Raw genomic sequence first — 144,179 nt, 5'->3', positions numbered from 1 at the left:
AACGTCTAAGGCAGCTTCTGTGCTTAGTACATTTCTCAGGAACTATGGTGTTTCAGACACGCTGCGGGTTGTCGAGCCTTCAGCAAAATATCATTCTTTCTTTTCTCCTGTACATCACTCTTATTCGAGGATTGACTATTTTTGGGGGGACAATGCCCTCATTTCAAAGGTCACCATGTGTAAATACCATGCAATTGTAATATCTGACCATGCCCCAGTTCAGATTGGAATTACATTTCCGAATGTGTCAACACCGCAACGGACATGGAGATTTGATTCTTTGCTACTAGCAGATGAAGACTTTGGTGAATTTATTAACTATCACATAGATTTTTTTCTAGAAACACCCCAGATATTTCTAAATCAACATTATATCCTTCTCAAAAAAAACAAAAAAACGCAGTGCAAGACTCAGAGAATTAACCGAGCTCATATCAAACATTGATTCACAATTTGCAAACGGACCTTCTGCTGGCTTGCATAAGCAGAGGCTTCTCCTCCAAACCGAATTTGAAATTATTTCTATTAAAGAAACTGACAGGCTCCTGCTTTGGACAAGACACCATTTCTATGAACATGGGGAAAGGGCAGGGAGACTTCTTTCCCATCAACTTCGTCAATCTGCCCCAAATCAGTTAATTTCAGAGATAAGATTAGATCCAGACCGGGTAGTGACAGATTCCAAAAAGATAAATGCTACTTTTAAGCAGTTTCATAAGGACCTTTATACCTCCCGAATTAATCATTCACATGCTGAAATAGATTTTTTTCTGGATAAGATTCATATCCCTACTATTGTGCAAGACCAATTGGAACAGCTTGAGGGCAAACTTGTCCCGTTACTAAATGATGTTTTCCTCGAAACTCATAAAACCCTAAAATTGCCACAGACCTTGTCTCAAGCCACAATCGCTATAGTATTAAAGAAATGTAAGGACTTCAGATCCATAGGCTTGTGTCCGCACTAACAACAAAACCTCAGAGTATATTCCATTACATAGAGATACTCGACAGGGGTGCCCCCTTAGCCCCCTTTTGTTCAATCTTGCAATGGAGCCCTTAGCTCTGTCGCTTAGGGCAGATTCAAAGGTCAGGGGGATCATTCGTAGCGGTACTACTCACAAAGTGTCCTTGTATGCGGATGATCTCCTTTTGTATCATACAGATCCTGAGACATCTATTCCAGCAATTTTAGAGATCTTCAGGTCATTTTGACAATACTCAGGATGCAAACTCAATCTTGGCAAGAGTATTTTGCTCCCCCTAAATCAATTAGCTAAGAAAGTAGATTATTCAATATTTCCATTCACAGTTGAGCACTCGTCATTCTCCTATCTGGGCATTCAAGTTTCAGCTGCTTTCAAGGATCTTTCTAGATAAAACCTTGCTCCCCTTCTAGAGAAAACGAAGTCAGACTTTACGCGTTGGTCAATATTGCCTATTTCTCTAGCAGGGCGGTCAACACGGTTAGAATGTTGGTTCTATCAAGATTTATGTACCTTTTTCAAATGGTCTCACTTTTCTTACCAAAAATTTTTTTCAATAAAGTAGACAAGGCAGTGTTTTCCTTCATCTGGAACAAAAAAACACCCAGGATCCGTAAATCTCTATTGCAATGTTCTAAATCTAAAGGAAGGTTAGCCCTGCCGAATTTTATGTATGGTCTGCTAATGTCGTGAAACTAGCCACCTGGATTCGGGTGTTCAAGGAAGGTCAGGGCCCACTTTGGTCCTCTTTAGAACTAAAGTCGGGCCTTCCTGCTTCACCTATCGCGGTCATGTGTTCTGCCTTACCAATTGGCCGTAGTGTCAAATTTAATTACCCTGTTGTCCAAAACACTTTGAATATTTGGTTTCAATGTTGTCGACATTTTGATTTTAAGCAGGTATTCACTTGCTCTCCAATCATATCGATCCCCTTTTTTCTGCCAGCTTTGAATGATTCAGGTTTTAGAATGTGGTTTAATAAGGGTATTGTGCAGATTTCTGACTTGTTTGCTGATGGTGCATTTCTCTCATTTGATAGGTTGACTAAAGATGTTGGCATTCCCAAGACATACTTCTTTAAGTACTTACGGATCCGTAGTTTTGTAGTTAAACATTTTGTTTCTTATCCTGGTTTACCACCTGCTTGTCCTCTTGAGGACTGTTAGCATTTTCATCCCACCGCCAGAGGTCATATTTCTCGAATATATAACTTTTAGCATAAACTGAAACCTGAAAGCCTATCTGTTCTCAAAAAAGCATGGGAATCTGATTTGAACTTGCAGCTATCGGCTGATGTGTGGGGCATTAGTATCAATCGAATTCATTCAACATCTATTTGTATTCGCCACTGTCTAATTCAGTTCAGAATTTTCATCGATCTTACTTGACCAAAGCCAAACTCGCTAAGATCTACAACACCTCTGATGATGGATGCCCGAGATGCAAACAGTCACCTGCTACTATGGGTCATATGTTTTGGTCTTGTGGTGACCTGAGTGGGTTTTGGGATGCAGTCTTTAGAGGGTTTTTTTCCATATCTGTGACAGGGCCATTGACCCTAACCCCATAACAGCAATATTTGGTGTCATCCAAAATCAAAATGGCCTCAGCTCTTATAAAAGAAAAATGCTGTTGCTTTTTCATCCCTTCTGGCCCGGAGGTTGGTCCTCCTTAAATGGAAAGATGTTCAACCACCTTCCTTTATTCACTGGATGCGAGAAGTCATGGGGTGCTTACAAATAGAGAATTTAAGGTACTGTCTATGTGGTTTCCAAAACAAATATTATAAAACATGGACATCATTTATTAAATACGTGGAGAGGTTTTCATTTGTTGACGTGTAACTTTTTGTAATTAGTCAACCATTTTGTATTGTTCTGCAGCCTTTTTTTTGGGGGGGGGGGGGTTCGTTTGTTTCCGTTTTTGTTTTTTGTGGGGGAGGTATGCTTCTTTTTTAAATTGTAAAGAAATATTGTAACCAATCTTTGTGCCACTGCTTGGCATAACTTATCTTTGACACTTGCCGATTTTAGGCATTTTTTTTCTTCCTCTGTGTTTGTGTGTATTTAAATTGGAAAATATAAATAAAGCTCTCTAAAAAAAAACCTGTTTGTTTTATGTATCAATTATGTTTATAAGGTATCAGATGTACTGAAAGTGGCGTTGTTTATTGATGATACAAACATTTTCTGTTCTGGGTATAATTTAATTGTCCTATTGTGTACGCATGCGCAACAAATCACTGATGCGTACCGTCATTTGCGTCACGACGAACATTTGCGGATCTGTACACACTAGAGGTAAAAAAACAAAAAAAACACTAGTGGTGCAGTGCAACGAATCATCTTCGATTGGTAAGGATCAAGCATCGGTTCAGGATGGGCACGATCAGCAGGATGGTTGGTGAAAAAAACTGCGTTCACAATGAGTCAATGTGACTAGTCCGCATTCAGGAGAGGGAGTTGAATACCCAAGATCACTAACTTCAAAATAGAGCTTTACCGAATAATACATTGTCATTAATGCCAATGCAATAGCCTTTTACTTTGAAGTTGGCCCGCGTGGTGGCGTAACAGCTAACTTGACTTCCGATTTCGCCATTTCGGCAGTTTTAACACTTGATACTAATACTAACACAATGCTGTCTCGAAATCATTTTCAATCGCTAAATTAGGACACGAACAAACCGCTGGTTGATTACGCAGTCATTGTATGATACGGCACAAGTCTCCGGCGTTAGTGGCTAGCAGCTGTTATCATTCGTTGTTAGAACTGCTGCTTCTTGGCTTACTTTTTTTTTTAAACTTCGTTTTCTATATTGTGGACCTAGATTACTTTGTAATATGCTGTCCATGTTTTAAGAAAGGTGCCTTAAATTGCACTTCAAGTCTATTTCATTATGAAAAAAAATATATAAAAATAAAACGTCTTAATTTGATTTGTAACAACACGTTTGCCTAATAATTGTAAAAAAAAATTCAGCTTAAAATGTCTGGCAGGAAACCTGTTTTTTTTATGGGCAAAAACGTTTTATAAAATAAATGAAGGAAGGTCCTTTTTAGCTTTTTTTTTTTCTCAAAAAAACGATCTGTGACTCAAATTCCATGATCGATCCAAACCGTGACTTTTGTGATCCGTTGGACCACTAGTGAGTACCAAAGACAATCACCTGGTACTCATGCGAGTACCGCATGAAAAAAAAATATGTGCACCCCTGTGTGTGTGTGTGAGGGGGGGGGGGGGTGTATATATATATATATATATATATATATATATATATATATATATATAAAATGACAGATCAAATGTACAAATACAAATAAAAATAGATGGGGTGCAAATTGGCAGGGTTCCAGAACATACATTTCTAGGAAATGAAAAATTGAGCTGGAAGCCGCATATCAAATAAAACATACTAAACTATCGAGAATCATATTATTAAGTATTAAATAAAGTTGAATGGACACTTGATTACCAGAGCTGGGCATCGGCTGTCCGTCCCCGAGTTTCTGTCCTGCATATTCAATCGACCCATGTGATCCCGGACCGTCCCTCGCCGGCGACAGCCAATCGGCGTCGAGAACGTAATCTTCATATCACACGCAGGCGTCGCACGAGCAGACACCGCCAAACAAAGAAAAAGTATCATACAAAAACAACGACACACATACACGCACAGCATTGTCATCGGTGAAATAAAAAGAATGTCCACCCCTACCGCTGGCGTATGGGGTTACACATTTGACTATGAAACAGCTGAACCACACCTGTACACCATTTTGCATGCTTGGTTATGTTTTTTTTTTTTTTTTCAGCTTGTTAGGGTGTTTCCGTACAATTGTAAAGTGCCCACTTGATTTAATTAATCTTGGCGCAATACCACGTCATCTACAAATGTACCTATGAAACACCTGAACTACACCTGTGCATTCATGTGCATGCTTGGTTATGTTTTTTTTCAATTGTTTGTTTTTAATTGACTGAGAATAGCGATTGAAATCAAACACCACATCTACTTCCATTTTTTTCCCAAGCTTTAAACTTCCCCACCATTCAGCCCCTTCCATTCCACTATGCACCAAACAGCCGTCGAACCAAAGGCCGCCAAGCCCCCTCTCCACCCCTGCTTTAGATAGTACTGGATTGATTTTACATGTGTGAGAGTGAGTGCTTCTGTTTTTAATAAGATCTTTGTGGGTACCGTGATGGCTGGCTGTGATTGGCTAAGGAGGCAGAACCAGAAGATGTCACTTCACTTTGCTATGACAACACAGATATTTTAGGTATTTATATTTATTTGGATACAGAGCTTTATGGTTGTGGTTTTCTGTTAAATCTTGGTGAAATTATCTTATTCGAGACTGTCTCGTGTTTGATTACGGGGCATTGGTGATTAGTCGACAAGCAAAATAATAGTTTATGGCAGGCAGCACTAATACATACATACGGTACATGCATACATACACACATACATACGTAAACACATGCAGACACACGCACACACACCCCCACACAGGCGCACACACACATACACACACACACACACACCACTCTGGTACTTGTTTAGATTCATCCATTAACATTTACGACTGTTATAAAAACATGAAATCTACTTCAATGTGTGTGTTTTAAAACACATGAATACTTACAATCTACACAAGTCAAGCAATAAATGGCATGTTTTCACAAAGCCAGCACATCACACATACAGTGGTTCCTTGTTTATCACGGGGGATACGTTCCAAAAATAACTAAGGTGAATTGGCGAAAAATCTAACATTTTTTTTACTATTATACTGTATGTTTTAATATAATGTATGAATACTCGATGAGGGCCGTGCTCGGCCTCCCCCTGGTAAACATAAACGGTTTAGCATATGGCACCAAGAGGCTTTTTTGTAGTTCTCTTTCTGTTATATATACTATCAAATTTTCGTAGATGTAGGTGAAGCGTGCAACCGGGGCCACTATTTATACATTTTCTAGTGGGCGGTAGGGAGCCATCTTTTAAGATTGCATACTTGAATAATTATTTATTGATTAATTTACCAAGCCTTCTATGTGTGCAAAATTTCATGAGTTTTCGTGCATGTTTACATTCTCAAAATCAGCATTGTTTTATTGGCAAACTGGGCGTTACCATGGCAACAGCTTTTTGCGAAAAAATGGTAAATTTCATGTTTTAACATCATGAAGGCCTAAAACACTCTTCCAACCAAATATAAGGGCGATCTGGCTAACCTGCCAGGAGAAAAACATGAAGTAATAAAACATGTACTTTATTTAGCCAGTAGGTGGCGCTCCCACTTTGATGAAAAAATGTTCGCAATGTGTGAAATTTTGACAAGATATTATCATGTGAATCAGATTAGAGCTTCTTTTAAAGTCAATGTGATGCCGAATTGTAAATTCAAAATGGTGGACTTCCTGTTAGGTTTAGCACATTGCTCTAAGAGACCTTTTTCTAGGTCTTGACCTGTTAGATATACCACCAAATTTTCGTAGATACAGGTGAAACGTACAACCAGGGCTGAAATTTTTTTTTTTAAATGTAGGGGGCGATAGCAAGCCATTTTTTAAACAATTGCAACGTAAAACAAACAAAAAAAGATTTCACCAGGCCTGATGTGTGTGCAAAGTTTCGTGAGATTTCATGCATGTCCAGACCCTCAAAATCAGCCTTGTTTTTTTGGCGAACTGGGTGTTGCCATGTCAAAACAGCTTTTCACGAAAAATCACCAATATCGTAGTTTAACATCAAGAAAGTCTACAGAGTCTTCCAAGCAATTCTGAGGTCGACCTGGTTAACCTGCGAGGACAAAAAGAGCAAAGAATAAAACATGTACTTCCTTTAGCCAGTAGGTGGTGCTACCACTATAATGAAAAATAGGTTCGGGGATGTCTTCAGGCTTCGACTTTTATCAAATGTCAGTCATTTTTTAGAAGAAATTATCATGTGGGTCAAGTTCCAGAAGCTATTGTAATCAGAGCAAATTCATACTACAAATTTACTTAAAAATGGGCGACTTCCTGTTTGGTTTACCATATGGCTCTAAGAGACTTTTTTGTAGGCCTTGAACTGTTACATATACCACCAAATTTTCGTCAATCTAGGTAAAAAGTACAACCGGGGCTGAATTTTTAAAAACTTCTAGGGGGCGCTAGCAAGCCATTTTTACAAATTGCACAAAAAAAATAAACTCATTGAAGCGGGGGGCTAAGAATATATCACCTGCGAAAAGTTAGGAAACACTGTACTCAAATGGAATGTTCCCTTCCCTATACACCCCGTTGCTAATCTCCCTATGACATCGTCAACTATTAAAGGTGCCGATCTATTGGTAATCTATTGGAATCAGTGTCACTCCTACCCAAAATCTGAGTCCGTTACTTCTAATCTCACCATTGGCTAATTCCATCATGCTCCAACCAACCCCCCCCAAAAAAGATATTTCTTTCGTTTCTATACACAGGGTATGCCTTCAACATTCCCTCGTGATTGGTTGTAATACTGTGTTTCATTGCTCCTAAACAAAGTCATTGGAGATAGCCACAACATCAAATTTTAACATTATCTGTTAAAGGTCATGTCCAGTACGTCCTGCTATTAAAACTAAAAAGTGAAAGTCTCCTGTCTATTCAACTCTCGTTTTTCCTTAGAGTAGCCCTCTGTGAAAAATGTAGACGTAGATATATATTTTAACCAATCAATTAAAACACCATTAAATGACACTCAGAAGGCATGCGCAATCCGAATGTAAAAAGCAACTCAAAATAGACAATTTAATATGCAAGATCTCAATTATTGACAAAGGCAGATAATCTTCCACCACTTGATTAAGTATTGATTATAACTGGCGACCCGGACGATCCTCGATCGCCCTATCTTGTGAACTCTGTATATACGTCACAAGCCTTGGCTATGGGGGTCTCCCGCACACGCTGCTAATCAGCTGTGCATCCCTCTGAGGCCCACGGCACTGGGCTCCCAGGCCCACATGGTGGCTACTGCTGGCCAAGCTGTCACACCTTCACTTTCACTAAACTACGTTAAACAAACTGTACAGCAATCACACCAAGCGCAAGCGCAAACAGGACAACTGCACGATTAAAGAATTTTATACAACACTGACCCTTTGCAAGTCCGTCAGCCCACGGGTAGATCGGCCTTCTTTTATGTATTCAAACTTCCGTAAATCAATACCAGTAGTACTTAAAACAATTTTGACTGTTGAGGAGAAAAAAACAAAGTGTTATCTTCAAAAGGAGACCAAAACTATGCCGATACTCCAAATGGTTCAAGTACAGCATCAAATTTACTTTGGTGCACCTTTCGTTCAGGTAAAACTGCCAGGTGGAATTGCAACGGGCTACTAAATGACGTCAATAACAACAAGCAAGCAACAAAAATATCAACCAATATACAGCAATAAATTCCAGAATTTCAGAGCATTTATCTAACATTATTTTAGACCACGCTCCACAACTCCACAATATCACAAAAGCAGAATTAGGAGATTTTGTATAAACAGGCTCTCCCTTAACTTATTTATTTTTAATTTGCCGGCTGGCTGTAATATTGTAGGAGCTCAAAGCAGCCAATGGACCCACCTTGAGAGACCACGTCAGAAGGTCACCATTTGTTGGAATGTTTTGTAGGTCTGGAGTTCATCAATCAATCAATCAATCACATTTTATTTATATAGCACTTTTCATACATAAAAATGCAACTCAAAGTGCTTTAAAACATTCAAAGCAAAACATAGAATTATCTTCAATCAAAAGAAAAGATAAATTATTTAAAAGTTGTTGAAAGCCAAACTAAAAAGGTGTGTCTTGAGCTTCCTCTTAAAAATATCAACAGTCTCTGCAGACCTGACATCCTCTGGCAGGCTATTCCAGAGCACAATTAGCAATTTACAAAACAACTACTTACTCAATGCGTGTTTGTTTTATCTTTCAAGAAGGTATCCAATGTAAATAAAGACTCACCGAAGTCGATTGAATTTTCTCGTCAGATTTCTTTTCCATCTCTGAAGTCCAGGAATCATACAATAATCAAATCTGGGCAGCTTGTCCATCCTCGCGAATTCTCTCACCCGAGACGGGCGAGGGCAGAAAAGGGGCGTGCCCCTAACATGCAGCCCTCACATTTATACTGTCTTCAAAATCCAAACATAATGTGGGCTGGTCTCCTCCCTGGCCCTGCCTATGGGGCTGATCTTCTCCAGCTGGTCCCGTGCTCAGATCAGGGCGCGCTTACTCTGAGACTTTTAACTGAAAATTAGACGATGTGTAATTCCCATTTTGGTTTTTGGTTAATCTGTTGGCTATATGTGTTTCCTATGTGTGTATTAGAGGTGGTTTAGTATTCAGTATTCACTGAAAATTTGAATCAAATATTCGGGTATTCAGATAAATTTGTTTAGCTTGGTTAAAGAAATAGAAAAAAAACACATTTCCACTTAATAATAAACGGTTTTAATTTTTGGATAAACAACATTTCATACTTAAATTTGAACTGTGCATTGCAGTACACTATTTTACTCTCTTGAAACATTTGTGAGAATTTAGATAAATCTCTCCCCTTAGATATTGGTCTGGAAGACGAAGTGACGTCAGAATCACAGTGCCAATTTTGCGGGCGAAAACAACACATTTTAGTAAGCCTGGTTTATTGAAAAGTGATGAGTAGGAATGGCAACTCTAATTTCTGGTTTGGCTATGAAAGGGTGAAGATACAACTTGTAGAGCTCCCCAGTCGAAACTCCCAAAAGTACTTTTAACAAGACATCTGAGAAGACATCTGTCACACGGACTTTTATTACAAATATTTTCACCTCTGGTGGAGTATAAACATGCCAAACCGACCCCGTTAAACATGTCGAGGCAGGCTCCGCAGCCTCCTCGGCCAATCCTGAGGGAGGAAGCCCCAGTCAAGACGTCGCCGACCCTGGCGAAGCTATGGTTTTGGGGGCCATTCCCTCCCTCCATGCTGAAATACGTTCGCTTGAAGATGAATTCGCCGGGATAATCGACAAGAGGATCGCCCAACTCTCGGTCACTATCAAGGGTGAACTGGCGACCTGTAAACACGAGACCAATGACGCCATTTCTGCCGTCAAAGCCACTGCCACTACCCATGCCAACAAGCTAACTGACTTGGAACGCTACGCCTCGGACTCAGCCGACACCATCACAAAATTGGAGCAAGAAGTCGGGCGCTTCACTAAAGTGGTGACCTGATCTGATAAGTGCACAGATCTCGAAGGGTGCCGTAGAAGACAAAATCTGCGGATTCTCCACGTAAAAGAGGGCACAGAGAGGGGGAGGAATACGGTGGACTTTGTGGCACAACTTTCTCTTTAGTGGCGTCTACTTATTGACAGATGCCACAGGGCGCTCTGGCCTCATCCAAGTGACGACGAATCCCCTCGTCCTCTTATTCTTAAGATGCATTACATTCACAAGCTAGAAGAAGTGCGACAGAAACCAGCCGAAGCAAAGCAGATAACTTTTGATGGGCGGAGGATCCTGATATTCCCAGATTATCCCCCGGCAGTTGTGAAGCGGGGTTCCATGTTCAAGAGAGCGAGAGAGCTGCTGAAGGATAAATCAGATGTGAGGTTTGGTCTGCAATATCCTGCGAAGCTGCACATCACCGTTAACGGCAAGGAACACTTCTTTACGGACCCTGACAGAGCAACGGAGTTTGTCGAGCAGCACTTCGGGGCTGCCTCCACTGATTGTTGTATATGTGTGATTGTTGGTGTGTGAAATGTTTGGATGGCACGAACTACCGGTACGACACTCCTTTGTTTTTTCTGGATGTTGACTCATTCATGCCCTTTTGTTTGGATGCATGTTGACTGGATTTTGACATTTTAATTACTCTACTTGCTCTTTGATGCGGCAGTGGCAGGCTGTGCGGCTCGTTGTCTATCGACAGACTATTCTCAACCAGTGTTACAGCACACTACTGCACAATGTTAAGGTCGTTACGTGTCCATTTTTTGGTGATTTACTTCAATAGAGAAAATGTTATTTACTTTTTGAGACATGGACCTTAATAATAGGCTCTGGTGCACGGGTGTATCATTTTTGGGATCCGGCTCACCAGTCTTGTTTTTGTATGTCCACATTGATTGCGGAGTTACCTTTGCTACGTACTGACTTTGTTGTTGCTATTAGATTGTAGTTTTAGCTACCAGAAGTTGTTCTACACTTACATTTTTTACATTGCCTTTATTTTTTGTCAGATGGTTTTTTTTTTGTTCTTTTCTTTTATTTCATTTTTATTAGGGCCCGAGCAGTGACTGCTGCGAGATCCCTATTGTTATTGTAGAAATTATTATTAGGGCCCGAGTAGCGACCGCTGCGAGGTCCCTATTGTTTTTGTAGAAATTCTTATTATTATTAGGGCACGAGAAGTGACCGCTGCGAGGTCACTATTGTTTTTGTAGAGATGATAATAATAATAATTATTATTATTATTATTATTATTATTAGGGCCCGAGCAGTGACCGCTGCGAGGTCCCTATTGTTTTTGTAGAAATCATAATAATAATAATTATTATTATTATTATTAGGGCCCGAGCAGCGACCGCTGCAAGGTCCCTATTGTTTTTGTAGAAATTATTATTATAGGGCCCGAGCAGCGACCATTGCGAGTTCCCTATTGTTTTTGTAGAAATAATAATTATTATTAGGGCACGAGAAGTGATTATTAGGGCCGGAGCAGCGACCGCTGCGAGGTCCCTACATATTTTATTCTTTCATCTTTTTCTCCCCGCAGGTTAACCAGGTCGACCTCAACTTCCTGACATTAAAATACGATATTTGTGATTTTTCGTAAAAAGCTGACGCCATGGCAACGGGCTGTTTGCAAATAAAACTACGCTGATTTTGCCGGTCTAAACATGCATGAAATCTCACGAAACTTTGCACACATCAGTTCTGGTGAAATCATCTTTTTTTGTTGTTTTAAGTCGCAATTGTTTAAAAAATGGCTCACTAGCGCCCCCTATAATATTTTTATAATCAGCCCCGGTTGTACGTTTCACCTATATCTCCGAAAATTTCCTGGTATATCTAAAAGGTCAACACCAACAAAAAAGTCTCTTGGATCTATGTGCTAAACTAACAGGAAGTTAGCCACTTCCTTACTTTACAATTCGGCATCACATTGACTTTTGACTTTAAAAGCAGCTGTAATGTGATCCACATGATAATATCGTGTCCAAATATCACAAATTTGATGAGAGTCTACACTTGCAAACATCCCCCCCCCCCCCCCGGTTCTGGCGCCGCGCGAGTGGCAGCACGCTACAGCAGCTCCGGCTCATCAGTGAGCCTTTTCGTGAGTTTTTGTTCCTTAATATTACTCTACCTCATACCTTTTTCATATAGTTGATAGTCGTAACTTGCGTAGCAATGGACACCCAAACTGTGGTATTCTTACTGCTGCTGATGGCTATTTTTTGCGCGATTGTGTCCGGCGACTTGGCTCGGAGCCGCGCCCCCATTGTTTACAGCCGGAATCAGCTTTTAGCACTCCGTGCTAACCCTGCGCCGGCTCCCGGGGCGAGACCCGATATCCCCCGTGAGCTGAGGAGGAAGAGACGGGGATCTCGTGCGGGGGTTAAACGCTGGGAAAGGAGGAGACGATACCATCCCGTCCTCCCGTCTGTTATCATGGGGAATGTTAGATCGCTCCCCAACAAGATGGACGAGCTAGCGGAGCTTACCCGGCACGAGAGGGACTTCCGGGAGGCTAGCCTGATGCTATTCACGGAGTCGTGGCTAACAACGCTAACGCCGAACGCGGTCGTAGAATTGGACGGCTTCCAAATCATACGCGCGGACAGGACGCTGGAGAGTGGAAAGAGGAAAGGAGGAGGGCTGGCTGTGTTTGTGAACGATAGATGGTGTAATCCTGGGCACATCACGATTAAGGAGCAGCTTTGCAGCAGGGATATTGAGCTGTTAGCTGTTGGCATGAGGCCATTCTACATCCCGCGAGAGTTTAGTCATGTGATCGCAGTGACCGTCCACGTCCCACCAGCTGCCAGCGGCGACACAGCCTGTGATGTCTTGACTGCAGCAGTGAGCAGGCTACAAACACAGCACCCAAATGCCCTGATACTCATCTCTGGTGACTTCAATCATGCCTTCCCTTCCTCCTCTCTGCCTTCATTCACACAGTATGTCACCTGCCCCACCAGAGACAATAAAACACTGGACCTTTTCTATGCCAACACCAAGGAGGCATACACATCACTGCCCCTCCCCCCGCTGGGCAAAGCTGATCACAACCTGGTGGCTCTCCAGTCTGTGTACAAACTTCTGGTCCGCAGGCAGCCAGCTGTGACCCGCACGGTTCAGAGCCATCTCTGGAGAGGCCGAGGAGGCCTTAAAGGACTGCTTCAGCACAACTCTGTGGGAAGTATTCAGCGATGCTCACGGGGAAGACATTAGTAGTCTAACGGACACTGTTACAGACTATATAAATTTCTGCATGGAGAACACCATACCCACCAGGACAGTAAGGTGGTTCTCCAACAACAAACCCTGGATCACACCAGACATAAAAGCTCTCCTGAAGGAGAAGAGGAAGGCTTTTGCGTCAGGCAACATAGAGGAGAGGAAGACTGTGCAGCGCCAGCTGAGGAGGAGGATCAGAGAGGGGAAAAGGTCCTACAGGAAGAGGATGGAGGAGCAGCTGCTGCAGAATAACGCCAGGGGAGTCTGGAGGGGCCTGAAGACCATCTCAGGCCACGGACAACCCAAGACCCGGACTGGGGGGGACCTGCAGTGGGCAAATGAGCTGAACCTCTTTTTCAATAGGTTCGATCAGATGCCTGCCCCCACTCAGTCTCTCCTGCTGCAGCCTCCACCTATTCCTCCTGCTGGGCCTGTCACCCCCTTCCCCCTTTTCTCCACAGTCTCCAGCTCCCAGCTACACCAGATAGCCACCACTCCCTCCTGCCCAGCCTTGGCCTTCACAACATCTCAGGTGAGGAACCAGCTGAAGAAGATGAAGGCGAGGAAGGCAGCGGGTCCAGATGGCATCAGCCCCAACTCCTCAAATCCTGCGCAGACCAGCTGTGTGGAATTGTCCAGCACATGTTCAACCTGAGCCTGAAGCTGGGCAGGGTCCCCCAGCTATGGAAAACATCCTGGCTGGTCCCGGTGCCAAAGACCCCCCACCCGAAGGAGCTCAACAGCTTCAGACCAGTGGCGCTGACGTCTCACCTGATTAAGACCCTGGAGAGACTGGTCCTTGTCCACCTGCGCCCCCTGGTGAGCTCCTCAATGGACCCACTCCAGTTCGCATATCAGCCTGGCATCAGTGTGGATGATGCCATCATCTACCTCCTCCACACTTCACTCTCCCACCTGGAGAAGGCGGGGAGCACTGTGAGGATCATGTTCTTTGATTTCTCCAGTGCTTTCAACACCATCCAGCCCACCCTACTGGGAGACAAGCTGGAGCGGGCGGGGGTGGCCCACCACCTCACCACATGGATCCAGGACTACCTCACAAACCGGCCACAGTATGTGTGTGTCTGACGTGCTCCTCTGTAGCACAGGGGCCCCACAGGGAACTGTCTTGGCTCCCTTCCTGTTCACCCTCAATACCTCGGACTTCAACTACAACACCCCTACCTGTCACCTGCAGAAGTTCTCTGAAGACTCTGCGATTGTCGGCCTCATCACAGGTGGAGATGATCGGGAGTACAGAGAACTTACTCAGGGTTTTGTGGACTGGTGCCAGCAGAACCGCCTCCTGATCAATGCAGGGAAATCCAAAGAAATGGTGGTGGATTTCGGTAGGCGCCAGCACTCTTCACCTGCACCAGTGAATATCCGGGGAACAGATGTTGAGAGAGTCTCAACTTACAAGTACCTGGGTGTTCATCTGAACAATAAACTGGACTGGTGCGACAACACAGACGCCCTCTATAGGAAGAGTCAGAGCAGACTCTTCCTACTCAGGAGACTGAGGTCTTTTGGAGGACAGGGGACACTCCTCAGGAACCTTTATGACTCGGTGGTTGCATCGGTCATCTTTCAGGGAGTGGTCACCTGGGCAGGCGGCGTCTTGGCCCGGGACAAGAAGCGGCTGGACAAACTGGTCAGGAGGGCCGGCTCTGTCCTGGGCTGCTCCCTGGACTCTGTGGACTCGGTGGGGGACAGGAGGATGTTGGCCAAGCTGTCATCAATGCTGGACAACCCGGACCACCCCCTCCAGGGCACCCTAACAGCACTCCACAGCTCCTTCAGTGACAGACTGTTACACCCTCGCTGTGCAAAGGAGAGATTCCGCCGCTCCTTCTTGCCTGCTGCTGTCAGACTCTTTAACAAGAACATTGTGTAGTCTCTACAAACTGGCGGACATTAGTGCAATCGTGCAGTCCTGCAGCTGAGCTCATATCATGCAATACCCAATATTCCCCGCTACTGTAATACCGTGCAATACTCAACATTCCCCACTACTGTTAATCTGGTTTTATTTTTATTCAATGCTGTCCCTTCCATTTCACTACAGCACTGCAGCACTGTCACTTACTTAGAGTCTCAATTTACAAGTACCTGGGTGTTCATCTGAACAATAAACTGGACTGGTGCGACAACACAGACGCCCTCTATAGGAAGAGTCAGAGCAGACTCTTCCTACTCAGGAGACTGAGGTCGTTTGGGGTTCAGGGGACACTCTTCAGGAACTTTTATGACTCGGTGGTTGCATCGGTCATCTTCCAGGGAGTGGTCACCTGGGCAGGCGGCCTGTCGGCCCCGGACAAGGAGCAGCTGGACAAACCGGTCAGCCCCGGTTGTACTTTTTTCATATATTGACGAAAATTTGGTGGTATATGTAACAGTTCAAGTTCTACAAAAAAGTTTCTTGGAGCCATATGCTAAATTAAACAGGAAGTCGGCAATTTTGAATTACGTTTAAGGTATGAATTTGCTCTGATTACAATAGCTGCTGGAACTTGACCCACATGATAATTTCTTCTAAAAGACTACTGACAATTGATAAAAATGGAATCCTGAAGACATCTCAGAACTTATTTTTAGTTGTGGTGGTAGCGCCACCTACTGGCTAAATGTCCCTATAATTTTTGTAGAAATTATTATTATTAGGGCCCGAGCAGCGACCGCTGCGAGGTCCCTACATGTCCGAACGTTTTTTTCATTGTAGTAGTAGCACCACCTATTGGCCAAAGGAAGTACATGTTTTATTCTTTGATCTTTTTCTCCTCGCCAGTTCACCAGGTCGTCCTCAGAATTGCTGACAAGACTGTGTGTTTGACGGTCTAAACATGCAAGAAATCTCACGAAACTTTGCACACACATCAAGCCTGGTGAAATCATCTTTGTTTTTTTGTTTTACTTTGCAAATGTTTAAAAAAATGGCTCGCTGGCTCCCCCTAGAATGTTTTAAAAAATCAGCCCCGGTTGTACGTTTCACCTATATCTACGAAGATTTGGTTGTATATGTAACAGGTCAAGACCTACAAAAAAGTCTCTTGGAGCCATCTGCTAAACCTAACAGGAAGTCCGCCATTTTGAATTAACTTTACAATTTGACATAACATTGACTTTAAAAGCAGCTGTAATGTGATCTTATCTTATATAAAATTTCACATTTTTGATCAGAGTCTACACCTGCAGACATCTACGAACTAAATTTTCATCGTAGTGGGAGCGCCACCTACTGGCTAAATGAAGTACATGTTTTATTCTTTCATGTTTTTCTCCTGGCAGGTTAGCCAGATCTCCCTCATATTTGCTCGGAAGAGTGTTTACACCTTCATGATATTAAAACACAAAGTTTGAGATTTATCGCAAAAAGCTTTTGCCATAGTAACGGCCATTTTGCCAATAAAACAATGCTGATCTTGAGAATGTAAACATGCACGAAAACTCATGAAACTTTGCACACATAGAAGGCCTGGTAAATTATCCATCCATCCATCCATTATCTGTACCGCTTCTCCTCACAAGGGTCGCGGGGCGTGCTGGAGCCTATCCCAGCTGTCTTTGGGCAGTAGGCGGGGGACACCCTGAACTGGTTGCCAGCCAATCGCAGGGCACACAGAGACAAACATCCGCACTCACAATCACACCTAGGGGCAATTTAGAGTATCCAATCAACTTACCATGCATGTTTTTGGAATGTGGGAGGAAACCGGAGTGCCCGGAGAAAACCCACGTAGGCACGGGGAGAACATGCAAACTCCACACAGGGAGGCCGGAGCCGGGATCGAACCCACGACCTCTGAACTGTGAGGCGGACGTGCTAACCAGTCGACCACCGTGCCGCCCCTGGTAAATTAATCAATGATTAATTATTCAACCGTGCGATCTTTAAAAGATGGCTCACTAGCACCCCCTAGAATATTTTTTAAAAGTTCGTATGCTTCACTTACATCTATGAAAATTTGGTAGTATATGAAACAGGAAAATACCTACAAAAAAGCCTCTTGGAGTCATATGCTAAACCTAAAAGGTAGTCCGCTATTTTGAATTTAGTTTAAAGTATAGACTCACCTTGACTACAAAAGCTGCTGTAACTTGATTCAAATTATAATTTCGATTATTCAGTTATGATATGCGAGCATCCCGACGTGCTAATACCCCAACGTTGCCAGGGCTGCGAGGGCCCTTTATAGCTGCTTGCAGCTCTAGTTAGGGCCCGAGCAGCGAAAGCTGCAAGGACCCTATTATTTTTGTAGAAATTATTATTATTATTATTATTATTATTATTTTCTCTGACCAAATTATTGCATTTTTGAACCCCTAAACATGCAGGAAACTCACCAAACTTTGCAGTCTCATCAGGCCTGGCAAAAAATTAGATATTTTAAAGTCGCCGTAAACGACGCAAAAGAAATGGCTCTGTTGCACCACCTAGAGTAGGAAAACAAAATAGAATTCCAGCCAGTTTGACCTAGGCCTATGAAAATTGGCAGGCATGTGTAGCACCCCAAGACGTACAAAAAAGTCAACTACAGCCATAGTCTAAAGTGAACAGGAAATGAGCTATGAATTTTTGAATGTCCAATTTTGGACCATTTTTGCACGTTTACAGGGTGCATACTTTTGCACCCATGTCCCGGAGGATTATTCCAATTGACTTCAAACTTCAGATATATCATCTTAAGACCTGGGGCAAACTCTGGGAAAACTGAGTTTGAGAATTTTATTTTGAGTTTTTGATAAACTATATGACGGAGGAAGGGCATCAAATTTTCCCTTTGCTATACAGGAGAAAAACCTTAATAACTCCCCTGCACATGCGCAAAAAAATCCCAAACTTGACCCGTACGTAAAGTCGTGATCTGAAGACATCTATATAATGATATTCCATTATACATATAGCGCCACCTAGTGGCAACAAATTTTTTTTTTTTTTTTTTACATTTCACTTTACTGCATGGTACGAACGAATCCGACTGAAAATTTGTCAGAAAGGCTTCAAGACATTGATCTTGCTCTACTTTGAATATTGTGACCTTTCGGTGAAGGGCGTGGGCTTGACGGTGCCGCAAAATCTGATTATTCAACGTGACAATAAATACAGTTTTAACTTAACTCAGATCATCCAAACTTTTCGAAGTTTTTCATATTTGATGATAGCCAAAGGCTGAAGACATCTACGAACTTATTTTTCATTGTAGTGGTAGCGCCACCTAGTGGCTGAAGGAAAAACATGTTTTTTTCTTTGATGTTTTGTTCCTAGCAGGTTAACCGGGTCCACCTGATCTTTAGTTGGAAGAGTGTTTCGGACTTCCTAATAATAAAATACAAAATTTATGATTTTTCGTGAAAAGCTGTTGCCATGGAGACACCCAGTTCACCAAAAAAACAACGCTCATTTTGAGGGCCTGAATATGCTCAAAATCTCACGAAACTTTGCACATACGTCAAGCCTGGCGAAATCATCAATATTGTTTTATTTTTTTGAGCAATTTGTTAAAAAAAAAGGCTCACTTGCGCCCCCTAGTGAAATTTCATCCAAATTTCTTGAAGTTTTTCATATTTGATGATAGTCAAGAGCTGAAGACATCTAAACTTATTTTTCAACGTAGTGGTAGTGCCAACTACTGGCTGAAGGAAATACATGTTTTTTTCTTTGATCTTTTTCTCCTCGCAGCTTAACCAGGTCGACCTCAGAATTGCTCTGTAGACCTTCCTGATGTTAAAATATGAAATTTGTGATTTTACGTGAAAAGCTGTTGCCTTGGCAACACGCTGTTCGCCCAAAAAAACAACGCTCATTTTGAGGGTCTGAACATGCATGAAATCTCACGAAACTTTGCACACACATCAGGCCTGGCGAAATCATCAATATTTTTTTATTTTTTTGTGCGATTTGTAAGGAATGGCTCGCTAGCGCCCCCTAGAAATTTTTAACAATTCAGCCCTGGTTGTACTTTTCATCTAGGTCAACGAAAATTTGGTGTTATATGTAACAGTTCAAGGCCTACAAAAAAGTCTCTTGGAGCCATATGCTAAACCAAACAGGAAGTCGGCCATTTTGAATTAAGTTTAAAGTATGAATTTGCTGTGATTAAAATAGCTGCTGGAACTTGACCCACATGATAATTTATTCTAAAGATCTACTGACATTTGATTAAAGTCCAATCCTGAAGACATCTCCGAACTTATTTTTCATCGTATTGGTAGCGCCACCTATTGGCTGAAGGAAGTACATGTTTAATTCATTGATCCTTTTCTCCTCGCAGGTTAACCAAGTTGACCTCAGAATTGCTCGGAAGACTGTAGACCTTCCTGATATTAAAATACAATATTTGTGATTTTTCGTAAAAAGCTGTTGCCATGGCAAATTGCAGTTCGCAAATAAAACTAAGCTGATTTTGACGGTCTAAACATGCATGAAATCTCACGAAACTTTGCACACACATCAGGCCTGGTGAAATAATCTTTTTTTGTTGCTTTACGTCGCAATTGTTTAAAAAATGGCTCGCCAGCGCCCCCTATAATTGTTTTAAAAATCAGCCCTGGTTATACTGTCACTTATATCTATGAAAATCTGGTGGTATATCTAACAGGTAAACACCCACAAAAAAGTCTCTTGAAGCTATGTGCTAAACCTAACAGGAAGTCCGCCATTTTGAATTTAGTTTACAATTCGGAATAGAAGGCCTGGTCAATGAATCAATAATTAATTATTCAATTGTGCAATCTTTCAAAGGATGGCTCGCTACCGCCCCCTATAAAATGTTTAAAAAGTGGCCCCGGTTGCACGCTTCACCAACATGGACGAAAATTTGCGATTATAAAAAACAGAAAGAGACCTACAAAAAAGCCTCTTCGTGTCATATAATAAACCTAAGAGGAAGTCCGCCATTTTGAATTTACTTTAAAGTTTGGACTCACCTTGACGACAAAAGCTGCTGTAACTTTATCCATATGATCATTTAAATAATTCAATTCCGATGTGCGAGCATCCCAACGTGCCAGTACCCCAACGTTGCCACGGCTGCGAGGGCCCTTTATAGCTGACTGCAGCTCTAGTTATTATTCTTTTTTCATCTGACATCTGTCAAAGCTGAAAATGAAAATGTGCCAAAACAGCGAGGCAAGACTGCAATACATGAAGTTATGGTCACAAATGATAATCCACGATACAGTGAATTGACAATAACTTAACCACAAAGTAGCGAAGGAACGCTGTATTATTATTATTACTGACAAGAAGCATTTGATATGGTTAAACACGTAATTACAAATGTGCAGGAAATGTGGTATGAGGGGTCTCTCACAAGGTTGGTTACCCAGACATTTGAACATTAGATTACTATACTTGCAATTGATGAATTTATCACAGTGAATGATCTTGGTTAGTGGACTTCCCCTTAAGGCTCAGGTTTTCGGGCCCAAGTTATTTGTCTTTTTTTATATATGATGTCTGCAATGTATCATGGATTCTGAAGCTAATGATCTTTGCTGATGGTATAAATATTTTTGTTGCCCTGGACCTTATATTATGAAATATTATAATTGTAACAACAACAACAAATGAACAAATGATTTTAAGAAATCAATTTTAATGTCACGGCGGTCGACTGGTTAGCACGTCCGCCTCACAGTTCAGAGGTCGTGGGTTCGATCCCGGCTCCGGCCTCCCTGTGTGAAGTTTGCATGTTCTCCCCGTGCCTGCGTGGGTTTCTTCCGGGTACTACGGTTTCCTCCCACATTCCAAAAACATGCATGGTAAGTTGATTGGACTCTCTAAATTGCCCCTAGGTGTGATTGTGAATGCGGATGTTTGTCTCTGTGTGCCCTGCGATTGGCTGGCAACCAATTCAGGGTGTCCCCCGCCTACTGCCCAAAGACAGCTGGGATAGGCTCCAGCACGCCCGCGACCCTTGTGAGGATAAGCGGTATGGATAATGAATGAATGAATTTTAATGTATTTTTGCTTCGTGAGGAAGCAGAAAGGTTTTGTTTTGGAATTGACAAATGGATTAATTTTGTATATTTGTGTTTTTATGGAGTTGGAACTGCATGGAGTCTGTGGAACTGTGTTCTTTGGCTTGAACATATGTCATGAGCTTTGCTGAATGACACATATTGGAAACAAGTAAAATATAGAAAGTGTTATAAGAAGTGCTGTCAAATGATAATTTTTTTCTTAAAACAAAGTCATTGCAAACTTTCTAATTAATCGTGATTAGTCATATTTTTCAACTACCTTTTTTTAGAAGGCAGGGAACTGATATTTACTTGAGTAAAATGTTGGTATTAATATGAAAGAATTAAAAGTAGAGTTTTATTCAAAGGCTTTTCTAATAGCTTTCTTTGAGCCCCGAATATGATTCTTTTCCTGTAAAATACAACTGTTGAACAACGCACCAAAGGCGTACAAGTAATATGGTATTTGAATTTGGCTTTGTAAAGTGCTCAAATTATTTTGGATTTCTATAATGAGCCATCGAGTAACTGTTTAAAGTAAAACCACGTAAAGGCCCGTCTTTGTGACAAGGGACTCTGCTCTAAGTTTGGCTGCAAAGTGAGCAAAGGGAATCTGCCACAGGAAGTAAATAAAACTGAATTAACTGAGTTAATTTTTAATGCGTTATAAAATGTATATTAATCTCTGTAGTTAATGCTTTAATTTTGACAGCCCTAATTAGAAGCTATTGTAGACCTATTCATTACGGTTGAGTTGAGTTGAGACACTGGAGGGTGGGAATAAGAAAGCTGACAAACACATTTTTGGAGGTCAATTATTATTTTATTTGTGTTTTTATTTTTTCTCTGGATTCAACATTAATATTACTCATGGATATTTGGAAATTACAGACTTGTTGTTGTTATTGGACGCTCGCGATTAAATTAACCACATTGGAAATACAATTTTGTCTGGTAGAACGGGAACCTTCCTTTGAGTATCCAGTCCTTTTTTCTTTTTATTTGACTATGGGTGGGGAAAACAGGGGAGTAACTAGAAATTTTTCACTGGGGTGGCCAGAGTTGAACAACACATCATTGAGGAGTGGCCGTATGTGCGTCCTTATATGTGGGCATTTTATTTTGCGAAACCATGGCTCTGCATGGTATGATGAACAATGACTGATCTGTCATTTTCTACAGTTTCTACAGTGTGAAATGATTATTCTATTGACACTGACTGTGAGAATTGAATGTTCTTGACTTAGATTATTTTAGTGTTTGCATTCTGACCAATTGTAAATTATTGAAATATGCAGTCAATATTAAAAATGTGGCAGAGTATCCCTTATGAAAAAGCCTACAGTATGTGGGTTATACTTGGCAGGGATCATATCTTCCTTACGTAAAATGAGTAGAATTATCCTTAAGATGTATGACTTTTGGTGTCCATGATTTTAAAACCACATACATTTTATGTGTTTGTATATGGGTTTTGCAGCACAGTTGATCCACATATAATTCAGTTAAAACATAATTTCCAGGTGAATCTTTTAAAAACATTTTTTATACGGGATCAAGAGGTCAAAGAATAGACTACTGAATCCATGTAACAATGGCAGGAAAATCACAGGTATCAAATTTTCCACTAGGTGGTTAAGGGGGTTGGCCACCCCTTGGTCCCTCTGTGGCTACGAACCTGGGAAAAGTGTAAATTTTTGGCAGTATTTAGAGCTGCGTTTCCGTTTTTCGCTGTTAAAATGTTGAATGTTTTGGTATGATGAGTATAAAACTGGGAGATAAAACTGTTTTGGGATAGGTTTTAATCGATACATTCTTTCTCCAAGTTAATTATATATCCTTAAAGTGACACTTGGATGAGCTTAACTTTGGCACTTATATAAAAGGTTTGCATATAAAAATGACAACAGTACTAAAATGCTCCCCCCACAAGACTCTGTAGTGATTTAAGGGCTTTTTTTGTGATTAGAGTTACGACAAATTGCCCCGCCCCTTTTCGGGGCTGGACTTATTTTTTCGGTCTCAGCGGTCTACGTCACGGGAGGGAGGCAAACGTGGTAATATTGCTCGCTTTGTCCGTTGCGTTGTCTAAAACAGCGACCGATCGCAACCAAAATGCAAATTCACATTACTACTATTGTCCACTTCAACCTGTGAAAGTATAAAAGTGTTCTGCACAATAGTTTGGATTTGTTGACATAAAACGAGATGTCTTCATGATCACCTCCACAAAATCAAAAATACTGTGGCGATCGCTTCTCCACTTACACAGGCTGAAGCTTATGAGAGCATGAATGTGCACACAAACCCCGACTGGGGCATTGTCTGGGACATTGTCTTTTAACTCAAAATGCCAGTCAATTTAATTTAATACACAGAACAATCCATTGGGATTAACAGCATTTTACTCACACAATAGATTTCAGATCTGTTCTTAATTAAACCAATAATGAAAGAAGAAAGTGCATATACAATCTGAAACGAAATCATCAACATGAGAGAAGGTAGACAGTCAAGTCTGTAAACCAAACAGTCTGTCAGCAAGTCATTTTGCCAACCAGCTAGTGACTAGCCTTTCACCTTTCTCCCTGGTCTTACTTAAACATAAATCAATGATTAGTGCAAAATTGTCACTCAATAATATAATGTACTGTCATACGGATCGGTCCGTTGTAGAGGAGAAAAAAAAGGCACGCCTGACGTTGAGTAACTTGCTCACGGGTTGTATTGTAAATACGGGGCACACACTACACTACAGATCTATATTTGCCCAATTTATTAACTAAACACTCACTTGCCTGAGCAAATAGCAGAATCGCCGGTAGCCATGGATATTGTTGTTGTGATCGGACTGCACGCTCGTGGGAGGAAATGGAAATACAGAGGAAACTACGGTGGCTTAGATATACCCAAAATGTTTTTAACATCGTTTTATCCAGAAAATTCGGTTTCGCTTCAAAATTGCTTAATCGAGCAGCCCTACGTTGGATGGCGTGTTGTCAGTCGAAAAACTGGGGCCATTCCTCATCCAAAACTGTGCACGTCTCCTCATTCCCACTTCAGTCCCTGTAAATATCCCGACTGGTGTTAAATGCCTCACCCGTCCTAACTGTGATCAGCAAAGAAGCAGTGTGCATCCCAGCATAAATCTATGTAGCTCTGCTCACTTCCAAATTTCCTCATTCTCATATAAATCAGCCACACAGAGGTTAATTATTTTGATGAAAAGAACTTCTTATGTTGAAGTGGGCATTAGTAGATGTCCACATAAATTTTGGTGCCAATTGATGACCGTTTTTGGACATTCTAATCAATGAAAGTACAATGATTTCCAATGGAGAGTTTATAATCGGTTCCTCCAGTGACTCCGACCGAACAAGGATAGAACGGTAGGGGGCGCGGCCATTCTCCTCATTAACAAAGGGTGTTATTCATGGAGCCACTTATTTCCGAATTTCTCCAAAATGAATGGATAAAATAGAAAATGACAACTATTTTCATTTTCCTGATCAAAAAATATATAAAATGAACTTGTCAGTGAAAACATGGCCATCCCAGCCCCACCATCCCTTTAAGACAGGGAATACTTAGCAATTGGTTAAGAAATTTTGATTAAATAGTTCTTTATCTATTTACCAAGTGATATGTATTAAATATAACCAGGCTGGACGATAGATGTTCTGTGAAGTAAAGACTACCCCCACCTTTGATGTGACAATTCTGAAGGGACAATACATTATTTCATAAAATACCAGACTGCAAACATTTTCATTTACAAGCTGTTTGACATCACAGGTCCAGGATTCTCAACCACGACCAGGAGGAACAAGAAGAGCAACATCACAGAGATTGGATGGGCAAAATCCACCAATGACAGTGATAAAATTTGGCACACACTGGCTGAATTGAGTAACTGCTAGCACAAATGTTAATGTACAAATGGCGGACGCACCAGGGGGAATGTCTCTGTGTGGAATTGGAAAGCACCTTTTTGGGGAGTGAATGAGATACTAACCAATGAATAAAGGTGTGAACGAAAGGTGGAAGTTTGAATGTGTATGAGATTTTAGAGAACGTTTAAGGGACTAGCCCCCAGGATAGAAAACCTGATTTGGGAACCGACAAGCCCCCTTCAGCCTGATCAACCTAGGATCCCATTGCATTTCCAGGTACTGATTTGCAATATTGCTATTGAAAAAATAAATAAATCAATCAACATTTTTTCACTAACCAAATTCATCCGTCAAGTAAATGAATAATTGGACTGCAAATGGACAAACCACAAGACAGGTGTTGATAAACCTGAAATTTGACTATGAATTATTGTCTTCCAATTGGAGTGGAATCTGTGTGTGAGAGTCATTATTATTATCACCATTTAAAATTTGATTGAAGTATCAAATTAATAGGATTAGCTGGAGGATGTATTATGTCCTCATTAAGATTTAGACAACTTTAAGACATTGTCCACTCATTAAGATTTAGACAACTTTAAGACATTGTCCAAAACAAACTGAAGAAGAGCAGAGAAAGTGTTTTATTTTGAATGAATCTTTTTTTTTTTTTAATATTGAAGCATTATTGAGGAAACGGTGTTGACATAGTTGCAAAGATAATTTTATCCATAAAAGAAGTGCTGGAGTTTCAAGTATAATACAAATATGTTGACAAATTGACTTTCATTCATTCATTCATTATCCATACCGCTTATCCTCACAAGGGTCGCGGGCCTTGCTGGAGCCTATCCCAGCTGTCTTTGGGCAGTAGGCGGGGGACACCCTGAATTGGTTGCCAGCCAATCACAGGGCACACAGAGACAAACATCCGCACTCACAATCACACCTAGGGGCAATTCAGAGAGTCCAATCAATTTACCATTCATGTTTTTGGAATGTGGGAGGAAACCAGAGTACCCGGAGGAAACCCACGCAGGCACGGGGAGAACATGCAAACTCCACACAGGGAGGCCGGAGCCGGGATCGAACTCACAACCTCTGAACTGTGAGGCGGACGTGCTAACCAGTCGACCACCGCGCCGCCAGAAATTGACTTTTTGTTGTGAGAATATTTTTTGGGGGAAAGGTGGACTGTTTGATATGACACTGGCAAAGATAGATGCGCAAAATACACTTTTAGTAATTAAATATTTTTCAGACCAGTTGAATATTACGAACAATTATACCAATAATTCTAAACAGCTGTTGGACATGTAAGATTTGAATATACAAAATATTATAGGACATTGTATATAAATATTATTACAAATGTCTTGCTATAATGCAACAATAGGACATGTCCACACAATCACGACATTCATACTTTTTAAACAATATTGTATAAATAGAAATGTACAGTACAATGTACACTTGTCCACGTTACGTAGGTTTTCCTAAATGTCTATACTCTGTGAAGATGATGTCTTTATATTTGTTTTAAACTGTCTTATGTTTAGGCTTTTCGGTACATCTGTTCTTAACTTATTCCAGTTCAAAACAGGGATGAACATTTTTCAGAAAAGCTCAAGTTTTAGCTAGGTGATCCATAAGGTCACTCAGATGGGGTTGTTAGACTGGGCCCCTTTGGCGTATATGTTTAGATAGGTGACTTGAGCCGGGCCGTTATCTTGCTATGACCTTTCTCTTGCTTGGCCTTCCTTTTCTATGACACTCTGGGCACACTTATTAGTTGATTTCATTATGGGTCACACATAGTCACATGGGCTATCTTCACAGCTGCGTCTCGATTTTTCTGGCACACTACATGGGTCTAAATTTATGGCGACCTCACTGTTGTGTGATCGAAAGAGGAAGCTGCTCTTTTTCACAAATTCTTAAATTCCATATTATGCAAATACTGTGGCCGAAAGAAGGATGTGCACTTTTTACATTACATTTTTTTTTTTAATTATTCAATTCCAAATTATATCGGCCTCAGTATATGAGTCCGAAAGAGGGTGTGAAGGATCTAAATCTATATGAATGGCTTTATATTAGCCAACAGGTTAACCAAAAACCAAAATGGGGATTACACATTGCATAATCCGTAAAAAATCTGAGTCAGCGTGCCCTGATCTGAGCACGGGACCAGCTTGAGAAGATCAGCCCCATAGGCAGGGCCAGCCAGGGAGGAGACCAGCCAACATTATGTTTAGATTTTGAAGACAGTATAAATGTGAGGTCTGATGTTAGACCGTGCCCCTTTTCTGCCCTCGCCCATCTCAGCTGAGAGCATTCGCAAGGATGGAAAAGCTGCCCAGAGCTGATTATTGTCTGAACTTCAGAGATGGTAAAGAAAACTGACGAGAAAAGTCATCGACCTGTGTGAGTCTTTATTTACATTGGAAACCTTCTTGAAAGATGAACATGCATTGAGTAAGTAGTTGTTTTGTAAATTGCTAATTTGGTTTATGGACTTGAGACCTACTTAACATTTAAAAAAAAAAAAAGATTATATATATATTTATATATATATGATTTTTATTTCAAATTATTCATATTTATATATATATATATATATATATATATATATATATATATATATATATATATATATATATATATATATGAGAGATTAATTAATTGATCTAATTACTCTATTTTTAATCTCAGCCCCCCATTGTCGATATGTATGTATCTGTATTTATGGTGGATATCTTTTTTCAATTACCCAGTCATTTGCCACCTTGAGGAATTGTTTAGCGCATTTATCAGCCAAGTTGCTGGTTCCTGTTTTCACGAGGAGCAGTGCAAAATGTGTTGAAGTTCCACTCACCATCAATAAAGTGTCCAGTCACTCCCAGATAACCGTAGTTGCGAGTTGAGGTCCAGCGATCTGCGGTTCTAACAATACAATTCTCCGAATCCCCCATTTTAAACATCTACTTTGCTTTTCTTTTCACCGTCATACATCTTGCTGATTTTAGTCGTCACTGCCGTCCTGCACAGTGGTTTGTGTGATATGTTGCAACTAGGACTTTCAAACAATTAAAAATTTTACTAGATTTAAAAGCTCAAAAAATAATTTATCGTAATTAATTGCAATTCGATATCTCCAAAATCTGCCATATGTTTCTGTAAATTGTAGTTGGAATGGAAAGGATAAGAGAGACAAGACGGATATATACTTTCAACATACTGTTCATATGTAATGTAATTTTTTATTGCAACAACAAATCCTCATGAGATGAAAATTTTTTTTTTTAATTAAAATTATTTACATTCTTTCTGTAGTCGTATTTGTATTCCCTACAAAAACGCAAAAGGAGCTCAGAACAGTGACAGAAATATTTCAAACGTGTACAAACAAAGTGTGTGCGTGTTTGTGGGTGTGTGTGTGAGTGGGCGCGTGGGTGTGTGGGTGTGTGTGTGTGTGTAATGTACACATTTATATATGGCCCTTGTAATATTATTAGAGTTTATGTTTTCCGAGTGGTCCCTGAAGTGCACACGAATGTGATTGGCTCATAGGTTATACTGTGCTATGTAGGTGGTATGTAGGTATCAGCACGTCATGTGTTCTTCCTTTAAACTGACTTTATGAACACAAAACAAGACAGCCCTCTTCTCTACTCATCCTCAGTCGCTGAGGCGAACCAATTTATTCACATTTCTGAGATTAAATCGGCCCTCTTTTTTCGAAATGCTTCATTTTATTCTTTGAGTTTGTTTTCCGAGTGGTCCCTGAAGCACACACAAATTTGATTGGCTCATTTGACGTTATGCTGTGCTATGCTGTCGTTGGTATCAGCAGTCATGTGTTCTTCCTTTAAACTGACTTTATGAACACAAAACAAGATAGCCCTCTTCTCTACTCATCCTCAGTCGCTGAGGCAAACCGATTTATTCGAGATTTAAAGTGGCCCTCTTTTTTCAAAATGCTTCTTTATATTCTTAGAGTTTAGTTTTCTCAGTGGTCCCTGAAGCGCACACAAATTTGATTGGCTCATTTGACATTATGCTGTGCTATGCTGTCGTTGGTATCAGCACGTCGTGTGTTCTTCCTTTAAACTGATTTTATGAACACAAAACAAGACAGCCCTCTTCTCTACTCATCGTCAGTTGCTGAGGCAAACCAATTTATTCGCATTTCTGAGATTTAAAGCGGCCCTCTTTTTTTGAAATGCTTCTTTATACTCCCGCAGGCGACACACGTCCGCTCTACTGCTCACTGTGGACTTCTGAGTGGGATTATGCATCGGCGGTCATTCTGCGCATGCGTGCATCAAATATTTTGATGCGATCAATTACAAAATTTAATTACCGCCCGTTAACGCAGTGAATTTGACAGCACTAGTTGCAGCATCTCTATTAATCCTTTGTGTAACAAATGTGCCTGCATGTGGACCACGTGTCCAGGGCTGGACACAAGATTCAGCTAAGACTGCCATCAAGTCTGCTCCAGCCTCACTTCAAAACAATTGAATCCCCAAGGAATCCCTGCCATTTGATTTGACAAGGACATGCATGGACGCAGAAATAAACAAACCCCCCGATAAGGAGGGACGTTTCATCACCTGGACCACTTCTACAAACAATAGGTTGTGGATTCAAACTTGTCGACATGGGAACTGCGGCTGTAAAAGATCTTTAAATGAAACGTATTCGAATGTGTGTTTGTGTATTGTTTACTGTTCTTACCCTGCTATCCCTGCATTGATAAATCTGAGTCTCTATGGAAATAATAATTTTCCTGGTCAGGTTTATGACATAACAGTGTAGAAATAGGTTTAAACTCATATCTTTGTCTCCTAAACTTCGAACCCATTCAAAATGAGATGTTTCCAGCTGAAGCATGGAAACTGATTTTGAAAATTTTGAAATTCACAATGGTTTTAAACAGGACAACTCAAATCTAACTTTAATGTCACAAATTGAGGCTCGCCTGAAACTTGAGCTGGGGGGCGCACTTCACCACCTCTCCTTCTTTTACGGAGATAAAAGGTCTGGCCTTTTGTCCCCTCTCGCTACCGTTTTTTTTGGGCTCTCTCTTACTCCCAACAACAACTCTCTTGTTGCCGCTTTCTTCCTCAACAACTCGCTCGCCCTCTCTCCTCCTGGTGACTCAACAAATCTCTCTCTCACTCTCTTCCACATCGCCATTTTTGATCTTTTAGCTGCATTTTTGATTGCGCTCCCACGCGTGCCAAAAGTCTGCTTGGAAACCTCCAGCGGTTGACCTGCAAAAAATGACGATCTAGGTTCTCAATCTCCATCACCACGCTTGTGGCAGATGAGCCGAAACTCGACTCTGGGGAAGCAACACGCCAGCTTTGACCCTTTGCTTTGTTTTTTTCTTCTTCATTTATTTAGGCTTGCAATACCGTAGTATTTTCTTATGTGTTTCACTAGTTGTTGTTAATAATCATTGTCCATATACAGAAGTCAAGCGTGAATTGTATGTGTTTCGGTCAAGGTATTACCCTATATTTTGGTAAAAGAACTCACAACTTATTTTATTTTAGAGCCTTCATATTTCAAGACTGATTGTTTGAGGATTGATTGTATGATTTTCATCAAATTCCCCTCTAAATAACCTAAAATTTTGACGTGCAGCCCCTAGAGGCGAGCCGGAGTAATGCAGGCAATGCTCCCGGTCACTATTAACTATCTACACTCTTAGGAGTGACCCCCCAATTTCGATACATTTGTCTTCAACTATGTTGATCGCCTGCATGTGAGAACATCATCATCATCGTCAGCCTGTCAGTCGCAGACTTGCTCATACATGGGCTATTCTAAATTTTAGTTTTTCAAAGAACTTTGCAATGGCCCACTACCTTAGAGTCTTTGTTGTCATCATTCGCTGTAGCTTTTGGTCACAGCTGCTAGTTTTGCCTTTATGCGGTAGGCTTTAAATGCTTCTTTGGTAAGAAAAGTCCTTCTTGCAAAGAAGGCATATCACTCTGCCTTTATCAGTAGTGCCGTCTGTCCGTCCATCTATCTGTCTGTCTGTCCATCTATCTGTCTGTCTGTCTGTCTGTCCGTCCGTCCGTCCATCCATCCATCTATCCATTTTTCTATCTATCTATCTATCTATCTATCTATCTATCTATCTATCTATCTATCTATCTATCTATCTATCTATCTATATGAAAGAGCCATATTATTATTATCCATATGTAGCCCTTTAGCTATCTCTTATCACTTTTAAATACAAAGTACAATGTAGATGTGAGGGACAGTTCCTTTGGTTTGTCTCTAGAAGGAATAGATTTGGTCATTTGAACCAATAAATCAACAGACAAACAATAAGAAATTGGAACCAGGAATATGTCATGTCATGTCATCTTCCAAACCGCTTATCCTATACAGGGTCGCGGGAGGTTGCTGGAGCCTATCCCAGCCGTTAATGGGCGAAGGCAGACTACACCCAGAACTGGTCGCCAGCCAGTCGCAGGGCACACATAGACACTGTCACTGAGCGGGAATCGATCCCACGCTGCCCGCACACAACTCAGGCGTGTGTACCACTACACTATATGTGGACCGGAACCAGGAATATGTTGAACGAAAAGAACAAATATTTACAGAAATGGAAAAATATTTACAATACGTGCCTATCTAAAGCAGGCCTCGTGACGCACAACAAGCCTATAATGAAATAAAAATAAATGGAATAATGTCACATCACATTGGTATCACAACCAAGGCAGGGCCCCAAAATAGAATCCTGTGGAACACCATAGCTAGAGGGGCAGAGCGGGACTCAGAGGAACCTAGGCTAACAGAGAATGTCCTGTCAGCCAAATAGGATCTATACCATTCCAGAGCTAAGTTACCTGTCAGCTGATAACTCCTGCTCCTCACATAAAAATTTACATTTATGTGGAAAATAGAACGCAACATGACATTGTTATGCCTTTCCACTAATACCCACTTGGTGTTGCAAATGAGTCAAAAGAATACTGTGGACTACTGTATCGAATGCTGCAAATCCAATAAAAGAAGACATATATAGTCTCCAGTGTCATTTGCCAGGAGGATGTCATTAAAAACACGCAACAAGGCTGACTCTGTGCTATACATCATCTTGAAACCTGTCTGGAAAACCTCCATGTCACTATGTTCATCCAAGAAATATTTTAACTGTGAGTGCACCACTTTTCCCAGAATTTTAGAAATAAAAGGTAGCTTGGAAATGGGTCTAAAATTTGGCTTGATCAAGGCCAGGTTTCTTAAGCAGGGGGCAGGGGTTGCACTAAAATATATATGTATATATATATATATATATATATATATATATATATATATATATATATATATATATATATATATATATATATATATATATATATATACTGCTAAAAAAAATAAAGGAACACTTTGATAACACATCAGAGCTCAATGGTGATATCTACTGATATAGACTGGGTAATATGTTTGGAACGAAATGATGCCACATCATTTGACAGAATTGAGAGCTATCAACTTATAGCAGGCTGAATTGAAAGACACCTCGAAAATTAAAGTTAAAAAATGATGAATAAAATTTCATTCCAGCAACTCAAAATGGTTCTAGTAGTCTGCATTGCCTCCACGTGCTTGTATGCATGCCCGACAATGAGACGACGGATGTTGTGCTGGGGTATGTCCTCCTAGATCTGGACCAGGGCATCACTGAGCATCTGGAAGTCTGAGGTGCAACTTGGCGGCGTCGGATAAATCAAAACATAATGCCCCAGTGGTATTCTAATGGAATTAGGTCAGGCGAGCGTCGGGACCAGTCAATAGTACCAATTGCTTCATCCACCAGGTACTGTCTGCATACTCTTTCCACATGAGGCCAGGCAATGTCATGCACCAGGAGGAACCCAGGACCCACTGCACCATTGTAGGGTCTGATAAAGGGTCCAAGGATTTGATCCCAATACCTAATGGCAATCAGGGTGCTGTTGTCGAGCCTGAAGAGGTGTGTGCGTCCCTCCATGGATATGCCTCTCCTGACCATCGCTGACCCACCACCAAACCGATCATGGTGAAAGATGTTCCATGCAGCATAACGTTCTCCACGGCCTCTCCAGACCCTTTCACGTCCGTCACACGTCCTCATGGTGAATCTAATCTCATCTGTGAAAAGCACAGACCGCCAGTGGCATACTTGCCAATGCTGGTGGTCTATGGCAAATGCCAGTCGACCTCCACGGTGCTGGGCAGTGAGCACAAGGCCCACAAGAGGACGTCGGGCCCTCCGGCCAATCATAAAATATGTTTATGATTATGATTTTATATGATTGTTTGGTTGGAGACATTTACAGCTGTGGCCTGCTGGAGAGCTTTTTGTAGGCTTCTGGCAGTGCTCATCCTGTTCCTCCTTGCACAAAGGAGCAGATACCGTTCCTCCTGACGGGTTAAGGACCTTCAACTGCCTGTCTCTTGGAATCTCCTCCATGCTCTTCAAACCATTCCTCTTTTGGAGGTCATCTCGTTGCTGCCCCTCTATCACACCTATTGTTGATTTAATTATCACCCATCATTATCATAATTAACAACCCCCTCTGTTCCTTAATTTACCAGATCAATATCCCAGAGGTTTAAAAAACGCAATGCTATACTCAGATTAAAAAGTGTTCCTTTAATTTTTTTGAGCAGTGTATATTTACACTTGTACAATAGTGTGTTGCTTATGAAATCGATGCAGTCCATCCATGTTTCATAAATAAATAATTTTATTTCTTAAATAAACACATTTTGAAAGCGCAGAGTTGAAGGTCTCTTTCCAATTAATTTAAAAGCTGAACATAAATTATCCATCTAGAAAACAAAAATGCCTGTATTTGAAAATACAGTGGACAAAAAGAGCACTATTTCACTGAACACTGAAAATAAATATTTTTAAAATAATTGCCTGAATATTTATTTTACCTGGTTAATGGGACTTCTGCTCCGGAACTTTGCACGTGCAGCGTCTGCAAATCAGGGCTGGGAAGTCATTTTCATCTTTACGCAGGACTGTAAGATGCCGTCTTTAAGAAAAATCTTTTTTTTTGTGTGTGTGTAAGCTTTCATATTACATCATAAATGCGACCTCGGCCTCTTTTCTTGTGTGAACATAATTACGCCCCTAAAGTGACCCACACACACAGAAGAGATTGTTGACGTCACATTTCTTATTGGGTTATTTTCTCCCCAAAAAAGGCTGTGCTAAAGGGTAAGTCCCATTTCTACACAAGCACACTTCTAGTGATTTGAATGCCCTTTTCATGTCTGTGAAAGCCAAATAAAAATGAAACAAAATACATCCAGTAAAACATCTGCACCATTTGCATCATCTGGTAAACTATACCAAATATACTCAAATCCTAAACGGGTTACATGTATTATTAGGCACAAAATGAACGGGTCTATTTTAATAAAAAATCACACATAAGACGCACTGGGTCATAAGGCGCATTATTGTTGTGAAGCATTGTATGTGAAATAGTTTACACGTATTGTAATTGTTGTACCATTTGTTTATTTGATAGATTTAGCGCTATTATGATAGGTTCAGACAGCCGAAAACATCGGATAGTGCCATGGGTCTCGCTTGCTTTTGTTCACCGTGTAATTTACATGAGATTGCTTCAGAAGGAGGAGGGGATCCTCCAACAGATGAAAAAAAAGTTCGAACATAGCAAGTCAATCTGGTGACCGATGATTGTGTTATTACTTTCCATTGTCTAATGCTAAATGCTATTATGGTTGACAGTACAACGCTGTAAATAAATCAATACTCTTACTAATAAATTATCACAAAAAATATTTTCAAAAATACTTTATTACCCACAAAGGTCTATGTGTGATTCTGTAATATTATTTGTAAAATTACAGTCCTTTAACAGGCTTTAAATTAAAAATTAGATATGGAGGTTGAGGACGACCTCAGGATGACCTCGAATACTGCAGCAGATATCATAGTCGAAGTCCTATGTTACCTGACTGACAACACACCCAGAACTCAAAACCTCTTGCAGTACTGGAAAAATAACCAGAAAACACATCCACACCATCAACTGGCACTTAAATATTTTCACATACCATCTTCATCTGTTCCCTGTAAAAGACAGTTTTCTAATGCAGGGGATCTGGTGTCCAAGAGGAGAAATCGCCTTGGAGCAAAGCCGGAGCGCTCTTGCGACCAGCGTCTGTGCGGAGAGAACGGGTACCACCTGGTCCGAACCATGCCGCGTACTGAGCCCAGAACCTCCATGGCCATTGCAATCAATTTGCCTTGGTTGAACTTTTTTTTTTTACTCCATTTTTGGACTCGACTTTGTCTTCTTCTTCTTGCTCCCCTGTGACGTCACTCTACGCGGCGACGCTTCCTCCCCCTCTCCGTGTGAGCGACAACCATCACCTGGAAGTGCAGTTTGCAATTCCTACAAGGCATAACGTTGGTGCATAAATTGGGAATCAGCAGAGCTTGGCACAAGTCGGCTAACCTCAATCTGGTATGCACGCACGCACAAAACCCACACACACGCACGCACACACACATCGTTCGGTCCCCAATGGCCCTTTCCTTACAACCCTTTGATATTCGTTTTTCCTCATTGATTTAGACTTGCCTTTGTATAGGATTTCTTGATTGTGTTTCTATTTCTGTTTCTGAACATTGTAGTGGGTTTTGTTTAGATTTCAATAACTGTAGAAAATAAATCATTGTCATATACAGAAATCTAGTGTGAATTGTGTATGTTTGAGTCAGTTTCAATCACTGCACTGGTAAATCGGACTTGCATATTTTTAATGTAGCGCCTTCATATATTAAGACTGAATTACGAGGACCTTTTCGTCCGTTTTGTCCAAAGAATCAACCCAAAACGGTTGTGGTGCCCCCTAGCAGCGATCGAGAGGTAGTGCAGGCATTACCCAATCGTGCCCATTTATTAAATTAATATGTAATACTAAACAATAGGTACAACACAAACAAGCTGATTTTGTGTCATAGTTTTGCTCTGTTGTTTTCTCTCTCTCTCTCTCCCTCTCTCTCCGTCTCCCTCTCTCATTGCAGCCGAGCTGGAGTGGGGGAGCATTCCCTTCAGCTGCACACCTGTGGCTGATCATAATCAGCAATGTTTAAAAGGACTCTTTTCACCACGTTTTGTCGGATGATTGACCGTGCTCGCCTCACAGCCCAACCTTATTTTTCTAGACATCTCGTTCTTGATTCATAGTCTCGATTTCCTTGTTATAGTTTTGTTCGTTGATATTTTTAGTCCTCATCAATTTGACCGAGCGCTTTATTTTTCGTGTAATTGGAGTTTGCTATCTCGTTTATGTTGTGTTTAGATATTTTTCGGTTAATCTATTGTTCCTTGCCGTTTGCAAGCGCTTTTTGTTCCAATTTGCTATTTTGTTTTCACCAGCTATTTCTGTTCCTACTTTGTCGGTCATTTGCGATTTTTTGCATTCTACGGTTTTGTCTCTTTCTGCATTTATGGGATCCACACACTCCATTGTTCGCTTTCGACGGACACTTGTCAGAATCATCCGACCATGGATCCCGCAGAATCAGACAAAATTAGAAAAGCTTTGACCAGCCAGGGTTAACTGGTTGGACATCAGAAAGCAGCGCTCACAGAACTCCGTGGCGCTGTTACACTGCTGGCTCAGCAGTTTGACAATCTTAGCGCTCAGCTTGAGCACCGCGACATCCAAAGTACGGCCTCCTGGGATTTCCAAGCTGCGCCAAGCTTGATGCCTCACGATACGTACCGTTGTCGGGAACCCAATTTGCACCACCCTACACGGTATGAGGATGAACCCGGTTTGTGTTGGTAGTTCCTTCATCAATGTTCCCTCATCTTTGATCAGCAGCCATTTACCTACGCCACCGATAGTTCTCGGGTGGCGTTTATCATGAGTCTTCGTCTGGTCAAGCTGCCACATGGGCTTTGGCGGTAAGCAATGCCAAACCCGAGCTCCGGTCTTCCCTCCCCAATTTCGCCAAAGAGTTTCACCACCCTGTACAAGGAAGGGAGGCTAGAGGTCGGTTGTTAGATTGTGTTCAAGACAACCAATCGGTTGCCGATCATTCCATCAATTTTTACATTCTCGCGGCCGAGAGTGGGTTTGATGATTGCACGTTTTTCATTGATAAAAAAGACCGGACTTTAAGACCCTGCGTGGATTATCGCGGCCTAAATGACATCACGATAAAAAATAAATACCCACTTTCGTTGTTGGATTCTGCTTTAGCCCCCTTGCCGTCTGCTACCATTTTCTCTAAGATGGACTTGTGCAGTGCTTACCATTTGGTCCGTATTAGGGAAGGAGACAAGTGGAAAACTGCTTTCAAGACAAAAATCAAGCATTTCGAATATTTATTGATGCCATTCGGGCTGCCCAATGCCCCGGCAGTTTTCCAGAGTTTTATCAATGATGTCCTCAGAGATACGCTAAATGTTTTCTGTTTTGTCTACTTAGATGATATTACTGGAGAACCGACTGTATGTAAAGGCAGAGAAATGCAAATTCCACGTGGAATCCGTACAGTTTTTGGGGTTCATCATTGAAAAGGGACAAACGCAGGTCGATCCGGTTAAAACTCAGGCCGTTGTCCTACTCCTAACACTAGAAAGCAATTACAGAGATTTCATGGTTTTGCCGATTTTTACAGGAAATTTATCAGAAATTACAGTCAAGGCGCAGCCCCTTTAATCCGTGTAATGTCCTTTAAATTGCAGTTTCGGTGAACAAGAGTGTCAATACCGCATTCAAAGAGTTGAAGGGGATATTTACAAGTCCCCCGGTGCTTACCCATGCTAAGAAGTTCATGCACTTCTTCTGACGTCTTCCCTACTTAAACAACTGACACAGCAGTACAGTGTTTTGTTGCGTCTTCATTGAACGACCTCGCTCTAATCCACCTATCTCTCTCTTTCCCTCGCTCTGGAAATGCGCCGTAGCAAACTAACCCCAAAAGGAACAAATACTTCAGCAGGATAAAAATAAATATATACTCACAACACTTCATAGCAGACTAAATATATTTATAGATAAACAGAAATTGCTTTCTGATAGTCAATATGGTTTCAGAGCTGGCAGATCAACATTACCTGGCAATAACAGAAGCTATTGAAGAAATGGCAACTACTATTGATCAGAAAAAGGTAGAGGTATTGTGTTGGACTGGATCAAAAGCTATCTACAGAATAGACAGCAGTTTGCTAAGTTGGGTGATGTTTCTTCATCTTATTTGGATATTGTTTGTGGTGTCGCCCAGGGGTCAGTTTTGGCCCCAAACTGTTTATTTTATGTATCAGTGATATTTGCGGCGGCACGGTGATCGACTGGTTAGCACGTCCGCCTCACAGTTCAGAGGTCGTGGGTTCGATCCCGGCTCCGGCCTCCCTGTGTGGAGTTTGCATGTTCTCCCCGTGCCTGCGTGGGTTTTCTCCGGGCACTCCGGTTTCCTCCCACATTCCAAAAACATGCATGGTAAGTTGATTGGATACTCTAAATTGCCCCTAGGTGTGATTGTGAGTGCGGATGTTTGTCTCTGTGTGCCCTGCGATTGGCTGGCAACCAGTTCAGGGTGTCCCCCGCCTATTGCCCAAAGACAGCTGGGATAGGCTCCAGCACGCCCCGCGACCCTTGTGAGGAGAAGCGGTACAGATAATGGATGGATGGATGATATTTGCAAGGTATCAGATGTACTGAAACTGGTGTTGTTTGCTGATGATACCAACATATTCTGTTCTGGGGATGATTTAAATTACCTATTGGTTGAAATCACTAAAGAAATGGAAAAATTGAAAATCTGGTTTGATAGAAACAGACTATCATTAAACTTAAACAAAACGAAAATAATGGTGTTTGGGGATTACAGATCAAATGTACATATACAAATAAAGATAGATGGGGTGCAAATTGACACGTTACTAGAACATAAATTTCTAAGAGTTATAATAGACGACAAATTCGGCTGGAAGCCACATATCAAATATATACATACGAAACTATCGAAAAGCATATCAGTATTAAATAAAGTTAAATGGACACTTGATTACAATTCCCTCCGCATTCTGTACTGTTCCATAATTTTTCCATATTTTAGTTACTGCATAGAGATTTGGAGTAATAATTACATAAATGTCGTCACTTCATTAATAACTTTACAAAAAAGGGCAATAAGAATCATCAATAAAGTAGGCTTTCGCCATCACACTCATTTACTTTTCTTGCAGTCAAAACTTTTAAAATGTGTGGATTTAGTCAAATTTCAAACAGCACAGATTATGTATAAAGTAAAATATGATATAGTACCACAAAACATTCCAAAAATGTTTAGAGAGAGAGAGAAGGGGGTTATAAATTAAGAGGGAAATACAATTTAAAAATTAATGTCTTTCGCACGAATATAAAAAGATTCTGTATTTCATTTTGTGGGGTGAAATTATGGAATAGTCTCGGTGAGGGATTAAACAATATACAAACATAGATCAATTTAAAATAAAATATAAATGTTATATATTCGGGGCGGCATGGTGTTCGACTGGTTAGCACGTACGCCTCACAGTTCAGAGGTCGTGGGTTCGATCCCGGCTCCGGCCTCCCTGTGTGGAGTTTGCATGTTCTCCCCGTGCCTGCGTGGGTTTCCTCCAGGTACTCCGGTTTCCTCCCACATTCCAAAAACATGCATGGTAAGTTGATTGGACTCTCTAAATTGCCCCTAGGTGTGATTGTGAGTGCGGATGTTTGTCTCTGTGTGCCCTGCGATTGGCTGGCAACCAATTCAGGGTGTCCCCCGCCTACTGCCCAAAGACAGCTGGGATAGGCTCCAGCACGCCCACGACCCTTGTGAGGATAAGCGGAATGGATAATGAATGAATGAATGTTATATATTCGGCGGCACGGTGACCGACTGGTTAGCACGTCCGCCTCGCAGTTCAGAGGTCGTGGGTTCGATCCTCCCTGTGTGGAATTTGCATGTTCTCCCCTGCCTGCGTGGGGTTTCCTCCCACATTCCAAAAACATGCATGGTAAGTTGATTGGAAACTCTAAATTGCCCCTAGGTGTGATTGTGAGTGCGGATGTTTGTCTCTGTGTGCCCTGCGATTGGCTGGCAACCAATTCAGGGTGTCCCCCGCCTACTGCCCGAAGACAGCTGGGATAGGCTCCAGCACTCCCCGCGACCCTTGTGAGGATAAGCGGTATAGATAATGGATGGATGTTATATATTCATGGAATATAAAGGTATGGGGAGTTTTTTTTATGATGTACCTGATAAATATTAATTTATATGTGATTCATAATTATTAATATTATTATATTATAACTATTATTATCTTCAGTATCATTTTGCCATAGATGATGAATAGAGCTATAAATTAACAAAAAATGGAGAAGGGGTAGGATTTATTAAGTCGAGACTTCTTCCCACTCCCTTTTGAGCATGGAAGACTTTTGTTAGGTGTGTGCTTTGGCAAGTTTTGATTGTTGTTGTTATTTCTATTTTTCATATTTTATTTTCATTGTTATTGTAATTATTGTTTATGTTGCATGCTCAAATAAATCATTCATTCATTCATTCATTCAAAGGTTGCCGACCCCTGGTCTAGATATCCGCTGGAATATCATGATCTAAACAAAGTGTTCATTAAGGACCTCGCCCAATCTTTGCCCCCACATCGACCACATGATTGAGCTATTGAACTCATCCCAAATTCCAATCTTCCTAGCTCCCGTCTTTACCAGGTATCGCAGCCTGAATAAGAAATGTGAAAGGAATATATCACCGGGGCTTTGGCAGCGGGGCTCATTCGTCTTTCCACTTCTCCGGTGGGAGCGGGTTTTTTCTTCGGTGATAAGAAAGACAATTCTTTGAGATTGTATGTTGACAACCGTGGCCTTAACGATATCATAGTGAAGAACAAATACCCCCTTCCTCTGTTGGACTCTGCCTTTGCTCCCTTACAGTCAGCCACGGTATTTACTAAACTCGAGTTACGAAGTGCATATCATCTTGTTCGTATTCGGGAGGGATATAGATGGAAAACCGCATTCAAGACGCTATTGGGGCATTTTGAATACTTGGTGATGTCGTTTGGGTTGACTGTCGCCCATGCGTTTCAGTCTCATTTACGACGTTCTGAGAGATGTGCCGCATGTTTTCTGTTTTGTCGACTTGGATGACATTTTAATTTTTTCCAAAAACATTCAGGAGCATCAACAACATGAATCTATTATAAAATAGACACACGTAAAAGTCGAAAAATGTGAATTTCATTTGGCGTCCGTTCAGTTTTTAGGCTTAAATGAACCGAAAGTGCTGACATAATAGGCTATAATGAATTGAAGGGATTATCTACGAGTCCTCCCGACAACAAATGACAAATTGGGATTAGGATGAGTTAATACTCATCCTAATCCCAATTTGCCATGTTATCGAGGTTGATGCTTCGGGTTCAGGAGTAGGGGCGGTGCTGTCCCAACTCTCCCCAGTCGACCAAGGGCTCTACCCCTGCACTTTCTTTTCGCGGAGACCTCTGCGGAAGCAAATTACGATGTGGGCAACCGTGAACTTCTCGCCATAGTTCTAGCACTCCAGGAATGGCGCAACTGGCTGGAAGGATCCAAGAAACAATTTACCGTTTTCACCGATCACAAGAACCTTGCTTACATTTGTTCCGCCAAACTGTCGCGGATTCACGATCCGGCGGTCGATGAGGCCAGGTCCGAGGCCATTCTGCCCAGCCAGTACATTATCACTTTTATAGTAACAAATGCCTTTCTGCGTAATAACATTGATAACATCTTACATACAAGTGTATGTAAACCTATGAGCACAACTCTATGTATGTAGACACATACAAAACTGTGAAAAAGTGTTTACCCTCTTCTCAAAATTGTCTTTTTTTTTGCATAGTTTCCCTCCTTTAATGTTTCAGATTATCAAACCAATGTAAATATCAGACAAAGGTAACCAAAGTAAATATAAACTACTATTTTTAAATGGTGATTTTCTTTATGTGGCCCACCACCTCACCACATGGATCCAGGACTACCTCACAAACCGGCCACAGTATGTGAGGACACAGGACTGTGTGTCTGACGTGCTCCTCTGCAGCACGGGGGCCCCACAGGGAACTGTCTTGGCTCCCTTCCTGTTCACCCTCTACACCTCGGACTTCAACTACAACACCCCTACCTGTCACCTGCAGAAGTTCTCTGACGACTCTGCGATTGTCGGCCTCATCACAGGCGTAGATGATCGGGAGTACAGAGAACTTACTCAGGGTTTTGTCGACTGGTGCCAGCAGAACCGCCTCCTGATCAATGCAGGGAAATCCAAAGAAATGGTGGTGGATTTCGGTAGGCACCAGCACTCTTCACCTGCACCAGTGAATATATGGGGAACAGATGTTGAGAGAGTCTCAACTTACAAGTACCTGGGTGTTCATCTGAACAATAAACTGGACTGGTGCGACAACACAGACGCCCTCTATAGGAAGAGTCAGAGCAGACTCTTCCTACTCAGGAGACTGAGGTCTTTTGGGGTTCAGGGGACACTCCTCAGGAACCTTTATGACTCGGTGGTTGCATCGGTCATCTTTCAGGGAGTGGTCACCTGGGCAGGCGGCGTCTCGGCCCGGGACAAGAAGCGGCTGGACAAACTGGTCAGGAGGGCCGGCTCTGTCCTGGGCTGCTCCCTGGACTCTGTGGACTCGGTGGGGGACAGGAGGATGTTGGCCAAGCTGTCATCAATGCTGGACAACCCGGACCACCCCCTCCAGGGCACCCTAACACAGCTCCTTCAGTGACAGACTGTTACACCCTCGCTGTGCAAAGGAGAGATTCCGCCGCTCCTTCTCGCCTGCTGCTGTCAGACTCTTTAACAAGAACATTGTGTAGTCTTGTTAGTATATTTACTTTGGTTACCTTTGTCTGATATTTACATTGGTTTGATGATCTGAAACATTAAAGGAGGGAAACTATGCAAAAAAAAGACAATTTTGAGAAGAGGGTAAATACTTTTTCACAGTTTTGTATGTGTCTACATACATAGAGTTGTGCTCATAGGTTTACATACACTTGTATGTAAGAGGTAGTCCTGGATCCACGTGGTGAGGTGGTGGGCCACCCCCGCCCGCTCCAGCTTGTCTACCAGTCGGGTGGGCTGGATGGTGTTGAAAGCACTGGAGAAATCAAAGAACATGATCCTCACAGTGCTCCCCGCCTTCTGTGTGGAGGAGGTAGATGATGGCATCATCCACACTGATGCCAGGCTGATATGCGAACTGGAGTGGGTCCATTGAGGAGCTCACCAGGGGGCGCAGGTGGACAAGGACCAGTCCCTCCAGGGTCTTCATCAGGTGAGACGTCAGCGCCACTGGTCTGAAGCTGTTGAGCTCCTTCGGGTGGGGGGTCTTTGGCACCGGGACCAGGCAGGATGTTTTCCATAGCTGGGGGACCCTGCCCAGCTTCAGGCTCAGGTTGAACATGTGCTGGACAATTCCACACAGCTGGTCTGCGCAGGATTTGAGGAGCTGGGGGCTGATGCCATCTGGACCCGCTGCCTTCCTCGCCTTCATCTTCTTCAGCTGGTTCCTCACCTGAGATGTTGTGAAGGCCAAGGCTGGGCAGGAGGGAGTGGTGGCTATCTGGTGTAGCTGGAAGCTGGAGACTGTGGAGAAAAGGGGGAAGGGGGTGACACGCCCAGCAGGAGGAGTAGGTGGAGGCTGCAGCAGGAGAGACTGAGTGGGGGCAGGCATCTGATCAAACCTATTGAAAAAGAGGTTCAGCTCATTTGCCCACTGCAGGTCCCCCCCAGTCCGGGTCTTGGGTTGTCCATGGCCTGAGATGGTCTTCAGGCCCCTCCAGACTCCCCTGGCATTATTCTGCAGCAGCTGCTGCTCCATCCTCTTCCTGTAGGACCTTTTCCCCTCTCTGATCCTCCTCCTCAGCTGGCGCTGCACAGTCTTCCGCTCCTCTATGTTGCCTGACGCAAAAGCCCTCCTCTTCTCATTCAGGAGAGCTTTTATGTCTGGTGTGATCCAGGGTTTGTTGTTGGAGAAACACCTTACTGTCCTGGTGGGTATGGTGTTCTCCATGCAGAAATTTATATAGTCTGTAACAGTGTCCGTTAGACTACTAATGTCTTCCCCGTGAGCATCGCTGAATACTTCCCACACAGTTGTGCTGAAGCAGTCCTTTAAGGCCTCCTCGGCCTCTCCAGACCATCTCTGAACCGTGCGGGTCACAACTGGTTGCCTGCGGACCAGAGGTTTGTACACAGACTGGAGAGCCACCAGGGTGTGATCAGCTTTGCCCAGCGGGGGGAGGGTCAGTGATGTGTATGCCTCCTTGGTGTTGGCATAGAAAAGGTCCAATGTTTTATTGTCTCTGGTGTGGCAGGTGACATACTGTGTGAATGAAGGCAGAGAGGAGGAAGGGGAGGCATGACTGAAGTCACCAGAGATGAGTATCAGGGCATTTGCGTGCTGTGTTTGTAGCCTGCTCACTGCTGCAGTCAAGACATCACAGGCTGTGTCGCCGCTGGCAGCTGGTGGGACGTGGACGGTCACCGCGATCACATGACTAAACTCTCGCGGGATGTAGAATGGCCTCATGCCAACAGCTAGCAGCTCAATATCCCTGCTGCAAAGCTGCTCCTTAATCGTGATGTGCCCAGGATTACACCCTCTATCGTTCACAAACACAGCCAGCCCTCCTCCTTTCCTCTTTCCACTCTCCAGCGTCCTGTCCGCACGTATGATTTGGAAGCCGTCCAATTCTACGACCGTGTTTGACGTTGTCGCTGTTAGCCATGACTCCGTGAATAGCATCAGGCTAGCCTCCCGGAAGTCCCTCTCATGCCGGGTAAGCGCCGCTAGCTCGTCCATCTTGTTGGGGAGCGATCTAACATTCCCCATGATAACAGACGAGAGGACGGGATGGTATCGTCTCCTGCTTTTCCGGCGTTTAACCCCCGCACGAGATCCCCGTCTCTTCCTCCTCAGCTCACGGGGGATGTCGGGTCTTGCCCCGGGAGCTGGCACAGGGTTAGCACGGAGGAAAATTAAGATAATGCCTATTTATGATGTAGTATTAAGCGCATGTGGGCATTACCACTCGGCGGCGACTCATCATTAAACATCTTTTCCTCTGTCTTTTGGTTCGAAACATACAGCTGAATTCATCCTCTTAATATTTGACCGACTGACAAATTTTCACAGTACCGTATTATTTGTCGTGGCTCAAGAAGCCGCACACTATCATCTTTGTGTGTGTGCCCAACTTTGACGACATGTAAATCAAAGTCAACTCTTACAATGACGGCACACATTGGACAGCCATTAAACAGACATTTCCTCACATGACATAAAGCACAAAATAGACAACACGTGTACACGTTTTTTTTTCCACATGCGGGAAGTTTTAACCATGCGAGGTGAGAAGGATCAAGCATGTTAGACATCCTTAAGCAGCATTAGCTTAGCACTCTGCGAATTCTCCCTCTCCCCTTCGCTCTCAATAAAGTAATGACCATTTAAACCGCAGCCTTCGCCATTACAAAATTTGAGCTTTCCCAAACCCGATTACATTGGAAATGCAATTAATCATACAGCCCTAGTTTTGAAGCACTACCATCGACTCCCTATTGACGCCGGTGGTAGAAGCAGATTAGTCCAGGAACTGTTCTTTGAATCTGAATGCTTTCATCAAACTACTTGCTACCTCTTCAGCGGAGCTTTTGCACACAGAGTCTCTTGGAAAGCAAGAAGGCAGCTGAGGGTGTGGCCTCTGTTAGCAAACAGTTTTACAGTCAGCAGAAGACTACAGGACAGCGAAGATGGAGGACCAAGAAGAGAGGAACAGTGACTGAGGGGAGGTTCCACTGGCTTCTTAAGGGTTTCTTAGGGTAAGGGTTTCTTTAGTATTTGCCCTCTTCTCAGTTTCTCCACTTCAATGTCTAAGATCATCAAACAAATGTCAATGTTATGTAAAAATAACTCAGGTAAATGCAGTTTTTAAACATTGATTTTATTTATTAAGGGGGGAAAACTATTTCTAAGGTCTGTATGGAAACAGAACTTGCCCTGCTTGTTAAATCATGAAATAACTCTGGCTAAATATTAATATAAATTCATTTTCACTGACCACACCCAAGCCTGATTACCAAAGCGTTTTTGGGCATTTTACAAAAAATTCCGAGTCCGTTTATTGCCTTCTGCATGTAGTGTGGGTACCCTTCTGCTCTCCGTTTATCCGCCAATGACGGGCGCCCATTTTGTAGGCGATAATCGATAAACAGGAAACTTGAAAAATAGTTGGACTAAGCATCGGAAGTCGGAAGCCCATATTTCTTCATTCTATAATCGTCTATTTTCGCGGTGAGGCTTCAATGACTGCGGCGAGGTTTCTGTAACGATAGTATTTTTAGATTGAGTTGTTGTTTGGGGGACAGATTTGACTGAGGGAACAGGCGAGAGGAAGTGACATTTTCCCTATGTTCAGAGACTGAGACGTCCAGCCGGACTAAATGCGTCTCCTTTAAATGCGGCTAGGCACAAGGTCCTCAAAGGTACATAAAGGTCCAAAAAGGTCCTTAAGCTGCTAAAAGGAGCAGCATTTAGTCTGGCCGTGGCAAGGTTTCTATAACAAAAGTATTGTTAGATTGGATTGGTGTTTCTTGGGGGACAGATCTGAGTGAGGGAACAGGTCTCCAATGCAATTACATATAAAGTCAATATCACTTTGCATAGATAGGGGCAAATTTGTACAGCTACACTTTAGGCAAACGACTTCAAGAATGTGTGTGGGAATAATTATTGTTACATTTATCAGTTGGTAATCATTTATTTGCTGCTCATGATGCTTTCATAAACTAACCGCGAAGAGTTCAGGTTAAGCCATGCTAACGACTGCTAAGATGAAGATGATTGCTGAAATTTCCTGCCACATTGTTGATTTCTCTACTCATGTCTTACCACACACATATTGAGTAATTTTCCACCTACATGCAGACACATAGACAAGTACAAGACGTTCCAACTGCCCTTTTGCCCACCCCATCCTTTAGAGTTGGAACACCCATGTATCTAGAGATGTGAGAATAAAAAGAAGGGAGACGGAGAGACTTTTTTAGAACGCTCTCGAGAATTGTATTGTACAGTTCTTCTCTTTTGTCCTTGCAATCGTAAAATTCAACAGTGAGTCGTCTTCATCTTTCTTATTTTGTGTGAACATTTATTGAATATCTGGCATGTCTGCCTAATAAACCTGACCTTTAAATTGGTCCTTCGAGCCGGATTTGAACCAGCGACCTAAGGACCAATTTAAATGTCAGGTTTATTTTATTGGGACTTGTACAACACTGTCAGCCTCCAATACGAGACAAAATGGAGCAGGCATAGGCTACTTGCCGTAGCTGGTAACTAAGAGTAGGGACTTGTTTAGAGTTATAGCAAAGTCCCCGGCCACCTGAATGACTGGCGATCATGTTCATGCATTTTTTTTCATTGCAAAATCCCCGGTCACCTGAATGACTGGCGATCATGTTCATGCGTTTTGTTTTTTTTTTTCATTTTCAGAGAAGGAGATGTTGTAAACATGTAAACATTACATCAATGTCAATTATTCTATTTTTTTAATATTTTAGGGGGGTTTCAATTATTATTTGTTCCAATGCATTTACATATACATGTTATATAAATAGATATAATGCTCCATCTTCTGATTGAATCGGTGATCGAGTATAGTTGTTTCATCATTGATTGTGTGAAGCAAGGCTGACAAACTCATTTTTGTTGTGGGCCACATCGTAGTTTCATTTGCTCTCGGAGGGCCTTTATGACTGTGAAGCAATATAAATGTATAATTGCCATATATTATCACATATACACAACAAATTCACTGATAACTACTTATAAAAAAATCAAAGAGTAAAAACCTTTTGGTCAGCTATTTTTCAATTTATTTTAAAGGAGGGATTGGTAACAAAGAAAAAATGTGCAAAATCTCATACCTGTGTTGTTAAAAGTGAAGACAATTTGAAAGAAACATGAAGTCGACACATGGCCTTCGAGGGCCACATAAAAGGATGCCGCGGGCCAGACTGAGCCAGATCTCTGCCTTGAGTTTGACACATGTGATGTAAAGCCTAGTTATAATTCCTATTTTTTTTAATTCTTTGCTATTCAGTTAGTAATAAATACTTATCAGATAACTTGATTCATGTGCTATTGTATGTGCGAATGAACTCGCAGCCTCTGTTCATCGAGTAACAAACCTTGTATGTATGAGTGTATTCATACAGTAGAATTTTTCCTGGCAAATCAAATCACGTGGCGCACTATTATATACTGTACTTATACTGCTGACTGGTGGCATCCTACTCTATTTCCATCTCTCTTTGCAATGATCTGGACCATCTTCAGATGTTTACCACTCTGCTTTCTCTAGCATCAACGCCACAACAAACCTCACCTGTTGGACCTCTACTAAAACATTCCATCATGCTCATGCAATCAGAAGGTAGGGTGAGTTTATGAATGGTGAATCATGCAATCAGCAGGTAGGGTGAGTTTATGAATGGTGAATCGTGAATACGCAATGGTTCACTGTATCTATGTTCTATAGCATATGTTCTATGCTAGGTTCACACTGCAGCCAAATGCGACCCAGATCCGATTTTTTTGTCCATATGCGACCTGTATCTGATTTATTTATGACAGTCTGAACAGCTCAATTCCGATTTTTTTAAATGCGACCTGGGCCACTTTTATATGTGGTCCTATACGTATCAGATTTTTTGCAATGTGACCGCAGTCTGAACCGCCAGGTGTCTTACACTGAAATCATCCTCAGCCCAAAATGCACTCCAAGCAGGCATAGGTAAAGTGCTGGCAGCGGAGAGATTGAATCTGGAAAGTTGTTTTGAGTAACAGCATTGACTTTATATTTGACTCTAATTTAATCTCACTTCAAATATGAAGCATAAGGCATTTATGTTGATAGTAGTAATTCAGCCACGGTTCAGATCGATTACATTTTTATGCACGGTTATGAAGTGATGTCGCCATGAACTGAGATAGAAAAGCCTTGCCTCATAATTTTCCCCAAATACTATATTCTTCCTCCTGCCAAATGGTTTCACTGTAGAAATGCCCGGACCACATTTACATCCGTAAACACTACATCAGGGGTGTCCAAACTCGGTCCTCAAGGGCCGGTGTCCTGCCTGTTTTCCATCTACCCCAGCTGCAACGCACCTGTTTCAAGAGATCATGATAGTTATCAAGCTTCTTCAGCTGATGAGCTGATCATTTAAATAAGGTGTGTTGCCGCAGGGAGAATTGCGGGCAGGAAAGCGGCCCTTGAGGACCGGAGCTGGACACCCCTGCACTACGTCATGAGTGAGGTCTGTGCATGTGGGCCACTTTGGAGACGCACGTGTTCACAATATGAGAGAGACAGAGGTCACATTTATAATGTAATATGTACGCTTACAAAAAAAAATTGAGCATTAAGACCTGCAGTGTGAACCTCGCCTATGATAATGTTGATTGTCATATTTTTGGTCACCAATTATGATATGAAATTTGCATTCCATGCCAGTGAAACCTCTACTTGTTTTACTTTCTGCATCACTGGAACACATGACTGGGAAAAAAACAATGGGTGTACTCTTCTGTAGGAAAGACACAAGCGTAGTGTTACTTTTGGTTTTCAGGGTCCTCAATACAATGCTTATTTTCAAATCGAACCTCCCCAGTAGACTTATGCGAAATGTCCACAACCGTTCAGAGATGATCGTCCGCTGATAGTGTAGTGGTACACATGCCTGAGTTGTGTGCGGGCAGCGTGGGATCGATTCCCGCTCAGTGACAGTGTCTATGTGTGCCCTGCGATTGGCTGGCAACCAGTTCGGGGTGTAGTCTGCCTTCGCCCATTGACGGCTGGGATAGGCTCCAGCAACTCCCCGCGACCCTATATAGGATAAGCGGTTTGGAAGATGACATGACATGACGTTCAGAGATGATGGAATCGATGCTGAGTGAGTTTCGAGAGTTTAGGGCAAACATCTTAGAGCAGGGGTGGGCAATTACGGTCCTCCAGGGCCAGTATCCTGCATGTCACCCTGCTGCAACCCACCTGATTCAAATGATCAGGATCATTATCCAGCTTCTACAGACCTTGCTAATTAAATTATCATTTGAGTCAGGTGTGTGTGTGAGGCCGGTGCCCTCGAGGACTGGAATTGCCCACCCCTGCTTTAGAGCAACAAGAGGCATCGAATAACATTTAATTTAAGAGTAAAGTAATGGAATACTTTTTGATCTTACCAATGGTCCGATAAATTAAACAGATATCCTTGTTCTCTTTCATTACACACAATCTACATTTTAAATGGCACAGTACATCTCAACTCCATTAGTTTTTATTTATATAGCACTTTAGGAACAATCACAGATGAAACAAAGCGCCGCACATAAATCCAAAAATACAAATAAAAAATACGAAAATTTAATATAACCTCAAGTATAAACAATAAAGCAGTGAATTGAAAATAATAACAATAAATGGAGTAACTAAAAATAAATAAAACACCAAAACAAGGACAGAGCTTAAAAGCTAAAGAATATGAATAGGTTTTGAGGTGTTTTTTTAAAATAAGGTTCCTGTCTGATGTGCACTTGGTTCTACAATTTAGGAGCAGCAATGGAAAAAGGCTCAAAACAAGGGGTCACCAACTCTGGTCCTTGAGGGCACCTATCAATCCATTTAGATGAGATGAAGTCACAGATTACTGTTATGTTGCTGGGTAAGAAAACGTTTCATGTTTGCAAGCTGCCTGAGGTGGAAAAAAGCTGAGTTTACACACATGGTCATAATTTTTGCTTACCCACTGTTAATGGAGAAAAAAATAAAATAATAAAAACTATAATAATAATAATCATTATTATTATTATTATGGTTACCAAAATAGTGCATTAATTGTGATCAATTAATTATAGTCACAGTTAAAGCGTTATTTTTTTAATCGCATTAATCTATTTTTTTTATCTCTAATTTACTGTTTCTGTATGATGATGAGATCCATTTTGATGCGTGGGACTTTTGCTTGAGTTGTTGGGGGTGCAAAAAACAATGGTCAGTGTCACACCCTGAAGTGGACACTAATTGGCTGTCATTGTGTTTGGCATGATCTGATAGGATCCTATCATAGGTGGGAGGGCAAGTTCAGGAGCAGAGAGAAGACGTGAAAATGAAAGAGCATGTGAGAGTTGTTGGTCCGGTGAATGGTAAATTAAAAAAAAAATCGCCCTGAGGGCACTATTGTTAATGGCAGAGTGATAGGCCTTCTTTGTAAGAAGGACTTTGCTTACCAAAGAAGCAGTTCAAGCCTACCACATAAATGCAAAGCAACCAGCTGCAACAAAAGCCACAGCTAATAGCAATGAAGACATTAATGTAGCGAGCCATTGCAAAACTCTTCACTAAACTAAACTCGAGAACACCCCGCGTATGAGCAAGTCTCCGACCGATGAGCTGACGAAGGTTCTTACAAAGCGAATAGCGATCAACTGCAGAGGCTGATCAACATTGTGAAAGACAAGGGATTTATTGAGGTGTTGCAAACAGCAACCAATGACCCATCATACAAACTACTGTGCAGGACTGCAGTGATGACAAAAATCAGCAAGATGTATGACGGTGAAAAGAAAAGCAAACTTGACTCTTTGGTGGGGGATTCGGACAAATTTGCTATAACGACAGACCACTTCCCATTTACTTCTTCTTCTCCAAAGCGAAGTGCATTAAAGTCTTTTGCGACACACGTCTCCTTTCTTTCGGCAACAAACAAATAACAGCTGACCCACGTGCAGCGCGAGATCCGCACAGGACAATAGGCGCTCAACCAACTATTTCTCATTCATTTATATGACATAATTTACATTAAAAGATACACACAACAGAATTGTAATACAGTACTAAAATATCTTTATTAGACACTCGAGCAGTGAGTAATAATTTTAGTCAAAGTCATTGTCAGAGCGCAACAGAGCGCAAGCCGTCAAAATGACATATCTCGTAGTTCTAATTGTTTCGTTGTTTTGTTAGTCCTAGTGTTAAAGTGGCCACATCATGCTAAATCAACTTTAGGAGCTTTAAGCCCTGTTAAAATGCTAATTCCTCACCAAAAACACCCCAAAGTGGTGTTTTCCTCCATTCAACCATCTCTGAGCATTCCTGCTCATTCCTCCTCTCTAAACAACAGCTTCTCCTAGTTCAAGAAAATGACTGGGTCCTCACTTTCATACGTACCAAGTGAGGAGTCACACCCATTCTTCCCCTGCAGACTAAACGCACACCCTCTTTCCCAGACCATTCATTTTTGGCAGTAGTTATTTTGCTTTGACTGGCAACTCCCCTGCTAGTGTTATTTTGCTGTGAACAGCTCTGTTTGGTCAATCACTGGAGTGAGGAATTCTTGGCAGAGCTAGGCACAAGTCTCAAATGCCAAGTCCAAGTCAAGTCTCAAGTCCCTGACCACAAGTCCAAGTCAAAAGTTATAAAAAACGTCAGCGCTGCAGCAGACTGTTGCTCCAAGTTTGTCATGCTCGTGATTGTTTGTGTGTTGTTGTGGTATTTGTCTACTCTACGTCATTAACATTGGATGCTGCTGCCACGCAAGGAAAGGTAGGGTGAGAGAGGGACAACTTCCTAGCCGGCACATGAGCCATACATACACATAAGACATTTGGAGTAAGGACAGAAAATGAGAGCAAGTCACATCATAGAGACTCATAATGTTCACGAGTCGCAAAAGAACATTCCGAGTCAAGTCTCGAGTCTTTAGTGGATGAGTCTAAATCAGATTGCAGGTCTAAAAAATAGTGACGTAAGTCTCTCACGAGTCCGAATTGCCAATCCCCATCTCTGACTGATTCTTTCCCTGCCGTGAATTGTCGGTTTTGCCATGATTACAATAGGTTGTCCGTGAATTGATTATTTTAGCGTGATGTGTAGGCTGCCGTGCTACGGTTTAGATGGCTTCTAGATTAACTGGCTCCTGATACTAGCTGTGGCCATTAGGGCAATGTCAGTCCAGTAATTTTGTGTTTCCTGGCTACACATTTGTCACAAGCTACATCGAAATTATTCAAATGCAAAACGTCAATTCTCCAATAAAGATGTGAAACAAAAATGGTGTGTGTACAAGTCCCAACTGATTGCAAAAAATTGTAAACATTATAAAAATAAAAAATACATCAAATGAAAAGGTACAGCTCTAGCTTAGTCCCTTTGATAGGAGCTGGCACACTTTAACCGGTGCAGAATTTGTACTCGTAGTTATCTCACATTTCAAGACAAAACTCTAGCAAGAGAATTGCTCGTCACTGCAAAATACCACTGCATTCATTGTTGAATGTTGGGAGTTTGGGAGAAGTAGCACCTTTCACACACTGAGTTCCATCACTTGAAAGAGAGGCCTCCAGCCACCAGACTGGAGCGTCGCCGCTTCCCCGGCCCGACGGCTCCTGCCGCGGGGATGGTGGCTTTGGACGCCGCAGAGCAAATACAACAAGCCGCAAACCATCCTCCATTCAGAATGAATAAGCATTGGTGGCAAGCTTTGCGTGCCTCTCGCGAAATCACTGTTGGACTCCTTCAGGGGTGTCCAAACTCTGTCCTAAATGGCGGCAGTCCTGCCTGTTGACTGATCATTTGAATCAAATGTGCTACAGCAGGGAGAGATGGAAAACATGCAATACAGTGGCCCTTGAGGACCGGAGCTGGACTTGCCTGGACTACTTCATCCATGGCACATATGAAATTGCAAACATGGTTCCCCCGGTTCAACACAGATGTAAAACACCAAATATGTGGACTGTATACACTATACTGTATTTTTGTCTTGACGGCGAGCGGCTGTGTCTCACTGGCACCCGAAAATAGAGTTTTCGTCTAAATGTGAAAGCCTCTCCTGTGCATTTGATGGGCTGAACTGTGCGACGGAAACACATAGTGAAAAGGCAATTCATATTTTAGTGACCGAGTCTCACCACGTGAAATGTGAGGGCAGAACGCTGCAAGTGTCGCTCCCATAAGCAACGAAGGCTGTGTAGTGTGGTGCCAGGCTAAGTGGAGTGGTGTGTGGCTCTTTGGGACAAATGGAAAAGCGGCAGTAGCCTGCCTAATGATAACAACTGTTCATTACAGTTTTGTGGGTGGCTCGAGTAGCAACAGCAACCAGCTTTTGGACTACGTCATGAAAGGAGTAGGGCAGCCCCACGTGAAGAGTCCTGTGAAGGTTTCGTGAAGGTTTTAGTGAACCAGGCGTCTTACTTACGGATTAAAAAGTGCCACCAAAACAACTCATATTTTATAATAAATTAGATCGCCACTGTGCCAAAGGTAATATATCATGTTCTAAATGCCTATAGTTAACTGTGGAAAGCTTAAAATGGCCTGATATGTCCTCTTTAAGATTCATCATTACATTCAGCCTAGATCTGTAGCTTCTTCTGCCTGTTAGAAAATGTCAAAAATCACAAATTAGTACAACACTATGTATTTTACTTGATTTTTTTAATTGCTGCCAATTTAAGCCTTGTGCATTTTTAGGGTTACCCTCTCTCTTGACCATAAACTTGCATTATGTTTGCTTTGGCTACTATTTGTTCTGCCCTGTCGTCCTCCAATTTAAATGCATAAGAGTCCCTCATGCGATGGGGAAGGGAGGGTATAGTTTGTTTTGGTCAGCCGCAGTGGGGATGTGTAAAATGTGGCATAATAATACATTTGGCGGTGAAATATAAAATGCTCTTCATTCAAATGTATCTTAATCACATGTTATCTTAGTCACCGTTTTATTTACATACTTATTATTTTATTTTAAATACTATTTTTTATTGTAAAAGTATTCCATTATATATTTGGTAAATGGATATCACTTCTGTTCAATTGTGACCAGATCCCAAAACCTGATTTTACAAATGATGTGTCACATAATTCATCTTATTCATCTTCCTCAATATTATTGGCACGATACTATATGTATATATATATATATATATATATATATATATATATATATATATATATATATATATATATATATATATATATATATATATATATATATATTAATATACAAATATATATATATATATAGTAGAGGCTACTCATAATCACAATTTAAAAGGCAACCATCTACAAAATGTTTGTATTTATTTTGGTCTGATTTACTTTTATAATGTATGTGGTGTATACAATTGTGGTTATTTTATTTAATCATTGTAATTTCACATATTTGGAAAATAATGTAGTGTCAAATACAGCATATATTATAGACTTACATGATCTATTGTACAAATATTGCCATTCTACAGTACTTGACACTGACCCTATCAAATTTGCCTTCAAGAGGCACGCGACCTCACACCATGTCATATGTATACAGTACAATGTAGTATACTGCCAAATTTGTTTTCTGCTTTCATCTCATCCATCAGTATGGGCCGTCAATTCATAGTAACACTTTTATTATTTATTTTATTTATTTCGAGAAAGAGCAGTATCCATTTGTTTCCCCAAGTACAATATTGATTAATGGTCCACTACTGCGTCATTCTGAGTTGTATTTTGCCCCTGCGTGCACACACAGCTATCACTCAGCATGGTGCAAACCAGTTCCACCACTGCAAATTGCAAGAAAAAATGATGTGTGTATTTATTTATTACAAATCTCTTTAAGTGGAATGCGGAGTGCCGTTTTTTTTTTTTTTTTTTTTTTTTTTGTGATAAATATGACATGCATTTATTATTTTCATCCTGCTGGAACCTTCCCATTTTCCACTGGAATGATTCTTATTTTCCTGAGTGAAATAGTAAAATCCATCCATTTAATATAACATTTAACACACTCACGCACGCACCCTCGGCACGGACACTCACGCAAAAAAAAAAAAACACCCACCTAAAGGTTTTCTCAAGTATCTACTGGAAACCCTCATGACGACTTTAATACACTAGGCCTTGATGTTACACGAACGATTTAAAACCACGTACTGACAGCTGTTCCAAATCTTTCTTTAAGGTCATGTCAGAGCCCAACGAAATGACACACATACTCCGACATGGGCCCAAACGGACACCGATTAAAACGCCAAACCTCCTAGTTGGAAGGCAGCGCGCGGTGCAAACGACAGCCATAATAGATTATTGGATTACGCTTCATAATTACGTAATTAAATGAATAAATACGTGTTTCAAAATATAAATTCCTCCCGTCACATTATTTTCGAGTCTGTTACAGACCTCACAAAAGTGGAATACTTGGAATGAAATGAAATTCAAATGACAACGGAATTGACCGAACGTTGCGCGTTGTAATTGTCCAACCTTCTGCAAATAAATGAAATGGCACCTGGTGACGCAATTGTCATTGATCGTTGCATTGTCTGATGTATTTTAAAAATAACGAATAAGACATTGGGTGATGTTGAAATATGATATTATTAAAGAAAGTAACGCGGGAAAATATTTTCGGATAATCTGGGAAATGTCTTTTTGACTTTTTTACGTATACATTCAAATTAAATAAAACGATGGCTTGCATGCCAAACGGATTAGTGGAAATAATTCAAATACGGGAAACAGTCGTCGAAGCCTTCCCCTTATTCTGACTTCTAATTAACACAATGGGTCTAATGTGCTTTTATTAAGACTCGGAGAAACGTTGACAAATTATTTGTATAGTAATCGGACAAAATAAAATCGATTTTGTGTATACAACGTAGGTGCCAATTATTAGTACCAAACATATTGGAACCACGCATTTATATTGTTCCCGAAAACCTCAATGGACATACAATATTTAAAACGGCGTCAGTAATTCGATATATTTTTCATATGACGCGATAAAAGTGAAGTATTTGAGTCATTCAGATATGTGGATAAAATATGAATTATAAGATTAAGTATTAAGATGGTAAAAATACATTTTTGTGTATCCACTTTTCAAACATTAAACTTTGATCATGATTGATTGCAATTTTAAACTGATTTGTGCATGTATATCTGGCATAATGTTTGCAAATGAAATGAACAAATACAATTCTAAATATTTTAGATAATAACGATTAATATAAAACCAATAACGTAGAAGTGAAGTGATTAGATTTGCAGGTTAATCGGTCTTACTATTGTGGTATTCCTGTGCGCCATAATTGGTCTCGAAGCCCGCCTCGCATTCACCAGCGTGCTCCCTTCTGACGTCTTCACCTTGCGCAACCAGGTTGTGGTCATGAGCTTGCAGCTGAAGTCTCCGACTGCTGGTGAACTTGTTGGGGTCCAGAATGTCCAAGACGGAGAATGAGGTAGTTCGATGACCGGTTGGCCCCTGCAAAGAAAAATAAAAAAATGAAAAAAAAAAACATTGCGTTTTAGCGTACGTTTAGGATTGAAAACTCATTGGAGAGTTTCAACAGTACAGTGCAATACTTCTTTTTTTTTGTTTTCTTGGTCGGGTAACAGTGCAACAACAAGCTCATTTGAAACAAATTAAATTTGGTCACAAGATACAGACCAATTTTCACTATAGCCTGCCTGAAAATGTTTTATTTATATTTTTGTTTGATGCTGAAGTATCATTTTTCTCAAACATTAAAATAAAAATAAATAAATAAATAACCACGATGAAGAACGACTATCGAATTAAATAGATAGATAGATAGATAGATAGATAGATAGATAGATAGATAGATAGATAGATAGATAGATAGATAGATAGATAGATAGATAGATAGATAGATAGATAGATAGATATTATATTATATTATATTTCTTCTAATTACCCAAGCAAACGGTCTGCACACTTCACGATCATTTCTGTTAGTAAGTTAATTTCTGTCGCTGCAAATTCAAAAGCATTTTCAAATCGATTTTTTTCGATGCGAATCCTTATTGTACTTCTTAAATTTGCGAAGTGTGGCACCGGCAGCCTTGGCTTTTTTGTTTCCACGTTTAGTAAAAACAGTCGACTATGATTATTTATTTATTTATTTATTTAATCAGTCGTTTTAGTTGAAATGTCAACCATTGAATCATGCTGTGGCAGCTGCATCAATGCATCTTCCCATCAGTATCTACCTGCTGTGGCGGAACTAACACCGGATTCGTCGGCGGAGTTTCCGAGTGGTTCTGTGCATGACTGTCTCTGATCCCGGACAGTGTGCTGGGTAACATCCGTTTTTCCCCCGCAGCTGCTCCATTCTGTGAGTTCAAATGATCCGGGCTGAGCATGTGTTGGACTTCCTTTTTCAAGCTCGGTACTGGTTCTTCTCTTGTCATTGCAGACTGGAATCCACAATCCCCCCCAGAACCCACTGCCGCTTTGTCCCGGTTCATGACTTTAGTCTTCCCGTGCCATATATTTCAAATCCAGATTTTTTTTAAAAAAGCAAGAGAGTTGAAAAACAGAATAGCTCAGAGCAAGCAGTACAAAATCAACTTTGTGTCATTCCTATCAAAGTAGCCAATGAGCTACTCTCCCACCAAAGGTGGTTGGTGAGTCCAGTCGACATCCAGAGTTTTCGGACTGTTCAAGTTTTCCATAGGATTACGAGATTGGTTAATTACTGAGTTAGCAGGCGAAGTTCCGTCTACATGCCTCCCGTTATCATCCCGTTGAGTAGCAAGCACAGCTTCTTTACTTATCTATCTTGTTTGGTTGTTTTTTTCCCTCGACAAAACATCGCAGTCAGGTTTGTTCACAGCCCTCTGTATGTCGACCTAGAGCTCTGTGCGATCGGTCTGTTGCGGTCTTCTTCTTGCCCCAGGAGCCTGACAGCATTCGAGGGAGGGGGCCCCGCCCCCGTAACCCCTACCCCACCTTCCCGCATAAGTGAAATCGGGTTTCCTACCTCCAGCTATGCTCAGCGCCAGCGGCCACCAACGCATTTTTCTGGCACTCTACACTAGTGTCTCTCAATACACTTTTCAATGATGTATCGCCTGTGAAATATGTTTTTTTCAGCCGAGTTTCTACCAGGGGTGGGGTGTGTAAGACTTAAAACAGAGTGCTGTGCCATCAGTGTCTGATTTATTAAACTTTCAAAATCTATTTCTAGTGGTATCTCTACAACTATTTGGAAATACATTGAAAAAGAAAAAATCATAGATCATAGTACAGATCTGTTCTCAAGAAGAAATTGTTACCTTAATTTGAAATAAAAGCAGAAACTGTAAAAAAATTAATAAATCTTAAAATACCCATTTAATAATCAAAAGGAGGATGAACACCATTACCAGCTGTCAACACTGAATATTGCATTGTTGCAATGAACTGAGTGTTTTTGCATTTAGCTAGACATTTTAGTGACACTTCGGCTTGTACTTCACTGAGGATCTTTGTCATTGTGGTGGCAGGGAGGTAACTGCTCTGAAGAAGCTCTTTTTTGGGGTATTGATGCTACTTTTTAAATATGTTTTAAAATATCACATACCACTTGAAGTGCCTTCACCCCAAGAGGTACATATACCCCTATTTGAAAAAAAATGCTCTACACAATACATTTTTTGCCATCCCACAAATATTCATCAGGTGTAATTGGTACAAGTAAACCACCTGCTTTGCTTGACACAACAACACTTAACGGCAGTCCATTTATCTATAACCTAGGCATGGCAAGCTAGTCAAACTGAAGTATTAACACGCAATTGAGACAGAACCAATGTTAATCAGGTTAATACAACAACACATTATGTAATATAGAGATCAATTCTGATTTGAACCCTGAAAAAAATCTGAGTATATGTCTTTATTCATGAGCTGAATGTGTATATATATATATATATATATATATGTATATGTATATACATATATATGTGTATATATATATATATATATATATATATATATATATGTATATGTATATACATATATATATGTGTGTGTGTATATATATATATATATATATATATATATATATATATATATATATATATACATACACACAGAGTAAGTATTCTGTCGTAAGATATTATTTGCATTGTCCAATCTTTCCTTATAACGGAATTTCCTTATGTGGGAAACAACTACGGTACATGTCCTGTATGAACGTGCAAGTATGTTAACAAAATACATGTGTAACAAGTTAACAACACAAGCAATGCAAAAAAAAAAGATTTCCCCCCCAAAATGAATTAAAAAAAACTGCACTATAAAGTACAGGTATGTGAACAAAATACAGTACCGAATAACAAACGTGGTCCAAATACTGTTGAAGAAGAATACTGTAACACCAATGCAGTACAGTACTGTACTTAACTACAGTAAACTGTACTGTATTATAATGTTGATTCTTCTCACACTTCAGAAAAAAATGAGTCTATTTTGAGTTGTTGTGTTGGCTTCATTCTTTGCTGTATGAAAATGCCTGCGTATCATACAATTTTGTTGCTAATTGCAAGTAACGGTCCCATTGATCATCACTGATGTCTGGTGATTCTTGTGTATACAAAAGGACACGTTCATTTACGCCACTGTACTACAATTTCCTGTGAGCAGGCAAACTGCCAGAATCGTACTGCACCAGAATCGATTCTTTGTTTTTCAAAGTCTTGTAGATTGGAGTTTTTCCGACTCCAAGTGTCTCCTGGAAGTTTTTTACTTTGTGTCCATCTTAATCGGATGCATTTCACTCTCTCTTCCACGGTCATTACCGTTCTTCTTCGTTTGGATGCCATGGTCTACAGATGAAAATGTAAATGGATAAATTTGAAATCTTTCACAATTTCAGTAAAATGCATGCCAAATAAGTAACTTACATGTCACCGTTTTGGATCCAATGATGGCGGAGCAGTCAAAGATTTTGGGGAACTGCTTGAGTTTGCGCTACAGCAGGCTTCGCAATGGGTTCCGGATACAGCAGTTGTAAGGAATTGATTATTAATGTAAAACAGTATAGTAGTAGAAAATGTAATGCATACGTTTTTTTGCAGAGTGAGGGAATTTCCGTTTGATCCGATGATGGCGGAGTGGTCAAAGTTTCTCCGTAGTATCGAGCGGGAACTGCTTGAGTTTGCGCCACTGCGAGCTTTGCTATGGTTTCCGGATACCGGAACTTCCGTTGTAAGGAATCGATCGTTAATGTAATATAGTGGAAGTAATTTAATGCATTTTTTTTCCTGGTGAGGGAATTTCCGTTTGACAGAGGTCCGTAGGTAATACCGCTTATCCTCACAAGGGTCGCGGGGAATCCCGGCAGTCTTCGGGCAGTAGGCGGGGGACACCTGGTTGCCAGCCAAACGCAGGGCACACAGAGACAAACAAACATCTACACTCACAATCGCACCTAGGGGCAATTTAGAGTGTCCAATTAACCTACCAAGCATGTTTTTTGGAATGTGGGAGTAAAACCGGAGTACCCGGAGAAAACCCACGCCGGCATGGAGATACCGTGCAAACTCCACCCAGGGAGGCCGGGGCCGGGACCTGTGAGGCAGACGTGCTAACCAGTCGACCACCGTGCCGCCTATATATATATATATGTTAGGGCTGTCAATTTAGCGGGTTATTTTTGGCGTTAATCCAACCCCTTTTTGACGCCGTCAATTTTTTTGATCGCGAGATTAAGGTTTCCATAGCAACCAGCGGCTGCATTGCTAAAGTCTGCTGGTCACCATGATCTATACATGTATATTAAAAAAAAAGCTTTAGAGTACATGTATATTTTTTAAAAAAAAAGCTTTAGAGTAGAGGAGGCGTTACATCTGCTTCAAAATATTGACGATGAGGATGAATTTTTCAACTGACACATGCACCGCTGAGCCCCCCTGCCCCTCGGTGAAAGTCGCGACGTACGCATTGGTAATGAAACGCTTAAAAGTTGTTCTTCCTTATCTTCGGAGGCCGTGGTCGGGCGGGTTACAATATGTTTGACTTTATGTAGTTTTTCTGGCGTCTTTCTTGCTAAAGAGAACCGACACGGCAGGACAGTGTTTTGTTGAGTCTTTTGAGTCAGACGTCTCACTCTAATTCACCTCTCTCTCTCGTTTCTTTTTAGCGCCGTACCAAACCAAATCCATATATCCATCCATTATCGATACAGCTTATCCTCACAAGGGTCACAGGGCGTGCTGGAGCCTATCCCAGCTGTCTTCGGGCAGTAGGCAGGGGAAACCCTGAATTGGTTGCCAGCCAATCGCAGGGCACACAGAGACAAACATCCACACTCACAATCATACCTAGGGGCAATTTAGAGTGTCCAATCAACTTACTATGCATGTTTTTGGAATGTGGGCGGAAACCGGAGTACCCGGAGAAAACCCACGCAGGCACAGGGAGAACATGTAAACTCCACACAGGGAGGCCGGGATCGAACCCACGACCTCTGAACTGTGAGGCGGACGTGCTAACCAGTCGACTACCGTGCCGCCCCCAAACCAAATCAAAAAGGAATAAATACTTAAGCACAATATACATAAAGAAATACATACCCACAAAACAATATTGCAGCATTTTGGAAAAATTATAAATTCAAAATAATATGCCTTTCGCTCCAAAGCAGCTGTATTTTATAACAGCAGGAAACATGCAGCACGATCGAGAGCCACACGGGACAATCTCAGCCGTACACCACCTGTTCCTCGTTCATTTATCTGACACAATTCACATTAAAATATACCCACAACAGAATTTCAATAAACAAAATACCTTTATAAGACACTCGAGCAGCGGGTAATAATCTTTTTCGTCGATGAATTCATTGCCAGAGTGCAATAAAAAGTGGAGTGCGTACAAATGACTGCTCTTGTATAGTTCTAAATCCAAGCGGCGCTTGAACAAGTCGCTCTCAAGACGAAATAAACATATCTGTCAGAACAACACTAATGTAAATGATTGTGTGTGTGGGTGTGTGCATGCGCGGACGCGTGTGCGCGTGGGTGCGTGCGTGTGCGCGTGTAGGTGTGTGTGTGTTTGAAAGGGCTGAGGGGCTGTTTGTGTGAGTTGAATCCTTCATCCATTCATTATCCATACGGCTTATCCTCACAAGGGTCGCGGGCGTGCTGGAGCCTATCCCAGCTGTCTTTGGGCAGTAGGCAGGGGACACCCTGAATTGGTTGCCAGCCAATCGCAGGGCACACAGAGACAAACATCCGCACTCACAATCACACCTAGGGGCAATTCAGACAGTCCAATCAACTTACCATGCATGTTTTTGGTATGTGGGAGGAAACCGGAGTACCCGGAGAAAACCCACGCAGGCACGGGGAGAACATGCAAACTCCACACAGGGAGGCTGGAGCCAGGATCGAACCCACGACCTCTGAACTGTGAGGCGGACGTGCTAACCAGTCGACCACCGTGCCGCTGAGTTGAATCCAATGCTTGTTTTTTCAATTGAAGAGGGAGGTCAACCCAAACATTTTTTTTCAAAAATATGTTCTATGCAGGCCCCCTAGTTGAAACAAGGCATTCTGATTAATATTGTGTTTGTGGAATATGAGCCAAGCAGCAAAATCTAGCATTCACAGGGGTCGGCCATTTTATCACTTCTGTCAACTAAAAATGACATCACACATGCCCTGAGGGCTCAAATAACGACCAATCATGGCTCAATTTAAGAAAACAGGTGAGCTGTGATTGGTTGTTACCTGAGCAACTGTGGTGTTATTTTCAGTCGACAGACGTGACAAAATGGCCGCCCCCGGTGATGGCTAAAAACAGGTGGATTAACTCTTATTCCACAAATGCAATAATTATCAGAATGCCTTGTTTCAAGTCCCTGATAGTGTAGTGGTACACACGCCTATGTCTATGTGTGCCCTGCGACTGGCTGGCGACCAGTTCGGGGTGTAGTCTGCCTTCGCCCATTGACGGCTGGGATAGGCTCCAGCAACTCCCCGCGACCCTATATTGGATAAGCGGTTTGGAAGATGACATGAAGATGATGCCTTGTTTCAACTAGTGGGCCTGCATAAAACATATTCTTGAAAAAAATATGTTTGGGTTGACTTTCCTTTAATAAAGTGTTTACATAAGAAAGTCAATCCTCTTATTCATGTTAAAATTCAAGAAAATAATCGGACAGAAAATCAAGAGAGTTTTTTGTACAATAGATAAAATAAAATAAAATATGCAATCAACTACGATTAAATGTTTTAATCGCTTGACAGCACTAATATCTCTCTCTCTCTCTCTCTCTCTCTCTCTGTCTCTCTCTCTCTCTTTCTCTCTCTCTCTCTCTCTCTCTCTCTCTCTCTCTATATATATATATATATATATATATATATATATATATATATATATATATATATATATATATATATATATATATATATATATACACACACTGTATATGGGTTCAGGTTACAAGCGATTAGAAACTTGAGTTTATATACAAAGACAACGACACGGTGAAGAAATGAAGACAAATGGAGAAGTTGAGAAGTTAAGTGCGAATCGCGATCAGCTCCAAGAGTCACAGTCAGCTAGAATTGGTGTTAGTTGTTGCCTAGTGGAATTATCAAGTGCTTTGCAATGTTTATTGATGAGCAATTTTAAATGATGTGTAGCTGATGTGTTGCCTCTGGAGGTTTATTTGTGCACCCCCATGAGAAGAGCCCTTATCTTTAATGCTGATTCCAGAGCAAGGCCTCTCCCCAAAACTCAATTACGGACGAATAAAGCTGGTAATGTCCCTGCTGCAGTGAAATATTGATTCCTAATCCTTGGCAGTCATTATTATGCCAGAAAGTAATAGACCACAGAATTGGATTTTGATTTAACACATGACGTGTTTATTCTAATGCTAGGATCTTAACATTCCACTGACTTTTAACCACAGAACGGAGGGGGTGGGCTGATGAAGGACATGACCACACATTTACTGTATACTGTTGCACAAGAAAAAAAGTTGATGCGACATCTTTCCTCTCACACTGCTTCCCTCATATACCATACACCATGTCTATGTAATTGACTTGCTTAATGAACCTTAGGAAGACGAAATTAAAAGTTGGGGAGAATAATTGAATAGTCGTGGAACACTGAGATCTGATTAGCCAGTTAGATAGCTGGAGCTACTACAAAGGGCCTTTTGATAATATATTCTGCTTTGACCTGGGAGTTGTGTGGCTTCTTTAAACACTGACAGATATGATGCAAGGTTTTAAGTGTAAATTACTTCTCAATTTAGCTTGATGTAACAATCACTCTAGTATGCTATCCGGCAAAAATTGCAACATATTTTCATGTGAAAACTAAGTAAACCCAAGCGCCCCCCCCACCACCCCCCGTACCCCCACCCCATTCATATTATGACAAAACACTTCATAGTCTGGAATGATGTGAAATCATCCATCCATACAAGTGTATAGACAGCGTGCATATCGGTCTGTGTATACCTTTAGTGGTGTTGCAGTGTTGAGGGAGGACTTGCCATATTTTTGGAGCGCGCCACACAAGGGGGCGCACATGCACATGGAACCGCACAGCCACTGACGCTCATCTTTCCCGAGTAACGTCATGTCATGTCATGTCATCTTCCAAACCGCTTATCCTATATAGGGTCGCGGGGAGTTGCTGGAGCCTATCCCAGCCGTCAATGGGCGAAGGCAGACTACACCCCGAACTGGTCGCCAGCCAGTCGCAGGGCACACATAGACACTGTCACTGAGCGGGAATCGATCCCACGCTGCCCGCACACAACTCAGGCGTGTGTACCACTACACTATCAGCGGACTCCCAAGTAACGTATGAGATATTACCACGAAGATGGAATAAGTTTTCCGTAATACTGTATATTCCTTAAATAGCTTTGGAGAGAACTTTGGTTAAAAATTAATAGCTTTGGGTTTGATGACTTGTGGCAAGAGCAAATTAAACTGATTGTGATGTATACCCAGCAGCATGCAAAGTTTGAAACGTTTTATGCACGTATTTGTGTGTATGTCTACTTGTGTGGAGCGGTTATAACTGAATGATAATTACGAGTAATTGCCCGCCCTTTACCACCCAAGACAAACATGAACATGTACGGGCGAGAGAGCGGGAGCCAGCGCCTGTCTAGTGACTAATAATTCTCATTAAGGTTAATGAGCTCAGTGTGGCCCCCTCTTTATTAAATTAATTGCAGACTTTAAAGATTCTTAATTACTACAATAAGTTGCAGCTTGAGCTGCCTAATCGGATACTACTGACTGCAGTGAGATGAAGAGCCTTTTATTGCACCGCTCTGTAACAACGCTCTACTGAGAAGAACTCGGGGAAATGTATTTGTACCATGATTAGCTGCCTAGGCCCATTGAAAAATGCAGATTCTAATTTAAAATGCTCCCTTCTGCAGAGTTCATTCTACATTTTAAATTCAAGATTCAGACTCAAAGAATGTAAGCTACCCAGGTCACATCATTGTCATCATGTATTACATTTACGATTAAATTGTCATGTCATGTCATCTTCCAAACCGCTTATCCTATACAGGGTCGCGGGGAGTTGCTGGAGCCTATCCCAGCCGTCAATGGGCGAAGGCAGACTACACCCCGAACTGGTCGCCAGCCAGTCGCAGGGCACACATAGACACTGTCACTGAGCGGGAATCGATCCCACGCTGCCCACACACAACTCAGGCGTGTGTACCACTACACTATCAGTGGACCTTTACGATTAAATTATCATTTAAAAATATAATTGTATTTTTTTCTGTATATTGTGTTCAATGCATTACTTCACAGACAGGGAGGCTGAGCTGAAGCATCATGGTGATGGGCTCTGGTGCAAAAATGTGTTGGTGCCCTGACCTCTGCCAAAACACAAGCGCGTGCACGCACAGCCACGAGAGAACTGCTATTGTCACCATGTATTTTTGTTTCATCCCTTCACATAGATTGGGGCCCCCGATGGACGATCGGACCCGCCCCTCTCCCACGCACACACACTTGCGGATTCACTTGTGACACTGTTTACTAGATAGCTAACAGTCAGTCAGACATGAATATTTAAACTATTTTTTTACTTGTAAACAAAGAGAAGCCGTGGCACCAAAATCTTCTCATGTTGTCAGGAAAATAAGGTGTGCTTTGTCAAAGCCAAACTAGCCTAGTCTTCAGTTAGCCATAGAAGTTTTATATTTTATTAATGCACTTTAATAACTTTCTCTGATTATACAGGTCCTTCTGAAAACAATAGCATATTGTGATAAAGTTCATTATTTTCTATAATGTAATGATAAAAATTAAACTTTCATATATTTTAGATTCATTGCACACCAACTGAAGCCTTTTATTGTTTTAATGTTGATGATTTTGGCAAAAAAGTAACGAAAAAACAAAAACCTCAATCCAAAAAAATTTGCATATGTCATCCGACCAATAAAAAAATAATTATGTAATTATGTTCAGTTATGCACTCAATACTTGGTTGGGAATCATTTGCAGAAATGACTGCTTCAATGCGACGTGGCATGGAGGCAATCAGCCGATGGGATTGCTGAGGTGTCGTGGAGGCCAAGGATGCTTCGATGGCATTTCCTTCTCACCAGTCTTCCTCCAGACTCTGGCACCTTGATTTTCGAATGACATGCAAAATTTGCTTTCATCATAAAAAAGGATTTTGGACCACTGAGCAACAGTCCAGTGCTGCTTCTCTGTAGCCCAGTCCAGGCGCTTCTGCCGCTGTTTCTGGTTCAAAAGTGGCTTAACCTGGGGAATGCGGCACCTGTAGCCTATTTCCTGCACACGCCTGTGCACGGTGGCTCTGGATATTTCTACTCCAGACTCAGTCCACTGCTTCCACAGCTCCCCCAAGGTCTGGAATTGGCCCTTCTCCACAATCTTCCTCAGGATCTGGTCACCTCTTCTGGTTGTGCAGCGTTTTCTGCCACACTTTTTCCTTCCCACAGACGACCCACTGAGGTGCCTTGATACAGCACTCTGGGAACAGTCTATTCGATCAGAGATTTTTTTCTGTGTCTTACCCTCTTCCTTGAGGGTATCAATGATGGCCTTCTGGTCAGCAGTCAGGTCGGCAGTCTTACCCACGATTGTGGTTTTCAGTAATGAATCAGGCTGGGAGTTTTTAAAAGCCTCAGGAATCGTTTGCAGGTGTATCGAGTTAATTCGTTGATTCAAATGATTAGGTTAATAGCGCTTTTAGACTACCTTTTCATGATATGTTAATTTTTTGAGATTGAGGTATTTTAGGTTTTCATGAGCTGTATGCCAAAATCATCAGTATTAAAACAATAAAACACCTGAAATATTTGACTTGGTGTGCAATGAATCTAAAATATATGAACGGTTAATTCTTATCATTACATTATGGAAAATAATGAACACTGTACTCACAATGTACTAATTTTTTGAGAAGGACCTGTATTTGTCTGGTGATAAATGGCTGCAATTCGTATTTTGTATTACACCTGCTTCCCATTATGGCAGTTAAAGTAACATGTCTGTACTTTGTTCAATATGTTTCAGGTGAATGCAGAGTTATCGCAGCTCACCACCAAGCCACTACAGTTAAAAGTCTCAGCTGGACCACTTCTCAGGCAAGCTGAAGGAGTTAAAAAGCAAAAGATCAAGCACATCCTGGAAATGATGGACTTGGTTTGTATAAATGCATCAAACTAAGCTTCACTGTATTCTGTACGTTTTTTTCTTGTCTGTAGCTGTGTTGCTCTAAACTATTGTAACTGTACATTTATATCTTGTATATGATCTTCTGTTTAGCATTTTACTTAAATTTGTTTTCTGTGTTGTTCAGTACTCTACAGTGGAGGATGCAGAGACATGGAGACTTTGCCACTGGAGTCATGGAGATTTACACAATCTGAAGAGATGGACATGTGGAGTCAGAGGAACTGAGTTGCGATTGAGGGTTAAAGTCCTCAACAATGTCAACAGTGTCATTATGGGGTCCACCTTGCTGTTTGGGGTCTTTTATGCCCTTGATCTAGCGTTTCCTTCCTTTCCTGAAAACCTCAATGCATTCTATTCCAGAACGTCATTATGAACTTAGATGGACACAAGCTGAATGCAAGGGTACAGCAGCTGAAAATCAAGAAGTTTTTATAAAGCGCAAACACTGTGTCCACACAATTTATCATTTAAAATAGAGGCACTAAACAGGGATATCTGCATCACACAAGCAAAGGCAACAGCTACAAGCATTTACCAACAAAGCGGTGAACAATATTCAAAAGCAAAGCAGAGAAAATAAAAGTAGCTAACAAAATTACAACATTTAAACAAATTAGCAGAAAACTTTTAAAACATTTAAAACTAAAGTAAAGGAATACATGTGGGTTACTAAAATATATAAAAGAAAACAATATTTGAAATTGTTTAGAGGACCTTAATAAAATGTATGAGAAAAAAACGTTTTTAACCTGGATTTAAAAGCATTTACACTCAAAGCTGACTTCACTTCTGTTAGCAGCTAATTCCATTTGTGTGCAGCATAACAGCTAAATGCAGCTTCACCATGTTTACCTTGAACTCTGAGCTCCACTAATTGACCAAAGTCTGCAGATCTCAGAGTCCTACAGGGTTTATATTCAATCATGTATTCGGGGCCCAAAGAATTCAGTGATTTATAGACCAGTAGATTTATAGACCTTGTCAAAGAAGACAAGAAAGCTTCCTTCTGTCTTATGTTCTCACAGTGCTGGAGTTCATAAGCAGACAGTTCATAACATCCATCCTTGGGATGCTCAGACACCTCAGCACACAATCACGTTGATGTCTTCATTCTGGGAAAAAAAACAAAACATTACATGATTCCATGCTTGTCAGTGTCAGAGACAGACTAACAAACTGGTGGTGAGGCAAACCAAGTCAATGACATTTCCATATTGAACATCCCATCATCTTGTTTTACACCACTCAGGTACAGCTCACACAGGTCTAAGATCATTTATTGAAAAAACAGTAATTTCGAAAGTGCCAGAAAAATATTTTAAACTTAGCATATGAGATTCCCCATGCAGCCGAGTCACACAAACCATATGCTTATCAGAATTAAAAATAATAATACATATATAACGTACATTATCTATCTGGGCCATTATGGCGCCAATCGCTCTTCCAGCAGCTCCACCTCTGGCATTAAAAATCCTGATCAGGCCATCAGTCTGACGATCCAGTTCTCCAAAGAATTTAGAGGTGAGAGGTACAGTGGTCAGTTGCATAAACTCCACGTTTATCTGTGAAAGACAACACAGACAGGACACCAACTTTAGCAGTTCATAAAGAAGGTTATTGATAAACAAAGTTACTACTCTTCAGATTCACACTTACCTCACTGACATCAAAGAGTGCTGGCCATCTCTTTTGGAATTCTGGAATTTCTGGCTCCTTGAGAACCTCCTGCCTTCTGATTGAGAAGGTGTGCTACATCTTCTTCTTGATCTCAGCCTCATCTTTGTTCTTCTTTTTCAGTAAAGCCACCCTTTCCGCCTCCATACTCTCGTTTGTTTCACCTCTGGGTACATTTGGACAGAAATTAACTTCTGCCTTCCTGGGCTTCTTGATGTTGGCCACTGGTTTGTCCTGGCCTTTCCTTTTATTCTTAAGAGAGTTGACTGTAACCTCAGGACGTCCACCTCGGCTGAGAAAAAGAATAATTTTACTTTTACATTAAATGCAAGTCTATGAATCTGTTTGAATGACTTTAATATCTTGCACCACATTGTGCTGGCACTAATGTGGTATAGCAAAAGACTTAGTGTTTAGGATTGGAACAAAATAGAAACCATTACATAAAAAAAACAAAAAAAAAACAAACCTGAGCTTTGATCTGAAGTTCATCATCTTTATTTTTAAGTAGTGCTTCCAACCACAATAGCCACTGCGAGTGCCTTTCTCCAATAAACATGGGTGGGCCTGTATAGGGGCCTTGGCCACTTCTTCTAACTGTTCATTTTTGGGATATGCTGTATACTTGCTCCTCTGCAGCACGGGGGCCCCACAGGGAACTGTCTTGGCTCCCTTCCTGTTCACCCTCTACACCTCGGACTTCAACTACAACACCCCTAGCTGTCACCTGCAGAAGTTCTCTGACGACTCTGCGATTGTCGGCCTCATCACAGGCGGAGATGATCGGGAGTACAGAGAACTTACTCAGGGTTTTGTGGACTGGTGCCAGCAGAACCGCCTCCTGATCAATGCGGGGAAATCCAAAGAAATGGTGGTGGATTTCGGTAGGCGCCAGCACTCTTCACCTGCACCAGTGAACATCCGGGGAACAGATGTTGAGAGAGTCTCAACTTACAAGTACCTGGGTGTTCATCTGAACAATAAACTGGACTGGTGCGACAACACAGACGCCCTCTATAGGAAGAGTCAGAGCAGACTCTTCCTCCTCAGGAGACTGAGGTCTTTTGGGGTTCAGGGGACACTCCTCAGGAACTTTTATGACTCGGTGGTTGCATCAGTCATCTTCCAGGGAGTGGTCACCTGGGCAGGCGGCGTCTCGGCCCGGGACAAGAAGCGGCTGGACAAACTGGTCAAGAGGGCCGGCTCTGTCCTGGGCTGCTCCCTGGACTCTGTGGACTCGGTGGGGGACAGGAGGATGTTGGCCAAGCTGTCATCAATGCTGGGCAACCCGGACCACCCCCTCCAGGGCACCCTAACAGCACTCCACAGCACCTTCAGTGACAGACTGTTACACCCTCGCTGTGCAAAGGAGAGATTCCGCCGTTCCTTCTTGCCTGCTGCTGTCAGACTCTTTAACAAGAACATTGTGTAGTCTCTACAAACTGGCGGTCATTAGTGCAATTGTGCAGTCCTGCACCTGAGCTCGTATCGTGCAATACCCAATATTCCCCACTACTGTAATACCGTGCAATACTCAACATTCCCCACTACTGTTAGTCTAGTTTTATTTTTATCCAATGCTGTTCCTTACATTTCACTACAGCACTGCAGCACTGTCACTTAGAGTATTTTTTCCTCTGTACTATGTACAGGCCGAAATGAGTGTTCCTCATATTTTTTATGTAGATGTAGGTTGGTGTGTATACACATGTGTATATACACATGTTACTGCGTATATCTACATAGGTTTGATTCTAAATGTTTGCCGTCAATGTTATACATTAATGGCCACATTATGCCGCCGCCCCTGTGTGACCTATATCTTTGCTACTGTCACAATGAAAATTTCCCCACTGTGGGATCAATAAAGGCATTCTTATTCTTATTCTTACTTAATGATTTATTCAGCTAGGCCTTCAAGAATATCAGAACATGCTTTCGGGGTAAGAAACAGCAAAGTTCCATGTGCATTGAACTCATTAGATCCGGTGTGGAGCATCATCCCTGCACAGTATGAGAAGCGAGGAATAACAAAGACTTTGGGCCAAGAACAGGACCGGGTCTCAGTCGATGACAAGATGATGGTATCATTGCTGCTTTGGTCATCTGATTCATTTGCTTCATGTGATGAGGTGCTGACACTGGAAGGAGTACCTGAGATTGTGGTGCTGGCATTAGAAAGAGAATTTGGGATTGTGTGTTCCTATTAGAGCTGTTTGGCTCAGAAGGTATCTACATAACTTTCACAGTAGCTTTATCTTCAAGTTCTGAAGTTAAGAGGTTCATGAACTGATCATTCATTTCTCTGTCTCTGTACTGAAGTCTGAAGGGCTCAGTGACTTGGAAGAAAGTCTTTATTTGAAGAGCCAATTCCTCCACAGTGTTTGGTATTTCAGATTCAATGGTGAGTTTTCTTGCATCGTCTTCACTTCCAAAGAGGACTCTGACAGTTACTTGTCCTGCCATCTTGCTTTGCTAATCTAAAGTGGAGACACAAACGGAGTCGACAGGTTTTTAAAAATACTGGAGCATACAAGCAGCATGCCCAGACAGGATACAGTATTAGCTTATAACTGATAAGTAAATGAAGACAGAATGTTAGTAAAGGGAGAACAGCTGGTAGAGAGAGGATGGAGTATGACAAATGAGAGGTTAAAAAAAGCTTTTATGAGAGTAGAGGGTGAAAGCAAGGAGGAGGGGAGACTTGGAGAGTGAGGAAGGAGTGGAAGCCAAGAAAGGTGACTAGGGAAGAGTCTACCCTCTACTCTCTTCTACCCTTCCCACAAACTCTGTTAAAGGAATTTCTCACAGCACTGTAGTATATGGAATCATACCAGTGAGTATGATGTGTCTCTTCAGGGTCAACATCCGTCTGGATCCAACTGTGTAGGCCACAAGTGGGTAGCAATCTCTTAGCTCCACAAATTGAACAAGAGCAACCTTTCTTTCTCATGACAAGGTCAACTGAAAGGCTCTGAAATGATCCTGATACCAACAAAAATAAAAACGAACTATGAAGTTCAACTCCTCTCCCACAATACAAATTTGCAGAATCCCTGCAAATTCAGAAATTCCAGCAGTTGAATTGCATACAACCATCATTCCATTTCTGTAATTGATCCCCTTAGTGGTGACATTCTTTGTGAGATTAACTTGACTAAAGTCTGGATATTTCTGTCTGAGAGCAACTACAACCTCCTTATTCAGAACATCAATAGGGACTGTGGAGACATTTGTCACTTCCAGATTTGACACACTGAGACTAGATGAGTACAAATGATAACTGATTAATTGTTGGTGTTTGGTTGCCAGAGTGAGTACAATATTCCTGAAATTACTTGTGTGCCGGGCAACTTGTTTAAAAAAAACTGTGTTTAGCCTCAAATCTGATTGTCCATACATCCACAAGAGGCCCAAAGCACATAATCAAGTGTGGATAGTGCTCAAGATAGTGGTGTTTAGGTTTCAGTCTCTCACCTGGGATTAGCTCACTTAGTCTCTATCTGTGCTCAGACACTTTGATATCAAGGTAGGCAATTGTCTCTTGGGTGTGAACAGATGCCACAACTAACTCTACGATTTCCTTCAAGTCTAGTATCACTTGCCAAGCAAGCTCACTTTCGGGTATAAGGTCTCCTATCAGAAATGGGAGGAAGCGTATAAGGCACCAGTTCTCATGGGCGTTTCCACCTACTGTCTTCCTACTGGAATAGGTGTGTGGTATAAGGTGAGGCCTATTCTTTTTCTCACTCCACTTGAAAGGAAACTTGAGGATACGTGTGTTAAGAGACTCAAGACTAAAATACTTCTTGGAGATCAGAATATTCAAACACAGCGCTAGTTCAAATGGGACAACCCCCTCAAACAAATCGTGTACTATATCTGGGGGATAGCCTCTGCTGACATGAAAATGGTTAAGATTCTCGGTTAAAGGGCACGCTCTCTTCACTCCAAAGCAACTCGTTTCAGTGGCCCGTGCAGCCTTTATATGTTCTTCATGTATTTCTTTGGTTCAAAGAGAAAAAGCACCTGAATAAACATCAGTTAACCGGATCTCTTCTTTCTGAGCAGTACAAAATCGACAAATATAATGCCCAGAAAAGCTCTCTACAAAACCAGCCAAAGAGTGGGCACCCAAATTGTCAGCAATAACACTGTGCACTGTTCCCAAGCTTTGAAACATAGACACCACACTTTTCTAATGTAGCAAGATCATGTAAGAGTGGCTCTAATATTTTTCTATATCCATGTGTTTTTACATAATTACTGTTGCACAAAACTACTAAATAAATAGAGGTGATTGCTGAGTAAGAGCCTGGTCCCAAATTATTAAGAATCCAGTATATGCTACACAACTTGTGCTTTTTCCGTGATGTGCCCAAAGGATTACACAGTTCAAACTCATCAATGTATAAGATTAAACACATTTTTAACTCATCACCTGACAGGAAAGGGTTTTCTTTGAAGTATACACCATCTCTTATGGAGCGATATTGCTGGTTTTCAAGATGGCCTGTGTTACTGCTCTGTGTTCTGTGGCTATCAATAACACTATTCATCACTTCAGGAGAATCAAGTATCTGCTGCAAAGATCGTAGTAATGGGATATATTGAAAGGACTTCCTTGTGTTTTGATCAAGAACAAACTCTATTGGCTCGACAACCTTAAACAATTCTTTATAGTACGGTTTTCTCTTATAAGCTGTTTCAAGGGGGCCACCTTTTCCCAGTGCATTTACCAAAGGATTAGATTTACAAAGTGAATCTGCTGATTCCTTAATAACCAAGCTATCAACCTCTATATTTTTGCTATATAAAAAATCTGATAGACTGATACAAGTTATTGACACAAACACAGTACCCAGCAAGAAGTGTAGTTCATCAACCAACTCATCAATTGCTGTAGATGGAACATGAAAAATGTTTTCCAACTTCAAAAGAACCGAGACAAGTTTTTTTTCAACAACTTCAGGAAGGTCCTCTGAATTATCAATATCACTATCTCCAACTGCGTCTGAGACTACCATCTATGACCGCAGTAAATGTGGGCTCCTCATCTGCTGGACTAGACTGAACACTGACTTTAACTACACCTGCTTTAAAATCCTTTAAACTGTGTGGATTAAAATTACAATTTTTATGTGAGTTAAATGTACTATATATGTTTGACTGATACGTACATCCCTCAAACATACAAGTTACATTTTCATACTGCCTAAGGTGTTGATTAATATGGCTAAAGTATTCCTTCTCTGTTGAAAGTACAGTACACCCACATGTCTGACATGAGAACGTAGTGGACTGAGCACCTGCTGTTTCTACCTTACTGTGTGTTCGATATGTGTGACTCAAAAGTTTCTTCCAGCTTGTGAATGTGCAAGGACAGCCTAGATATATACACATGGATATTGGCCTGTCAGGCTACGGTGGAAATACCTCAGCATAAAATGTTTTAATAACTCGTACCTGGTTGATAATAAACGGTCACACAATTTGCAAGACCACATTCACACAGCACCTGTGGACGAAGACATGTCATGTCATGTCATCTTCCAAACCGCTTATCCTATATAGGGTCGCGGGGAGTTGCTGGAGCCTATCCCAGCCGTCAATGGGCGAAGGCAGACCACACCCCGAACTGGTCGCCAGCCAGTCGCAGGGCACACATAGACATTGTCACTGAGCGGGAATCGATCCCATGCTGCCCGCACACAACTCAGGCGTGTGTACCACTACACTATCAGGGACACGAAGACAAAGAATAACAAATCAATTAGGTTCATCGGGCCTGGTGAAAAATATGATATTTTAAAGTCGGCATAAACTACGCAAACAAAATGGCTCTGTAGTGGCAAAATAAAAACAAATCCCGGACCGTTTGATCTAAGTGTACGAGAATTGGCAGGCACGTGGAGTACCCCAAGACGTACAAAAACGTCCACTGCAGCCATAGTCTAAAGTGAACAGGAAGTTTTGAATGTCCTATTTTGGCCCATTTTTGCACATTTACAGGGGGAATACTTTTGCACCCTTGTCTCAGAGAATTCGTCCGATTTACTTCAAACTTCGGATATATCATCTTAAATGATGAATTCGGTATTTACTAATGCTTAACTAATATGCATATTAATAATGAGTAAAACATTTGTAGTTGCATTTACTAACTATATACACATTATTCATGTGAGAAACAAACTTTGTAAATGATGCATTCAGTATTTACGAATGCTTAGCTAATGCTTATTAGTGTGTACTTATTATAAAGTGTTACCGAAAAACCTATGACACAAAACATGTTTAAAATTTGAAAAATGTATTAGAAGAAATCAAATTACTTTCAGTAAACCCCAGCATCTCTATTTGGCCATACATTAAATTATAGTCAGTGTTTCCAATAAGATCATTTAGTTTAAGTCATATTTTAGCACAGTGGTACCTCTACTTCATACGAAATTTTCAAGTTATGAAACACCTCAACAGGAAAATATTGCCTCTAGTTACAAAAAAAATTTCAGGATACGAAAGGTAAAAGGTGATACTTATAGCTGCTCTGTCATTGGCTAGCCTAGCATCTTCCTGGCGTCCCATTGGCTTAGAGGGACCTCTGCCGTATGCCTCTATTTTAGTGGTTGGATAGGTAAATGGATAGATGATGCATCGTCCTAGTCATTCGCCCCTCGAGCCATGAGGTCTTCCAAATAGTTTTACGTGAATTAGAAACGAGGAAAAGAAAAAAGGAGAAAATCGTTTTTTGTCCATAGAAACAAAGCAAGAGATAATAGAAAAGTATGAAAGGGGAATGCGTTTGTTTGATCTCGCCAAAGAATATGACCGCAATGTATCGACAGTCGCCACGTTATTAAATCAGTTGTTTACAAAATGCCAGGCAAAAAACACTTCTGAGAGATAAAAATGAACCAAAGAGGACAAAAAGCAATGAGGACAGCAATTAAAAGGTAAACGACTATCATTTTTATTCCTTATCCTATTCTTTGTTGTTGTTTTTTTTTTACATTATGCACAACTCTAATTTATCGTGCGATAATCTAATTGTAACATGCATTTGTTAAATGTTTTCATGCATTTTATGCTTTATAAAACATTTATTTCTGAATATTGGGGGGCTTGGAACGGATTATGGAATTTACATGGGAAACGCGTCTCTACTTACAAAATGTTCTACTTAAGAAATTTCTTCCAGAACCAATTAGTTTCGTAAGTAGAGGTACCACAGTAATATGAAATTGTTCGTCAACCACGTACCAAAAGATTTAAAAAGACTAAATCTAAAGTGATTGACTGTAAGAACAACAGTACATATTGCTGTAAAAAAAACATTTTTTGAACATAACACATAACATAACAATCCATCCAATAAAGAACAATACTACGGTTAAACTAAGCTTGACTTGGGTCCAAGGCAGTAGCATGCATTGGGATGCCCCCTTTATGCTCATGAGCGAAATGAAGCCAATGCTTCCCAGCTGTACAAACATCTTTCTGGGTCAACGCGCACTTTCACTTTCACTTTCAAATGGCAAGGATAATGTGACAAAACTCCCATACAGTAAAACAACAAAGATGTTTAAACATGCCAGAACATTATGTTTTGTGACTGCTGCCTGACTGACTCACCGACTTTCTTGGATGGAGAGTGCCGGAAGGCACCAGAAAACAGAACTACAATTGGAAAACAAGTTGTCACTCAAACATGATACAGAGTGTTCCATCTAAAAGCATGACACACTCATATTTAATATACCATTCCTTCCATGTTGTGGAGTCTTAGGAGTTTTCCAGTGTGGTGTTATACCTGAAATTCATGCACAAAATTTAGACAATGTGTATGCAGTATGCATGATGCCATCTACCTCCTCAGAACAAATATCTGAATTTGGTTCACTTAGCGTTATTTTGATCAGTTTTCAATTCTGCTAGGCTTGATACTGGTATGAGATCCTGAAAGAAAGGTAGAAAAAAAGTTGCAATAAAAAACAATTGTATCAAACCACAACTTGTATAGTGTTAAAATTGATAGGTAAAGTGTCAGGTATTTACTATTTAGGGGTACAATATCCTTGAAATCGGTACAGTCGATCACAATGGTTAAATGCAAAAAACAAAGGCTTGGAAGATTACAAGTTTGTACAATCCAGATTTGTTTCCACTTTATGTGATCATGTTATCATGTCATCAAGGCTAGCACCTTCACGCAAGTCTTGCACTGTGTGACAGTTCATGGCGAAGTGATTAGAATGGTCTTATTCATTTATGCATGCATGCTATGATCCATCGACTACGCCTTGGTTTCTTTCTTGGTAGCCTGTACAATTGGTAGCCCCTTGTTTTGCCTCTTGTTGTGGCACCCTGGTGCACAACAGCTGTCTACTATGATTGTAAAAATGTTTACTACAAGTAGCGGACGCGTTTTCTATCATGCCAAAATGACTTCTTTTTTTTAAAATGATTTATTTGTATTTTATTTTTTATGGCTGTGTGAATATTTGGCGCATTATATTGCATGCGTAACGTCATTGTCCGTGACTCTATTGGTAAGAACGTTCTGATTGGCTGACTATCACCACGTCGTTCAGTTACAATGCATGCAATTGGTCAATTCGTTTCATACTGCGAACAGAACCCCGCCGGTTAAATGATAAAAATGAAAAGAAACATTTTAAACACATCGTGATATTAAATCAAGTCTCTCCAAACTCGGTCCTCAAGAGCTGGTGTCCTGCCTGTTTCTATCCCAGCTGTAACACACATGATTCAAAAGTTATCAAACTTCTTCAGAGCTTCCTAATGAGCTGATCATTTGAAACAGGTGTGTTGTAGCAGACACAGATGGAAAACAGGCAGAAAAGTGGCCATTGAGGGCGGAGCTCGACATGTCTGTATTAAATAATACATTGGTCATACGATAACCGTTATAGGTTTGGGAACAGACCCATTTTTAAAACAAACGAACAGAATCTTTACACATATTTCAATGTAGGTAAAGTTCAAACATGAGCACAGCACCCAAGAAAGATAATTTCTTCAAACTTACTGAAAAAGCAGGGAGGTACTCGGAGCTGGTTTTCTGTACGGAAAACGGCGCGATGAAGTCAAGTGCAAATCAGTGCGCAATTGCGCATGCGCTCCTGGGTCGTCTTCTTCCTCCGGCAGAGGAGACGCTTACTGTCCCCCGCAGGTTGCTGGTGCTACTTCATGTCACACCAGTCAACACGTCGCACAATCTAGTTTTATGCGGGAAGTCCAACACACCTCTAAAGGCTCATTTATGCTCAACGTTAAATACAGATCTGGTTACGTACAGTATAAGAGCCTTCCAAATGACAATCTGAAAGTAGACGACCTTACATTGAAGTGTCGCACAGAAATGATACAAATATTCACATGTTTATCTTGGTGAGCTTTACATCTTTTACTAAAAGATGGTCTTTTTTGTGGGGTTGGACCATTTTTGAGTTAGACTCCTGCACGGAAATGGCTAAGACATGAAAACGTTTGTATGAAACAGTACCAACACCAATGTGCTCAGGGCAAAAAAAAAATCTGTCAGAAAAAAGTGGTTAAGAAAAAATAAAGTGTTTATATGGAGAGAGAGAGAAAGAGAGAGAGAGAGAGAGAGAGAGAGAATGAGAGAAAGGAGAGAGAGCAGAGAGAGAGAGAACGCATCACTCAGTGCTGCAGATGTGGCAGACTGAAACAGAGTTACACGGGAAGATATTAGCTGTGTCACTTGTGGGTTTTGATGCAAGTTTTATTGTTGGAGATACGAACGACGAACGTGCAATATGATAATAATAGTACTGGAGAGACGATAAATAACGACCATATTCCGAAAGTCGTACCCTCCCGCCGCACTTATAGTTGTTTGAGGTACAATACAGGATCCAGGGAACGCAATCTTATTAATATTATGATTAGGAATCCTATTATGGGCAATTATCCGGATAAACCTATTTTACTGAAACTCGGTCTGTTTAATATTAGATCACTCACTTCGAAAGCCCTGTTAGTTAATGACCTCATAAGAGACCATAAACTTAACATGTTTGGGCTTTGCAAGACCTGGTTGAAACCTGATAATTTTTTACCGCTAAATGAGGCCTCACCTCCAAACTTCGTTAGTTCGCATGTTGCGCGCCCTCATAAGAAAGGTGGGGGTGTAGCCCTTATTTATGAATCTGATTTCAAACTTAGCACGCATTCTAGCGCCGCCTTTAAAACATTTGAGGTGCTCACTATACGATCTACAGCCTCATTGCCGTTTTTTCTCGCAGTTATTAACCGTCCCACCGCCTCGTACGCTGGATTTTTAGATGAGTTCTCTGAGTTTTTGGCTGATTTGGTGCAGATAATATAGTGATTATGGGTGACTTTAACATTCATATGAATCTCCCGTCTGAACCACTTACAGCAGCATTTCAGACAATAATTGATAGCTTTGATTTCACGCAGATAATTGACGGAGCGACACATAAAAATGGTAATACTTTAGATTTGGTATTAACCCGAGGTTTAGCATGCGCAAATGTAACGGTGTTTCCGTATACTACTGTTATGTCTGACCATTACTTTACAAAATTTGAAGTGCGGGCTCATTACCACCGCCCTGACCACAATCAAAGCTTTAGCAGCCAAAATATTAGTTCTTCAACCACCGCTGCGCTGTCTGAGCTACTGCCCCTGGCAACTGCTTCGTTTCCGAGCTATATTGGTTCGATTGACAACCTCACAAATGATTTTAATGTTGCTCTGTTAAATGACTTGACTTGAGAGAGAGAGAGAGAGAGAGAGAGAGAGAGAGAGAGAGAGAGAGAGAGAGAGAGAGAGTGAGAGAGAGTGAGTGAGTGAGTGTTTTGTGAAAAAGGCCTGTGCCCCTCAGAATATGCCCCCTTCCCACCTCCCTCTGCTGAAGTAGAAAAATAGAGAAGGGCAAACATGGATATGTTTTAATTCAACCAAAATACAATGTTGATTCAACTGCATCTTTTCATCACAAACTTCAATGCTGACAAGATGTTGTTGAACCAACGTTGATTTACCAACGGTCTTCAACTAAAACAAAACAAAAAAACAAAAATCAACCTTCTTAACCCTAATTCAACATTGATTTAACATCTTTTGCTACCTGGGTACAATCCCGCATTGCATTTTATCCAAAGCACCTTGTTGATGTTGTTGTGCAAAGATAAAGTTAAGGCATGATTGCCTCCAGGGACTGTGCTTCTTTGTTTTTAAAATAAGTAGGAGGCAATGACTTCTTCCTCTCTTAGGGAGGCAACGAAGAAGAATTTTTACTTTCGCTTTGCACGACGACGACAAGCGTTTAAAAGTGCAGGATTGTACCTTTTGGGCTAAATGCACTACAGCATTCTAGTTAAGGTAAGTCAATTTTATGATAAAAATGAAAACTTTAACATAGTTATTAGTAGTGTTGTTCCGATGCCATTTTTTGGCCCCGATACCGATTCCAATACCCAGCTGTACGGTATTGGCCGATGCCGATACTGTACCGATACTAGACTTTTGCGGGAAAAAAAAGAGATATAGGAGCATTTTTTTCATGTAACTCTAAAGAACTGCATACTCACTTGGATGTAAAACCATTGCTATCATGGTTTGGTCGGACTTAAAAACCTTTGTGAAACAGGAAAAAATAAGAAATAATATACACGAGGTATCTTTGAAAAAGATTGTGTCGGATTAATTACAAAAGCTATAGGACATTATTATAAAAGTTTGTTTTGAGTATTAGTGACCCATCGCAACAACTTCCGCTCCCAAATCCACTTTCAAAACTAAAAACAAGGAGTAGAAAAATCCAACACGTTCAACTCCAAAATCCAAAATTGAGCAGGGTTTGTTGTTGCGGTCCATTCCCCTTGTTCATGCTCGCTGCCGTTGCCGCAGCCGCCGCAAGCTCTTGGTGCTTGTTCACATGTTTCATCCTCAAATGTTTTATCAGGTTTGACGTATTGAACCTGGCCACTTTAGTTCCACCTCTTGCAACTTTCGCACCGCTAATTTTGCACTTAGCTGTTGTACTCGCTGGAGTTTTTATGTTGAAGTAGAGTAGTTCCATATCGCCGCCGACATTATTTCGCCTGTGCCTCACTGTTTTTTTTTTCTGTCAACATGAAAAAGCAGCCCCGCCATTGGTTAAGAGTGTCCGCTCTGGGACAATAGTGATGGCTAATACTGAACAGTCACCACACCAGTGTCGCGATTGAGCAAGATACTGTACAAGGCGCTGCATTCAATGTAAATTGAGCAGGGTTTGTTTTGGCGGTCAATTCCCCTTGTTAATGCTCGCTGCCGCCGCAAACCCTTGGTGCTCGTTCACGTTTCATTCTCAAATGTTGCATCTGTCAAGTCCGACAAAAGCGGACAGGAAAAAATGTGGATCCCAAAAACGCAGAACGAGACAAAAGCGTTGAACAGAAAAATCTTTAATTACAAAATCCAAAAATGACCGACAAAGTATGAACAAAGGACGCTGGCGTAAACAAGGCCAGGGAACATCAAATAGGGAACACAAAATGCTCGCACAAGGCAAGGAAATATTGACAACCGAAAAACAATACTGGATTGCAAAAAACTCCAATAACACGAAACACAAAGCGCTCAGTCAAAGTGACGAGGAACAAAAACGTTATATAACAAAACCTTACCGGAAAAATCGAGAACAAGATACAAGAACGTGACGTCTAGAAAACAGATCTTGGGCTGTGAAGCGAACAAGGTCAATAATCCGACAAGATGTGGTGGTGAACAGTGTCCTTTTAAACCTAGCTGATTATGATACGCCACAGGTGCACAGCTGAAGGGAACGCCCCCCCCCACTCCAGCTGGGCTGCAACTAACACAGAGAGAGAGAGAGAGAGAGAGAGAGCCAGAGACAGAGCGTGCCTGGAGCAAAACATGACAGCATCAGGTTTAACGTATTGAACCTGGCCACTTTGGTTCCGCCTCTAGCTACATTCGCTCTAGCTGGAGCAAGATACAAAGCGCTGCATTCAACGTCTTTACTAGTACAGCATCGGGAAATGGCATCGGCACGTTACTTGTAAGTGTACTCGCAGATACCGATACCAGTGTTTTAATGTGGTAATGGGATACTCCCCGATACCAGTATCGGTATTGGAACAACACTAGTTATTAGCGAACGTTCCGTCGTAATCGCCCGCTGCTGCGGTTGAAGCACAATTCCTCTCACAACCTGCAGCTTGGTATTTATTCTTCATTTTTCATTTTTAAAGTTACATTTATTGTATAACAAGTATTTATAAGTGTGGGAACCATTATCTGGGGGTTCGAAACAGCGTAACAGAGGCGTAAATCCCCCCAATACAAAACTTTAAAATAAATATGATAGAAAATAATAATAATAATAATAATAATAATAATAAGTCCGACTCTACTTCGCGGTTTTTCACCTATCGCGCCGGGTTCTGGTCCCCATTAACCGCAATAAATGAGGGATCACTGTACATAAAACACTATGACCCAGGCAATTCAGATTACGAATCAGGTCAGTATTTCCAGTCTGAGACTTCACTGCAAAAGACAGCAGGATGTGTTTTGGTGGTTTGGTTTGACCACCAGTGACGGCAAACACCAGATCACTGCCTAGGGATTTGGTGAGTCGTTCAACTCTTTCTGATGGCTGAGGATCGGCTAGCTTCCCGAATGAACGGCTACTTTTAAACAGCGTGGAGAAGTGAAAGCAGACAGAGCCAAACATATTAGTGAATACTGAAGCAATCGGCATCTACATAGCAACATCTATGAGCCCATATGCTTTAGTCGAGGAGCCGTGCTTCAAACGTTTATTAAACATGCTGGAGCCCCATTACAATGTTCCATCCCGGGCGCACAATAGCAAGATCGTGGTCCGTGTCATATACGATCCCACAAGAGCCGTGGTGCCGCATGAGCAGTCCTCTGCTGCTCTTATAATGAAGTTAAATTTCATAGTTGGGAAGTGCTACCTGACTTTATCTACAACCTCATTCTATCCATAGAAGAAAGGGTGCTTTCCTGTCTTTAATCTTTATGATTATTATTGTTATTGTTATTATTATTATTATTATTATTATTATTAATGAACAACCCTAATGTGCAAGTTTTTATTCTATTTTGTGCTCTTATGACAGGGAATGTTTTTTGCTTTATAGCAAATTGAATTGTAGCTTGCTCTCTGTTAAAACTACATTTAAAAAAACAACCTAGTCTTATGCATTTGAGATTTATTGCTGTACCGGACCCATACCGAACCGTGACTCCCATGCTGAGGTACGTGCCGAATCGTGACTTTTGTGAACCGTTACACCCCTAGTATATTCAGTAAAACAGTCCCACATGCAATCCCGCTCTAATGGTCCTGACAGAACTTTAAAAATTGGAAAATTTCAATAAATTGTTCAGGAAGCAAATTTCCATTGGCCCATTGGTTCTGTAAATGGGATGTGGTCCAAAATACTAGTGCAAATAACTTCAGCGCTGGTGCAACCAAGAGAAAAAGCTGGGCATACCAGTGAAACCGGTACAAAATTGCCGCTCTTGCAAGCCAGTGCTTGCTTGAGCAAGCAAGAGCGGCTATAACACAAAAAAAAAACCTGCACAGTCTTCTTTCCCTCCCCATCCTCCTGCTCCTCTCTGTGATTTTCTTTGTTGTTGAAATACAATAAGTATTCTCTAGTAAGGAATCATATTTGCATTGTTCAATCTTTCCTCATAACAGAATTTCCTTATGTGGGAAATGACTGCGGTACATGTCCTGTGTAAACGTAGAAGTATGTTAACAAAATACATGTGTAACAACCTGCGATTGGCTGGCAACCAGTTCAGGGTGTCCCCCGCCTACTGCCCAAAGACAGCTGGGATAGGCTCCAGCACGCCCCGCGACCCTTGTGAGGAGAAGCGGTACAGATAATGGGTGGATGTGTAACAACACAAGCAATATAATGCTCAAAATTTTCCCCAAAATATTTATTAAACAAAAACTAAACTATAAAGTTAAGGTATATGAACAAAATGCAGTACAGTATAACAAAGATGGTCCAAATACTGTTGAAAAAATACTGTAAATACAGTAACACCAAAGCAGTACAGTACCTTAACTACAGTAAACTGCACTGTATTTTAGTGTTGATTTTTCTCAGACTTGGGGAAAAATGAGTCTATTTTGAGTTGTTGTGTTTGCTGTGTGAAAATGTTTGTCTGCGCAACATACAGTTTTGTTGCTAATTGCAAGAAACTGTCCCGTTGATCATCGCTGATGTCTGGGGATTCTTGTGCATACAAAACATTTTTGATGCCATCTCCATAGCTCTCTTGCTGGACGGTGGCTTTACATCAGGACCTTTCTCGTAGATTTGAGTTTTTCCGACTCCCAAGTGTCTCCTGGATGTTTTTTACTTTGTGTCCAGCTTCGCATAATCGGATGCATTTCGCTCTCTCTTTCACGGTCATTACCATTCTTCTTCGTTTGGATGCCATGAACTACAGACGAAAATGTAAATGAATATACTTAATTTTTTCCGCAATTTCAGTAAAACGCATGCCAAAGAAGTAACTTCCATGTCGCCGTTTTGGATCCGATGATGGCGGAGCGGTCAGAGTTTTTCCATAGTGCGAGCGGGAGCTGGTCCACTGATAGTGTAGTGGTACACACGCCTGAGTTGTGTGCAGGCAGCGTGGGATCGATTCCCGCTCAGTGACAATGTCTATGTGTGCCCTGCGACTGGCTGGCGACCAGTTCGGGGTATAGTCTGCCTTCGCCCATTGGCGGCTGGGATAGGCTCCAGCAACTCCCCGCGACCCTGTATAGGATAAGCGGTTTGGAAGATGACATGACATGAGCGGGAGCTGCTTGAGATTACGCTACTGTGGACTTCCCTATGGGTTCCGGATACAGTACCGGAACTTCCGTTGGAAGTAATCGATCGTTAATGTAATATAGTGGAAGAAAATTTTATGCATACGTTTTTTTTTTTCCGAGTGAGGGAATTTCCGATGGCGGAGCGGTCAAAGTTTTTCCGTAGTATAGAGCGTAGACTGCTTGAGTTTGCGCTCACTGCGGGCTTCGCTGTTGGTTCTGAGCAGTTTGTAATAGCATAACAATAACCCATTAATGCTTTGACACAAAATTCCAGTCATCTCACCCTAAATTCCTTTACCTTTACCCATCGTGAGATTTTATTGAAACTTGTACCTTTGCTGGAACTATACCATTTACCTTATTTCAAAGCCACGAGTTAACCTTACTTATAACTAGTCTAAGCAATATAAACATGACAATGACATTTTAACACAATATAATCCCTTTTTTTCCCCTTTTTTTTTTTTTATTCAGTTCTCATTGTTTCATGTCATAACTGATGAATAGTAACCACACTGTTCACACTCTACTGCTGTGGTAATTTTCAATAGTATCCTGCTGGAGCAAGAATAGGATAACCCCTATGCAAACCAGACAGCTGTGGTTGTGACCCAGACATGGGTCAACTGGGCACCCCTCTAGAACCAGACCCGGAGGTTGGGCTCAATGACAAGCGCCTGCTGACATCCTTCGGTACCTGCCGGGCACAGCCCGAAAAGGTAATGTGGGTCCCCCTTCCCATGGGCTTACCACCTGTGGGAGAGGTCAACGGGGTCAGGTGCAAGACCAGCTGAGTGACAGCCAATTTGCTACATAACTGTCTTATGAGGATGCCACAGCATTTAATTTATCTGCCAAGCAACGTAAAACCTTATAGCAGCAATAGGTTATAGCATGCAACAGCTCTCATTCAAATGATAATTTATGCTAATTAATTTAGTGTTTAACTGAATCAGACATTATCCCAGACAAAGGGGCTCAACTGGTGAGAGACGGTTTAATATAGATAAAAGAAACATGTTGCTTTGTGGCAGACATTCTTTAATCACTTCATCCCATTCAATATCATTTCAAAATAAAATAAGGAGGCAAGGACACACAATGTAGGTTTAGGAGAGTTCGCTCATTCAAAAATATCATTGTCTTTTTCATACTGGGATTTTACTTCACTGTTGTAAGTGGTTGCTCTCCAGTCACTCAATACACAGAGACAAAAAGAACGAGTGCAGCAGGGCCAAGTGCCTATTCTAAAACACACATCAGCTTATTAACCTAGACACGCGAATGTGCACGCACACACACACACGATGCACACGCACATGCACACGCATACACAGCTCTGAGGCGGGCAACAGTGATATCAGGAGGTAATATATTGAGGTTGCATTGAGGTTGTAATGGTGTTATTAAAGAAACAAGCCCGGGTGGAATAGAAAGAAAATCCTATTAAAATAATTATAGAGGCCTAGATAACAGCAGCTGTGTGTGTCCACGTCTGTGTGTCTGTGTGTCTGTGTATGTGTTCTGACCCCCAAATATTTATATGGTCACATTATGGTATAGGCTCTCCCCAGGGTAAGCCCCCTTGGATTGTTATATTTTAAAATGAAGCCCTGTCAAAGGGCTAATCAAAGTTTTAGCTATGGACAAGGGTTAGTGGAAAAGTCGCTTAATGTCAAGTTTATTTGTAGAGCACTTAATGACAAAAGAGTTTCAAAGGGCTTCAAGCCCACCGTTGACAGAGATCCCATGATCTAAATCCTTCTACTTCATTTGGGGAAAATAGAATAAACTTTGCAGATGACCGCAATGACCAGACCGCAATGGGTATAACATAAATTAATGTATTTTTCATTAATAACGTTTCTACAGCTAGAACTCTTGTTTCAGACACCACAGTTGATCACTCTGTCAATGTCCCGTGTTCAGCAGCGTTAAATTATTTTATACAGTTTCCTTGACATTTTTAGAGGATGTGGTTTGACAGACTTAGCCATCTGGGTCCCCTTATGACTCTGTTCCTCCACATTTCTTTCAGGAGGTTCTCTCAAGTATTGGTAAATCGGTCTTGGCCATTATCAACAGCAGTCTTTCTTCTGGTGTGGTACCTAAACAATTTAAACATGCTGTGGACCATTTTGGACCAACTGGAGACGCTTGAGAGAGGACTGGCTGACTCCAAAATAAAGTGCATTACAGTAATATAGCCAAGATGTAACAAAGGCATGGATTACTGTTTCTAAGTGCTGATGAGAAAGGAGGGGCTTTACCTTAGCCAGCTGTCTAAGATGAAAGAAGCTGGACCTTACAATATGCTTTGCCAGTCCAATTTAAGATCACTGTCAAATTTAAAACCCAAGTTCAAGACTGTTGGATTTAGATATGAAGCCGGGGGGCCAGGTCAACAGGGTGGGATGTAGAAGAGCCAATGGGACTGAACACCATAGCTTCAGTTTTCTTTTCATTGAAATTTAAGAAATTTAGTGACATCCAGGCTTTGATGTCCTCTTGACAGGACAAAAGTCGTTTTAAGGAGAAATCGTCTTTTTTGCTCAGTGGGACATAGACTTGACAGTCATCGGCATAGCAGTGGAAGGAAATACCGTGTCTTCGAAGGATGGAACCCAGGGGCAGCAAATACAACGAGAACAGCAAGGGCCCCAAAATAGAACCCTGTGGAAGGCCATATAGAGGGTCAGGGCGGCACTCAGAGGAAGCAAGGCTAACAGAAAAAGTCCTGCCAGTCAAATAGAATCCAAACCACTCTAGGGTTTTTCCACTAGTGCCGTCTGCCTCCTGAGTTGACACGAGTTTAGCGTAGCTAAATGTCCGAAATATAACCGGTCGGGGTTCGTGTGCGCATTCATGCTCTTGCCCGCTTCAGCCTGTGTAAGTGGAGAAGCAATCTTCATGGTATGTTTGATTTTGTGGAGGTGATCATGATGAGATCACGTTTGCTGTCAATAGATCCAAACTATTGCGCAGAACACTTTTATACTTTCACAGGTTGAAGTGGAGTAGTAATGTGCATTTGCATTTTGGTGGCGATGGCTCGCCGTTTTATACAACAAAACGGACAAAGCGAGCATTATTACCAGCTTGCCACCCTCCCGTGACGTAGACCGCTGAGACCAAAAAAATAACAAACCGAGCCCCAAAAGGGGGAGGGGTAATTTGTTATAAATCTAATCACAAAAAAAGACCTTAAATCACTACAGAGTCTTTTGGGCAGAGCATTTTAATACTGGTGTCATTTTTACATGCAAACCTTTGTGCCAATGTTAAGCTCATCCAAGTGTCCTTTTAAGCAGCAAAATCCACCTCTTGTCAGCCATCTCAGTGGCCATGTTGTCACTTCTCTCGACTAAAAATAACATCATAACTGCTCAGGGCTCAGGTAACGACCAATCACGGCTCAGCTTCAGAAAACAGGTCAGCGTGATTGGTCATTACATGAGCCCTGAGCAGTTGTACAGTCTTTTTCAGTCAACAGAAGTGACAAAATCTTCGACTGAAACTGTAAATAATAATAAATTCTGCCTGTGTGAAAGCCACATGTCTAAGCTCTTTAATTATTTTGGAATTATGTTTCTGTCTGCTACAGGGGCTGAGATATTAATTATTTTGTAAGTGTTTAATTTCTGGGAAAACCTCAGGTTTTCAAGGGTAATTCCAAAGGCGACCTTAGGTTTCGGGGAGCTATTGATCCAGGCGTTTTAGGCCGAATGGGTTAAATCCAGCTTTTCTCAATTAAGGCAGCTGGCTAAGGTAAAGTATCTCCTTTCTCAACAATACTTTGAAACAGTAATTCATGCCTTCGTCACATCTTGGCTGGATTACTGTAATGCACTTTATTTTGGAGTCAGCCAATCCTCCATCAAGCGTATCCAGTTGTTCCAAAATGCAGCTGCTTGCCTCTTGACTGGTACTGGTAAGAGGGAGCACATACTGTAACTTCTACTCTGGCGTCCCTTCACTGGCTCTGTGTACATTTCTTTTTAAGATTTGATTGTTTGTTTTCAAATCTTAAAATGGCCTCGACCCCTCGAGCCTCAGGTCTGCGGACCAGACGCTACGAGAGGTATTGAGGACTAAGCGAAGGCTCAGAGGAGATCAAGCCTTTTCTGTTGCCAGTCCGCTTTCTTTGGAATGACCTCCTGATAAATGTAAGGCAAGCCCCCTCATTTCCCATCTTTAAAACATGCCTTAAAAATCACTTTTATTCTTTGGATTTTAACCCAGCATGAGACTTGGTTTAGATTTTTGTCTTTGTGCTTTTTAATGTCTCTATTATTGTATTTCTTTATTTTTTGTTGTTGTATGACTTATTTTTGCTCCATGCACAGCACTTTGTATACTGTGGTGGTTGTTGTGACTGGTTGTTCCTTGATGTATGCCTTTGATCATTTGCTATGCAGTTGCTGTGGTCCTTTATTTTGTCATATAGGCCTGATGTCTTAGAGTTTATCAGCTTGAGGTACTGAGTGACACGTTGTCAGTACATCAAACTTTCTTCGAGTGAGGATGCAAGCTTTCTCCCAGTCAGAATTCCTCCAGTCCTGCTTTCTGTAGTTACTTTGTATTTATGTTGATAAAGGCATTTACTTTTCAACTTCCATGTCACGTCTGCTATTGGGTCCAAATCCTGCTCCTCACATAACAGAATATATTGACCCGTTGTGGACCCAGCCAACTCAAGACACAATCCATCAAGCTGAAGACATCACCACCTGCTTCTAACCATCCCTCCATCTCCAATCTGGACGTGATTGTCTCACCCGCTGCTGCTTTGCATTTTCACTGGGAACCTCTTGGGTCACTCCTCTACAATGGGTCGCCCAGGTCATCGCAAGTCCCGGTCTGCCTGCTACCACCCTTAGCCAGCCGACCACCCCCACATCCTTTGTGTAAACTCTGTCTTTTCTTCCACATCTCTCTCACCTTTGCCATCTACTTGTCCTAGTTTTTCATATTCCACTTGTAGTTTACCACCCAATGCTTTGATTTTAGACTCTGATTTTTCTGATTCTGAAGATGGCCATGATTTGCTTAACTCCTTTCTGATCCTGGGTCTGAATTTGACAGGTTTTCCCACTCCCTTCCGCAGTCATTATTCAAGCCCTTGTCAGTTTTTGTCACATTTTTCTGATGGTGATCCCTTAGGGTGCACACCCGGAACTTTCCCTTAAGACCCTGACTTGGGTGCCCAATTGACCATTTACATGGGACCTCTGCAGGGTGGCCAAAGCAGGCGCTCAAGTAAAGGTTCTGGTTCCTCCCGGAATCCTGCCTCTTCCAAGTCGCATCATTCCGAACCTATACCCAAGCAACTTCACTCCCCACTTTTTCGTCACCTCTTTCACTGTGTACTTCTTCTCTTAGTCCTGTTCGTCCTATTTCTTCTAGTTTACCTTCCTCATGATCTGCATTCCCAGCCCCTCCTGTCTCTTGTGCTTCCCAAACTCTATGGTGGCAGACTGATGAGGTAGGGCCTTGTGCCAGCTCCTTAGCAAATGCAGGCCCCTGTCCTGGCTCCTTGGCAGCACCAGACTCCAACCCTGCTCCAGCAACGCAAGTCCTGTGGCTGCCCTCTGAATCTGCTCTGGTGGCGCAAGCTCTGCAGCCGCCTTCCGCTCTAATTTGGCGGCGCAAGCTCTGCGGCCGCCCTCCAATTCTGCTACGGTGGTGCAAGCTCTGCCGCCATTCTCTGATTCTGCTACAGCGAAACAAGGCCTGTAGTTGCCCTCTGATTCTGCTAGGGCAACATAAACTCTGCGTCCGCCCTCCCATTCTGCTACAGTGGCGTAAACTCTGCTACCGGCCTCTGATTCTGCTATAGTGGAACAAGGCTACCCTTTGACCATGCTCCGGCGGCGCATGCTCTGTGGGCGCCCTCTGATTCTGCTACAGCGGTGGAAGGCCTGCAACTGCCCTCCGAACATGCTCCAGTGACGCAAACTCTGAGGCCACCCTCCGATTCTGCAACGGCAGCTCAAGCTCTGCGCCGCCCTCCGAATCTGCTAAGCAAGCTCGGCAGAGGCCCTCTGATTCTGCTAAGATGGCACAAGGCCTGCGGCTGCCTTCCCACTCTGCTGCAGCGGCGCAAGCTCTGCTGCGGCAGGGCAAGCTCTGCTGCAACCCTCCGATTCTTCTACGGCGGCACATGGCCTACGGCTGCCCTCCGATCATACTCCGGCGATGCAAGTTCTGCAGCCGCCCTCCTATTCTGCTATGGCGGCGCAAGCTCTGCGGCTGCCCTCTGATTCTGCTAAGGTGGCGCATGGCCTGCCATCTTGGACAGGGAAATTAGCTAGACTCAGGATACACGCCCCGAGGTCTCCCTGGTGCGGCGGACATCTTGGAAAGGGGACATTAGCTAGACTGGGGATACTGACCCCGAAGTTTCCCCGGAGCGGCGGCCATCTTGGACAGGGACATTAGCTAGACTGGGGATACTCACCCCGAGGTCTCCCCGGTGCGGCGGTCTTCTTGGTCAGGGACATTAGCTAGATTGAGGATACTTGCCCCGAGGTCTCCCCGGTGCGGCAGCCTTCTTTGAGAGGAACATTAGCTAGACTGGGATACTCACCCCGAGGTCTCCCTGGCGCGGCAGCCATCTTGGATAGGGACATTAGCCAGACTGGTGATACCCACCCAGAGGTCCCCCCTGTGCGGCTGCCATCTTGGACAGGGACATTAGCTAGACCGGGGATACTCACCCCGAGGTCTCACCGGTGCGGTGGCCATCAGGGTCAGGGACATTAGCTAGACTGGGGATACTCACCCCGACGTCTCCTCGGTGCGGCTGTCATCAGAATCAGGGACATAAGCTAGACTGGGGTTACTCTCCCTGAGGTCTCCCCGGTGTGGTGGCCATCTTGGTCAGGGACATTAGCTAGACTGGGGATACTCACCCCGAAGTCCGAGCGGTGCTGCGGACATCTTGGTCAGGGACAGTAGCTAGACTGGGGGTACTCGCCCAAAGGTCTCCCCGGTGAGGCGGCCATCTTGGTCAGGGACAATATCTAGACTGGGGATACTCGCCCCGAGGTCTCCCCAGTGCGGCGGCCATTTTGGGAAGGGACATTAGCTAGACTGGGGATACTCGCCCCGACGTCTCCCCGGTGCGGTGTCCATCTTGTTCAAGGACATTAGCTAGACTGGGGATACTCACCCCGAGGTCTCCCCAGTGCGGCGGCCATCTTGGGAAGGGACATTAGCTATTCAGGCGAAACTCCCCCTATGGTCTGCCTGGGGCGGCGGCCAACTTGGACAGGGACATTAGCTAGACTGGGGATACTCGCTCCGAGGTCTCCCCGGTGCAGCGGCCATCTTGGTCAGCGACATTAGCTAGACTGGGGATACTCGCCCCGAAGTCTCCTCGGTGCCGCGGCCATCTTGGTCAGGGACATAGCTAGACTGGGGATACATGCCCTGAGGTCTCCCCAGTGTGGCGGCCATCTTGGACAGGGACATTAACTAGACTGGGGTTACTCGCCCCGAAGTTTCCCCGGTGCGGCGGCGATCTTGGACAGGGACATTAGCTAGACTGGGGATACTCGCTCCAAGGTCTCCCTGGTGCGGCGGCCATCTTGGTCAGGGACCTAGCTAGACTGGGGATACATGCCCCTAGGTCTCCCCGGTGCGACCGCCATCTTGGTCAGGGACATTAGCTATTCAGGCGAAACTCCCCCTATGGTCTGCCTGGGGCGGCGGCCAACTTGGACAGGGACATTAGCTAGACTGGGGATACTCGCTCCGAGGTCTCCCCGGTGCGGCGGCCATCTTGGTCAGCGACATTAGCTAGACTGGGGATACTCGCCCCGAAGTCTCCCCGGTGCCGCGGCCATCTTGGTCAGGGACATAGCTAGACTGGGGATACATGCCCTGAGGTCTCCCCAGTGTGGCGGCCATCTTGGACAGGGACATTAACTAGACTGGGGTTACTCGCCCCGAAGTTTCCCCGGTGCGGCGGCGATCTTGGACAGGGACATTAGCTAGACTGGGGATACTCGCTCCAAGGTCTCCCCGGTGCGGCGGCCATCTTGGTCAGGGACATAGCAAGAATGGGGATACATGCCCCTAGGTCTCCCCGGTGCGGCCGCCATCCTGGTCAGGGACATTAGCAAGACTGGGATTACTCGCCCCGAGGTCTCCCCGATAAGGCGGCCATCAGCGTCAGGGACTTTAGCTAGCCTGGGGATACACGCCCCGTAGGTCTCCCAGGCGCTGCAGCCATCTTGGTCACGGACATTAGCTACACTGGGGATACTCGCCCTGAGGTCTCCCCAGTGTGGCGGCCATCTTGGACAGGGACATTAACTAGACTGGGGTTACTCGCCCCGAAGTTTCCCCGGTGCAGCAGCGATCTTGGACAGGGACATTAGCTAGACTGGGGATACTCGCTCCAAGGTCTCCCCGGTGCGGCGGCCATCTTGGTCAGGGACATAGCAAGAATGGGGATACATGCCCCTAGGTCTCCCCGGTGCGGCCGCCATCCTGGTCAGGGACATTAGCTAGACCGGGGATACTCACCCTGAAGTCGCCCTGGTGCGGCGGCCATTAGGGTCAGGGACATTAGCTAGACTGGGGATACTCACGCCGACGTCTCCCCGGTGCGGCGGCTATTTTGGTCAGGGACATTAGCTAGACTGGGGATACTCACCCCGAGGTCTCCCCGGTAAGGTGGCCATCAGCGTCAGGGACTTTAGCTAGCCTGGGGATACACGCCCCGTAGGTCTCCCAGGCGCTGCAGCCATCTTGGTCAGGGACATTAGCTACACTGGGGATACTCACCCTGAGGTCTCCCCGGTGCGGCGGCCATCTTGGTCAGGGACATTAGGTAGACTGGGGATACTCACTGCGACGCCTCCCCGTAGCGGTTGCCGTCTTGGTCAGGGACCTAGCTAGACTGGGGATACATGCCCCTAGGTCTCCCCGGTGCGACCGCCATCTTGGTCAGGGACATTAGCTAGACTGGGTATACTCACGCCGACGTCTCCCCGGTGCGGCGGCCATTTTGGTCAGGTACATTAGCTAGACTGGGGATACTCACCCCGAGGTCTCCTAGGTGCGGCGGCCATCAGCGTCAGGGACATTAGCAAGACTGGGATTACTCGCCCCGAGGTCTCCCCGGTAAGGCGGCCATCAGCGTCAGGGACTTTAGCTAGCCTGGGGATACACGCCCCGTAGGTCTCCCAGGCGCTGCAGCCATCTTGGTCAGGGACATTAGCAAGACTGGGGATACTCACCCTGAGGTCTCCCCGGTGCGGCGGCCATCTTGGTCAGGGACATTAGCAAGACTGGGGTTACTCGCCCCGAGGTTTCCCCGGTGCGGAGGCGATCTTGGACAGGGACATTAGCTAGACTGGGGATACTCGCTCCAAGGTCTCCCCGGTGCGGCGGCCATATTGGTCAGCGACATTAGCTAGACTGGGGATACTCGCCCCGAAGTCTCCCCGGTGCGCGGCCATCTTGGTCAGGGACATAGCTAGACTGGGGATACATGCCCTGAGGTCTCCCCAGTGTGGCGGCCATCTTGGACAGGGACATTAACTAGACTGGGGTTACTCGCCCCGAAGTTTCCCCGGTGCGGCGGCGATCTTGGACAGGGACATTAGCTAGACTGGGGATACTCGCTCCAAGGTCTCCCTGGTGCGGCGGCCATCTTGGTCAGGGACATAGCTAGACTGGGGATACATGCCCCTAGGTCTCCCCGGTGCGACCGCCATCTTGGTCAGGGACATTACCTAGACTGGGTATACTCACGCCGACGTCTCCCCGGTGCGGCGGCCATTTTGGTCAGGTACATTAGCTAGATTGGGGATACTCACCCCGAGGTCTCCTAGGTGCGGCGGCCATCAGCGTCAGGGACATTAGCAAGACTGGGATTACTCGCCCCGAGGTCTCCCCGATAAGGCGGCCATCAGCGTCAAGGACTTTAGCTAGCCTGGGGATACACGCCCCGTAGGTCTCCCAGGCGCTGCAGCCATCTTGGTCACGGACATTAGCTACACTGGGGATACTCGCCCTGAGGTCTCCCCGGTGCGGCGGCCATCAGCTTCAGGGACATTAGCAAGACTGGGATTACTCGCCCCGAGGTCTCCCCGATAAGGCGGCCAACAGCGTCAGGGACTTTAGCTAGCCTGGGGATACACGCCCTGTAGGTCTCCCAGGCGCTGCAGCCATCTTGGTCACGGACATTAGCTACACTGGGGATACTCGCCCTGAGGTCTCCCCAGTGTGGCGGCCATCTTGGACAGGGACATTAACTAGACTGAGGTTACTCGCCCCGAAGTTTCCCCGGTGCGGCAGCGATCTTGGACAGGGACATTAGCTAGACTGGGGATACTCGCTCCAAGGTCTCCCCGGTGCGGCGGCCATCTTGGTCAGGGACATAGCAAGAATGGGGATACATGCCCCTAGGTCTCCACGGTGCGGCCGCCATCCTGGTCAGGGACATTAGCTAGACCGGGGATACTCGCCCTGAAGTCGCCCTGGTGCGGCGGCCATTAGGTTCAGGGACATTAGCTAGACTGGGGATACTCACGCCGACGTCTCCCCGGTGCGGCGGCTATTTTGGTCAGGGACATTAGCTAGACTGGGGATACTCACCCCGAGGTTTCCCCGGTAAGGTGGCCATCAGCGTCAGGGACTTTAGCTAGCCTGGGGATACACGCCCCGTAGGTCTCCCAGGCGCTGCAGCCATCTTGGTCAGGGACATTAGCTACACTGGGGATACTCACTCTGAGGTCTCCCCGGTGCGGCGGCCATCTTGGTCAGGGACATTAGGTAGACTGGGGATACTCACTGCGACGCCTCCCCGTAGCGGTTGCCGTCTTGGTCAGGGACATTAGCTAGACTCGGGACACTCACCCCGAGGTGTCCCCAGTGCGGAGGCTATCTTGGAAAGGGACATTAGCTATTCTGGCAACACTCACCCCATGGTCTGCCCGCTGCGGCGGCCAACTTGGACAGGGACATTAGCTAGACTCGGGATACACGCCCCAAGGTCTCCCTGGTGCGGTGGCCATCTTGGACAGGGACATTCGCTAGACTGCGGAAACTCGCCTCGAGGGCTCCCAAGTGCGGTGGCCATCTTGGTCAGGGACATTAGCTAGACTGGGGATACTGACCCCGAAGTTTCCCCGGTGCGGCGGCCATCTTGGACAGGGACATTAACTAGACTGGGGATACTCACCCCGAGGTCTCCCCGGTGTGGTGGTCATCTTGAACAGGGACATTAGCTAGACTGGGGTTACTCGCCTCGAGGTTTCTCCGATGCGGAGGCGATCTTGGACCGGGACATTAGCTAGACTGGGGATACTCGCTCCAAGGTCTCCCTGGTGCGGCGGCCATCTTGGTCAGGGACATAGCTAGACTGGGGATACATGCCCCTAGGTCTCCCTGGTGTGGCCGCCATCCTGGTCAGGGACATTAGCTAGACCGGGGATACTCGCCCTGAAGTCTCCCCGGTGCGGCGGCCATTAGGGTCAGGGACATTAGCTAGACTGGGGATACTCACGCCGACGTCTCCCCGGTGCGGCGGCCATTTTGGTCAGGGACATTAGCTAGACTGGGGATACTCACCCCGAGGTCTCCCCGGTAAGGTGGCCATCAGCGTCAGGGACTTTAGCTAGCCTGGGGATACAGGCCCCATAGGTCTCCCCGGTGCGGCGGCCATCTTGGTCAGGGACATTAGCTAGACTGATACGCACTGCGACGCCTCCCCGTAGCGGTTGCCGTCTTGGTCAGGGACATTAGCTAGACTCAGGACACTCACCCCGAGGTCTCCCCAGTGCGGCGGCTATCTTGGAAAGGGACATTAGCTATTCCAGCAATACTCACCCCATGGTCTGCCCGCTGCGGCGGCCATCTTGGACTGGGACATCAGCTAGACTCGGGATACATGCCCCAAGGTCTCCCTGGTGCGGCGGCCATCTTGGGCAGGGACATTTGCTAGACTGCGGAAACTCGCCTCGAGCTCTCCCAAGTGCGGCGGCCATCTTGGACAGGGACATTAACTAGACTGGGGATACTCACCCTGAGGTCTCCCCGGTGTGGTGGCCATCTTGAACAGGGACATTAGCTAGACTGGGGATACCCGCCCTGAGGTCTCCCCAGTGTGGCGGCCATCTTGGACAGCCCCGAAGTCTCCCCGGTGCCGCGGCCATCTTGGTCAGGGACATTAGGTAGACTGGGGATACCCGCCCTGAGGCCTCCCCAGTGTGGCGGCCATCTTGGACAGGGACATTGGCTAGACTGGGGTTACTCACCCCGATGTTTACCCGGTGCGGAGGCGATCTTGGACAGGGACATTAGCTAGACTAGGGATACTCGCTCCAAGGTCTCCCCGGTGCGGCGGCCATCTTGGTCAGGGACATAGCTAGACTGGGGATACATGCCCCTAGGTCTCCCCGGTGCGGTGCAGTCAGGGACATTACCTAGACCGGGGATACTCGCCCTGAAGTCTCCCCGGTGCGGCGGCCATTAGAGTCAGGGACATTAGCTAGACTGGGGATACTCACGCCGACGTTTCCCCGGTGCGGCGGCCATTTTGGTTAGGGATATTAGCTAGACTGGGGATACTCACCCCGAGGTCTCACAGGTGCGGTGACCATCAGCGTCAGGGACATTAGCAAGACTGGGGTTACTCGCCCCGAGCTCTCCTTGGTAAGGTGGCCATCAGCGTCAGGGACTTTAGCTAGCCTGGGGATACACGCCCCGTAGGTCTCCCAGGCGCTGCAGCCATCTTGGTCAGGGACATTAGCTACACTGGGGATACTCGCCCTGAGGTCTCCCCGGTGTGGCGGCCATCTTGGTCAGGGACATTAGCTAGACTCGGTATACTCACTGCGACGCCTCCCCGTAGCGGTTGCCGTCTTGGTCAGGGACATTAGCTAGACTCGGGATGCTCACCCCGAGGTCTCCCCAGTGTGGCGGCTATCTTGGAAAGGGACATTAGCTATTCTGGCGATACTCACCCCATGGTCTGCCCACTGCAGCGGCCATCTTGGACAGGGACATTAGCTAGACTCGGGCTACATGCCCCAAGGTCTCCCTGGTGCAGCGGCCATCTTGGACAGGGACATACGCTAGACTGCGGAAACTCGCCCCGAGGTCTCCCAAGTGCGGTGGCCATCTTGGTCAGGGACATTAGCTCGACTGGGGATACTGACCCCGAAGTTTCCCCGGTGCGGTGGCCATCTTGGACAGGGACATTAGCTAGACTGGGGATACTCACCCCGAGGTCTCTCCGGTGCGGTGGCCACCTTGCTCACGGACATTAGCTAGACTGGGGGTACTCACCCCGAGGTCTCCCTGGTGCGGCGGCCATCTTGAACAGGGACATTAGGTAGACTGGGTATATTCACCCTGAGGTCTCCCCAGTGCGGCGTCCACTTGGTCAGGGACATTAGCGAGACTGGGGATACTTACACCGAGGTTACCTTAGTGCGGCGGCCATCTTTGTCAGGGACATTAGCTAGACTGGGGATACTCACCCCGTGGTCTTCCCAGTGCGGAGGAAATCTTGGGCAGGGACATTAGCTAGACTTGAGATACTCACCCTGAGGTCTCCCCAGTGTGGCGGCCATCTTGGGCAGGGACATTAGCTAGACTGGGGATACACACCCCGAGGTCTTCCCAGTGCGGCGGAAATCTTGGGCAGGGACATTAACTAGACTGGAGATACTCACCCTGAGGTCTCCCCGTGTGGCGGCCATCTTGGGCAGGGACATTAGGTCGGCTAGAGATCTCACCCCGAGGTCTCCCTATTGCGGCGGCCATCTTGGGCAGAGACATTAGCTAGACTGGAGATACTCTCCCCGAGGTCTCCCCAGTGCGGCGGCCTTCTTGGGCATGTCGTTCAAAAGTATTGGGACACCCTGAAATTTCATCTTCAGGTGTCCCTAATGTAGCGGCCATGTTGTTCAAAAGTATTGGGACACCCAGAATTGTCATCCTCAGGTGTCCCTAATGAAGCAGCCAAGTCGTTCAAAAGTACTGTGACACGCAGAATTTTCATCTCCAGGTGTCCCCAATGAAGCGGCCATGTTGTTCAAAAGTATTGGGACACCCAGAGTTTTCATCCCCAGGTGTCCCTCATGAAGCGGCCATTTTGTTAAAAAAATATTGGGACACAGAATTTTGATCCCCAGGTGCCCCTAATGAAGCGGCCATCTTTTTCAAAAGTATTGGGGCACCTAGAATTTTCATCCCCAGGTGTGCCTAATGAAGCGGCCTTGTTGTTCAAAAGTATTGGGACGCACAGAATTTTTCTCCTCAGGTGTCCCTAATGGGGCGGCCATGTTTTTCAAAAGTATTGGGACACCCCGATTTTACATCCCCAGGTGTCCCTAATGAAGCAGCCATATTGTTCAAAAGTATTGGGACACCCAGAATTCTCATTCCCAGGCGTCCCAAATGAAGCGGCCATTATGTTAAAAAACATTGGGACACCCCGATTTCTCATCGGCAGGTTCTGTCCTTCCCAAGATTCCTTGTTTCCTTCCTTGCTTGATTCCTAGTGTCCTTTCTTCCTCATTTCTTTGCCTCATCCTTTCCTTCCTATTATTTTGTATTCTTACTCTGTTTTCTTTCTTGCTTGTTTTCCTTGCTATCTTGGTTCCTTGCTTCCTCCCTTACTTTGATAACTATCATTCTTTGTTTTCCCTATTTTTTTCCCTGACTTCCTTCTTTCATTGTTTCCTTACTTCCTCTTTTCTTGTTTCCCTTCGGATTTTTTTCAAGGTCATTCAACTTCATTCAACTTCATTCCCACGCGTTCTGAGGTTTCCATACAGCTTCCTTCGCCTTCACACGCAATTTCTCCAGGAATTGTTTTCCCTAGTTATTAACACAATTACCATGTAGACTCATATTTAAACACCTACATAACATTATTTTTTTACAAATTGGTCAGTCTTAACCTTCACATTCTATAACATTTACTAATGTTGACCTTTTTTCTTTATTATTAATGCAATTAATGTATAGACTAATGTTTAATCACCTACATGAAGTTTTTTTCAAATTGTTCAGTCTCAACATTTAAAATCATCAACATTTGCTTAATAATACAATCTATGTGTAGATGTGTAACACCAATAATGCAGTTAATGGTTTTAAAGATACTAAGGTAACTTTCATGAAGTATCTCGGTACATATATCCATCCATCCATTATCAATAACGCTTATCCTCACAAGGGTCGCGGGGCGTGCTGGAGCCTATCCGGCAGGGGACACCCTGAATTGATTGTCAGCCCATTGCCAGGCACACAGAGACAAACATCTACACTCACAATCGTACCTAGGGGCAATTTAAAGAGTCCAATCAACTTACCATGCATGTTTTTGGAATGTGGGAGGAAACCGGAGTACCCGGAGAAAACCCACGCAGGCACGTGGAGAACATGCAAACTCCACACAGGGAGGCCAGAGCCGGGATCGAACCCACGACCTCTGAACTGTGAGACGGACGTGCTAACCAGTCGACCACCGTGCTGCCTTCATATAACATATATGAGTAGTTAAATAACTTTTAAGAAAATATGTGACTACATGTCCATCCATCCATCCATTATCTCCCGCTTATCCGAAGTCAGGAGAAGTCGGAGGCAGCAGCTTCAGCAGGGAAGCCCAGACTTCCCTCTCCCCAGCAACATCCTCCAGCTCTTCCGGAAGGATTCACAATGCACATGAACAGGTGGACCATATTTTGTTAACATATGGGATTATTTGAGTAACCTTTAGGTCGTACTTTACTGATTTAAAGATATTAAGGGAACTTTCAAGGAGTACCTCAGTACATTTAAGAATAGTTACACAATACGTAATAAATATTTGGGTACATCTAGAATTTTTACATTTAAAGAATACTTGATTACCAGAAGTATTAATCTAAATTCACATTGCACGTGTACACTAGGACTTACTTCACAACTGTATTTTAATGTTGTTGTTTTCAGAGGAAATTACTCTAAGAAGAGTAAAGAGTTGGGGTTCCTGATATCCACCTCCTGTATGTCTCACCAAACGAAAGGTTTGTGGGTGTTCCCAAAGCCAGGATTAGAGGAATTTTCAAAAAGTATTTATTGATGGAAATAAAATAAACATGTAAAAAATGACAAATCAAGGCACTTTGGACAAATGCAAAATAAAACACCAGTCCACAGACCCGCCTGGGAATAAACTCACCCTACTTGGAAACCAAACAATTCTCTGGGAAACCTGACTGATGATGCCATGAACACTAACGATGCTTATAGCAAACCGGGCAACTCTATACAAGTAGACTGTTGAATGGTTGAGAAGGTGTTACTGTTTGACCTAAGGGACAGGGTTGATGAGAACAGGTGAATACCTGACACGCGAAACAAGGTAAGCGTTTATTCCAAACATCAAAAAGCATAGGTCGCGACACTTTCTATCAACAAAATCACTTTCTCTCATCAGTCATCAATATTGAAGTCTACGGCTTGTGACTTCTCGTTGTAATAGTAATCTTCCAACACCTTTCTATCTTTGTCAGAGATGTTGATGCCTCTAATGGCTCTAAAAGCTTGTCAAAAATCTTCTTTTCATATGATACCTCTCTCAGAACTATCTGGGCCGTGTCTTTAACTTGTTGATACTTGGTGGGCTCTTGATACAGGTTTAAGATGTAATGAAGGCTAGGGATGAATTTCTTGTTACAGAGTAACCTTGTGTCAGGTTCACACCAAGTGAGACATTAGTAAACAACACACACAATGAGGAGCGAAGACACTCGTCACAATATTGTTTTTTTTACTTGCAAGGAGAGCGCAGGGAAGTGTACTATTACAATTCCATCACAGGATAAAAATGTGTCTTGATATAATAATCTTCCTTCTCTGCATACCGACACATGTGATGACTCTGACTAGGGTGCTCAATTTTACAACTTCCACATTCTTCTTGACAATATTTCACTTACACATCTTGCAACAAGTGAATGATTGACTGTTTGATACAGTTATATCTCGAAGCAGTCATCCAGCCATATGTAGGGCTCATCCACGTGAAATCATCCTCCTCTGACACCTCCTCTTTCTTCTTGGACTCCTCCTCCTCCTTTTCTCACTCCTCATCCTTTTCTGACTCAAGCTCCTCCTCTTCTCCTGCGTCTGTTTTATCCTCTTCTTCCTTCAACTCATCGTCATCCTTCGCCTTCCCCTTTTGTTCCCCTTCCTCAGTCAACGTCTCTTTTGGTAAAGTCTTGACAGCTCCAGTCAAGGACGTTTGAGGGATGTCCATTGGGGGTATGTTCTCCTTCTCAGCCTCCTTGAACCCCGACAGCTTCTGCTGAGGGCACTCCATTGTAAAAACGTGGTCAGCGGTCACCGTTGGTTCCACCATGAGGTTTACGTCAGCCACATTCACTTCCGTTTCTTCACAATCATTATTGTCTTGGTTGGCGGTTATCTGTATCAGAGGTTTGTAGGTGGTGGGCATTTGTCTCGACCTTTCAACCTCGGGTCCACTCTCCATTGGCTGACCCCTTTGGATGTCTGTCGGGTTACTGGCATTGTGGATGTTGTTTTTTTTTTTATCGAGCCACAGGTTGTTATGGCTTGGTTTGGGGATTTGCTGTCCAATACCTACCGAAAGGGGGTGTGGATGACCCGCCTCCTCGCCATAGGTGTGGTTATGTCGATAGAGAGAGAGTATGAGCAAGTGAGAGATGGACAGGGCTTGGTTAACTCAAACGTAACTAAATTAAAAATACTTGCTTTAATACATGTAAATAATTGAGATCAGCTTTCAAAACTTTTAACTTTTATGAATTGACTTCAAATAATGCTGATCATGACATTCACTTCATTTAACCTGTATACTCACATTGTATTGTTGGTAAGTTTAAAAACAACATTCAATTTGGCATAACTTCATAAATTTAGCTTGATACCTTCATTTTTCTCAACATGTGGTTTCCTTTTTAAGGACCCAGCTCATTATACCTTTACCCAAACAATTGAGTGAGACAAGGCATGATTTAAAAACAAACCAACAAATAAACAAAACTTTCAAATCGGTTTGCGTGTAAGAACTGTATAAATTTGACATACAATTTGACAGTTATTCTCATGTGAAACACATGCTAGATTCAAATGGACTATACATAAAGATACTCTTCCTAACATTTCAGATCATCTTTTACCGCCTCACAACAATGTATAACTTACAATTTCAACCAATTTTAAATATCTCAACAAATTGACAAAGTCAACCCCTGTTAAACTTGATATTCATCGCTCAAGCATCTGGTTGGAGGCAGATTGTTGAGAGGATGGATAGCTCATGTTGTCTCGGGTTTTTGTATGTATTTTTACTCTTTGTAGTTTATTTTCTCATCTTTCCTGCTAAGGTAGATGTCAGGAGGTCATAAAAAAGATACTCAAGCTTGAACACGTGGAGGTTTACTTGAGTACTGATTCACTGGTGAGGAACTATTATTTCATGAATGTACAAATACGACGGAGTTTTAGGTTGAATCAAGAAACACCATATTGTATAGGTTTTACCTCCTGCTTTGATAAATGAGATTACATCAATCTCTCGTAATGATTTTTTTAAAATACCATAATTCTAAACAAATATTTGTGCTAGTAAAAGTATCCACAGAAGTAACAGGTTGATGTTTAAATGCTGGATATGTAAGAAAACATGGTCAACAATAGCAGATGATCAAATACACCGTATAATTAGTCCACACATTAATTACGTTATTAATAAAGATAAGGGGTTCTTCAAGTGAATGTTAATTATATTAAAAAACGTTTTTAAACGTTGAGACTGACCAATTTGAAAAAAACGTTATGTGACTAAATATTAATCTACAAAATAATTGCATTATTAATAAAGAAAAGAAGGTCAACAATAGCAGATAATAATCAAATACAAAGTCTACACATTAATTGCTTTATTAATATAGATAGGGACTCATCAGGTAAATGTTGATGATTTTAAACGTTGACACTGACCAATTTGAAAAAACATTGTGATTAAATATGAGTCTACACAATAATTGCTTTATTAATAAAGAAAAGGTCAACAATAGCATAGATAATGATCAAATACGGAATCAATATAATTAGTCTACACATTAATTGCATTATTAAGTAAATGTTGATGATTTTAAATGTTGAGACTTAACAATTTGAAAAAACCTTTATGTAGGTGATTAAATATTAGTCTACACATTAATTGCATTGATTGCATTAATAATAAAGAAAAGAAGGTCAACATTAGTAAATGTTAAAGAATGTGAAGGTTGACCAATTTGTAAAAAAAACGTTATGTAGGATTTTAAATATGAGTCTACATAGTAATTGTGGTAATAATAAAGAAAAGGTCAACATTAGTAAATGTTATAGTTTTTAAACATTGAAGCTGACCAATTTGTAAAAAAAAATAATAATAATCTTAAGTAGGTGATTAGATATGAGTTAGTTTCCACAATAATGGTTTAAACTCTCCCTCACACCTCTGGATTTATGGCTGCTGATGGTTGGAGGGTCATAAGGCACCTTATCAGCAGGCCATTTGGGTACGTTCTCCTTAGGCATGCAACAGAGGAGGGGGACTTTTTTAAAGCTAAAAAAAGCACACAAGGTTATGTTGCACGCTGTTTACAGACAAACTAGTGATTAGAGTCCGTTTGTCACTTACCTAATATGTTGGGAACTTGTTACACCTCATTACTGTTCTGACAAAAAAAGAATACATATTAATCATTCAGATTTTTTCAAAAGTGAGTTTAATTTTCTTGACTAGTTGCACCTCACCCATCCTAAATGGACACGCATTTTGATGCACAAAGCTTCTCAAGAAATAGCCGGTAAGCAACGGTTTATCTACATTCCTCTGGTTTACTCCCCCATCTGCCTTTCTCACAAGTGCACACACACATACACAATTGCACGCGCCCGCTACGCACACTCATACGCACACATACACTTGCACACGCATCGCCTCAAGGGAGGGCTGCATACACACACACACACATGCCTTCAAAAAGCTTATTGCTAGCTGTGCTGTTAACCAGAGGTTGAGCTGCACTGTATTTGCTTGTTGAACTTCACATGGATTGAAATCATTCCCATTGAAAAACACAGGTCAAACATTTACATATGATCTAGTTACAAAATGTGCCATGTACGGATGATCTAACTTGGAGAACTTGGATGTTCATAAAACATCATACCAAAGTATTGTATATAAAAAATATAGAGGTATATAGATGACATAAATGAATGTTATTCATAAAACTAGTTAGGGATAAAAGTATTTTAAAGTATGTACTTACTGTCCATTCTTTTGTGGTCTGTTTGTCTCTGAGTTCTTTGAGATGGTGCTCCACTGAGATTCTCCTTCTTCTGTGGAAAGACCTCTTGTCCTACCTCGTTTGTACAGACCACACTATTGTGCTTATTTTTTCATTTATTTTATTTTTTTAATACTTGGTGTGTACTCCCACATTTCTTTCAAGGCTAACTTTCTAATTACCAACCTGGATGTGAAAGCATAGCCACTGATGAACAAAGAACCTCATTGCGAACTGTTATCATTCACACACATACATATTGTTGAGCGCATATAAACACCTGAGTGAGGCCTATCTGGCTTTATTTTAGGGCGGCACACACATAAATGCAGGCTCCATAAAAGGTGGGGGCTATATTTTTGTGCTGATACCAGAAATGAGAAAGTAAAGAAGAGAGACCCTCTATGAGGCCTGCTAAACTTTCCAACCTGTGTTGCCTTAAATGTACAGTAACCTGATGATTGTATGGCAAACGTTCTAAAAAGCTGTATTAGAAACATATGGAGTGCAATTCTCATTTAATCCCATTCTATTACGTCATTTAAAAAACATAACCAAGCATGCACATGATTGCACAGGTGTAGTTCAGGTGTTTCATCCATGTGTAGATGACATGGCATTAAGAAGAATTCAACGAAGTGGGCACTTCGCAATTGTATGGGAAACGTCCTAACAAGGTGTATTAGAAAAATAAGGGTTGCTCTTCTCAGTCATTAAAAAAAAACATAACCAAGCATGCAAAATGGTGTACAGGTGTAGTTCTGCTTTTTCATAGGTACATTTGTAGATGACGTGGTATTGCTCTAAGATGAATTCAATCAAGTGGGCACTTTACGATTGTATGGGAAACGTCCTAACAAGGTGTATTAGAAAAATAAGGGGTGCTCTTCTCAATCTTTAAAAAAACTAGGGTGAAGTATATTTTAAGATATATTAATACAGGCATAGCTAGAATGCCCCTATATGTTAGGTTGTGAGATGTCGCCATTGAACCACTGGAATGCACTTAGCTTAGGGGAGACATCTCCTGTAGACCTGGGGGGCCTGTAGGTCACTGGTGCTTCAGGGGAAGAGCCTTGGGCCTCAGGAAATTTATATGGATACAAGCGTTCCTGGACCTTGTCTAATGCTAACAGACACCTCCTTGAGTGATAAATTTGAAGGGAGCTGTCATCTGAAGTAGACTTCGGGGCGCCAGCTCGTCAAGATCGACTTTTTCTTCTCGGAGGTTTTCAGGCGGGAAAGAGACAAAGAAAATTAGCCATTCAAGGGTAACAAATGCATATGTAATAACTAAGTTTGAATATTAATTCTGCTCCCTATAAGAAGGGAGACGTGAGAACACACATGCGCGCGCGGCACCTCAAAGAGCAACTTCTTTTGGCATCAGCTGTATTGGTCTTCATAAAATCTTATTGTCCAATCAACTGAATTGTCGGAGAAGTCTTTTGCATCATCAATCTAGCTTGGCCTTGCGTCTGCTCCGGACAGACGCATCGACTGACCCTGCTCATCTAAAGTAAATACACTACAAGGGCTGTCAATTTAGCGCGTTATTTTCGGCATTAATCCAACCCCCTTTTGACGCCATCATTTTTTTTGATTGCGTGATTAAGGTTTCCATAGCAACGAGCGGCTGCATTGATAAAGGCTGTTGGTCACCATGATCTACACATCATCCATCCATCCATTATCTACACTATTTTAAAAAAAGCTTTAGAGTAGAGGAGGCACTACATCTGCTTCAAAATATTGGCGATGAGAGTGAATTGCTCAGCTGACACGTTAAAGTGAGTCAGACGTAAACAGTCTCGCTCTAATTCACCTCTCTCTCTTGCTTCTTCGCAGTACCAAACCAAATCAAAAACTAATAAATACTTAAGCATAATATACATCAAAAACATATACTCACAAAACAATGTTGCAGCATTTTAGAAAAATAATAAATACATAATCATATGCTGTTTGCTCCAAAGCAGCTGTATTTTATAACAGCAGGAACCATGCAGCACGATTGAGAGCCGCACGGGACAATCAAACACCACCTGTTTCTCATTCAGTTATCTGACACAATTTACATTAAAATATACCCACAACAGAATTTTATTAAACAAAATACCTTTATAAGACACTCGAGCAGCGAGTAATAATCTTTTTAGTCAATGACGTCATTGCCAGAGCGCAATAAAAAGTGACATCCATAAATATGACTGCTCTCGTATAGGTATAGTTCTAAATCCAAGCGGCGCTTGAGCAACAAGTTGCTCTCAAGACGAAATAAACATATCCGTCAGAACAACACTAATGTAAATGATTGTGTGCGTGTGGGTGTGTGCAAGCGTGAACACGTGTGCGTGTGGGTGCTTGCGTGCGTGTGCGCGTGTAGATGTGTGTGTTTGGGCTGAAGGACTGTTTGTGTGAGTTGACTCCAATGCTTGTTTTTTCAATTGAAGAGGGAAGTCAACCCAAACATTTTTTTTTCAAAAATATGTTCTATGCAGGCCCCCTAGTTGAAACAAGGCATTCTGATTAATATTGTGTTTGTGGAATATGAGTCAAGGAGTAAAATCTAGCCATCTCAGGGGTCGGCCATTTTATCACTTCTGTTGAGTGAAAATGACAACACAGATGGGCTGAGGGCTCAAATAATGACTAATCATGGCTCAGTTTAAGAAAATAGGTGAGCTGTGATTGGTTGTTACCCGAGCAACTGTGATGTCATTTTCAGTCGACAGACTAAGACAGTGATGGCTAAAAACAGGTGGATTAACTCTTATTCCACAAACGCAATAATTATCAGAATGCCTTGTTTCAACTAGGGGGCCTGCATAAAACATATTCTTGAAATAAAAAAATGTTTGGGTTGACTTCCCTTTAATGAAGTATTTGCATAAGAAAATCAATTCTCTTATTCATGTTAAGGGTATTAAAAGACTTAAAGGGATAAATTTAAAGAAAAAGGGATTTTTTATTACAATAAATAAAATATGCGACTAACTACAAGTTAACTCTGAAAAAATGTGATAAACTACGATTAAATATTTTAATCGCTTGACAGCACTAAAAAAACATAACCAATCATGCAAAATGGTGTACAGATGTTGTTCAGGTGTTTCATAGGCAAATGTGTAACCCCATATTCCAGTAGCAGGTGCGGACAAAGACCAGGTTTGTGTCAATGATTCAGTGGGCGGGTGTTGTCTTCTTTCCAAATAAATCCTTGATTTTTGATGAGCGTTTGATCCACAACCTTTATGAATAGAAATACACGTCCCCTCAATCATGATGCCTTCATGAAGATCTGCTTTACTTTCTGTTTAGACCCAAGTGTATGGTAACGCACTGCAAATGAGGGGAGGGGTCTCGACCTCTTCAGAACAAGCCTGGACTTATACCCAAGATGATACAATGAGTTACAGACGGAAGTATGATCTCATCAATACCCTTATTTGGTCATACCGAAAAGACCGGAAAAGATGGTGGCAGCCAGGACATGCCTGGACTTGCCCGGGTGACATCACCGTTCAAAACATGTCCGAACATGTCCCTCCGTTACTTTGAATGAGGCGTAAGCGTGATGTCAGAGGATACCCTTATTTGGGCATGCAGGAAAGACCAAAAAAGATGGCGGCAGCCAGGACATGACTGGACTTGGCCGGGTGGCATCATCATCCAAAACATGTCTGTACATGTCCCTCCGTTACTATGAGCGAGGCGGAAGCGTGATGTCCATATTTGGGCATACCGGAAAGGCCTACAAAGATGGCAGCAGCCAGGACATGCCTGGGCATGTTCTTTGTGAACTCAGCTGAGGCTGAAGCATGAGGTCATCAAAAGCCCTTATTTGGATATATCAGATCACCAGAAATGGGTCCACTGATAGTGTAGTGGTACACACGCCTGAGTTGTGTGCGGGCAGCGTGGGATCGATTCCCGCTCAGTGACAGTGTCTATGTGTGCGCTGCGACTGGCTGGCGACCAGTTCGGGGTGTAGTCAGCCTTCGCCCATTGACGGCTGGGATAGGCTCCAGCAACTCCCCGCGACCCTGTATAGGATAAGCGGTTTGGAAGATGACATGACATGACAGATCACCGGAAATGATGTGTTAAAGGGGCGGGGACTAGGAAGTGATGTAACGCCAAAACGGCGGACAGGAAGTGACGCATGGCAACGCAAGATGGCGGACAGGAAGTGACGTATGGCAATGCCAAAACGGCGGACAGGAAGAAACGTATCGGGGCACGGTTAGGGGCGGAATTACATTTCTGGACTACAAAGGGGTGTAGTTAGAGCGGGACTTATGGACTAAAAAATGACGTCTCGTCCAGTTTACTTCCGGACCACAAAGCTGTCAAAAAAGTTTGACGAAAGCAGAATATTCTTATTTTTGGCGAAGCATTTCTGCCTGATAGTGTAGTGGTACATACGCCTGAGTTGTGTGCGGGCAGCATGGGATCGATTCCCGCTCAGTGACGGTGTCTGTGTGTGCCCTGAGACTAGCTGGCGACCAGTTCGGGGTGTCGTCTGCCTTCGCCCGTTGACAGCTGGGATAGGCTACAGCACCTCCCCACGACCCTGTATAGGATAAGCGGTTCGGAGGATGACACAGATGACATTTCTGCCTGTTCTCACCAAAATAATGGTGAGCCAACTCATGGTCGAGTTTTGCTAAGAAGCTTGCCCGTCTCTCCTTCAGTCCAGTGCATGCCTGGTATAAAACATGCATTTAGTGCTGCGATGTCGATCATGTTGTAGAACACGGCGACTGGCCAGCGCCGTGTTCTTCTTCAGACAGTGTATTCCCGCACCATCTGGTACACCGTGTCCATGCCACACTTTGTGATGTTGTAGAGGGTGATGGTATTTGGCTTCCTCTTGGTGGTATTCTCCATGTGAATCTCGGTGTGCATGGTGCTGAGAACATAGACATCTTCTTTCGTTTGGGAGCATACACTGTCAGCGTGGCACCAGTTATTGAAAACACCTAATAAATGAGAGAAAGAAAAATTGTTCATTTCACAGTAATTTAACACACTCAAATACGCGCGCACACAATACAACGCAAACATAGATACCAGTGTTGTTCTGATACCACTTTTTGACCCCCCGCTGAAGTGAAATGCAGAGTCGGGAAAAAACCCTAATAAGTGTTTATGTGTATCATAGTCTTTTTACAGAATTCTGGCTAGAAGCGCGTTAGGGCAGAAGCCAGCAGCTATGGAAATGAAGAAAATGTGTTTTACATCACAACGTACTTGCTCTGATCACTATGTATCAGTTACCATTTTCTTTTTCTTGTACAGTGGGTCATAAGATTACGTTTGTAAACTCATGGCAGACGCGATGCCAATCACACTAATAGATAACTGAGTGGTGAATTCTTCGCTGTGGTCCGTTCGTCTCGTAGATGGAGGAATTTCCCGGCGAATTTTATTCACTGTGCCGAGGAGGGTGGTGTTCCGACTAAGAAGTCGTCTGGCAAGTGACAGTTAGGTGAAGAAATTGTCCATTGTTACATTTCTGCCCTTGTCCAGGAACGGTTCCATGAGCCGCATCACCACATTTTCGGACAGTCTCTCTCCATTGGGACAACTGGGGTCCTTGCCAAGATATGGGATGACATTGCAGACTGTGTTGCCCTGAAGGCAATAATGTTTTTTTTTTTTTACATATTTCTCCTTTAACAGGTTTACTTTCTGTTATGCTAGTAATAAGAAGACAGAAATAATTATATGCAAGTTTAATTTGTCAGTTAAAGTATTTTTGAGGTGCTCGTCATCAATGATGTCATATCCACCGATGTCACTTCCTGTTTGGTCTCTTCAAGTTTGATCCCGTTTCACGCAAGGCAGACACGTTTTGAGCTCTGGGTACAATCAGTTGCCCATCCACTGATGAACATTGTAGAAGTAATACCGTAAGTTCTGCGATGTCATTTTAGAGCTGTCAGGGAATTCCACTTGGAAGACCGAGACAAGCCTAATAGACTACTGTAAAGAATTGTGGAAGTAAATGATCAAACTTAAATTAACTTTGTCTTCATTGGCCATGGTTTAACTTGGTGTTAAGTCAGCGTTTTTTAACACACTGCACGAGAACACTATACAGACATATTTGGATTTCAAGTCGCAAGCCACCCAAAACTTGATCCCGAACTTGTCCGGTTTCGTTGCGATTTAAAAATTTAAAAATCCATTGCAATTGACTGATTGAGTAAAAAAAATAAAACATATATACACGTGCTATTTTGTATGTTGTTTTTACCCAGCATAAGCATCGTATATTGTAGACCAATTTGAATACATCTCCTCCGTGTCATGTCTCACACAGGATGCTAAGGCTAACATTTTATTTAGTGAGGTGTATGAAGAAGAGGAGGACACAGGTGTCAATACTGTATAGGATGATGATCACTTGGCAACCATCGTGAGAATTAAACTTTAGCGAGCCGCGCAAGACCCGGGGCACTCTCATGTTTGTTGTTTTATTTTTCAAATTTAATCGAAGTTGTCATGTCACTTTCATACCATCTTCTTGACCATGAGAGAGGAAAAGAGGCTCCAATAACTCTTGGAAAGGAGTGTAGTTAAAGGAACACAACAGCGTAGCCGCGGAGCGACAGTCAGAGAAAGTGTGAGATATGTGCGAGTCAAAATTTATTATTTATTGTGTTTGCAACTTCATATGTTGTTCATTAAAACGAAATTCGTTAGTTCAAAGATTTGTCATCAATAGTTGTATGAGAATGTTTACTTTTTTTCTTAATGTTGAGTAACTTGCTGCTGTGATAATTTATTGACAATTGTCATGGGTCAGTGACTTGTGCTTATGTTTAATCATCAAAAATATCACATAATATTTTTATATTAATGAAAGAAGATTTAAAAATGGCTAGCACAAATAGTAATCATTTTTGTCTCCCTAGGTTTTCTAAACGGGTTAATTTGACACACAACATGACAGGAGGGGTTAAAAAGGTTTTCACAGGTGTCTTTTTATCAGGTAATAACAATATTAGGATCAACAATAATAATAATAATAATAATAATAACTCCCAAAAGTGCGTACGGATGGTTTAGAGCTGCCGTAAATGTGCACACTTCCTTCCGTCAAGTTGTTTTCGGGGTGGCTGACTTATGAAGCAGGGATCTGCGTACGCAGCTTTCAGGCCCTGTTTTTGGCGCATGCAGCGTTGATAAGTTCAGTCGCAGTACAGTTGCGCAAATTTTCCCATCAAATTTTTCAAAGGGCAGGTGTTTTATGATGTTTTGATATCGTTCACGGGGAATGATATTCATGATTTTTTGGTTTCCCAATTCTCCTGGCCAGTAGTCTTGCATTGATGGAAGTTTGTTAACACCCCGGAAGATGATGATGGCCAGAAATGCCATTCGTTCAGGGAGGGTCATGGACTAATTCACATCTGCAACAGCAATTATGCCACCAAGCAATGTGTGCTCTGTGAAAAATATGTGTGGAACTTGCAGAACACAAATGCCGTGGGCATGCGTACAGTGCACTGTCATTCTGTAACACACACATACGCACGCACGCACACATACTGCATGAGGACAAACTATATTTTTGAATTATGTGTGGACATGTTTTTTTGTTCTGTGTTCAATAAATCTAATGATTTCTTGCAAAACCTCATCTTGGGAACAATGCAAAAAGCAAACAGCGCAAAAGAAGCATTCACACACCCAACTACAGTAAGTATTCCCACCTACGGACCTCTGTCAAACGGAAATTCCCTCACCCGGAAAAACAATGTATGCATTAAATGTTCTACTCCTACATTACATTAACGATCAATTCCTGACATCAGTAGTTCCGGAACCCGGAACCAAAACCAAAGCATGCAGAAGCACAAACTCAAGCAGTGCCCGCTCTATACTGCGGAAAAACCTTGACCGCTTCACCATCATTAGATCAAACGGAAATTCCCTCACTCGGAAAAAAAACATATGCATTAAATTTTCTACTACTATATTACATTAACGATTGAGTCCTTACAACGAAGTTCCGGTATTGTATCCGGAACCCGGAAGCCATAGCAAAGCCCGCAGTAGCGCAAGCTCAATTAGTTCCCACTCGATTCTATGGAAAAACTTTGACCGCTCCGCCATCATCGGATCCAACATGTAAGTTTTTAACCTCCCTGGTTAAAAAAAACAGCCATGGAAGCACAAGGTAGGCTGGTTAAAAAAACAGGCTATGGAAGTTCTATTGTTAATGACTAAGAAAATGCAACAGTCACAAACAAAGCAATTTCCCGCTAGTTCTTGTTACAAATCACCCGCAGAGGCTCGACAGTGGAGGATTGCGTAGCTGGCTTAGTTTAGCCAATGAGCACTCCGTAGTCCCGCTTTTGTTTACATGACCTTCGCCGCTTAAAGGGTCACTTGATCTTTAAACTGGCAGCGTCTTACTGGAGCTCGTCTACAACAGGAGAACTTGTTAGAAAGTAATTTTTAACAAGATATTACTTTCGGAAAAGTGCTGAAATTATCACAACTACTGTGCTAAATAGACAAATGAACTCCATCTTGATAAAGAACTTAATGTTTACACAGATTTCTGCGCGTCACATGGCTGTATCACGTCTGATCTGAATAAAGGGAGAGTGTGTAAGAATTAGTAGCATCTAGCGGTGAACTAATATAATGCAACAACCTAAACTCAAAGCGGGAGCATTTTGAAGTACTCGCACTACAGCAGCCCAGAGTGACCACACTTCGCAATCTTACCACCAATTTCTTCAGCAGAGGTACAAGCAAGATGTACAAATGACTTCTAGTATTCCCTCTAGTGAAGAAGCGCATTGCATTTGTTACACATGCTGTAGTCATTTATCCAGCAAATTTATTATTGGGTGATTTATTTCAGACTTATTACTATTTATTTTGACATTGTATAGAACTAGTACTATCTTACACTAATGCCAATGGCTGACTACGTCCACTTGTGTTGAAGCAACTAAGCCAAGCTACAGAGAACACATACGTATTCATGTTTTATAGACATTTGGATCATCTCAAAGGAGGGTGAGAGGGAGGGGCCGAGTGAGACGACGAGGCAGAGCTTGAGGACGCAGTGCTTCACTACCGCGACGACCGCGTATCCCAGTTGAAGACGAAGAAAGAGTAGAGGCACTGAGGAGTCAAAGAGTAGAAATGACAAAGGTTGGTAGTCTACAATTATGTGATGATCAGCACACAGAAAAGAACTCCATGCTATCACGCCATGCTATCATGCATGAATGCAAATAACTCAAAACACACCTTTGCATGGAATATCTTGTATTATTTTGCTGATATGTACATATATGATACTTCATTCAGTATTTTCAACATTGTCGAGTTACTTAAACTACATGTCTGCAACTTCATAGGGATTTGTAGATACCAAAGATGTTCTTTTTTTTCCCTCAAACAGCCTTTTGTTGATACAACCATCCATCCATCGATTATCTCCCGCTTATCCGAAGTCGGGTCGCGGAGGCAGCAGCTTCAGCAGGGAAGCCCAGACTTCCCTCTCCCCAGCAACATCCTCCAGCTCTTCCCAAGACGTTCCCAGGCAAGCCGGGAGACATAGTCTCTCCAGCGTGTTCTGGGTTGTCCTCGGGGTCTCCTGCCGGTGGGACATGCCCGGAACACCTCACCAGGGAGGCGTCCAGGAGGCATCATAATCAGATGCCCGAGCCACCTCAACTGGCTCCTCTCAACGCGGAGGAGCAGCGGCTCGACTCTGGATCCCTCCCGGATGGCCGAACTTCTCACCCTATCTCTAAGGGAGAGCCCGGACACCCTGCGAAGGAAAGCCATTTCGGCCCCTTGTATCCGAGATCTTGTTCTTTCGGTCATGACCCACAGCTCATGACCATAGGTGAGAGTAGGAACGTAGATCGACCGGTAAATTGAGAGCTTCGCCTTTTGGCTGAGCTCCTTCTTCACCACGACAGACCGATACAGGGTCCGCATCACAGCAGACGCTGCACCGATCCGCCTGTCGATCTCCCGTTCCATCTTACCCTCACTCGTGAACAAGACCCCAAGACACTTGAACTCCTCCACTTGGGGCAGAATCCCATCCCCGACCCGGAGAGGGCACGCCACCCTTTTCCGACTGAGGACCATGGTCTCAGATTTCGAGGTGCTGATTTTCATTCCGACTGTTTCACACTCGGCTGCAAACCGCTCCAGCGAGAGTTGGAGATCGCGGCTTGAAGAAGCCAACAGTACCACATCATCTGCAAAAAGCAGAGATGCAATACTGAGGACACCAAAGCAGACCCCCTTGACACCTCGGCTGCGTCTAGAAATTCTGTCCATAAAAGTTATGAACAGAATCAGTGACAAAGGGCAGCCTTGGCGGAGTCCAACCCCCACTGGAAACGAATCCGACTTACTGCCGGCAATGCGGACCAAACTCTGACATCGGTGGTACAGGGACCGGACTGCCCTTATCAGGGGGCTCGGTACCCCGTACTCCCAAAGCACCCCCCACAGAACTCCCCGAGGGACACGGTCGAACGCCTTCTCCAAGTCCACAAAACACATGTAGACTGGTTGGGCGAACTCCCATGCACCCTCGAGGACCCTGCTGAGGGTGTAGAGCTGGTCCGCTGTTCCACGGCTGGGACGAAAACCACATTGCTCCTCCTGAATCCGGGATTCGACCTTCCGACGGACCCTCCTGTCCGGCACCCCTGAATAGACCTTGCCGGGGAGGCTGAGGAGTGTGATCCCTCTGTAATTGGAGCACACCCGCCGGTCCCCCTTCTTAAAAAGGGGGACCACCACCCCGGTTTGCCAATCCAGAGGCACTGTCCCCGATGTCCAAGCGATGTTGTAGAGACGTGTCAACCATGACAGCCCCTCAAAATCCAGAGCCTTTATGAACTCCGGGCGGATCTCATCCACCCCCGGGGCTTTGCTACCGAGGAGCTTTTTGACTACCTCGGTTACTTCAACCCCAGAGATAGGAGAGCCCACCTCAGAGTCTCCAGGCTCTGCTTCCTCAGTGGAAGGCGTGTCGGTGGAATTGAGGAGGTCTTCAAAGTACTCTCCCCACCGACCCACAACGTCCCGAGTTGAGGTCAGCAGCACCCCATCTCCACTATAAACAGTGTTAATGGTGCACTGCTTCCCTCTCCTGAGACGTCGGATGGTGGACCAGAATTTTCTCGAAGTCGTCCGGAAGTCATTTTCCATGGCTTCCCCGAACTCCTCCCACACCTGAGTTTTTGCCTCAGCAACCGCCAGAGCTGCATTCCGCTTGGCCAGCCGGTACTTGTCAGCTGCCTCCGGGGTCCCGCAGGCCAAAAAGGCCCGATAGGACTCCTTCAGCTGGACAGCATCCCTTACCGCTGGTGTCCACCAGCGGGTTCGGGGATTGCCGCCACGACAGGCACCGACCACCTTGCGGCCACAGCTCCGATCGGCCGCCTCAACAATGGAGGCACGAAACATGGTCCACTCGGACTCGATGTCCCCAGCCTCCCCCGGGACGTGGGAAAAGTTCTGCAGGAGTCGGGAGTTGAAACTCCTTCGGACAGGGGATTCTGCCAGACGTTCCCAGCAAACCCTCACAATACGTTTGGGTCTGCCAGGTCGGACCGGCATCTTCCCCCACCATCGGAGCCAACTCACCACCAGATGGTGATCAGTTGACAGCTCCGCCTCTCTCTTCACCCGAGTGTCCAAAACATGCGGCCGCAAGTCTGATTATATGACTACAAAGTCGATCATCGAACTTCGGCCTAGGGTATCCTGGTGCCAAGTGCACATATGGACACCGTTATGTTTGAACATGGTGTCCGTTATGGACAATCCGTGATGGGCACGGAATTCCAGTAACCGAACACCGCTCGGGTTCAGATCGGGGGTGGCCGTTCCTCCCAATCACACCTCTCCAGGTCTCACTGTCATTGCCCACGTGAGCATTGAAGTCCCCCAGCAGAACGATGGAGTCCCCAGGTGGAGCGCCCTCCAGCACACCCTCCAAGGACTCCAAAAAGGGTGGGTACTCTGCACTGCTGTTTGGTGCATAAGCACAAACAACAGTCAGGACCTGTCCCCCCACCATCAAGCGGAGGGAGGCTACCCTCTCATCCACTGGGGTAAACCCCAATGTACAGGCACCAAACCGGGGGCAATAAGTATGCCCACACCTGCTCGGCGCCTCTCACCCTGGGCAACTCCAGAGTGGAAGAGTGTCCAACCCCTCTCGAGAGGACTGGTACCAGAACCCAAGCTGTGCGTGGAGGTGAGCCCGACTATATCTAGTCGAACCTCTCAACCTCACACACCAGCTCAGGCTCCTTCCCTGCCAGAGAGGTGACATTCCATGTCCCAAGAGCTAGTTTTTGTTGCCGGGGATCGGACCGCCAAGGTTCCTGTCTTCTGCCGCCGCCCAGCTTACACGGCACCAGACCCCTTTGGCCCTCCCACCAGTGGTGAGCCCATGGGAAGGGGGACCCACGTGTCCTTTTCGGGCTGAGCCCCATGGGTGCAGGCCCGGCCACCAGGCGCTCGCCATCGAGCCCCACCTCCAGGCCTGGCTCCAGAAGGGGGCCACGGTGACCCGCGTCCGGGCGAGGGAAAACGTGATCCATTAATTTTTTCTTCATAAGGGGGTCATTTTTAGCCGTGCTTAGTCTGGTCCCTCACCTCGGACCTGTTTGCCATGGGTGACCCCACCAGGGGCATAAAGCCCCAGACAACTTAGCTCCTAGGATCATGGGGGCGCGCAAACCCCTCCACCACGATAAGGTGACGGCTCACGGGGGGTGTTGATACAACCACTCCGGAAATTGAGGTTTATAAAAATATTTGAAAGCCTTTACTCATGTAGCTTTGTGAAACAATTTCACACTATCTTGAACTATTTGGTTTCCAATCATGACCAAACTTTTATCACTAGACTCACAACATTATCGTAGTTAACCACTTTACAAAGTTTTGATGGAAGATCCAATAGCTTCTTTATATATTCATTTTTAATGTGCTGAATTTACATGGATTTCACAACTAGTTTATCAATCGTACTCATACAATGTGGACTGCATTGGCTCAAAGACTTTGTTGGCCATTTTTTTATAATGTTTACAACATCATCTAATCTGACATACAACTGTTTCCTTCTTGCAGAGAGTTGTTCAGGAAATGACAATGAAGGAACAAAAAGACCTCCTAGTCCAGCTGATAGACAGGCAGCCAGGACTCGTTTTTGACACCTTACTTGCACATCAGCGCCGCCATGCTTGCCCTTTACCCAGATTCCAGACTGCAGTACCTTGGTGCATGTGGCCTTTGCAGAGAAATGCCCACGGATGCAGAGATAAGATAAGAATGCATTTATTGATCCCACAGTGGGGAAATTTTCATTGTTACAGCAGCAAAGATATAGGTCACACAGGGGCGGCGGCATAATGTGGCCATTAATGTATAACATTGACGGCAAACATTTAGGATCAAACCTATGTAAATATACGCAGTAACATGTGTATATACACATGTATATACACACCAACCTACATCTACATAAAAAGTATGAGGAACACTCATTTCGGCCTGTACACAGTACAGAGGAAAAAATACTCTAAGTAAGTGACAGTGCTGCAGTGCTGTAGTGAAATGTAAGGAACAGCATTGGATCAAAATAAAACTAGACTAACAGTAGTGGGGAATGTTGAGTATTGCACAGTATTACGGTAGTTGGGAATATTGGGTATTGCACGATATGAGCTCAGGTGCAGGACTGCACAATTGCACTTATGTCCGCCAGTTTGTAGCGACTACACAATGTTCTTGTTAAAGAGTCTGACAGCAGCAGGCAAGAAGGAGCGGCGGAATCTCTCCTTTGCACAGCGAGGGTGTAACAGTCTGTCACTGAAGGTGCTGTGGAGTGCTGTTAGGGTGCCCTGGAGGGGGTGGTCTGGGTTGCCCAGCATTGATGACAGCTTGGCCAACATCCTCCTGTCCCCCACCGAGTCCACAGAGTCCAGGGAGCAGCCCAGGACAGAGCCGGCCCTCCTGACCAGTTTGTCCAGCCGCTTCTTGTCCCGGGCCGAGACGCCGCCTGCCCAGGTGACCACTCCCTGGAAGATGACCGATGCAACCACCGAGTCATAAAAGTTCCTGAGGAGTGTCCCCTGAACCCCAAAAGACCTCAGTGTCCTGAGTAGGAAGAGTCTGCTCTGACTCTTCCTATAGAGGGCGTCTGTGTTGTCGCACCAGTCCAGTTTATTGTTCAGGTGAACACCCAGGTACTTGTAAGTTGAGACTCTCTCAACATCTGTTCCCCGGATATTCACTGGTGCAGGTGAAGAGTGCTGGCGCCTACCGAAATCCACCACCATTTCTTTGGATTTCCCGCATTGATCAGGAGGCGGTTCTGCTGGCACCAGTCCACAAAACCCTGAGTAAGTTCTCTGTACTCCCGATCATCTCCGCCTGTGATGAGGCCGACAATCGCAGAGTCGTCAGAGAACTTCTGCAGGTGACAGGTAGGGGTGTTGTAGTTGAAGTCCGAGGTGTAGAGGGTGAACAGGAAGGGAGCCAAGACAGTTCCCTGTGGGGCCCCCGTGCTGCAGAGGAGCACGTCAGACACACAGTCCTGTGTCCTCACATACTGTGGCCGGTTTGTGAGGTAGTCCTGGATCCATGTGAAGAGGTGGTGGGCCACCCCCGCCCGCTCCAGCTTGTCTCCCAGTAGGGTGGGCTGGATGGTGTTGAAAGCACTGGAGAAATCAAAGAACATGATCCTCACAGTGCTCCCCGCCTTCTCCAGGTGGGAGAGTGAAGTGTGGAGGAGGTAGATGATGGCATCATCCACACTGATGCCAGGCTGATATGCGAACTGGAGTGGGTCCATTGAGGAGCTCACCAGGGGGCGCAGGTGGACAAGGACCAGTCTCTCCAGGGTCTTCATCAGGTGAGACGTCAGCGCCACTGGTCTGAAGCTGTTGAGCTCCTTTGGGTGGGGGGTCTTTGGCACCGGGACCAGGCAGGATGTTTTCCATAGCTGGGGGACCCAGATTCTGTGGTCAAGAAACCTCTAACTGCATCACTACCCTACTCCACTTCTCGCTGTACTGCCTCGATGCCGGGGTCCAACGGCTTCATAGACAATACAGGGAGGATGTCACTGTTTTGGGTGGAACAATGGAGCCAGGTGATGACAACAGAGAATTTTGGTGTGCTGCCTACCGTCATTTTATTTTCTGGCAGCATGGGTCACTCGGAGCAGGGAACAGACAAGTTATTCCCAGCTGCTGTATTTGGAAAATCAGAGACACATTCCCTGATCCTCAAGGACAATACACTGGATCCTTACCTGGGATATAATTATTGCGAGGCCATGTATGATACTGGTTTCTTGTAGATAGTTATTGTTGTGTAATTTGTACATTGTGAATAATAACTAAAAATACAATTTCTTTTGAATTGGTAATCTTTTCCTTGATCCTCCACATGTCTACGGGAATAATTATGATTTCTAAATAGCCTCCATGTGCCTATGGGCGCGTTTACAATTGCGGTTATGATTACGGTTGCGGCTACGACCATGCGGTCCTGCTTTTGTTGTCGTAGTTAGGATTCAATGGAATAAACCCTTTGGGAGGTTCTTTTCAATTATATTTTATGGGGCAAATGTAGGATTTTCAGGGGGGAAATGTGGGAGTAATTATTCATATAATAATTACGATCATTTGATAATCATACATTTGCTGCTCATGATGCTTTCATAAACTAATCGCAAGGAGGTCAGGAGAAGTCAAGCTAACGTTTGCTAATATGAAGGTGATTGCTGAAATTTCCTGCCACATTGTTGATTTCTCTTCTCCTGTCTTAACACACATGTATTGAGTAATTTTCCACCTACATGCAGACACATAGACAAGTACAAGACGTTTCTACTGCCCTTTTGCTCACCCTATCCTTTAGGGTTGGAACGTCCATGTATGTAGGGATGTGAGAATAAAAGGAAGGGAGACAGAGAGACTTTTTTAAAACGCCTGTAAGAATTGTACTTTACAGTTCTTCTCCGTTCTCCGTGCAATCTTTAAAATTCAAAGAGAGTGTCTTCATCTCCTTATTTTGTGTGGTTTTCATAAATGTCTCTCTGATGAACCTGACAGTAATAGACATACAAATGTAAATCACATACCAAGACCTCGGCTGACTTTAGTTCGTTGCAGCTCCAACATAGCAGGCGGAGGTACATGAGGTACAAAACCGAGATTTCTGGGTTCATCCAGGCAAAGTGGCCTCCTTTGGGGCATTCCTACTTGGCTGCTGAGTCTCCGACTGATTATTGTTTCTTGCAGGGCCGTGATATACCCGTATGACTACCCTCCCTTTAGTGCATACTGGCTGTATGTTCTGGCATTCTTATTGTACTTTCACCTGAAACTGCAACCACAGCAATACCAGCAATCCAAAGTTAAATCATCTAAAGATCCTGACTGGCTATGGCCAGACAAAAAAAATAGACGGAAACAAAATCATACCAAAATCATAGCATACGTCAGAATATGCTTCTGGAACGACTCAAGTTCAGCTGTTGATCTGGTTGAACACAAATAAAAACAAATATTTAGAAAATATTTGCAGTCAGTCCAACATCCTTAAAATTTGTCAATCTTTCACAATCTACTTGACACAGAGATACTTGTGGACACTCCCCAACCAGCGCTTGTTGAGAATGATGTCAACTAAAGCTTTGTGGGTGTTCGAGTCTTGCTGTAACCATTCTTTGACCTGTAACCATGACCATCTTTGAGATGTCCATGCTGGCAGCTTCCCAGGGCCCAACTGTGCTTATGATGTAGTATGCCAATCCAAAGCACCTTTATAAAAAATATACATATATGCCTACAAATCAGTACAAAATAAATCGTTTTAGTGACAGCAGGGTCATTTCTGTTGACATAAGTATTATTCACAAGGAACTCTTCTCTTGTTCCTGCCGTCTTACAGCACCACCAGAAATGATTAATGATGTCTTTTAACCACACGAGAATCAGAGATTGCCCCTTCACCTTTGCTGCCTTTAGGACAAATAAAGAGTAGGAAAGTACATTTATTCATAAAATTAGTTTCCCCAGAGGAATTGGTAGCATTTTCGGTGTATGTGAGAAAAGGAAGGGTCAGAAAAAAAAACATCGCATAAACATTTATTGGAAAATTAATACAAATCATCTTCTTTATGCTGTCTTATGTCAACCTCACATTCTACATGATGTTTTTTTAACGCACATATTCACATTCCAAAATAAATGTAACTTACCACACCTAATTTTTTAGACAATTTTTTTGCAACATGCCACACGTCTAGGCTATGGTGAATCTTCAGATCCTTGAATTTCCCTTTATTCGGGTCTGCAACATAGCATGTATTATGAATGAAAGTTTGTTTTGACTTCTGTAAATGTTCAATAAGTCATCACTTCAATGTGTATTGTATCTGTATGTGCATTACTAGTACTTCTGTGACCACATAAGTTGAAAACAGACAAATCCAGCAGACAGATTCAACATTTAGATAAATAAACACAATCAGCAGAAATGACCTTCTTACAATGTGATAAGTGTATCCACGTGTTCCTCTCTGCGATTTTCACAGCTGTCGGGGTTGTCAGCAACACTTGATAAGGACCCTCCCACGTGGGAGAGTGCCAGTGTTTTTTCTTGATGTTCCGGACCAGGACCCAATCTCCCGGCTTCACCAGCTGTTGTGTCTGTTGGTAAACACAATCGTTCTCAGGTAATTTAAGTTCATCACATTTCTCTAAAGTCTTTCTCATGTAATCAGCCAAATTCGCCTCATCCAGTTCCCAGTGTTCAATGAATAAAGGTAGTTTATAGGGTCTACCAAAAAGCATTTCAAACGGAGTAGGCCCGGTTATGCTAGTAATGTTGATATATAGCTTGCCAAGATCAACGCATTGTGTCCAAGGTCTACTCGTTTCCTCCATGCACTTTTTCAACCTATTCTTTACATTGCCATTCATCCTCTCCACCAGACCAGCACTCTGCGGATGATAGGAACAATGACGCTTTAAATCAATATGAAATAACAGACCTATTTTATCAATAACTCTGTTAACAAAATGTGTTCCATTGTCACTGTAAATTGTCTGCGGAAAACCATATCGTGGTATAATGTCTTTGCACAACGCTTTTGCCACCGTTAGCGCATCTGGTTGTTTGGATGGAAAAATCTCAACCCACTTTGAAAATGCATCAATAATGACCAAACAGTACTTTTTTCCCCTCACTTTGGCTTAATTCAATAAAGTCCATATGAATTCTCTGAAAAGGATAGGTTGCCGGAGGAAACTGACCCCCATTTGGACGCAAAGTACCTTGTGAATTGTGCCTGGCTCAGGTCAAACAAGCCCTACAAAATTTTTTCAAGTAGAGATTAAACCCATAAATTGTGTAATGTCTGTTTACAAGAGCCACAATTTCACCAGTCGAAACGCACGAGACACACCATGGCTTAAGATCGCTGCCCACCTGAGCAATTTTTTGGCAGTATGGGTTTTCCCTCTGTGCTGACAAACATTTTCCTGCAAGGTTGTCCCCTTATCCATCCACAGTTTTTGTTCCGTCTGTGGACTCTGCTGTTGCATATCTATCAAGGTTTGGGTACTCAATATTTGTGTGTCAGGAATATGGTCTGATAACCCCGCAAATGGCTTTAAAGCTGCTTCTCTAGCTGTTTTGTCTGCAAAAGCATTCCCCAATGACACACTCTCTGTCCCCGATTTGTGTGCTGCACATTTACATATTGCAATGTTGCGCGGTAACTGTACGGCATCTAATAAGTGTTGGAGTAATTGAGCATGTGTTACTGCTCTTCCCGTCGATGTAATCATCCCTCTATTACGCCAGTATTGTGTAAAGATGTGTACTGTTGCAAATGTGTATTTACTATCAGTATAAATAGTAACATCCTTATTCTCCATTAGTTTATATGCCTCTGTTAATGCAACTAATTCAGCAGCTTGAGCAGAATAATGCGACGGCAGTGATTCTGCTTTCAGAATTTCATCTTTTGTAACAACAGCGTAGCCCGTCCGTGTCCTCCCCAAAACATCCTTTTTAGATGACCCATCGACAAATAGCGTGAGTCCCGTCCCCAATGGCAAATCCTTTAAGTCAATTCTACATTTTGTTGAATTTTCAGCCAGTTCCTGACAATCGCGTTGGACACCCTCATCAGGAAGTGGCAGAAGTGTGGCCGAGTTTAAAGTCGTGCACCGTTCCAAAGTGAGGTGTGGTTGGGACAACAGTATGGCCATGCATAATGAGTGTCTAGCCGGTGATAAGAACACCATGTTCATCTGCAGGAGCAAGGCCGCCACTGAACCTTTAGTGTAAGCGGATGAAACAAAACAATAGCAGAAGAGCATTCCACTGCCATAGAGGCCGCAACCACAGCTCAAACACAAACAGGAAGTGCACACGCCACACTATTGAGTTTAGACGAGAAGTATGCTGCAGGCCTCAATTTGTCACCATGTGTTTGGGAAAGCACATATGTCATAAATTTCCCTTTACAATCTACCATTTGGACAAAAGGTTTTGAATAATCAGGAATGCATCCTGCGCTCGACACAAGCATTCGTTTAACCTCACAAAAGGCCTCTTCAGCCTCAGAAGTCCAGTTAATCATTGATGTCATTTTCAGGTTTTTCTCATATATTAATTTAGATAATGGTGCAATCAATTCTGGAATCCACATCCTGCAGTAAATAGTCAAACCTAGAAATGACATCAGTTGTTTATTTGTTTGTGGCTTTGGTGCCTGCAAGATAGTTGTTTTCCTGTCTTCCAAAATTGCTCTCCCTTTAACTCTGAGATTATGTCCTAGATATCTTACTTGTACTGCAAAATTGTAACTTGTTCTTGCTTACTTTGTGTCCCTCTTCGGCTAAATGATGCAGTAGAGCTAATATGTCTGTCTTGCAGGTTTCCCCGTCTGGTGACACTAAAAGAACATCATCAACATACAGCAAAATGTGGCTCCCTCCTGGTGGAGTAAATTTGACCTGCTTGCTGCCATTACTTGTGAATAAATGGTTGGACTCTCACAATACCCTTGCGGTAATCGTGTGAATGTGTATTTTTCCCCTTGAAATGTGAACGCAAATCGAAACTGATTGTCCTTATCAATAGGCATAGAGAAAAATGCATTACTTATGTCCACCACAGTAAAGACAACAGCATCAGGTCGCAATGAGTTTAACAATATGTGTGGATCTGGGACACAGGGCGCTCTTTTACCATCCTCCATCCAACAGAAGGAGGTGCCTTTTTGACAGGAAATATCGGGGTGTTGCAGGGAGAGTCTCGACATTCGACTATCACTCCTGCTTTTATCAAATCATCTATCACAGGCCTTATTCGCTTGTATGTGTCTGGTTTCAATGGATACTGACGCACACAAGGCCCATATTCTTTTTTGGGTCTTATTTGGACTGGTAATGCCCCTTTAATAAACCCTAATTCAGACGGGCCCTGTGACCAGAATTACTGTGAGACGTTTTGTAATATCTCCTCTTCCTCCCCTGTTAACAGTACTTTATGGGAGGGCTGGCTGTGTCAGTGAAAATAGACGCCCATTTGTACTTGCACAGTCCAAAAAAATGCCATTCTGTAAATTTCTATCTCCTCACAGTACTCAAGGCCTTCTCCTTTCAGTTCCCAATCTGTAGCACTGCGTGCTGTTTGAACAATGGCCCCCAAGTCACTCCATTTGAAGTCTTTACCTTTATAGAGTGGAACATGTGGAGCCTGCCATTCTCTATAAAGATGTGTCAATTCATCCAGCAATTTAACACCGGCTACTACAATTGAAAGTCCATCTGAGTTGTTGGTGTGAGTTAAACAAAGTCCATAACTGGTGAAAAGTAATGCTTGTTTGGATAACTCGCCATATCAACCCAGTGCTTTTCAACCCAATGCTTGATTGCAGGCAGAGAGTTGGCGTGCAGGGCATTTTTAAGTTGCTCTTGGTGTTCCCCGAGGGTCGTCAGTCATGGGAATACCACTATTAACTTTAAAATAGGCAGTCATCCTAACTCTATAGTCCTCAAAAAGTTCATCGTCCCTCTGTTGCAGTCTACCAATAGCTGTGTAATTTGCCTTTTTTTTCTGAAATGCTTGGTAACTCTCTCTATGAGGTCCTGAACTCTGCAAATGAGTTCCCTACTGTCATGTGGTAGTATGTCATCACGGCATTTTGGATGCCAGTCCCCTCTCACATGATTCCAGTCCGAACCCATTGCAGACATCCAAATTTGCTGTGTTTCTGCCCCGTTCGGATGGTAGGAGTGTCTTAAGTCTTCCATCTCAACAGTAAATTGATACACATCTACTTTCTAAGACGTGACACCCTCTATGGCTTTTTTCACATCTTCCTGTGTCCATGTCCTATGGACTAACATGGTTGGTCGTTGTCCGACAGCAATGTTTGGGTTAGCCACCTCGATCATTGGATATAAGAGTGTCTGGTTATTGTCAAACGTTGCCACTTCTGAAGTTGGCGACAGAGTTCTCCCCAATGTGCGTGACCACTCCTGTCCCAATCCCTCAGACCTCAACACCCTCCGTGTGTCAACTGGAGGTGGAGGTATGCTTAAGGGCAAAGCGGGACAAGGGACAGGAGCAATCGCCTCAAACTGAGGTGGTGGCACATGTAAGGGCAAAGTAGGATAAATAGGAGGAACAGTCAGCGGTGAGCAAGTCTCTAGCTTTACCACCTCTGTCACTCCTAACCTGCTCCCTCATTGCCACCGGGTCGTCCTCTTTTCTATGAAACAAAACATTGTCCAATTTATTTGGCTTTTTCTCACGCTTTTGCGCCAACACTTTCCAAAAGTCTACGTCCTCATACCTGTCCTTTTTATTTTCGCTTCATTGTTTTTGCGTTTAGTACATATACTGCAGGTTTATCAATTTTTATGTTGAGCTGGCCAGCAAAGTTATATTTCGTTATCCAAAGGTTCAAATGTTGTATTTTGGAAGGACAGTGACATTCCACAAATTTCCAATCTTTGCATGCAAGGTTTTGTTTAGGATAATTTTTATCACCGATTTTACTGTTAACTCTCCCCATTTTCTTGATATAGAGTCCGTTTTATGACATCTAGGGTGTCCTACACTGACTTTTACCTTAAACAGGGTGACAATCAACACAGTGTGTGGCAATCCTCAAGCTTCTACCACAAGTGGCGGAGGATTCTTGCCTATTGCGTCCACAAAGTTGTCGCTTACAATCTTGTTTATCCACTCACACAGTTTGCACAGTCACACTTTTAGCAGAGTATTTTTTCACAGAGTTTAAGTACGTACATCACACCGTCGCCCTTACAGTTTTAAAGACTAACTCTGTCTCACAGTCTTATAGACTAACACTGTCTTACAGTTTTATAGACTCATTCTGTCTTACAGTTTTATAGACTCACTCTGTCTTACAGTTTTATAGACTAGAGATGTCTTCACTCCTCCGGCTCCCCGTCAACCTTCAGTTCCCAGAAGTGGAGCCAAGACCAGTCCCGGAAAGGGTCTTTGAGCCGTGGCCACGGACTTTACCCGGAGGTTGACTCGGCAGCTGGAAACCTTCTGGCATATAGGGATGCGGCTCGAAGGACCAATTAAATGTCAGGTTCACACCAAGTGAGATATTAGCAAACAACGCACACAATGAGGAATGTCGACACTCAACACAATGTTGTCTTTTTTTCTTGCAAGGAGAGCGCACGGAAGTGTACCATTACAGTTCCTAAAACCCTCTGCCTGGCTCCTGCACCTCCCCTCTTTATTTTTCTTAGGAGTCCCTGATTACAAAGGTGTTCCAGCTCTAAGGGAAAGGGGAGCGGAAGCAGTTGGAACACTATGAACTTGTTTTGTCTATGTGTGTGTGTGTGTGTGTGTGTGTGTGTGTGTGTGTGAGCCACATACATATGTGGAAGCAAAGCACATCAAGCAAGTTGGGCCTGGATATAGAAAAAGCTAAAGCTAAACCCACAAGCTAACAAGCCTAATAATAATCTAACACATGAATCCTAATACACATTATTCTTGAAATTTTGAATCTTTATAATTAAAATAGTATGCTGTACAATATAATGTCATTTGAGGTTATAGTCTAATGTGATGACTCCGAAATCACGGTTGATTACACTAAATAATTTGCATGTTTATGGGCGCTACCAATCCTTCAATAAAACTTTGAAAACAATGCTTGCTCTTTCAGAACCGAGACACCAACATAGAGGCGGACGTGCTAAATGTTTTATTGAAAATTGAGTTACGCTATATCCTAAAGTAAATGACTGTAACAGACCATTGTTTATAAACAAAAAGTACGTTCATTTGTGTACACTGTACCTTGCTAAAATACATAGCAAGAAACGCATCCTAAAAAAAGTCACCAAATTCATAAGAAAGGGACATACCGGTACTCTTTGTGACCGTGCTTTATAATTTCAAAACACAAACATACTCTTACCAGTCAAGTAGAAAGTAGGCGAGGGTAGCATCATTTTCCAGACCTCGTTTGCTCCTCAAGTCTATCCATCTGGCTTTAGCAGCCCCGATGTAAATTCTGCCTTTGTCGCAATTTATTCGGTAAGGACGCTTTCTTTTAGGTGCGGTAGGTGACTTCAGATGAGTGGAATAGGTGTGGTCATCTATTTAAATTTGACACTTTCAGGTAAAAAAAAAAAAAAAAAAAATTCTGTGATCGTCGTGCTATAGACGGCGTGAATTTCCAATAATCTATGCAACCATGGGGCGACATGGCTCAGTGGTAGAGTGTTCGTTTCCCAACCCGAAGTTTGTGGGATCGATACCCAGCCATTGTGACCATGTCGAAGTATCCTTGAGCAAGATACTGAACCCCCAGTTGCTCCTGATGTTGCGTCATCAGTAGTTAGATGAGGTACAGTGTAAAGCGCTTTGAGTACCCAAGGTAGAAAAGCGCTATATAAGTGACAGCCCATTTACCATTTATGCATGAACTGGAAACACTTTTGCTTCTTCTTCTTCTTCGGTTTCTTCTTGTTTTATTGGCGGTTGGCAAACAAAGCGGGAATTCGGCAGTGCACAGCAAGCAAAACGACGATCAAAACGCGTTTGGAAATCAACAAACCCTTACACACTGTCCCTTCAACAGAGTGGAGTATACAAACAGCGGATCGGAAAAGATCACGTCACATGTAAACAGGTGACCAGATATCTTCATTCAGTATGATTTCAATCAGAATGACAAAAAGGTCTCTATGTAAACCTGGCTAAAGATGGCTTGTTGTTGTGGTTCATCACAGCACATTTAGACCTCCAGCAAACTTTTTTTCATAATTTCCTTAATTTACATATATGAAGGATAATCTTATCTTCAAAGCATTTCATTCATTTCACCAAATAACTTCATAAAGGAGAGATAACGGCATATATTCACGCAGTCAATACAAATCAAGTTGTCTTACATGACATTATTTCAAATAACGAAATTAATTAAATAAAAAGTAAAAAAATCTAAATATATGTTTATAACGGGGCGGCACGGTGGTCGACTGGTTAGCACGTCCGCCTGCGTGGGTTTCCTCCGGGTACTCCGGTTTCCTCCCACATTCCAAAAACATGCATGGTAAGTTGATTGGACTCTCTAAAATTGCCCCTAGGTGTGATTGTGAGTGCGGATGCTTGTCTCTGTGTGCCCTGCGATTGGCTGGCAACCAATTCAGGGTGTCCCCCGCCCACTGCCCAAAGACAGCTAGGATAGGCTCCAGCACGCCCCGCGACCCTTGTGAGGATAAGTGGTATGGATAATGAATGAATGAATATGTTTATAATCTTGCAAATTATGTTTGCCATTCACGGTCTGTGTCTCCATGGGGGTCGCCATTTTCAAGTGATGTCAAATTGAAGCCGGTCAGTGAAGTAGGGATCCTTTTTTTTTCCAACTTCGGCCCAATACCGTACTACACCCAACAGTCCTCATTGAGAGCGCAGGCTACAAGCGTGTGAAGATTGCAGAATTGGGAGGGTGCGTCTTAGGTCATTGACTTGCGCCACTATGTTGGATCAGCGTCATCAAATATGGTGGCACCGGTGGTTGTTGTTTTTGGCAATTTTGCTGCTTAAAATGATATTAAAACTGTAGTGAAAGTAGTAGTAATGTAAAATATCAGGCTTGGGCTTGAGTAGATGGTAGCTATGGCTACATTATTTGCATTATTTGCGGCCCCTGCATCATCTGCAGCGCATGCGCAGAAGGTCGTTAAGTGCGGCAACTACACTAGAACAAAATACGTAGGTGACTTTAAAACATCAATTAAATTACACGCAGGGAAATTATAAATTTTTATAATACTTTCGAAATTTACACTCGAAAATACATATCTTTTGCACAGGCATACATATCTTTGGCACAGGAATTCCACAGAACGTCGCAAGTTTCCAGCTGTTTTGGTCAAAAAATGAATTCTGAGTAATATGCTTTGGCTGAAGGGCTTTAGATACAGTTCAACCAAAGTGTGGAACAAGGGCGCAAAGGGGCGGGGCGACACGGCACTTGGGAGAATTGCGACACCCTACACATCCGCACCTTCGACGGGACACGCAATTGGGGGCACAAGAGTTAAAGTGTGGGTAGAAGTCAAATTAAGCACATGCTAATTGGTACCGTGAAAAACAATTAAAGCCGCATGAATTTATAAAACTCCACAGACGCCCGGACAGGGTGTAAAATAGTGGACATGTCCGGGCAAAAGAGGATGTTTTTGGTCACCCCTAGCAACTGAGCCAGCATGCAGGCCAGGTGAGTGAGAGATAGTCGGCCAAGTGGGTGTGCCTGGTTGTGTGTGCGTGTGCGCGTGCATGTGTGAGGGAGAGAGAGAAAGAGACAGCATCACTGCAAGTCTTTGTTATACCTTCGACCTGTTCCAATACATTTACTATCTTTATAAGTATGCACCCAAAATCAGAGCTGGGCATTTGGTCTACGTGACAGACCGCTCCGTCAGTCCGTCACTGACAGACGCCCATTTTGTTGATGGTCGACGAATGATGGATCCAATTTTTAAATTAAGCATGGACGGAAAACCCTTTATTTAGTTCGCCATCCATCATCAATCTGTCATTAGTCTATTTTACGCGGCGAAGCTTCAATGGCCGCGGTGAGCACGGGGAGGCAAATCGTGAGTTGTTGTTGCTTGGGGGATCAGATTTGAATGAGGGACCAGGCTAGGAAGAGGCTTCCAAAACACAGTGAGTCACTATTTCTCTTCAAACCTTGTCCGGGGGTGGGCGAGGGGGTTGTTCTTCATCGCCCATTGTAGTGTCTTCAATGACCGCTCTGCTTGTCTGACTGCGCTCCGCTTGAAAATCCTGGAAATGTCGTGGAGCCCTTTGTGCCACTTGTTTGGCTAGGAGCCTCTCACTCACACGCTGCTTGTATAGAGAGTTGCGCTGTCCCAGCGCTTCATTCTGATTGGTGGCCCTCGGTGGGTAAATGGCCATCCAATTAGTCGTCAGCGCGCCGTGTGCGGGAGGCCTCCCATTGGGCACTGACTTTTTAAAATTTTTTATAATAGTTTTAGAAACACTGACGGAAGCACGGGGTGGCGGGGGCGGGCGACAGTTTAGTCTGACTCACCGACAGACGGCCGTTTAAAAGTAGAGGCGGACCGGTCTATAGTCGGGCACTATTTTTTACCCGCTGGGAAAAATGACGGATGACGGACGACAGAAGGGTACCCCTCGCTGCTGAAAGATGACGGACGCTCAATTTTTAGTAAAATGCCCAGCTCTGCCCAAAATGGTCACATGTGCATTTCCTCCATGACATAGATTAAGAGAGAGTAGTCAGAATGAGAAGTGAGAGAGACGCAGAGAGAGAATTATGAAGGGACAAAAAACCCAGACTGGAGACAACAGTAATGCCAGTGGAGTTGAGTAGTCTGCCTCACAAACGAATGAACAGGAATCAATACTGAGACCGTCTGTCTGAAGCAGATAAGGCAACACTTAAATGTTGACAATGAAAGACAACAGTTTGAGATCTAACTCTAATAATTAAGCTTTTATTTGAAATATTATATTAAATTGTTTATTGTAAACGCTAATATCATGATGATAATATGTTATCAGTACTTTTTCTAGTTAAGTGTATGTACTGGTGAACGTTTTGTGTCCGTTTGTGTGTGTGCGTGTGTGTGCGGTGTGCAAAATGTGGAAGGAAATCTATAAAAAAGATGAACTATCTAATCTAAAAGGGAACCTTGACTAGCCACAAAAAAAGGGAAATAGGACGGATTACAGTAGTACTGGAGTAATGAAAATAGTTTGCCTGGAAACTGTCAGGCAGGGATCCAATTACTTTGAGTGATATTGAAACAGAAATTTGAAAACCATTAATGTTAATCTTTTGGCAGCTGTATTACTTTTAAAACATATTGTTTTTAATGTTCTTAAGTAGAAGAAGTAGTATATATATATATAAGTAGTAGTATATATAAGAAGTAGTATATATATATATATATATGTATTCAGAACTTGATGTATATATATATATATATATTTATATATAGATATATATATATATATATATATATATGCAGTGGTACTAGGGTTGGGCATCGTTTAAATTTGGACGATTCCGGTTCCGGTTCTTTGATTCGATTCCTAATGATTCTCGATTCCGATTCGTAACAAAAAAAAAGGAGTTATTTTTGGACAAATCACAAATTACATGAACTTCCCTGTTCTTCAATTTCATGAACTTTCCACTATTTGTGAATGGATTACTCAAAGGGCTATTTTTAACCAGTCTATTTATGTATTTATTTTTTTTGTATTATTATTTAGTATTCTTTTTCACAAGAGTTTTATTTTTGAGAAGTTCAAGACAATACAATAATACAGCTGTTACAGAAAGCATGCTACTGACCACCAATTGATTGGCTGATCTTATCTTGCTTTAAAAAGAAAATGACAAAAACAACACTGCATTTTAAGGGCAAGCAAGGAAAATATCTAATATAAGAAATTTATGTAATCATACGGTACCATATGATGTATCTATGTACAGTATATATGTATATGCTGCAGCTGCGTATGCTATAAGCTAAATATTAGCTGCATATGTGCATTTGTGTGTTAAACTTGTTGACTCGATGTTGAAATAAGATGTAGTTAGCCGATTCTGACTTTTGGGTCATAAGCTGCATCGCGTCAGTTCTATGGCTAGGTGTTGGCCAAATGAGCCAGCCGGGTAGGATCACCGACCCCACGAAGGGCAACTGCTGCCACCGCGGTGTCCCAGCGGCCAATGTCGCTGTGGAGATCCGTGGGAATTAAGGGCTTGGCGAACGCCCAGGGTCGCCACCGCCGCGGCCCGCACTTGCTGGCCGGTACGAAGTGAGTGGAGGGGCTGACCGAGAGGACCATGGACCATGGCTGGTCGAGTGGGGGGGAGCTTCCGTGCTATTGCGACGCAGCTTCGGCGGGCGAAACGCCCAGAGTCGCCGCGACCCGCCCTTGCCGGCCGGTAAGAAGCGAGCGGAGGCGCTGACCAAGAGGACCACGGCAGCTTGAGTGGGGGTGAACTTTGGTGCTATTGCGACGCAGCTTCGGTGGCAAGGGCTGCATGCTGTGTGCACACACACATTTTATTTATTTATTTTTTAATCGGTCGTACTTCGTTAGTAGCTCTTCCGCGCGGCTAACTAGGAATCGAAACTTAGCACCGACTTTCTAAAATCTGAATGGTTCCGGGAGAATGATGGACCCGGTTCCACTCGAGTCCCGGTTCTCGGTGCCCAACCCTATGTGGCACCTCTACTTACGAAGATATCTTCATACAAAATTTTCAAGCTACAAAACGCCTCAACAGGAAAATATTGCCTCTTGTTAGGAAAGAAACTTCAGGATATGAAAGGTAAAAATACAGTATGGGCTGCTACTCGTAGCTCCAGAGTTTCCTGAACGCAACATGCTCATAGCTGCTCTGCCATTGGCTATTACCTAGTATCTTCCCGTGAAAAACACATCTCCATTTTTTTTTCATTTTCTTATTTTACATGAATCATGTTTTCGCGTTACAGATCACATTAAAGTGAAAATTAAAAAAGTTTCCAAAATTGGAGATAAGTGTTTTTCACAGCACAGTGACGGTATGTAACTGTTTAACTACATATTAATTGCTCATATCAAAAATGCTTTGTAGATGATGAGTTCAGTATTTACTAATTAGTTTATATACTTAATAATGAGTAAAACATTTATAGTTATGTTTATTAACTACATACAAATGATTGTTCATGTCATAAACATGCTTTACAACTGATGAATTCACTATTTTTCTTTAACTTTTTTTAGTTTCCTGTCAATTGTCAGCAAAACGGGTGTTCTTCAGTAAAGGACTGATTGACCTTCCATCAGTACTGATGGAATGCTCACCTCTGTGTATTTGCAAGTCAATTCCCACAAATCTTATTTGGTGGTATAAGATCAAAACAATGAAAACTTTAAGGGTTGCTTTTCGCTGATCACCATGACTAACACACAAGAGACTGCACATTCATGTTGTTGACTAATTCAGGCTTGTGTTCCCCTAAACTTAAACATCAGTTTGGTCTATCAAGTCTGACTCTCTCTAACTGTTCCATAAAACTGTTACTTTAGTTGTTGCCTGCATTAAACTCCACCCAAGGATGTTGGTACTTTTCTGTTGAAAAAAAAAAAGAAAGCCAAAGAAAAAGGGTGGTTAAGTTCAGTGTCGTGTTGGGTTGATCGCGAACGATTCGTTCAAAAAGAACAAATCTTTTCAGTGAACGTGAGTGAATCGATCACTTCCACAAGTGATTCGTACTTCTCTCAGTTCATGTGAGCTTAGCCACATGCATGTCTTCAATCTTCGCTAATGACCAATCAGCAGCCCGGGTCCGACGGAGGAGGGATTTTACTGAACATACTGCCATGCTATTGGCGTTCACGCAGAAATCAGTGAGGAACGTGCTGCATTTCCCATTCGCGAATGAGTCAATGACTGAACGTCTGTTTTTCCCATTCGCCAACGATTCAGTGAGTGAACCCACTGTACTGCCATTCTTGCTTGAACAGTACGTTACAGCTGCAACGTTTTTGATAGAAATAATAATAACACAAATGCACAAATTACAAATACTGAAACATCAGGGTGAGCACAAAAGTGTTGTTTTTTTTTTAACTCACTCCGTCGGTGCCCAGGGGGAGGTGGCGTGCTCGTTGTGCTGTGTGTGTGTGTTGGGGGCTAATCGCTGAATGATTCGGTGAAAGAATTTTTGAACAATTATTTTTGATTAACTAATTCTAATAATTGCCCTGCGACTGGCTGGCGACCAGTTCGGGGTGTAGTCTGCCTTCGCCCATAGACGGCTGGGATAGGCTCCAGCAACTCCCCGCGACCCTATATAGGATAAGCGGTTTGGAAGATAATTCTAATAATTCAGTTCACTTAAAACAACTGTCATGTCTGTCACTACTAGTTCAGTGGCCAAATTTAATAAAAAATAAAATTGTCTAAAATTGTACAAAAAGTAACTATGGGACATCAGACATTGCTTTATTACTTACATGGAGTACTGTAAAGTTAAATGTGTCTGTGGATTTAGAAAGCAGCACAACAAAGCTTTGTTGGTCTGAAGACAAAATCTGTCTCAACAATACCCATAAACTTTACGAAGAGAAACAAAGGTAGCAAGTTATCTTCCACACATTGTATGTTGTGGACAAGGATGCACATGCACACACATACACAGGACCACTTATAGATAACAGAGCTTGTGGACACAGTGCAGGCAAATGCTGTCATGATTCCAATCCATAAATCATAGTATTTCAGTAAAAGCAGGATTTCATTTCCCTGCCAGGGTCTTATCATGCTAAGGGGGAACATACTACCTATCACGGTGGTCATTTATCATATCTATGAATAGGATGTGGCAGGAATATGGCTATAACCTGGCAAGACCAGCCACAAGGCAGGATTAGATTAATAACTGGTATGACATAATAGTCTATTATCAACAAATTCCATAGTTCTCTCACTATAATTTACTACACACAGGAATAGATTTAAATGTGCTATTCAGTGCCAGTTAAATAAATAAATAATCATGCTCTAAGTAATGTTGACCATTTACTGCCATCTTGCTCAACCAATCCAAAATATTAATAAATTAATTTAGGGACATTCAAGAACTGAAAGACAATTTAGGCACCAACAGATTTTTTTTTTAATTAGAATAAAACATTTACTTAATTTCATAATTATTATGTTTTCAAGAAAAACATGTAATAAGACGTCATATAATAGAGTACAATTTTTTAGCTGAATTACTTTGGATAATGGTATATTAATGGTATCATACAGACTTGAGAGTGGAGTCCGTAAACAAGTGCTGATGTCGAGCGGCGCCAATAATCATCTAGTTTTGTTCAGTGCTAAGGATGTTGCAGAGCAATCACGCCGGTTCACTTTTTCTAAAGGCATACTGTATATAGTTGGGTATCATTGACATAGCAATGAAAACTAATTTATGTATGATGTTACCAAGCGGAAGCATGTAATGCTTAACAATAGAAGGCTGAGCACTAATCCCTGCGGTACTTCGCAGATGACATTACAATATTCAGCAGTCACACTGCCATGGATTATAATGTGTGTCCTCTAGGGTTGGGCTGACAATCGTTAAGAAATAGGAACCATAATACGTACATTTCAGGCAAGCGGTGCATAGATATCAATACAGAACATAAATATTGTTAGATAGAACCTTCACTGAGTGGCTGCCGTGTTGAAATGACACATTATCAAATGACATGTAGATTATATCCTAGCTGCATGTCCGATGTTTGTAACAAACCAATCTGAATCAAAATCGCTAAAGAATTTATTTCAATTTAAGAGCCAATTGGGAACGAGAGATTGGTTATTTTTCCATCGCGGGAGAACAACAAGAACAAATTCTGCACTGGGTAAAGTGTGCCATCTCGTGGTGTAGTGGGTAGAGCGCCCGCACGCCTCGAAGCTGATGCTTTATTCCTTTGCATCACAGTTTCAATTACCGCTCTGTACTATTTTATTTAACTTACTTTTTACTATTTCATTATTTGACTTTTTTGCTATGTTTACAGTTTCTTACAGTTGGGAGTTGTGAACAGCATTGTTTTTATTGGCAAACTGCATTGCCACGGAAACAGCTTTTCGTGAAAAATTATAAACTTCAAATTTAAACATCATGAAGGCCTAAATACTCTTCCGAGCAAATATGAGGTTTACGTGGTTAATATCTACCCCTGCAAGAAGGCCAGCCTCCCATTAGACCTTGTGAAACCTAAGTGGTGGTCCAGTCTGCGATGGGAAGGGCAGTCCAAGTGTTGTTGACAACCCTGACTGCTGTTAGGACCTAGGACTCCCTCAGCTGTTTAGGAGGTGTGAAGTCGCAGGCCCTGACCATCAAGCAGGGAGTGACTGACTATCCAGGCTCCCTCTTACATCGACGGGAGGGTGAGATGTGATCTGAAGCAAATGGGCTGTCCTTCCCTTGCCTTTCCTGAAGGGGCAGGAGAGAGAATTGTCAAAAGAGCATTGTGTGGCACGCACACATTTGGTGAAGCACAGGAAAAGAACACTGCTAGTTGTAAATAGAGGTGAAGTGTTTGTAACTTCTACCTCTCAGTAGAAAGATGATTGCAGCCAAGAGGGGACATCTGGTGGTGGTGCGGAGATGCTCGACTGTTTGACAAATTGCCAAAGAATGTGACAGGCCTTTGTGCCCTAGTGACTTTGTTATTACTTGTATCAGTACATCCCATGTCTGTACAAGGGTTAACAGCTAAATTATCCAGTGTCTCCACTACTCTTGCCAGGATCCACGAGGTTTATGTGAATCTACAACCAAGACAACATCCCCTTTCCTGAAGTTCCTTCTGGTGCAATTCCATCGCTGTCTCTCTCTTGAAGAAGTAGAAGAGACTCCTTTACCCATCTTTTCTAGGAAAAATGTACTGGACTTGCCTCCAGCACCGTCTTGCATCGTGTGGATAGAATATACCGGGAGGCAGAATAGGCTTGACCTTAAAATGGAGCAAGTGATTAGGAGTAAGAGATTCCACAATATTTGGGTTTTCTGAGACTGTTGTCAGAATTGGTTCCACTTCACACATCACTGTTGCAAGGCCTTCATCATCAAGATGTTTCTGTTTATTACAGAGAGCAGTGTTTTCTTGACCAGACGGATGAATCTTTCCCATATTCCACCAAAATGGGCTCCCTATGGAGGATTGAAGGCCCACTTGACGTTTGTTTAAGTTCCATTCCTTTAAAGCCTCCTTCATTTCCTTTTCTGTCGCAATGAAATTGGTTCCGTTATCAGATCTTATGCCAGATAACTTAGCCCCTTCCTGCTGATGAATCGTCTGAATGCATTAATACAGGAATCCCTGTCCATATAACGTGCCACTTCGAGATGTACTGTAGATCCATCCTCATCACTATTACTGTCATCATCATAGTCATCCTCGTCATCGTCATCTTCTTCAGTGATGTCATTTGAACTTGCTTACTTTCAAATTCATATTTCAAGTCTCTTTCTTGTTTTTCCAATCGGCAGCATGTGCCATTACTGCCTTTTTGGCTTCAGCTGTTCTTCTTATTGATGAGCTTGTGGAGCTTCTATTAGACAGTGACATCCTGCCACCATCTCTTCATGAAATGCATTACGTCCCCCCCGCTGCCAGCGGCGACACAGCCTGTGATGTCTTGACTGCAGCAGTGAGCAGGCTACAAACACAGCACCCAAATGCCCTGATACTCGTCTCTGGTGACTTCAATTATGCCTCCCCTTCCTCCTCTCTGCCTTCATTCACACAGTATGTCACCTGCCACACCAGAGACAATAAAACATTGGACCTTTTCTATGTCAACACCAAGGAGGCATACACATCACTGCCCCTCCCCCCGCTGGGCAAAGCTGATCACAACCTGGTGTCTCTCCAGTCTGTGTACAAACCTCTGGTCCGCAGGCAGCCTGCTGTGACCCGCACGGTTCAGAGATGGTCTGGAGAGGCCGAGGAGGCCTTAAAGGACTGCTTCAGCACAACTGTGTGGGAAGTATTCAGCGATGCTCACGGGGAAGACATTAGTAGTCTAACGGACACTGTTACAGACTATATAAATTTCTGCATGGAGAACACCATACCCACCAGGACAGTAAGGTGTTTCTCCAACAACAAACCCTGGATCACACCAGACAAAAGCTCTCCTGAAGGAGAAGAGGAGGGCTTTTGCGTCAGGCAACATAGAGGAGCGGAAGACTGTGCAGCGCCAGCTGAGGAGGAGGATCAGAGAGGGAAAAAGGTCCTACAGGAAGAGGATGGAGGAGCAGCTGCTGCAGAATAATGCCAGGGGCTCAGGCCACGGACAACCCAAGACCAGGACTGGGGGGGACATGCAGTGGGCAAATGAGCTGAACCTCTTTTTCAATAGGTTCGATCAGATGCCTGCCCCCACTCAGTCTCTCCTGCTGCAGCCTCCACCTACTCCTCCTGCTGGGTGTGTCACCCCTCCCCCCTTTTCTCCACAGTCTCCAGCTCCCAGCTACACCAGATAGCCACCACTCCCTCCTGCCCAGCCTTGGCCTTCACAACATCTCAGGTGAAGAACCAGCTGAAGAAGATGAAGGCGAGGAAGGCAGCAGGTTCAGATGGCATCGATAGCTATGTGGAATTGTCCAGCACATGTTCAACCTGAGCCTGAAGCTGGGCAGAGTCCCCCAGCTATGGAAAACATCCTGCCTGGTCCCGGTGCCAAAGACCCCCCACCCGAAGGAGCTCAACAGCTTCAGACCAGTGGTGCTGACGTCTCACCTGATGAAGACCCTGGAGAGACTGGTCCTTGTCCACCTGTGCCCCCTGGTGAGCTCATCAATGGACCCACTCCAGTTCGCATACCAGCCTGGCATCAGTGTGGATGACACCATCATCTACTTCCTCCACACTTCACTCTCCCACCCGGAGAAGGCGGGGAGCACTGTGAGGATCATGTTCTTTGATTTCTCCAGTGCTTTCAACACCATCCAGGCCACCCTATTGGGAGACAAGCTGGAGCGGGCGGGGGCGGCTCACCACCTCACCACATGGATCCGGGACTACCTCACAAACCGGCCACAGTATGTGAGGATACAGGACTGTGTGTCTGACGTGCTCCTCTGTAGCACGGGGGCCCCACAGGGAACTGTCTTGGCTCCCTTCCTGTTCACCCTCTACACCTCGGACTTCAACAACAACACCCCTACCCGTCACCTGCAGAAGTTCTCTGATCACTCTGCGATTGTCGGCCTCATCACAGGCGGAGATGATCGGGAGTACAGAGATCTTACTCAGGGTTATGTGGACTGGTGCCAGCAGAACCGCCTTCTGATCAATGCGGGGAAATCCAAAGAAATGGTGGTGGATTTCGGTAGGCACCAGCACTCTTCACCTGCACCAGTGAATATCCGGGGAACAGATGTGGAGAGAGTCTCAACTTACAAGTACCTGGGTGTTCATCTGAACAATAAACTGGACTGGAGTGACAACACAGAGCCCTCTATAGGAAGAGTCAGAGCAGACTCTTCCTACTCAGGAGACTGAGGTCTTTTGGGGTTCAGGGGACACTCTTCAGGAACTTTTATGACTCGGTGGTTGCATCGGTCATCTTCCAGGGAATGGTCACCTGGGCAGGCGGCGTCTCGGCCCGGGACAAGAAGCAGCTGGACAAACTGGTCAGGAGGGCCGACTTTGTCCTGAGCTGCTCCCTGGACTCTGTGGACTTGGTGGGGGAAAATTGTTGGCCAAGCTGCCATCAATGCTGGACAACCCGGACCACCCCCTCCAGGGCACCCTAACAGCACTCCACAGCTCCTTCAGTGACAGACTGTTACATCCTCGCTGTGCAAAGGAGAGATTCCGCCGTTCCTTCTTGCCTGCTGTTGTCAGACTGTTTAACAAGAACATTATGTAGTCGCTACAAACTAGCGGACATTAGTGCAATTGTGCAGTCCTGCACCTGAGCTCATATCGTGCAATACCCAACATTCCCCACTACTGTAATAGTGTGCAATACTCAACATTCCCCACTACTGTTAGTCTAGTTTTATTTTTATCCAATGCTGTTCCTTACATTTCACTACAGCACTGCAGCACTGTCACTTACTTAGAGTATTTTACCTCTGTACTATGTACAGGCTAAAATGAGTGTTCCTCATACTTTTTATGTAGATATATGTTGGTGTGTATATACATGTGTATATACACATTACTGCGTACATTTGCATAGGTTTGATCCTGAATGTTATGTTACATTATGCCGCCATCCCTGTGTGACCTATATCTTTGCTGCTGTAACACTGAAAATTTCCCCACTGTGGGATCAATAAAGGCCTTCTTATCTTATCTTATCTCATCTTATTCTCACTGGCACCACCTTTTGGCAATTGAGAAAAGGAAGCAGCTCTATCTAACCATTTGCTTACAATTTCTTTAAATTCTTTTAAAGCAAGCAAGGAATAGGTCCATTTTTGTATATCATTTCCTTTCTCCTCGTCACGGAAAACAATATGAATGGACTCATGCAGCTTTAAAATGTCAACTTCCAAAGCATATTAGACAGCAATGTTCTCCTTTATCTTTATTTCATTTCCATAGGCAATCATGAGTTTCTCCATCATATTTCTGGTCTTTGCTAAGTATTTCATTTTTATTTTTCTTTGCTGAATGAGTTAATCAGTTTGAGCGAGTTGTGCCTTTTTATGTGGGTTTGACCTTCCTTTTGGGTCCCCCACCAGCAGCACAAAGTGTTTCTTCCTCCTCACAAATCCCTTCCCTTTTCAGTGGTATTTCACTTCCAATTTCATTTTGGTTTTGAGGTTCGACAGTTGTTTTGGTAGCTTCCTCAGTTGGTGGCTTGTTTATTTCCCCATTAAGAGACATTTTCTCTTTGATGCATAAGCGTAATGAATTGTTTCAACAACACGAGGCTTTGGCAGCGCTTTTCTTTACGCATGATTAGGCTTGCCAACCGTGCCTTGAAAAACAGAATTGTCCCCTATTTAGAAATGCAAGTATGTGTCCCGTATTGAGTTGTGAAGGGACTCACTTTGTCCCGTAATATAGTGAGAGTCAAAACTAG

General features: G+C 43.1%; 1 long non-coding RNA gene and 1 pseudogene across 2 annotated transcripts; one reads left to right on the top strand and one right to left on the bottom strand.

Annotated features, from left to right (window-relative positions):
• The first annotated feature begins 82,001 nt into the window (after nucleotides 1-82,001).
• Nucleotides 82,002-129,613, top strand: LOC147152409 (uncharacterized). Of its 2 annotated transcripts, XR_015085822.1 has the most exons (5): nucleotides 82,002-82,090; nucleotides 115,964-116,125; nucleotides 124,575-124,715; nucleotides 126,929-127,063; nucleotides 129,439-129,613. It is a non-coding gene; the product is annotated as an uncharacterized LOC147152409 (long non-coding RNA). The 2 variants fall into 2 exon arrangements; XR_015085821.1 differs by lacking the exons at nucleotides 82,002-82,090; nucleotides 115,964-116,125 and having other exon boundaries at nucleotides 121,175-124,715.
• Nucleotides 103,693-113,113, bottom strand: LOC147152410 (uncharacterized; annotated as a pseudogene).
• Nucleotides 129,614-144,179: the final 14,566 nt, after the last annotated feature.

This window comes from Filicampus tigris, chromosome 2 (genome assembly GCF_054856515.1).
Source record: "Filicampus tigris isolate MCC_2025a chromosome 2, RoL_Ftig_1.0, whole genome shotgun sequence".
NCBI lineage: Eukaryota > Metazoa > Chordata > Actinopteri > Syngnathiformes > Syngnathidae > Filicampus > Filicampus tigris.
The sequence above is the reverse complement of the archived record's forward strand: the minus strand, read 5'-3'. Positions and strand labels throughout refer to the sequence as shown.